Source organism: Hemitrygon akajei, chromosome 14 (genome assembly GCF_048418815.1).
Source record: "Hemitrygon akajei chromosome 14, sHemAka1.3, whole genome shotgun sequence".
Lineage (NCBI taxonomy): Eukaryota > Metazoa > Chordata > Chondrichthyes > Myliobatiformes > Dasyatidae > Hemitrygon > Hemitrygon akajei.
Genome location: NC_133137.1, coordinates 66,407,616 through 66,551,794, shown reverse-complemented (window position 1 = coordinate 66,551,794; position 144,179 = coordinate 66,407,616). Strand labels below are relative to the sequence as shown.

Genomic DNA, 144,179 nt, shown 5'->3' with positions numbered 1-144,179 from the left:
ATAGTCAGAGGCTTTCTCTCAAGTCTGAAGTGGCTAACATGATAGGACACAGTTTTAAGGTGCTTGGAAGTAGGTACAGAGGAGATGTCAGGGTTAATTTTTTATGCAGAGAGTGGTGACTGCGTGGAATAGGCTGCCGGTGATGGTGATGGAGGCAGATACGATAGGGTTTTTTAAAGAGACTCTTGGATAGGTACATGAAGCTTGGAAAAATAGAGGGCTATAGGTAACCCTAGGTAATTTCTAAAGTAAGCACATGTTTGGCACAGCATTTTGGGCCAAAGGGCTTGTATTGTGCTGTAGGTTTTCCATGTTTCTATGTTTCTATACTATTTCCTGACAAAATTTCATGAAACCCCGTCAGAAAAATTGTCTTTGCTAGTGGGTAACTTGTGAAGTCCAGGTTCCTGAACATTAGAAATCATTTACATAGTTTTCCCTCTACCTAACTATATTACAAAGACCCAGTAATTGACATATAGGCCCAATCAATGAATATAGGCACTTATCCTACATTTGGCAAGCCAGCAAGGAAAAAGACAGGACGATGTTGAAAGACAGGCATAAGATGGTGGCAATATATACCACTTATAAATTACCTCTCTAAGGGGAGTGGAGTAGGGTTATCAATGAGGGAGATAAAATAATCAATTTTCTGAGAGAAAGCAATGCTGTAATCTATATTTCAGAAACAGTGACATTGGAATGAAAAGGAAAAGGGTGAACTATGGGAACAAATAGCTCGGGTGGAAAAGCTCAGTGACCAATAAGAGTGCTTGATCACAGGGGATGTCACGTGATGACATAGGATCGAGACGTGGAAATCCAGCTCTCCTGTAAAAAACCAGTAAAATAATGTTTAAGTGAAGAAAAGTTAGTAAATAGTTTTTAAAAATTACTTATAAACTACTCAGGATTGTCTTAAGATATGTCTCCTAAACAGAAGCAGAAGAAAACTACTACTTTGAAGACAACACAAGTTGGAAAAGAATCAAGGCCGGCTGTCATGAAAGAGCCTCGGGCTCAAGTGCATTTTACCTCCGGCGGTACAGAACAGGAAACTGCGGGAGTGGGGAAGGGTTGATAATATTTTTTTTTCCTTCTGTAATCATTTGAAAATTCAATTTAAAAAAAATTATAACAAAAAGAGTGCTTGATCACTTCGGGAAGGTGTTGCATGTGCAATGCAATTCTAGATAAAGGTGAGATGAAGCAGTCAAAAATGACAGGTACAAGCAAAAGGAAGTTCCTTTGGAGTTGGGGTGAAACTATTCTGAATGATCACAGTAACAAGGAAGTTGATCAGAGCAAAATGAGCTGAATAGATGATTAAAAACATTCGATCAAGTACAACAGCAGTAGAACAGAGGGAAAAAGAAAAGTCAAACAGAACAGCCTTCAGCCTAACGATCAGCAGGAGAAAGTGAAGTACACTGTAGCTTAATGTGTGCAATGGAGTCTTTGAAGTATACAGATGGGCAAAGACCATGAATTGTGTTGGAATTTCAAGTCAATCTTTAAACACATTTAATCTTCTGTCGAGTAAAAACTGTACGCTTCTACTGAAGATGATAATAAATTTCATTATTGATATTTGCCTCTGTTGAGAAGTGGTTCCCAATAAACATAAAGGGATCTATGTTTTCCAGGGAAGGGTGGAATAGCTTCAGCTCTGCTCTCTCAGCATTATATTTTCAATTATTCCCATTTTATCTTCAAGACAACTTCACGAATCACTGCCAGAAGAAGGCAGCAACCATCACTAAGGACCCTCATCAACTGAAACATGCCAGTTCTTGCTGTCACCATCAGGAAGGAAGTACAGGAGTCTGAAGACCCACACTCAATGATTTAGGAACAGCTTGTACCCCTCAGAAGACACTAACATTACATCATTTTTTGCTATTTATTTATTTCGTAATTTGTAGTAATTTTACATCGTTGCACATACTACAGCAGTAAAACAATAAACTATGACATAAAGTCAGTGATGATAGACCTGATTCTGGTTCTGTTCAATGTTTATCAGGTTAACTAAATGTTCATTCAATATGTAACTCCATCAATAACAATGCAGTTGTCTAGGTTTAAGCCACCAAAGAGGTTAGCTGGAATAACTATATCAACTATATGAGTAACAAGAGAAAATCGGCAGACACTGGAAATCTGAGCAACACACACAAAATGCTGGAGGATCTCAGAAGTTCAGGCAGCTTCTAGGAAAAAAATACAGTCGACATTTCGGGCTGAAATCCTTTGGCAGAACTCACTTCCCAATCCGATTTCATATCAGTAATGATGTAGCCCATAACAATTGCCAATATCCTGGACATTGCTGCTGAATCAATTGGGATAGCAATAATGTAATTACATGAAAAGAGCAGTGACTTGAAATTCATCCTCTGGTGTACTTGCTAAATCCACAATAAAACTTGTGCAATGAACCCTTCTGGAGTTTGATTCCAGTGAATACAATGGAATCAAATTTTAGAAGCTGAATTTAATGTAAATATATAGATAGCACAAAGAAGGATAAATCCTTAGTTATTCTACTCATGATTGACTACTGCAGGTAGGATCAAGCTAAACATGTAATGTGATGGTTGTTCTTGTTTTTGGGAATTTAAGCTTATAAATGAGAAGGTAGTATTCTTGATCAGCTTCCCAGCCAGAGAAATTTTTCATTTAGTTTGTGGTAAAGGGATCATTAATAATGCAGACCATAATATGAATCAGGAAATTAGTAGCATCTGTAATGAGGGAAAATCCATATGAGAATTCAGTCTACCTATTGCATGAGCAAACAGATTAGCAATAATGATGTGTTGGATGAAGCTCTGTATTGTAATTATGGAGGAACTCATCAGGAAACATGCTATTTTAAATCTAGAACGAAACAGTAAGTTAATTAATAATCTGATATTTAGTGAAAAGTGATCTTATATGATACAATTTTACACCAAGATTGAAAGTGAGTTTAGCGGAATCTGAAATCTTATATCTGAATAAAGCAAACAATATGGAGGCATGAGCTATTGTCCAAAGCAGACAGGGAAACTACATTCAAAGTATGACCGGAAACAAGAATTATCACACATAATGCAAAAAAAAATACAGGATTAACTCTCCTGCCACAAAAAGCCCAACTGGAAAGATGGTTAAAATGTGGCTAAAAAGAAATATTCATAGTATAATATCGAAGGAAAAAGCTTAAGATGCTTACAGTACGTAATTGCAAAATATAATATTTCATGATAGGACTCAAAATGGGTAAAGATGGAGAGATGGAAGATTTCAAATATATGTAAAATAGAAAATATTAGTTAAAGTTAATGCAAATTCTTTCAAAATGGTACAAGAGAAATTATAATAGAAAAGAAACAGATCTGCAAACCTGAACCCCTCCAGAAATAGTGAAGTGTCTTGGGTAAATGAATAAAGAGATGAAAGGAATTAGCATTGTTAAAAATGTAATGAGGAACTTAATAAGACTTAAATCCAACAAATAGTCAGGACCTGATTACTGGCACCTCAAAGTTTTGAAAGATTTAGCAATGGATATAATGAATCCCCTAAAGTACCATAAATTATAGGATGGTTGCATGGTGGCAAATGTAACCTTACTTTTAAGAAGGGTGGAAAACAGAACAACAAAATATTATTAACCAGTAGGCTTGGTATTAGAAACTGGAAAAAAAGTTAAAATTTTTTAGAAATGAAGCAATGGCATGGCACTTTAAAAGAACAATAAATTTAAACTGCCCACTCACATTAACTGGCACCAGGACCATAGCTCTCCATACCTCTACTATGCATGTACCTATACAAACTTCTCTTAAACATTGACATGCACTCGCATGCACCACTTGTGTTGGTGCACTCCTTATCTATAACCCTCATCATAATTTGTATACCTCTATCAAATCTCATCTCAATCTTCAAACGTTCTAAAGAATACAGTCCTAACCTATTCATTGTTTCCCTTATTACTGAGATCCTCCACACCCGGAAACACTCTCGTAAATTTTCTCTTAACTCAATCTTGTTTACATATTTCCTGTGAATACTATACACATACACCAAATTAGGCCTCACCAATGGTTTATACAATTTCAACATAACAACCCATCTCCTGTACTCAATACATTGATTTATGAAGGCCAATGTGCCAAAAGCTTTCTTTTCAACCCTACCTAACTGTGATGCCACTTTCAATGAATTATGGACTTGAATTCCCAGATCCCTTTGTTCTACCACACTCCTCATGCCCTACCTGATTGGTCCTACCAAACTGCAAAACCTCATACTTGTCAGCATTAAATTTTGCATTTGCCATTTTTCAGCCCATTTTTCCAGCTGATGCAGATCCCTCTGCAAGCCATGATAGCCTTCCTTGAGACCAGTCCCTCTCAATCTTGGTGTCATCTGCAAGTTTGCTGATCCGTTAAATGCATTATCAACCAGATTGTTGACATAGATGACAAACAACAATGGACCCAGCACCATTCCCTGTAGCACACCCTAATCGCTATTAACAACTGCTGCCCCCACTCTTTGATGGATAGCACATTTGAAACACACCACAGGGCCCAGACCTTCAAACTGGATTTTCAGCATGCTAAGAACCTGATCCATATTCACCAGTAGGATGAATGGAGAATGGTATTCCTAACACCCACTGGCCACTATGAATACTTGGTGATGTCCTTGGGACTTTCCAACAGTCCACCCACTTTCCAAGCCTTCATTACTGCGATCCTCAGACATGCTACTTAAGTATGTGTTCATCTACCTTGATGATATCCTCATCTTCTCTAAGGACCCCCAAATCCATGTGTCACATGTAATCAGTCCACCTCTGTCTCATTAAAAACCAAGTGTATTGCAAGTTAGAAAAATGCCAGTTCTACACCCCAGTCATCTCCTGCCCGGGTTACATCCTTTCACCCAAGGTATAACCGTGGACCCAAACGAAGTGTGTGCCATCATTGAATCTCTTAAGCAGCTAGAGCACTTCTTGGATATCTCCAACTTCTATATCTGGTTCATCAGGAACTACTGCCAAATCGCCACTCGTCTCATCTCCCTTACCACATCACCTATCTCACGGACAACCTGGTCTGCTGCTGTGGGCAATGTCTTTGAGCAGCTCAATGATGCTTCAATACTGCTCCCATTCTCCACCATTCAAACCCCTCCAAGTGTTTTGTGGTAAAGGTGGAAGCCTCTGACATGGATGCCAAGGCCATCCTCTCCCAGAGAGAACAAGACAGAAGTATACATCCTTGTGCCTTCTTCTTGTACAAGTTCAACTCTGCACAGTGCCATTATGGAGGAGGAGACATGGAGCTACTTGCCATCAAATGGACCTTGGAGGAACTGAGACATTGCCTGATGAGAAACATGGACGTTTTTATGATCTGGACTGACCACCAGATTCTCATATCCATTCAACAGACCTGTCAACTCAATCCATATCAGCTTCAGTGAATCCTCTTCTTCGAGTAGTTTAACTTCACCATCTCCATGTCTGGGGCCTTCATAGAACCAGATCTGCTAAGTCCCTATGGCCCAAGCCTGCTCAGGCTGACACATCTGACAACCATATGTACGAACCAGCAACGGCATGCACTGAGGATCTCCAGTGGGCCCACTCCTCACTCCTCTTCAGCCATCCAAGTGTATGATGGTTTTCTGCTATGCCAGGTGTGGTGGCCCGCCATGATTGCAGATGTATTTTAGTTCTTCAGTGACTGCCCTCAGTATGTCCAATCCAATTTCTCCAGCTATTGGCCCACTGGGCTTCTGGTCCCTTGACACCCATGGTCGCACATCGCCATGATCTCATCATGAGTTTGCCACCTTCCCGTTGGCCATGGTGATCATGACAGTAGTAGATCAGTTCTCCGAGATGGTTCATCTCATTTTTCTTCCCCAACTTCCATCATCCACTGAGGTGGTGGTTCTCCAACATGTAAGTGGCCTCCATGCCTCTCCCCGTACTTGGAGGAGGCACAGAGGGCCATCCTAGCTCAACTGTACTACTACTGCTAAGCTAAACTCCACTGATGCCCAGCAAGCTCTCATCCAGTTCATTGATCCCATCAAGATTACTCATTGCATCAAGCCAGTCACTTACCATCTCCAGCTGCCACCAGTCCTCAGATTCATACTGACCCTCAATGTGTTCTGGCTCAAGCCCATTGTCTGAGGACAATGGAACCCACCTGAGCCTGAACCTCCAGAACCTAGGATGGTGGAAGGTGATCCAGTGTATATGGTTGACCAGCTAATCGATTCAAGTCATTGAGGACAGGTTGTGCAGTACCTGGTCAACGGGAAATGATACAACCTAGAGGAGTGATCTCCAGTATCATCCATTTACATGTTGCTTATTGAGGAGTTTCACTGACCCATCCGGATTGTCCTGGCTCATCAGGGACAAGCCATATGTGTGTGGGGATTCTGTCAGGCTTGTGCATGCAGACTCCTCGCAGTCTCCAGCCATTAAACAGGAATCACCTGCCATTCATCATCAGTGGCCTACTTAAACGCAGCTCTGATCCACAATCCTTGTTCAGTCATACAAACTAGATAAATTCAACTAGTTGCTCCTAATCTTCAGTTCCCTCATTGCCTTGATGTATTAAGTATCTATTGCCCCTTGTTCTGCGGCTCCTTGGAGTTTTTTTTATTTTCCAGTTTATTACTTACCTTTACGCTGTCACCACTGCTTTCATTTAAGTGAAGCTGCCTGTACATTTCCTAACACATTTGACCCAATCTAAACAAAATTAACCTTGAATCCTTTCCTATCCCTATACCTCTACATGGATTGTGTTTCCTAATTTCTGATGTCATACTATAATGAGAGGTAATGTCTTTATCTCTGAAAGAATATTTTGACACAGTGGTAGAACAAAAACCACATTGATTAGCAGGTTGATGAGAGAGGAGGAGGGATGGAGTCTGTCCTATTGTGAGATAATAACAATATTAGGGTTATATCTTTTTACTTTTAGAAGAGATGAGAAGTGATTTCATTAAAATACAGCACAGGGAATTCTTACATGGTGTGAAAAATGGATGAAGGGATAATACTTCCCAGCTGAATAACAGTCTCAAAGTAGGTGGTTGGCCTATCAAGCCTGGAATGAAAAGTGTTCCTTTATCAAGATGGGAGTGTATCTTAAGAATATTTTACCCAGAACGGCCATTTGAGATTCAACTGATGAGCAGATTTAGGGCAGAGATCATCTTTAAAGGCACCCAGGAATGTGCAGAAAGGTGGCTCTGAGATAAAAAGTTAGCTGCAGTTTTAATGAATGTCACAGCAGATAGAATATTCAGAATAACCAACTCTAGAATTAAAATTGGAATGGGTGGCTTATTAAGTATTCAGATGATAAAAAGATTGGTGGTGTTGTAGATGGATCAGAAGAGTGACAAAGAATATAGCAGGATTCAGTTGCAGATATAGATGAAGAAATAGCAAATAGAGTTTAACTCAGTCAAATGGTGCACTTTGGTAGGTCAAATGTAAAGAGACCATTAACTTATAAGGCCCTTAACATGCAAGACACTTAACAGTGTTGATGAGTGGAGCAATCTTGGGATCCAAGTTCATAACTCCCTGAAAGTGGCTACACAGGTTGATAGGTTGGTTTAGAAGGTATATGACACACTTGACAATATTAGTTGAGGCACTGAGTTCAAAAGTCACCAAACTGACTGCTTAAATCACTGTCCTGATGATAGTTGCATCAGAATAAATTAATTATGAATTCACAATTCATTTATTCATGAATTCAATGTAGATACAAATTGCTGCCTTGTTTGTTACAGGCTACTAGACAGCAATTTGGGTAATACACTTTATTTATATAATGGTGGAAATTAGATTGTAAAACCACAAATTTCCTTTTTCCTTAGCATGCATTTTAACAATTGGTGGGCCTTACCAAGGAATACTAAAAGTAATGAAACTTCTAAAGTTCAAAGTACATTAGCAAAGTATATCTACTGTTACGTACCCCATAACTGGGTCACTTACCAGCAAAGATAGAGAGGTCCGTTGAAGTCTGATAGTACTATTTTTAACAGTATTTATTGGTAAAAATACACAAAAATAATATCAATGCAAACATACAGATAATATACGTTGTCAATACTAACTCTAAAAGTGCGGGTATAATAATAATCAATAAGAAATAAGCTCTATCGTTGTCTAGGGGATAATGTATTGTCCGATGGAAATATAAAAGTCATTCAGGTCATGCAGGCTGCAGCCTTTTTATGATGTCGATCCTTCGAAATTTCGTTGGTGGTGGTCTCTTCTTTAGCTAAACCGTCTTCCGTGGTAAGGCCCACCAATTCCGAGGCAAATGGAAAAGGACGCATGCGGGCCCCCCACCGGCTGTCGCTATTAAACGCTGTCACGGGATTTCTAGCATTTTTCCTGGTGTGTCTAAAGGGGTTGTTCCCCAGACCCTCTTTTATCCTTACTCACGGGGTCTCAGATGTCAATCAGGTTGGGATGATACAATCCCTCAACCAGCCCATTCTGGTCATCCCCTGAGGGCTTCAATGAATAGTACAGTACTCAATACATCTCGCTGAGGGCAGGAAACACATTCCAAACCCTTGAGGATTGTCTCTCTCATTTCCTGGGTCCCCAGACTTGAATTAATAGCGATCTTGCGATTCTCAAAAAGGAGGGGGCTACTTTGTACCCTTCGGCCCCTCAGAGTTGTGGCACCTTCGTAACACTACCATGTACAAACCTTCTTCTTGCACTAAAAAAACCCACATAACGAAGACCAGCAAATGGTCTTTCATCAAAAGTAAACAAATAACACAGGTAATATTAATCTCGGAGCTCCTGTCAGTGAACCAGCAGCTATAGAGCCAGGTTCAGCACTGCAACTGTTCCAGGAGACCGAACAAAACTGAGTTATCAAAATAAAGGAGTCACTTTTTCTATAAGCTTATTTTAATAATCATGTCAACCACCCAAGTCAAGTCACTTTTATTGTCATTTTGACCATAACTGCTGGTACAGTGCATAGTAAAAATGAGACAACGTTTTTCAGGACCAAAGTGCTACATGAACAATACAAAAACTACACTGAACTACGTAAACCAACACAAAAACTACACTAAGACTTACCCAGACCTACTCAGGACTGCATAAAGTACACAGAACAGTGCAGGCATTACAATAAATAATAAACAAGACAATAGGTACAGCAGAGGGCAGTGGGTTGGTAGTCCGATGGCTTGGGGGGAAATCTGTTACATAAATAATCAGCTGAATGGCGGCACCCGGGATTCCGTCCGTTTCTGTACTCACTCCGAGTATTTCATTGCCACAGATGTAGTCCAATTTAATGTCCATTCGAGAGCAGAATGGATGGGAGAGCCGGCCGGCTAGGACTTGCTTTTTCCCTGGTATGGACTCCTGCCTGCTCGCCTCGGGATAACCAGGGATAGAATCAGAGAGCCCAGCTCAACCCCTACTCAATCATAGACGAGTGCAGCTCCTCAACCCATTCCCTGATCTTCTGAATACAATTGTTGCTTTCAGCCTGTCATGCCCAATCCTGGCAATGGTAACCCTCTGCCTAGTCGTGCCTCCTTAATATTTCACATAGCATATCCATTACATTTTTCTCCCCCCAACCACTAGATTTCCACTGGAGGATTCATTGCTGGACTTAACTTCCTGCAAATTTCTTTGAACAACAATATTCACAGCTGTTATGATAAAAATCTGACTTTATACAGCACAAAACTGAGCTTGCATGACAGAATTTGAATTTCCTTGCCAGCCATGGATATTATAAGGTTTCTGGTTGAGCTGAAATGGAAGTAGCAATATTCGCTCAGATTAAACAACTAACATGCAGCTCTGAAGCTTCAGTAATCTTGAATATGTGAGCACAAGAATTTTATATCTCTATAGAAGATATACCTAGAAGGTGGTTGCTATGGTGCAGGTAACTAAGCAGGATTTGGGGCTGGAGTATGAGCTGATAGGCAGCACTGTTTGAAGATGCAATCTCTGACAGCTGATTCTAGTAGCAACAAATTCAGGTACTTTAGCCTCAAAGATTGTGTGCTTGCAGTGTTTTCTGTGTGTTTGAAGATTCACTGATCCACTGCTGATACTAAAAGGATCTTCTTGTTCCCACTTCTCTTTTTGTTTAGAAATGTAGTATGGTAACAAACTCTTCCAGCCCATGCTGCCCAATTTATACACATATATGTGTTTTGGATACACATATCCAAAAACTTTGGATCTCCCTCTCATGCTGTTTTCCAGCCACATAATATTACAAATGGTCATAATGTATTTATTTTATATTAAATCTCTTAATATTTGCTGATAGCAATAGTGGTAAATGAAGTATTATCTTGCATCAAAAGATGGAGAAAATATTTTTAAAATGGACAAAACTTTCCTTGTGTCATTCTATTCACTATTTAAGTGTATACAATCTTTTTAAAAACTATTTGCAATCATTCTTGTCAAAATCTTCCAGGATTCTGTTTGTCTCTACAATCTCCTCCCCTTAGCTTTAACAATCCCAATTCTCTTATCCTGCCTAGAAGTTTCTGAAGACACTTTGCAAATTTTGTGTCGTGTTGTGCTTACAAGTTGCAAACTTGCTGACTGCTCTGGATTGGAATTTTGCAGAATATACTCAGAGACATTAGCCTCCTCATGTTTTGGTCTGAAACAAGAACAGTCTATTCATTTCAATGGAGTGGAATGACTTCTAGAGAATTATAGAATGTTTTGGGCATTTAGACATTTTCTTTTTTTGAAATGAGCTTATTAAAATATATATGAAATAGCCGGTGAAAAACATTTGGCTCCCTCAGCCACTTCCCTGAATTAGTCACTGCACTGAGTAGCTCAATTTCAATTATTTTCATCTTGATATAATCGTTGATTGGACTACCACAGCCTTCCTCAGTGGAAGCATTTCAGAGATTCACTGCTCTTTGAATGAGGAATCTTCTTCTCAGCTCAGTATCTAATGGGAGATTATGACATCGGAAGATTCCATTTGCAAAATTTGAATCCCAGTTCTAGACTTCAGATGTGAAGAAAAATATCATTCCAGCATCCATCTTGCTTAGCTTCTCAATCTTCTAATCTTGCATGAGCCTGATCTATCTTTTCATTGCTTCACACCTAATTGGCTTATAGCAGATTTTGAGACAGTGATTGCTGATTTTAGACTCCTTAAACAATAGCAAACTGCCATTGCATTCTCCACTATCAGAAGAATATCCTTCAGAATGTAAGCAGATTTCTAGGAGTGGTCTGACCAAGATCCTACATAATTGCAATAAAAGATCTTTACTGTCAAAGTGCTTTGCACAGTGTCAAAATTTAATTCTGTATAATGTAAAGTACTTAGGTATTCATCAGATAGCACGGAACTTCCTATTGCATGCAATGCCAGTGTATTTCCTCATGATGAGATACAGTATCTGTCAAAAAGACAACTCCTACACACTTGTCAACAACTTATTATAAATTATCTTTATCTAACATCAAGTATGTTTCCTTAAATATTAGTAACACTGACAGTGAAATAAAATTGCAGTTGCCGAAAATCTGAAACAGAAACATTAAAAAGATGTGGCAATATGCTTACTTGCATGGGTCCATGCTTGCTTTGTTGTGGGATATATGAAACAGTTTCTCCTATTCCCTTAATCTTTTTTTATCAGTATGTCAATGTCTGCACTGTGCTTGCCACCTGGAATCAGTCTTCAATGCTAGAATTCCAAGCAAACCCATCTCCAAACTCCTAGGCCTGGGAAGTGCAACTGGATCCTTGTCTTCTTGACCAACATACTGCAATCAGTAAGGATAGAGAGCAACACCTCTGCCACAATTATTCTAAACACTGGTACCCCAACAAGGCTGTGTCAAGCCTTCTGTTTTACTCCTGATAGATTTATGATTGTATGGCCAGAAGCAGCTCGAACTCCATCTGCAAGTTTGCAGGCAACACTACGGTAGTGTGCAGAATCTCAAGTAATGAGTTGGAGTACAAAAAGGGGATAGAGAGCCTAGTAATGTGGTATCATGACAACCTTTCCTCAATATCAGCAAAACAACAGAACTTGTCATTGACTTCAGGAAGGGGAGGTGGTACATACATTTCCATTTATTATATATCAATGATACGAAGGTTGAGTAGGTTGACAGCTTCAAATTCTTAGTGGTGGACATTACTAACAATTCTGGTCTAACTATAATGACTGGTGGTGTAGTGCCATCAGCACTGGACTTCGGGATGAACGGTCCTGAGTTCGAACCTGGCCGGCTCCTTTCACGCTTTCTATTCTGGAGGGTTAAGGGCTGAGTGCAGGTCAGTGGGACTAGGTGAGAGTAAGTGTTCAGCATGGACAAGAAGGGCCGAGATGGCCTGTTTCCATGCTGTGATTGTTATATGGTTATATGGCTATTTGTGCTAGATTGAGCATTGAGCCAACAACTTGGCCTCATAAAAAAAAGTCAAATGCCATAGAAGCACCCAATGCTATGGAAGATGCCCAATGCATCACAAGGCACAAAGAGGAACAATACTAACTATGCTGATGCCATGCCCAAGAAAGGGGCGTAAGTAATTTGGTATGTACCCTTTGATCTACACTTATTTTTATAGATGTATAATTGAAAACAACCAATCCAAATGGATTACAACTTGGTATACCAACTGTTCTGTCTAAGACAGCAAGAGGGTGCAGGGCTTCATGTTCTTGGATCATTGGGCTCTGTTCTGGGGAAGGGATAGATAGATAGATAGATAGATAGATAGATAGATAGATAGATAGATAGATAGATAGATAGATAGATAGATAGATAGATAGATAGATAGATAGATAGATAGATAGATAGATAGATAGATAGATAGATAGATAGATAGATAGATAGATAGATAGATAGATAGATAGATAGATAGATAGATAGATAGATAGATAGATAGATAGATAGATAGATAGATAGATAGATAGATAGATAGATAGATAGATAGATAGATAGATAGATAGATAGATACTTTATTCATCCCCATGGGGAAATTCAACTTTTTTCTAATGTCCCATACACTTGTTGTAGCAAAACTAATTACATACAATACTTAACTCAGTAAAAAAATATGATATGCATCTAAATCACTATCTCAAAAAGCATTAATAATAGCTTTTAAAAAGTTCTTAAGTCCTGGCGGTAGAATTGTAAAGCCTAATGGCATTGGGGAGTATTGACCTCTTCATCCTGTCTGAGGAGCATTGCATCGATAGTAACCTGTCGCTGAAACTGCTTCTCTGTCTCTGGATGGTGCTATGTAGAGGATGTTCAGAGTTATCCATAATTGACCGTAGCCTACTCAGCGCCCTTCGCTCAGCTACCGATGTTAAACTCTCCAGTACTTTGCCCACGACAGAGCCCGCCTTCCTTACCAGCTTATTAAGACGTGAGGCGTCCCTCTTCTTAATGCTTCCTCCCCAACACGCCACCACAAAGAAGAGGGCGCTCTCCACAACTGACCTATAGAACATATGACCTGTACAAAAGGGTTGGGGGTTGCATCTGAACCCGAAAGGGATGAATATCCTTTTGGGAAAGTTTGTTAGAGCTATTGGGGAAGGTTTAAACTAATTTAACAGCGGAATGGGAACTGGAGTAAAGGGACTTAGGATAGGATGGATAGTGAAAAAAGCAAAGATAGTGTGCAGCCAGACTGTCAGGAGGGGCAGGCAGATGATAGGATAAAATTGCAGTCAGCGGGATGAGTATCAGTTTATTACAAATGCAGAATGCACGGAGTACAAGAAATAAGGTGGATGATCTTGTTGTACCTTTACAGATTGTTGGCAATGATGCTGTGGCCACCACTGTATCATGGCTGCAAGATGGTTGTAGTTGGGAGCCGAATGTCCAAGGTTACATGTTGTATCACAGGGATACAAATGTAGGCAGAGGAGCTGGCATGACTCTACATGTAAAGAATGGCATTAAGTCATTTGAAATATGTGGCATAGGTTCAGTAGATATTGAATCCTTGTGGGTTAAGTTAAGAAACCGCAAAGGTAAAAGCCTCCAAACAAAAACTGGGATGTAGACTACAGATTGCAATAGGAAATAGAAAAGAGGTTCAAAGGGCAATGTAATGGCAGTTGTGGGAGATTTTAACATGCAGATAGGTTGGGCAAATCAGGATGATAATGTATTTTGAGAGAGAGAGTTTGTTGAATGCCTACGAGATGCCATTTTAGAGCAGATTGTTGTTGAGCCTACTAGGGGATCAGCTATACTGGATTAGGTGTGATATAATGAACCGGAGACAATTAGGGAGCTTAAGGTAAAGGAACACTTAGGAGTCAGTGATCACAATATGATTGAATTCAACTTAAAATTTGATAGGAGGAAGTAGAGTCTGAAATACCAGTGTTTCAGTAGATTTAAGGAAATTACAGTGATATGAGAGAGGGGTTGGCCAATGTAAACTGGAAGGAGATGCTGGCAGGGATGACAGCAGAGCAGCAATGGCATAAGTTTCTAAGAAAAATTAAGAATGTTCAAGATATGTGTATTCTAAAAACAAAGAAATATTCAAATGACAAAATAGTACAACCGTAGCTGACAAGGGAAATCAAAGCTAACTTAAAAGCAAAAAAAAGGGCAGAGAACAAAACAAATATTAGTGAGAAAATAGAGGATTAGGATGCTTTTAAAAACAGATGAAGAGAATGGGCAAGAAAGTGGCAAATGAAATACAATGTTGGAAAAAACTTGGCTATGCATTTCGGTTGTAGCAATGTATGTACAAACTATTTATGTGAAAATCCAAAAATCTGAGATGTAAAGAGACTTGGGAGTCCTTGTGCAGAACACCCTAAAGGTTAACTTGCAGGTTGAGCTGGTATTGAAGAAGGCAAATGAAATTTTAGCATTCTTTTCAAGAGATCCAGAATTTAAGAGCAAGAATGTGAGGCTTTATGAAGCACTGGTGAGCCTCACCTTGAGTATTGTGAACAGCTTTGGGCACCCTACCAAAGAAAGGATGTGCTGGCTTTGGAGAGAGTTCAGAGGAAGGTCACAGGGATAATTCCAGGAATGAAAGGATTATCATGTGAACATTTGATAGCTCCGGGCTAGTATTCGTTGGAATTTAGAAGGATGGGGTGGGTGGGTCTGATTGAAAACTTTCAAATGTTGAAAAGCCTAGAGAGAGTAGTTGTGGAAAGGAATTTTCCATAGTGGGGGAGTCTAAGACAAGAGGGCACAGCCTCAGCATGGGGGGGTCCACTTAAAACAGAGATGCGGAAAATTTCTTTAACCAGCAGGTGGTGAATTTGTCGAATTAGTTACTACAGGAAGCTGTGAAGGCCAGGTTGTTGGATGTATTTAAGGCAGTTTCTTGATTGGACATGGCATCAAAGGTTACAGGGAGAAGGCCAGAGAACGTGGCTGAGGGGGGAGAAGAAAAGGAGCAGACATGATTGAATGGTGGAACAGACTCGATGAGCCAAATCCCAATCTGCTCCAATGTTTTATGGTCTTATGAAACTACAGAAACTTGTGAACATAGCTCAGCCCATCAAATAAACTATCCTTCCCTCCATGGACTCCATCTGTGCCTCTCTCTGCCTTGTTAAAGCAGTCAGCATAATAAAAATCCTCACCCATCCCAGACCTTCTCTCTGCAGCCCACCACATTAACCCTTGCCTCATCAGGCAGAATATCAGAATCAGGTTTATTTGTTAACTTAGCAGCAGCAGTTTATGTAAAACACAATACAGAAGAATAAAAATAACAATAAATAAGTAGATCAATTACAGAATACGTACCAACAGACCAAAAATCATGCAAAAGGAGAAACAATATACATTAAAAAGTGGGGTAATGTTCAAGGATCCAACGTCCATCCAGGAATCGGATGGCAGAGGGGAAGAAGCTGCTCCAGGATGGCTTAATATGTGCCTTCAGGCTTCTGTACCCCCCACCCGATGGCAGCAGTGAGAAAAGGGCATGAATGCATATACCAGAAAACACAAAGGCAACTTCCATCCTGCTGTTACAGGACTATTAAATAGTCCCCTTATACAAAGCGATAGATTCTTGATCTCACAATCTATCTTGTTTGGGCCTTGCCTGTGCTGCCCTGCATATTATCTGTAACTAGCACTTTTTGCTGCGCTATCTACACATCACAGATATTCCCTTTGTTTTCTCAAGCCCTCCCCATCACTGCAAGCTTAACCAGGTCTAATTTCTCAATTTTCATAGTTCTGGGTGTTTTCAGCCTTGTCTGTTGAATATTTTCAGTATTTTCGATTTTTTTAAATATCAGTTTCCAACACCTGCAAAGTATTACATTTGTTGTTTGCTTTGTAACCAAGTAATCTGTAGCAAATCTTTTTTCATACCAATTTAGTTACTGCAATCCTAACCCACACCTTTTATTTTCCATTACATTACTTCCTTGTTCTAAATTATGATCACTATCTGTTTCTGAAGATTGTCAACTTGAACTTTTATCGTAAAGACACACAATCAGATAAAACGGGCACCTTTATGGAATCTTTCTGAAAAAGATTCTAAGAAAATAAGTACCATGAATATTGTGTGGATCTTATCAACATTCATTCAAAATGTTATACTATATTTATAATTATGCATCATGAACACATATCTATAGTTTTTGCTGTTGCTGGTGGAGATAGAGGAAACAGAATATGCTTCATGATTAGCTCAACGAGGAGCAAAGGCAGGGCGGTTCTGTCTCAGTCCTGCTTATCCGACATGTAACATCTGGCAATCAACTGTCGAGGGAGCTTTCCACTGACATCCTGGTCATGGAGTACAGTTCACACAGGCCAACATCAGGAGGTACTGGAGGAGCAGAGCATCATAATCTGTAGTCATGATACAGAGCACTCCGATGCCTTTCCTATCTTTGTAGGGAGTTTCAACCAGGCAAGCTTGAGGAAGTCTCTGACCAATGACAACCAACATATCACCTGTGGAACCAGAGGAGACAACACACTTGACCACTGTTACACCACCATCAAGAACACTTACCGTGCTATCCCATATCTGCACTTCAGAAAGCCCAATCACCTGGCTGTACATCTATTCCCGATATACAAGCAGAGACTAAAATCCACAGCATCAATGGTGAAGACCAAGAAGGTATGCTTAAGGGAGGCAGAGATCTTACAGGATTGCTTTAAGTCAGTTGACTGGACCAAATTCAGGGAGTCATCTTTGAATCTGAATGAATATGTTGATATGACCTACGGAAGGCTATCTTAAGAGTGAAAAAACAATTCCAATTGAGGCAGAATCAAATGCACGCCAGTTCTGGAAGGGTTTGTAAGCCATTACTTCCTTTCAAGGCAAACCCTAACATCATGAATGGCTGCGATGTTTCACTATCAGATGAACTCAATGTCTCTTATGCATGCTTTGTAAGGTAACATAGAACTAAACCTGTGTTAATCCCTGCTGACTCTGTGATCTCTGTCTCGGCAGCTGACATCAGAACATCTTTCAAGAGATGAACCCTTGCAAGGCTTGGGCCCTTATGGTGTACCTGGTAGGGCACCAAAAACCTGTCTGAACCAACTGGAGGAAGTGTTGAAGGACATCATCAGCCTCTCAGTGCTGCAGTCAAAGGATTCCCCTTGCTTTGAAGGGGCGACAACATTCCAATGCCCAAGAAGAGCAGGGTGAGCTGCCTCAGCAGTTATTGCCCAGCTGCACACACATCTACTGTAATGAAGTGTTTGACAGGTAGGTCATGGCCAGAATCAATACCTGTCTAAGCAAAGACCTGGACCCATTGCAATTTGCCTCTCACCACAATAGGTCTACAGTGGGTGCAATCTCATAGGTTCTCCACTCTGTCATGGATCACATGGACAACAGTAGTATCTACGTCATTGTTCACAGCGCAGCATTTAACACAATCAAAGCCTCAGTTCTAATCAACAGGCTTGAAAACCTGAGCCTCAGCAACTGGATCCTCACCGAGACACCACAGCCAGTGCAAATCGGAAATAATATCTCCTTGCTGACAGTCAACACCAGTGCTCCTCAACGATGTGTGCTAAGCCCACTGCTCCACTTACTACACCCATGACTGTGTGGCTAGGCACAGTTCAAGCACCAACTATAACTTTGCAAATGACACAACTGTTGTTAGCAGAATTTCAGACAGTGACAAGGAGGCATACTGTTGTGAGGGAGATCAGCTGGTTGAGTCGTATTGCAACAACAACCTCACCTAATGGGTGCATGACCAAGGAATTAATTGTGGACTTCAGGAAGGGGAAATTGAGGGAACACACTCCAGTCCTCATCGAGGGATGAGAAGTGGAAAGGGGTGAGCAGTTTCAAGTTTCTTAGTGTCAACATTTCTGAAGATCAATCTTGGGCCCAACATATTGATACAATTACAAAAATGTACAACAGCTGCTGTATTTCATTAGGAGTTTCAGGAGACTTGGATTGTCACCTAAATCTCTTGCAAATTTTTACAGATGTACCAAGGAGAGTATTCTAACTGGTTGCATTATCATCTGATATGGAGGGGCCACTGCACAGGATCACAGAAAAAGCTGCATGAAGTTATAAACTCAATCAGCTCCTTCATGGGGGCTAGCCTCCCCAGCATCACGGCACTTCCAAAAGGTGATGCCTCAAAAAACTGACATCCCTCATTAAGGATCTCCATCATCCAGGACATGCCCCCTTTTCACTGTTACCATCAAGGAGATACAGAAACCTGAACACACAGACTCAGCATTTCACAAATAGATTCTTCCCCTCTGTCATCAGACTTCTGAATGGACAATGAACCCACGCATGCTACCTCATTTTTTGTTTTGTTCTTTTTTTGTACTGCTTATCTAATTTAATTTATAAGATTTTTCAGATTTACTGGCATCAAGATTTTATATCAAGGGGATAGAAAGTCAGTTTGGTAGGCATCATGCCACACCAATACAGGGTGCTGCAAGCACACTATCTGGTGCACTACTTTCAGTTGTAGCTACTGCGATCAGGAAGGATCAAATAACTCAGTAAATGTTGATTGATAATTCTCGTGAAAAATAATGGGATAAAAAGGTTGCATTAGCAGTATTGGATGCAAAATCAATACTTCTATTTTTGTGAGTACAGGTGAAGTCGAAGTAAGTTTATTATTGAAGTACATATATGTCACTGTATAATGCCTTGAAATTCATTTATTTGCAGACATTTACAGAAAAATAAAGAAATACAACAAAAATTATGATGAACTATAAATAGCAAAGAATGACAAACAACCAATGTGTAACAGACAAATCATGCAAATAATAAAAAAGTAAATGCAAAATACTGAGAATATGAGTTATAGTCTTTGAAAGTGAGTCTATAGATTGTGGAGTTAGTTCACCTTTGAGGAGAGATTAATGGATATCCTAACTGAGAAGCTATGGAGGGAAAGTGAAACTACTCATTCTGTTTAAATAGCCTAGAATAAAGTAGATATAAAATAAATATTTTAGGGTGTTTCAGAGATGATTTCAGCAAATTATTGTAGAAAGTACGATGTGGAATTGTAGATTGTAGAAAGTTTGACAGAGAACTGAAACTCCCTGCTTCAAAACAAATAATAGAAAAATAAACTTATTAAAATTGGGACAACTAGAATTCTACAAAGCAAGTGCATGAAGCCTTACATAACCAAGAGGTAAATGGAGTTTTGTTTTACATTAGCCTAAATCTATTAATCATAGAACATGCTCAAGAATAGATTTTGGTGTTATAATAATTTTAAGCATTTAAACCTGCATTCATTCTAGAAAGAGTAACAAGTGCACAGCTAATACCAAACTCTAATTTCTGACATCTACAATTCTAGGCTGAAATTCACTAGTCCAGCACCATTGGGACCTTACTAGAGACAGACCACAGAAATTTCCCCCAATCATCATCTTCTAAGGTAGAGGCAGATTTCTTTAAAAAAGTAAGGACTTTCCTGGGTCATGAAAGGGAACTGAAACTATTCATAATACAAAATTATCCTTTGACCATTCAACCCTCCCCACTGATCTCCCTCTTGGCACTTATTCTTTCAAGTGGAGCAAGTGCTACACCTGCTCCTAGACCTCCTCCCTCACTATCATTCAGGGCCCTAGACAATCCTTCCAGATGAGGTGGCACTTCACTTCTGAGTCGGTTCTGATCATATACTATGTTCGGTGCTCCCTGTGCAGCCTCCTGTATATTGGTGAGATCCAGCATAGATTGGGAGACTGCTTTATCAATCATTGAAGCTCCGTCTGCCAGAAAAAGTAGGATCTTCCAGAGGCCACACATTTAAATTCCACTTCCCATTCCAATATGTCTATCCATGGCCTCCTCTACTGTTGTGATGAGGCCACACTCAGCTTCGAGGAACAACACCTTGTATTCAGTCTGGGTAGCTTCTAACCTGGTGGCATGAATATCGATTTCTCAAACTGCTGGTAATGCTCACCAACCTTCCCCCCCCCCCCCACTCCATGAGTCCCTGTCCCCTTTTCCCTCTCTCACCTCATCTCCTTGCCTGCCCATCACCTACTTCTGGTGCTCCTCCTTTTATCAGGGCTAAAATGGTTGCCACAAGAGGACACAGGTTTAAGGTGCTGGGGAGTAGGTACAGAGGAGATGTCGGGGTAAGTTTTTTACTCAGAGATTGGTGAGTGCGTGGAATGGGCTGCCAGCAATGGTGGTGGAGGCAGATGCGTTAGGGTCTTTTAAGAGACTTTTGGATAGGTACATGGAGCTTAGCAAAATAGAGGGCTGTAGGTAAGCCTAGTAATTTCTAAGGTAAGGACATGTTCGGCACAACTTTGTGGGCCGAAAGGCCTGCATTGTGCTGTAGGTTTTCGATGTTTCTATGTTTTTCTTTCTTCCATGGCCTTCTCTCCTTTCCTATTAGATTCCCCCTTCTCCAGCCCTGTATCTCTTTCACCAATCATCCTCCCAGCTCCTTCCCCTCCCAGTTTCACCTGTCATCTTGTGTTTCTCCCTCCATCCCCCCCCCGCCCCACCTTTTAACTCCATCTTTTTTTCTCCAGTTCTGCTGAAGGGTCTTGGCCCAAAACATCGACTGTACTGTCTTCCATAGACGCTTCATGAACTGTTGAGTTCCTCCAGCATTTTGTGCGTGTTGCTTAGATTTCTAGAATCTGCAGATTCTCTCTTGTTGATAACCCTTAAATCAGAAATATTGTTAGCTAAGATTGCAAATGTTGCACTGGTAGCTTAATTAGCTAGTTGTACAAATCCTACTTAATTTTAGATCTTACTAAATGCAATACTCCAGATGTGACCTAAATAGAAGTTTTATAAATCTGCAACATATGTTCCTGATTCTTGAACTCAATTCCTTGACAAATAAAAGCAAGCATGCCATGCTATTTAGACCCCACAACTACTTTCACATTTTACTGCATCATTTTCTAAATTTAAAATATATTAAAGTAGGATTTTTGAATTAATCTACAAAACAGTAAGTCAATTGAAAAGAAAAATTCCAAAACCTGTCAATAATTTACTAAAAATTAAAAACTAAAATTGTGAGGCTGAAAAAGTATTAATCCCCTTTGTAATTACCACCCTAACTTTCCTCAGATGCAATTTTGTATATTACCTTTACAACTCGCCCAATTTGTTGATGTTTTCAACTAATTCATAAGAATAAATACCCCTCCTCTCTGGGAGGTCCAACAGTATGGTCGATTTTCAACAGACCAAACCAGAATGAAGTTAAAGATAAAGCATTCAAGGCAAGTCAAGGAAATGATAATAGAGAAGCACAAATCTGAGAAAGGGTATAAGACCATCACAAAGGCACTGAACATATCTCGAAGTTCAGTGATGAAGTGGAAAAAATGTGAAACCCTAGCCACACTGCCTAGGTCAGGCCACACCTCTAAGTTAGTCAGAGAAGAATGGAACTCATAAGTAGGACACCACTGTGATGCCAACAGTCACTCTGAGTGATCTGCAACTAGAGATGAAGTTGATGGTTCCACAATCTCTAAGATATTGCACAAAAGGGGTATTTATGGAAGAATGGCAAGGAAGAACCCCTGGCTTAAAAAAAAGCGTATTCTTCCCCATAAAGATATTGCGAAGTGTCACTTAGAAAATAGTGTAAGGATGTACAAGTTCGTGTGGTCAGATGAGACTAAAGTGTAACTTTCTGGCTTCAACACTAAGCAGTATGTGTGGCATAAATCGAATACTGCACATCAGCCAGCTGACACTACCCTTACTGTAAAGTATGGTGGAGGTAGCATCATGCTATTGGAATGCTTTTCAGCAGCTGGTACTGAAAAATAGGTCAGGATTTTTGGGATGATGAATGCTGCAAAGTATAGAGAGATCCTGGACAAAAACTTGCTAGCCCTTGCCAGAAAGCATAAAATGAGGAGCAAGTTTGTCTTTCATCAGGACAACTGCCCTAAACATACTACCAGAGCAACCATGGAGTGGCTTCAAATGAAGAAAATTGATGTTCTTGAGGGCCCAGTCAGAGTCCTGACCTTAACCTGATCAAATATCTCTGACAAGACTTTTAAGATTGATGTCCACCACCACTCCCCAACTAACCTGGCACCAGTTTAAGCAGTTTTGCAAGGAGTAATCGGAGAATCCTCTCAATCACATTGTGCAAAGTTAATAAAGACTTATCCAAAAAGACTACAGGCTGTGATAGCTGCAAGAGTGGTTCAACTAAGAGGGATGACTACTTTTGAACTGCAGACAATTCAATTTTTCATACTTTACAATTTTCCCTCTGAATCTAAATCCCATACATCTTCTTCTTCGGAATGAGACTCCCATGAAGCACTTTGTCCAAAGCCTTCCTAAAACTGGGCACCACTGCACTGTAGCGGTTAATGCGACACTATTACACCTCAGGGCAGTCCGGAGTTCGGAGTTCAATTCCATTACGGTCTGTAAAGAGTCTGTATGTTCTTTTCGTGGAATATGTGGGTTTTCTCCGGATGCTCCAGTTTCCTCCCACAGTCCAAAGATGCACCAAGTATGTTAATTGGTCAATATAAATTGTCCTGTGATTAGTTTAGGGTCAACTGGGTTTGTCAGCGTTTGCTGGGGTGGCATGGCTTGAAAGGCCAGGAGGGCCCACTCCATATAGAATTGCTAAATAAATAGATAAATAAAATTCATGTAAGCATCACCCACAGCTATACCTTCATCAATCACTATTGTCACCTCCTCAGAAAACTCAATCAGGTTAGTAAGATATGACTTGCCCGATACAAAGCCTTCCGACTGTCTCTAATTAAGAGATGGTTTTTCTAAATGCTCACAAATCTGATCCTAAAGAATCTTCTCCAGTAACTACCCTGCCACAGGTGTGAGACTCTCCTGTCTATAGTTTCTAGGATTATCCCTATTTCCTTCTTGAATAATGCAACAACATTAGCAACACCCCAGTAGTCTCAGAACTTGCCTGTGGTTGGAGAGGAAACAAAGAGATTAGTCAAGGCCCCAGCAATCCTGTCTCAATATGTACAAACCACATTTGCCACTCTATACGTGAGAATATTTTATAAACACAGGAGATTGTTATTGCCTATCAAGTTAGCACATGAAGGAAGTTGACATATGTGGACATACAAAAGGCAATTTTGAATTCCTGAAGAGGGCAGTGGTGAGCCTCATTGGCTTGCCCTAACAGAAAATAACTTCCTACTTTTGCAAAAGCATACTTAAAACTTCAAGAGACTAATAAATATTCTGTCATTAATCAATAATTTAGTAATAAACCTACTGGGATATATTATATAAATGAAAGAGCTTTATTGCAAACCAGAAGGAATTTTTAAAAATGCCCCATGTGAACTACTGAACATTGTTAAATAATGTTGATCAAAATTACAGGGCTTCTCAAATTCCAACCAATGACAAAGTATTATCATTGGCCTGATTAGCAAGACAATGTATAACTAGATAGACTGGTTCATTACAGCAACTGTAAGCTATTATCTGACACCAGCCAGTACAGTCAATGATAATAATTTATTGTGACAGCTCTTTTGTCTCTTAGTCAGAGATTTGCGCATTCAGCACTATTTCAAAAGTTTCCCAAACTATAAAGACTTTTTTTAAAAAAAAATTTATTTCCTATGATCTAATTTTTGATTACGAGATTGTGCTTAATTGAACTCTATTTGCCTCTTTTTAGCAAATAAAGCAGCTAATGCCTCCCTTCAGCAAGACTTTGAGAGAAACAGGCTTGTGCCTGTTCTGCTGCCGGATGAGCCCAAACTCTTCTGAAGGTCTCCTTCTAAACAAGCGTGGCTGACCTGCGAGAAGCCTCGTCGCTGTGGCCTACTCCTGCCACTGAATGGGCCACATAGTGAACATAGAACAGTAGAGGACAGTGCAGTCCTTCAGCACGTGATAATGTTGCAACTAATATAAATCTACTCCACAATCAATCTCACCCTTCTGTCCCACACAGCCCATAACCCTTCATTTTTCTTGCAGTGATGTGCCAAAAAAATCACTTTAAAAGTTTGCATTGCATCAGCCTCTACCACCATCCCCAACAGAGAATTCCAGCCCCTACCACTGTGTAAAGAAAATCTTTCTCTCACAAGTCCCTTAAACTTTTCTGCACAGAATCTATATGTCAGAAACGAGCCACGCTCCTGAATAATGGCTTTAAGACAAATTCAAGGAAACAAAGTTTATTAACAGTTCTGCAGAGCTGGGCCCCCTCAGAGAAGGGAACCCCGAACCTTACAAGGCAGCAGGTTTTATCCTTCTTCCTTACCACCCCTCCTCCCTGACTCGGGAGGTACACAGTGTTTTCCCATTCCATATTTGGAGTTGTGTTTTTTTTTTAAAAACACGTTTCTGTAAAACAATAGTCCATATATCAGGACTTCAATGATTCCACAAACAGTTAATCTTGTCAGGGCTTCTGCATTCATAATTAAATCACATTTGTTTACAGACTTTAACCCAGACCTAATTAAATCACATTTGTCCCCGGACATAATTAAGTCACATTTGTCCTTTGACTTTAACCCGGACCTCTTTCAGAAACGCATATCTTAATTTTGAATCTTACAATACCACCCTTTTTCTTTTTAAGATGTGCGTTTCAGCTAGCATTTCTCTCACTCCCAGGGGGCCCACCACCCTTCCTCCGCCCCCCGTGGAGGGTCAACTTTCTTCTTTAATAGCATAAGTTTTAGCTCGTTTGTCCCATGTTGGGATATCGCTACTGCCTGGAGCTGGAATATACTGCGCCTGATCAGCGTTCGTATACAAGGAATCAAACACGGCAAAAGTAAGAGAATCATTAGACCCCCGCCTGCTACTAGGAGAGCGGTGCGCCACCAACTACCTCCCAGTAGCCCGTCTAGCCAACTCATGTTCCCCAGGGATCTCCAGTTTTGTACTGGCACGTGGGCCAGTTTCCGAATTTTGTCGGATATTTTTTAAACACAGCCTTTCCACTGTTGTCTATCTTAAGGCAACAGTTTGTAAGATTGAACTTCCCACATACTCCGCCTTCAGAGGCCAATAGGTAATCCACAGCCAGCCTGTTCTGGTATATTGCTGTTCGCATCTGGCTCTGCTGTTTTGCCAACAGCTCCAATGCCAGTGCCGTGCTGAGGTATTGCTATTGCCTGAAGTTGTGACACACTTCGGCTTATTAGTGCTTGTACACAGGGAATGAGGCAGGGTAAAAGCATCAAACTCATTAATCCACCTCCCACCATCCAGAGTACTGTTCGCCACCAACCGCCTTTATTATAGACCTGATAGTACGGCTTACCATTTTCCCAACACCCTTCTGCTTTTATCATAACAACGGTCATTTACATGCGAGTGGGACACAAATGATCCTGTGAACACCCTCTGCCCCATTCCTACCACGGTTCTGCACTTGTCACATTTCCCTTCAATTTCCCCGACATATAGAATCAAATATATTACAGTCAATAATGTTACAGTCCACAGAGTTCATTTTTGCTGCCTTTTTAGCTTCACCACCAACGGTTCTTCACCGGGAACACAGGTCCACTCAGTGCGGCTTTCGGGCTTCACCGGTCCTTTTACCCTGGATGCGTGTGTCCACCCTTTTTCTTTTGTCCGTACAGCCGCCTCTGTTGTTAGCAGGACCTGGAAAGGGCCTTCCCACTGTGGCTGTAACTTCTCCGGCTTCCAGGTCCTTACCAGAACCCAATCTCCAGGCACGATCTGATGTAAAGCAAAGTCGAGCAGCGGAGTCTGGGTCAAGAGACCCTTTTTCCGCAGTTCTGCAAAGGAACGGGACAAGGCCAGTAAATTGTTCTTTACAAATAAATCACCCCCCTGTAGTGTGGGATACCCCTCTATTTTATTCCAATATGGCAAAGAGCATCTCATAAGGAGATATTCCTATATCCTTGCGGGGTGCAGTTCGTATTCTCAGGAGAACGATCGGCAAACACTTGGTCCATGGTAGCTTGGTTTCCAACATCAACTTGGTTAGCTGTGCCTTCAGGGTGCTGTTCATTCGTTCTACTCTTCCCGAACTCTGGGGATGCCACGGGGTATGGTACTTCCATTCGATATCAAGTGCATCACAAATTAACTGGTGCGTATCTCCTTCTTGGTACGTGGTAGTGACATTCCCGTTATTCCAGCTATCCTTTCTGGGGTAATGCATCGCTGTCCTTTACTGACCCGGTGTCCCAGATACCTTACTTCCTTTTCTACAAATTGTAACTTTTTCTTTGAGACCCGTAGCCCCTGCTTCCCCAGGAAGTTCAGTAGTCTGATAGTGTATTCCTGCACCCCTTCCTGTGTTGGCCCAGATAGTAATAGATCGTCCACATACTGTAGCAGTTGGCTCTCTGGAGCACATTGGAATTCTGCTAGTACTTGCTCCAAGACCTGCCCAAATAGGTTAGGTGATTCGGTGAACCCCTGTGGCAGGACCGTCCACCGGAGTTGTCTTTTCCGCCCCATTGTAGGATTTTCCCATTCGAACGCAAACATGTCACGACTGCTCTCTTCTAGCGGGCAACTCCAGAAGGCGTCTTTTAGATCTATTACACTGAACCATTCATGGTCAGGGGAGATCTTACTCATCAGCGTGTAAGGGTTGGGCACTACCGGGTATCGGGTTTGGACTACTGCATTTAGGCCTTGTACCATTCGATAAGTCCCATCTGGCTTTCGCACCGGGAGTATTGGGGTATTATATGGTGACATACATTCCTCCAGTAGTCCGTCAGCGATCAATCCCTCAATCACCGGCTGCAGCCCTTTTCTTCCTTCCATTGAAATAGGGTACTGTTTTTTCCGTACTGGCGAACTGTTAGGTTATAGTGAGATTTGCAAGGGGGGACGTTCAAACCCCACCCCCCCCCCGGTTCCCTTCCTGGTACCATACCTCCGGGCTTATTTTCCTATCGTCTTCTTCCCTGAGGGCAAACAGCTGTACCATTATCTTCCCGTTCCTGGGTACAGTCCCGATGCCTAGCCTGACTTGCAGATCCCGCCCGAGCAGGTTGAATCTCGCAGAGGGTAACAAAAGTAGGTCCTGTCCCGTTACCCTATCCTCATGTTCAATTTTCACGTTTTCTATAACAGGTACTTGTATTATTTTGCCTCCAATACCGGATACTCCCATTACCTTTGTTCCAGTTCGGGCGCCGGGAGGTATCTGGATTACGCTAGATCTTTCGGCACCCGAATCTACCATAAAGGTTGTATCTGACCCTTGGGGACCTACTTTTAAATTTACCAGGGGTTCCTGCCGATAATTCATCCCCAAGGGGTGGAACCCCCGACCTCCCTAGTCTTCATCTTCCATCATAGCATATGAGCGCACTTCCCGTCGGTATCTGGGGCACTCGCGCCTGAAGTGTCCTTCTTTGTTGCAGTGAAAACATCTTAAAGCCTTCCTTAGCCCTCCTCCTTGCTCCTGGCTACTACCTCGATCCAACCATGGTCCCCGTCTCTCTCTCTACTATCTGCGGTTACTTGTCGCACTGTCTGGACCATTATCCTTGCCGTCTTCTGCTTCTCTTCATCCCTTCTTACAAACACTTTCTGTGCCTCCCTAAGTAGTTCACTTAAGGGTTTAGTATTCCAATCTTCTAGTTTTTCCAGTTTTTTTTTTCTGGCCATGCTTTCGATACAAATTCAACACGAATCAGCTGTTGGCCAACCTCCGTCTCAGGGTCTTCGATTTGCGGAGCGGTAGGGGGCACATATGGGGCGGCAGGTGGTCGAGCACCTCCCATGTATTCTTTTTCTGTCCCCCTTCATTTATCGTTTTCAATTTATAACTATTTGTCGTTGGTAACCAGCATAGGGCATAATCACTTTCTTCGGGTTTAACGTTAGGTTTTGAATTCACGTACAGATTAAGGGCTTGTTGTACCCAATCCTCGCTAGACCCGAACTTAGGCCATCACACAGCCGACCCTTGGATCGGCTGGCGGGACCATAATTCACAGTACTGTATCATTTTTCTCTTTGACTTCCCTTTTCGCCTCCCGTAATCACAATTTTCTAACATCCGTCCCAATGGACTATCAGGGGGTACCCCGGGGTATTTTTCATCATTGGCGCCTGGATTTCCTTTACCCTTTTCTCTCTTAGACCCCTTATTCCCCATCTCGAGGACTTGCTCGGTTCCAATCCACCCGCAGGCACCCCGTAATTCCACAATTCTCGTGCACTACGTCTCTGCAGGAATTTAATTTGAATGTGACCCACCTAGCTTGGTCACTCCTGTCCAATTCCAGAACCTGTATTCCCGCGATCGCCCAGGAATTCACCTGCAGGCACCCCGCAGTTCCACAATTCTCGTGTACTACGTCTCTACAGGAGGAATCACCTGCAGGAACCCCGCAGTTCCACAATTCTCGTGTACTACGTCTCTACAGGAGGATCCACCTGCAGGGCAACCCCGTAGTTCCACGATTCTCGGGTACTATGTCTCTACAGGAGGATCCACCTGCAGGAACCCCGCAGCTCCACGATTCTTGTGTACTACGTCTCTACAGGAATTCAATTTCTTACCTGGGTCCTGTGCACAGAAATTACTCGATCGCTCACTGTCTCAACTGCCTCGACAACCCCTCTTTGTTTCCTTGAGTCCGCCGGATATCACTTGCTCAAGCCGCGCGGGGCGACGAGCAAGGAATCAGGGACTGCCGAACTCGGCAGGGTGCACCTTCTCCGATGTCCTTCCTTGCCCCCCTCACGGCTGGAGTGTGGATCCCGGACGAGCACCCCAAGTTGTCAGAAACGAGCCACGCTCCTGAATAATGGCTTTAAGACAAATTCAAGGAAACAAAGTTTATTAACAGTTCTGCAGAGCTGGGCCCCCTCAGAGAAGGGAACCCCGAACCTTACAGGGCAGCAGGTTTTATCCTTCTTCCTTACCACCCCCCTCCCTGACTCGGGAGGTACACAGTGTTTTCCCATTCCATATTTGGAGTGTTTTTTTTTTCTTTTTTTTTTTTTACACACGTTTCTGTAAAACAATAGTCCATATCTCAGGACTTCAATGATTCCACAAACAGTTAATCTTGTCAGGGCTTCTGCATTCATAATTAAATCACATTTGTTTACAGACTTTAACCCAGACCTAATTAAATCACATTTGTCCCTGGACATAATTAAATCACATTTGTCCTTTGACTTTAACCCGGACCTCTTTCAGAAACGCACATCTTAATTTTGAATCTTACACTATATATTGCATAATCTTATACACCACTGTCAAGTCACCTTTCATCCTGCTTTGCTCCAAAGAGAAAAACCCCAGCTCACTCGATCTTCCTAATATAGCATGTTCTCTAATACAGGCAACATCTTGGTAGATCTCCTCTGAAATTTTTCTATGGTATTCGAAGAAAAATACTAGCATGGATAGAACATTGGCTGATTGGCAAAAGGCAAAGAGGGGGAATAAAGCATGCCTTTTCCGATTGGCTGCCACTGACAAGTGGTGTTCCAAAGGGGCCTGTGTTGGGACTGCTTCTTCTTGTTTAAAAGGAGAACCTTCACAGGCATTTGGGCTCATTCCAGTGGCCCAATTGGCAGCAGATGCAGGCCACAGCATGATTTATCACAGGTGGGCAATGGTTGTTTAAAAGGAGACCTTCAGGGGCGTTCAGACTCACTCCAGTGGCCCAATTAGCAGCAGAAACAGGCTGTAGCTACAAGGTTTCTGACAAGTCAGTGACGATTGCTTAAAGTACAGAAGGGACAAAAAGGGTGGCCATTGTTAGGAGTAGGCCACTGGTGAGAGTAGGAGAGTCAGGCTTTGGCTCAAAGGAGGCTTTGGCTTGAAAGAGACATTGGTTCTGGGTAAGACACACAAAATGCTGGTGGAACACAGCAGGCCAGGCAGCATCTATAAGGAGAAGCACTGTTGACGTTTTGGGCTGAGACCCTTCGAGGTCTGTGTTCCACCAGCATTTTGTGTGTGTTGCTTGAATTTCCAGCATCTGTAGATTTCCTCGTGTTGGTTTTGGGTAAGGTTCTGTTAAGGTTTCCTTTCTCCCCCCCAACTGTACCTAGTGTAGTAAATGATGTTGTGTGTTCTTCATGCCAGATGTTGGAGCTACACCTGCATGAAGTGCATCAAGCTGCAGCTCCTTGTTAGGATCTGGAGCAGCAGCTGGATGACCTTTGGCTTTAATGGGAGAGTGAGGAGATAATCGATCAGAGTTACAGGGAAGTAGTCACCCATAAGTTGCAGGAGGTCGGTAGCTGTGTGACTGTCAGGAGAGGTGGAAATGTGAATAGGCAGCGCAGAGCACACCTGTTGCCATTCCTCACAATTATAATTATACCGCTTTGGATACTGTTGTGGGCGATGACCTCCCAGGGGAACGCCACGGAGACTGGGTTACTGGCACTGAGCGTAGATTTGTGGTGCAGAAGGGAAAGAGGGAGAAGAGCAGAGTAGTAGTGTTAGGGGACTCAATAGTCAGGGGAACAGGCAGGAGATTCTGTGGACATAAACAAGACACCTGAATAGTATGTTGTCTCCCAGGTGCCTGCACCCACAGCAGTTTGGAGAGGGTGGATGAGTAGCCAGATGTCTTGGTATATATTGGTACCATAGACATAAGAAGGAAAAGCAAAGAACATAAGAAATAGGAGCAGGTGTAGGCCATCTGGCCCTTCGAGCCTGCTCCACCATTCAATAAGATCATGGCTGATCTGGCCATGGACTCACCTCCACCTACCTGCCTTTTCCCCCATAACCCTTAATTCCCCTATTAAGCAAAAATATATCTAAATTGTCTTAAATATATTCACTGAGGTAGCGAATTCCAGAGACTCACCACTCTGAGAAAAGTAGTTCCTCCTCATCTCCATCTTAAATCTACACCCCCGAACCTTGAGGCGACGCCCCCTAGTTTTAGTTCTCACCTAATCTGCACATGGCTCTGGTAGTAATCTAGAGATTACTACCTTTATGGCTTTGCTCTTTAGTTGCGTCCTTAGCTGCTCAAATTCCCTCAACAGAACCTCTTTCCTCGTTCTACCTATGTCATTGATACCCGTGTAGAACACATTAGCTGGATCTTTCCCCTACCACTGCAAATTCCTCTGCAGGTCAGATAAGATGTCCCAAACCCAGGCACCAGGCAGGCAACACAGCCTTTGGGACACTCTATCCTCGTGACAGAAAACTGTCTATTCCCCTGACTATACTATCCCCAATTACCACTCCATTTCTCTTCTTTCCCCCTCTTGAATTGCTCTTTGAACTACGGTGCCACAGTTAGGTTGCTCATCCATCCTACAGCCCTCACTGTTATCCACACAGGGAACAAAAATCTCAAACCCATTGAACAAGCTCAAAGGCTGAGGCTCCTCCAGCATTGTCTCTTGGATGCCACTACTCGCCTTACTTGCAGTCACTCCCTCTTGGCCCTGACTACAGACTGAATTTGAAGCAGCTAATCTAATGGGTGTGACTACCTCCTGAAACTAAGAATCCAGGCATCTCTGCCCCTCCCTGATAAGCCGCAGTGTTTGAAGATCAGGTTCCGGGTCATCAACTTTGAGCCCGAGTTCCTGGAGCAGCCAACACTTGCTGCAGATTGTCAGGTATGATGTTGTGGCCATCACTGAACCGTGACTGAAGGATGGTTGTAGTTGGGAGCTGAATGTCCAAGGTTGTATCAGAGGGATGCAAAGTTAGGCAGAGGAGGTGACATAGCTCTGCGCGTAAAGAATGGCATTAGAAAGATGTGATGTGGGATCAGAAGATGTTAACTCCTTTTGGGTTGAGTTAAGAAACTGCAAGGATAAAGGGACCCTGATGGCAGTTATCTACTGATCACCCAAGATTAGCTGGGCTGTGGACCACAGATTACAAAGGGAGATAGAAAAGGCGTGTCAAAAGGGCAATGTTATGATAGTCATGAGAGATTTCAACATTCAGGTTAATTGGGGAAAATCAGGTTGTTAATGGATCTCAAGAAAGTGAGTTTGTTGAATGCCTACGAGATGTCATTTTAAAGCAGTTTTCAGTGAGCTTACTTGGGGATCAACTATACTAGATTGGGTGTTATGTAATAAACCAGAGGTGATTAGGGAGCTGAAGGTAGAGGAACCCTTATAATCACAGTATGATGGAGTTCAACTTGAAATTTTATACGGAGAAAGTAAATTCTGACATAGCAGTATTTCAGTGAAGTAAAGGAAATTACAGTTGTACGAGAGAAGAGTTGGCCAAAGTAAATTAGGAGATGCTTGCGGGTATGACAGCAGAGCAGCAATGACGTGAGTTTCTGGGAAAAATGAGGAAGGTGCAGGACAGATGTATTCAAAAAAACAAAGACTCAAATGGCAGAATAGTACGACTGTGGGTGGCAAGGGAAGTCAAAGCTAATGTAAAAGCAAAAGAGAGGACATCAAACAAAGCAAAAATTAGTGGGACAAAGAGGATTAGAAAGTTTTAAAAACCTACAGGGAGCAACTAAAAGAATTATTAGGAGGGAAAAGATGAAATGTGAATACAAGTTAGCAGGCAATATCAAAGTGGATGGAAAAAGATTTTTTAGTATGTAAAAAAATAAGAGAGTTGAGAGTGGATATAGGACCACTAGAAAATGAGGCCAGATAAATAATAATGAGGGACAAGAAGACAGCAGATGAACCAACGGAGTATTTTGCATCAGACTTCACTGTGGAAGACACTAGCAGTGTGCCAAATGTTGAAAGGTGTGAGGAAAGAGAAGCGAGTACTATTAGAAGGGAGAAGGTGCTCAAAAAGCTGTAAGAACTAAGTGTACATAAGTCACCCAGGCAAGATGAACTGCACACAAGGGTTCTGAAAGATGTAGCAGTAAAGATTGAGAAGGCGTTATTAATGATCTTTCAAAACTCATGGTGCTAGAGGACTGGAAAATTGTAAATGTCACTCCACTCTTTAAGAAAGGAGCAAAGCCATACGAAGGAAATTATAAACCAGTTAACCTGACCTCAGTGGTTGAGGAGATGTTAGAGTTACTTGTTAAGGGTGAGGTTATGGAGTACTTGATGACACAGAACAATATAGGACAAAGTCAGCATGGTTTCCTTAAGGAAAACTTTTGCCCGACAAAGCTGTTGGAATTCTCTGAGGAGGTTATAAGTAGGGCAGATAAAGGGAATGCAGTAGATGTTGCATATGTGGACTTTCAAAAGGCCTTTGACAAGGTACCTTGCATGGGGCTGCTTACCAAGATGGTAGCCCATGGTATTACAGGAAAGTCACTGGCATGTTTAGAGAATTAGCTGATAGGTAGGAGGCAGTGAGTGGGAATAAAAGGATCCTTTTCTGGTTGGCTGCCAGTGACTTGTGGTTGTCCACAGGGATCAGTGTAGGGACCACTTCTTTTTATGCTGTATATTAATGATTTAGATGATGGAATAGATGGCTTTGTTGCCAAGTTTGCAGATGATACAAAGATTAGTGGAGGGGCAGGTGATATTGCAGAAACTAGTAGACTGCAGAAAGAGATTACGAGAATGGGAAGGAAAGTGGCAAATGAAATATAGTGTTGGGAAATGCATGGTCATGAACTTTGGTAGTAAAAATAAATGTGCAAGCTATTTTCTAAATTGAGAGAAAATCCAAAAATATGAATTGCAAAGGGACTTGGGAGTCCTTGTGCCAAACACCCTAAAGGTTAACTTGCAGGTTAAGTTGGTGGTGAGGAAGGCAAATGCCATGTTAGCAATCATTTCAAGAGGTCTAGAATACAAGAGCAGGGATGTGATGCTGAGGCTTTATAAGACACTGGTGAGGCTTCAGCTCGAGTATTCTGAACAGTTTTGGGATCCTCATCTAAGAAATTATGTGCTGGCATTGGAGAGGGTTCAGAGGAGGTTCAGTAGGATTAATCCAGGAATTAAACAGTTTCATATGTCGAATGTTTGATAGTGCTGTGTCTGTATCTGTTGGAATTTAGAAGGATGAGGACGGACCCCATTGAAACCTTTCCAATGTTGAAAGGCCTATATAGAGTAGATGTGGAAAGGATGTTTCCCATGGTGGGGGAGTCTACGACTAGAGGACACAGCCTCAGGGTAGAGTGGCGTCCATTTAAAACAGAGAAGCGGAGAAATTTCTTTAGCCAGAGGGTGGTGAATTTATGGAATTTATTACCACAGGCATCTGTGGAGGCCAGGTCGTTGACTGTAATTAAAGCCAAGCTTGATAGGTTCCTGATTGGACACAGCATCAAAGATTACGGGGAGAAGACTGGGAGTGGAGCTGAGAAGGGAAAGAAAGGATCAGCCAAGATTGAATGGTGGAGCAAACTTGATGGGCCAAATGGCCTAATTCTGCTCCTATGTCTTACGGTCTTTTTATGTTATATGTCAATAATTAGGTTGATGTTGGTATGTGTATAGTCAAGGATTTTGGTAGAAGAAATAAAACCATAGACTATTTTCTAAATGGAATGAAAATTAAAAAATCTGAGGTGCAAAGGATCTTGAGAGATCTTGTGCAGGATTCTCTAAAAGAATATTTGCAGGTTGGTGAGGAAGGCAAATGTGAAACTGGAATGCCTGGAGGAAACCCACGTGGTCACAGTGAGAACATAAAAACTACTTACAGACAGTGGAAGAATAGACAATAGGTGCAGAAGTAGACCATTCGGTCCATTGAGCCTGCACCGCCATTCTGAGATCATGGCTGATCATCTACTATCAATACCTGGTTCCTGCCTTGTCCCCATATCCCTTGATTCCCCTATCCATAAGATACCTATCTAGCTCCTTCTTGAAAGCATCCAGAGAATTGGCCTCCACTGCCTTCTGAGGCAGTGCATTCCACACCCCCACAACTCTCTGGGAGAAGTTTTTCCTCAACTCTGTCCTAAATGACCTACCCCTTATTCTTAAACCATGCCCTCTGGTACTGGACTTTCCCAGCATCTGGAACATATTTCCTGCCTCTATCTTGACCAATCCCTTAATAATCTTGCATGTTGCAATCAGATCCCCTCTCAATCTCCTTAATTCCAGCGTGTACAAGCCCAGTCTCTCTAACCTCTCTGCGTAAGACAGTCCGGACATCCCAGGAATTAACTTTGTGAATCTACACTGCACTTCCTCTACAGCCAGGATGTCCTTCCTTAACCCTGGAGACCAAAACTGTACACAATACTCCAGGTGTGGTCTCACCAGGGCCCTGTACAAATGCAAAAGGATTTCCTTGCTCTTGTACTCAATTCCCTTTGTAATAAAGGCCAACATTCCATTAGCTTTCTTCACTGCCTGCTGCACTTGCTCATTCACCTTCAGTGACTGATGAACAAGGACTCCTAGATCTCTTTGTATTTCTCCCTTACCTAACTCTACACAGTTCAGATAATAATCTGCCTTCCTGTTCTTACTCCCAAAGTGGATAACCTCACACTTATTCACATTAAACATCATCTGCCAAATATCTGCCCACTCACCCAGCCTATCCAAGTCACCCTGAATTCTCCTAACATCCTCATCACGTCACACTGCCACCCAGCTTAGTATCATCAGCAAACTTGATGTTATTCTCAATGCCTTCATCTAAATAGTTGATGTAAATCGTAAACAGCTGTGGGCCCAATACCGAGCCCTGTGGCACCCCACTAGTCACCACCTGCCATTCCGAGAAACACCCATTCACTGCTACCCTTTGCTTTCTATCTGCCAACAGGTTTTCTATCCATGTCAATATCTTCCCCCCCAGTGCCATTAGCTCTGATTTTACCCACCAGTCTCCTATGTGGGACCTTATCAAATGCCTTCTGAAAATCGAGGTACACTACATCCACTGGATCTCCCTTGTCTAACTTCCTGGTTACATCCTCAAAAAACTCCAATAAATTAGTCAAGCATGATTTGCCCTTGGTAAATCCATGCTGGCTCGGCCCAATCCTATCACTGCTATCTAGATATGCCACTATTTCATCCTTAATAATGGACTCTAGCATCTTCCCCACTACTGATGTTAGGCTGACAGGACGATAGTTCTCTGTTTTCTCCCTCCCTCCTTTCATAAAAAGTGGGATAACATTAGCCATTCTCCAATCCTCAGGAACTGATCCTGAATCTAAGGAACACTGGAAAATGATTACCAATGCATCCACAATTTCCAGAGCCACCTCCTTTAGTACCCTAGGATGCAGACCATCTGGACCTGGGGATTTGTTAGCCTTCAGTCCCATCAGTCTACTCATCACCGTTTCCTTCCTAATGTCAATCTGTTTCATTGCCTCTGTTACCCTATGTCCTTGGCCCATCCATACATCTGGGAGATTGCTTGTGTCTTCCCTAGTGAAGACAGATCTAAAGTACTTATTAAATTCTTCTGCCATTTCTCTGTTTCCCATAACAATTTCACCAAATTCATTCTTCAAGGGCCCAACATTGTTCTTAACTATCTTCTTTCTCTTCATATACCTAAAAAAGCTTTTGCTATCCTCCTTTATATTCCTGGCTAGCTTGCGTTCGTACCTCATTTTTTCTCCCCGTATTGCCTTTTTAGTTAAGTTCTGTTGTTCCTTAAAAATTTCCCAATCATCTGTCATCCCACTCACCTCAGCTCTGTCATACTTTTTTTTTTTTAATTTTAAAATGCTATGCAATCTCTGACTTCCTTTGTCAACCACTGTGGCCCCTTTCCCCCCTTTGAATCCTTCCCTCTCTGGGGGAAGAACTGATTTTGCACCTTGTGCATTATTCCCAAGAATACCTGCCATTGCTGTTCCACTGTCTTTTCTGCTAGGATAGCCATCCATTTAACTTTGGCCAGCTCCTACCTCATGGCTCCATAGTCTCCTTTGTTCAACTGCAACACTGACACCTCCGATCTGTCCTTATCCTTCTCAAATTGCATATAAAACCTTATATTATTCTCACTACCTCCTAATGGCTCCTTTACTTCAAGATCGCTTATCAAATCCTGTTCATTACACAACACTAACTCCAGAATAGCCTTGTCCCTGGTCGGCTCTCGTACAAGCTGTTCCAAGAATGCACCCCGTAGGCACTCTACAAACTCCCTATCCTGAGGTCCAGCACCAACCTGATTCTCCCAGTTCACCTGCATGTTGAAATCCCCCATAACTACTGCAACATTACCTTTGCCACATGCCAATGTTAACTCCCTATTCAACTTGCACCCAATATCCATGCCACTGTTTGGGGGCCTGTAGACAACACCCATTAGGGTCTTTTTGCCCTTACTGTTCCTCAGTTCTATCCACACAGACTCTACTTCTCCTGATCCTATGTCCCCCCCTTGCAAAGGACTGAATCTCATTCCTCACCAACAGGGCCACCCCACACCCTCTGCAAACATTTCTGTCCCTACGATAGCACGTATACCCTTGTACATTCATTTCCCAGGTCTGATCTCCCTGCAGCCATGTCTCCATTATCCCAACATCATAGTTACCCATTCGCACCTGAGCTTCAAGCTCATCCGCCTTATTTCTGACACTTCGTGCATTCAGATATAGAATTTTTAGCTCATTTCTCCTCTCTCTGTTTAAATCGCTGCCTATTGTGCTTAACCCAGCTCCCCGAACTCTCATCGGGCTATATGCCTCTTGAATTTTGTTGTCCTTCCTAAATGTACTTATTCTTTCTGCACATTTAACTCCATGTTCCGTCAGACCATCCCTCTGTACATGTGTCCTCCTTATCACTTGTTCCGCCTCACCTTTCTCTACTACACACTTAATATTCCGGAACCGTGTCATCCCCACCTGTCCTTTATTCTTCATCTCGCTATCCTCTCTCACATTCTGGATCCCTGCCCCCTGCAAATTTAGTTTAAACCCCACCCCCCACCCCCCAGCAGCACTAGCAAACTTTCCTGCAAGAATGTTAGTACTGCTCCAGTTCAGGTGTAAACCATCCCACCGGAACAGATCCCACCTTCCCTGGAACAAAGCCCAATTATCTAAAAACCTGAAGCCCTCCCTCCTGCACCATCCTCTCAGGCACGTATTAATCTGTATAATCCTTCTGTTCCTTGCCTCACTCGCACGTAGCACAGGTAGCAATCCTGAGATTGTTACCCTGGAGGTCCTGCCCTTCAGCTTCGCACCTAACTCCCTTACTCATCCTACCCACGTCGTTGGTCCCTACATGGACCACAACATCTGGGTTCTTGCCCTCCCTCTCGAGAATAACCTGCACCCGATCTGAGATGTCCCGAACCTCGGCACACTCCTGATCTTCCCCACAAAATCTCCTATCTGCCCCCCTGACTATAGCATCCCCTATCACTACCGCTCTCTTCTCTTCCCTCCTCCCCTTCCTAGTCGAGGGTCCAACCTCAGTGCCACAGACAGGACCACTGCAACTTGTTCCTGGTAGGTCATCCCCACCAACAGTATCCAAAACGGTATACTTATTGTTGATGGGAATGGCCACAGGGGTGCTCTGCTCTCTCTGTCTGCTCCCCCGCCTCTCTTGACTGTCACCCATTTGCCCACCTCCTATCTTTTCGGTGTGACTACGTCCCGATAACTCTTATCTATCTCTGTCTCTGCCTCCCGAACGATCTGTAGTTCATCCAGCTCCTGCTCCAATTCCCTAACTCGGTCTGATAGGAGCTGCAGCTGGATGCACCTATTGCAGGTGTGGTCATCAGGAACAACTGTGTTGACCCTGACCTCCCACATACTGCATACGGAGCACACCACTGCTCTAACTATCTCCCCCATTACCTGATCCCAGATTAGTCAGAATAAATGAAAAAAGTACCTACCGACCTTACCTTTTTTACCTCAGCAAGCACGTACTCAGGCTCACTGATTTCCTCTCGCCAAAGCCCAGCACTCCGCTGCGCGCTCCTGACAGTGGGCCTCTTTTTAAACTCCGCGCTGGCCGCGCACGTCACCCGCGCCTGCGCAGTTTTACCTTCCTCCTCAGGTACTGTCCAGGTAGGTCCGACGGTCTCGGCCTACCTACAACGGCTGATCCTCCGATCTCCAGTCGTCTGTCGACCTCGAACACTCCTTGCTCCCGCTCCGCTGCCCACTCTTAAAAGTGGGCTTCTTTTTAAAATCCGCGCTCGCCGCTGACGTCACCCGCGCCTGCGCAGTTTTACCTTCCTCCTCAGGTACTGTCCAGGTAGGAAAGTGAACCCTGGTCGCTGATACTGTAAAGTGTTGTGCTAACCATATCGTGCCTGCTACATCTGAATGCAATGGTATTCCTGAGTGTTCGTCCGGGAATTGCATGACTGACAGTAGTATAAACTGAAGGGAAGCCACTGATATAATGATTTTTCTTTTTAATATCTCTCAGCACTCTTTAGCAAGAGACAAGGTGTTAGTGTCTGCTTTATGAACAATACTTGGCGTTGCACTGATGTGTCGAACTACAAGGATTCTCTCAAACCTCTACAGTTGTGCTATAGATACTTTCCTGACAGGCTGCATTTTAGCCTTTTTGGCAAAAAGTACTGTATAAGATTACCAGAACCTACAGAGGCTCATAAACACAGTCCAATCTATCACAGGCTCTTAATATCCTTCCATCCAGTCCATCCTAACAGTGCATTGCATCAGTAAGACTAACAATGCCGTCAGGAATGCCTACCACTCTGGCCATTCCTTTTTCTCCTTTCTACCATCTTGGAGAAGGTACTGGAGCTTGAAAGTCCAAACAACCAGATGCAGGAACAGTTTCATTCCCACTGCTATTAGACACCGGAGTCAATCACCTTTTAACATTCCCTTTCCAGTGATACTAACATGCTTTAGAACGTTTAATTCTATCTGTTCTTATTTTTACTTTAGCATTTTTTTGCATTACCTCAGTTTACACAACTATGCTTTGTACCATTCCATTTTTGTCCCTTTGTGGTATTTATTGTTGTATTTATTATTATCATGTATACTGTTTATTGTGAGTTTTACACAATTAAAGAATTTCATAAACTGACTTGAATTTTCTTCTAACAGTCAAATGCTATTTTTACTCAAAAATCACTGTTAGAACAATGCTTGAAATTGGGGAATTAGTAGATCTTGAGAAAATTTGATTCTGTGCTACATCTCCAGTCATTATGGGCTTCAAGTATCTCCATGAAGGACATTTCTAAATTATTTGCATTCCTTTATTAGTTCACTATCACCCTTACCCTAAAGAAATAACCTCTATCCATCGAAAGAGTAATAAGGCAAGTCCCCACACTTAGAATATTAACAGATTTTCATTTCCCAGTCATAATCAGAGAAAACCTCAGTTTGTGTATAAATGATTTGCTCTTTCCAATCTAGTCTCCTCTTTATTGCATAGAATATAAAGATTTCCTTCTGAAAAATTTACATTGAAATCTTCACTAGTTCTAAAACAGATTTAGATGAAAGGAACCTCCAAGTATCAAAACTACTTACGACACAGGCAAAATAGCAGCAACTTCTTATCTCTTTGATACTATGTGATGTTCTGACACAGTGGCAGTGATGTTTTAGAATGAAGGTTAGGGAATTATTTGAAAAGTTTAGTTACATTCATACTCCACCATTAAAAACAAAATGGCATTGTCCTATTAACTTAAAAATATCATGCTTTGGAGAATATTTCTGGTACATTGTAATAATAATAGGCATCCGTTGGTCTCTAGAGACCATGGATTTGCGCCTTGGAAAGTTTCCAGGGCACAGGCCTAGGCAGGGTTGTACAGGAGACTGGCAGTTGCCCATGCTGCAAGTTTCCCCTCTCCATGTCACCGATGTTGTCCGAGGGAAGGGCAAGGGCCAATACAGCTTGGCACCGGTGTCATCGCAGAGCAATGTGTGGTTAAGTGTCTTGCTCAAGGATACACTACGCTGCCTTAGCTGAGGCTCAAACTAGCAACCTTTAGATCACTAGACCAGCACCTTAACCACTTGGCCATGCGCCAACACACTGGTACATTGTATAATGGCAGATTTCAATAAATCTTTATGCTCCTTTTCTGTCCAGGGCAGCTCAGAACTGACAACAGTTGTGAATTTTAAAAAAATGTGATGAATGAAGTGTTCATCTCTGAATATTTTACAAACTAAACCATCTCTAAGCAGATAGTAATTGACTATGGAGATTTGCTTGCAGTTATTTATTGATAAGCTTTAGCAATTTCGTACAAATTAAAAAGTTCATGCAGCAATGTAGCTAATGTTACATTTATTTTTCTCTCAATTTAGAAATCAAGTAGAAGCAATTCTTTCTAAACATAATGTGATTGGCTAAATGTAATGAATTATATTTTTTTATCAGAAGGAAAAAGAGAATTGGGCTTAGTATTGGGCTTCATCATCTAGAAAAGTTGTTTAAAAAGTAGCCAGCTTAGGGCAGATGGTCTTCTTACAGTCACAAGACTTAATATGGATATAACTGTACGAAATTTTTAATGCACCATCTTGAGCACTCAGGTCCACGCTCTTTCTTTCAGTCTGTGTTTCTTGACAGCACTCACATTGATGGTCAATTTTGTCTGTCTTAGGGTTATATCTGGAAAAATAAGATGACAGAATTATACATACATGAACAATAGTATAGAATTATATAGTCACAATAACCAATGTAACAAAATATACTTCTTTCATTATGGTGCTCACTTCATCCAAAATATTTAAGTGAATTTTATATATAATGAATCATATGTTGAGCCCAAGAAATCTTATTACACTTAAGATAAATAAATCAAAACAGAGATAGAGAATAAAATATTATAATGGAATCAGCTACCAAGTGGTTTCTATGTCAATAAGGCCTTCTTGTTTGAAAGTCTGGATTACAGTATGTATAAATACTATGGCTTAAATGTGCTTGGATAGCTTGTAAGCAAGCATTCACTTCCACTGATGGTGAGTACTAGATGATGCAAAAATAATATTTGAAAAAATGTAAGGGATCAAAGGAGAGGATTCACAGATTCTCAGATGTAATACTGGAAGTTCTTGGAGTGCATTTCAGAGAAGGAAGTTTCAGAAGCAACAAATACAGAGGAATAGGATCAATGTGGCTTGTAGCTTTTCAGCTAATCACCAGTAACAAATATGACTTCAAAAACCTCAGCTGTAATCGGTTTAAATTAATATAGCTAATCACAACTATGCTATGCAGCCTCTTTGAGCCAAATCACAATGAAGTTCTGGGCAGCTATTCCTAAGAGGCAATTCACCACACTTATGAGGCTCTTGGGTTAAAAGAAGAGCAAATCCAGCATTATAGCTTAAGACTCCATTTTGGTCACCTAACAGTGGAAAAATCGTCCTTCATGAGGAGTGAACAGGAAAAACGCTAAATAAGCAAACTGCATCAATTTAATTGTGCTCATGATCTGTAAGCTTCCTGGATACACCATCCAGAGACAGAGAAGCAGTTTCAGCGACAGGTTACTGTCGATGCAATGCTCCTCAGACAGGATGAAGAGGTCAATACTCCCCAATGACATTAGGCTTTACAATTCAACTGCCAGGACTTAAGAACTTTTTTTAAAGCTATTATTAATGCTTTTTGAGTTAGTGATTTAGATGCATATCATATTATTACTGAGTTAAGTATTGTATGTAATGAGTTTTTGCTACAACAAGTGTATGGGACATTGGAAAAAATGTTGAATTTCCCCATGGGGATGAATAAAGTATCTATCTATCTATCTATCTATCTAACATCGGTACTTAAAACATCCATGTAGACAGGGAATACGTGGAAAATGAACAGAAACAAACTTGCCATATGGAAGGTTAAATTTAAATTTACCAGCATCTTTCAAACAGAATTGATTAGTTAATATGAGAAAATAGTCCTCTAGTTATTGTCCAGTCCCATTACTATTTAATCTCTCTTATAAAACAGTATTTAATGATTCATTTTTAAAATCACAATGTAAAATTAATAGGTAAATACTTACTCAGTTATGCCAGGGCAATTCCCTTGACAGATATTCATTTCAACTTCTGCTGTATAGGTTGTACCGTTGATTACTTTCGTGATGGTGGTTGCTTTAGCTATCTGCTTACATGTACGTACTGGAATGAATAATATTTTTACACCTTAGCTCTAATTGAATAGAGTTTATTTTTGTACATTTCAGACAGTAAGCAACTTTGACTTTTGGCAGGTTCATTTACACTAAGATATTCTTAACTAATCTTTACAGATTTTCTCCCAGAACACCCGTGGCTGCATAAAAGCTAATAACATTAAACAAGATAATCATGCAAAAGACACTTACTTATTCTAATATTGTGAAAGAGAACTTTCCCAAGATTTATTGGAACTCATGGTATTATTTTGCTTCAAGGTAAGAAGCGTGAGGATTAATGTTAGGGCATGTTTAACCTCAATAAAATTAGAGCTAATGAGAATGGAGAGACAGTCTAATGCTCCTAACACTCTGATGCCCTAATAATGATCCTCTACTCTGTTCACAACACTGTATAGTGAACAAGTGTGTTAGTTTTCAAATTATCTTTCTGCTAATGCAGCATCCCAGGAATTAAAAATTAAATGGAAATTTCATGCTGTATTTGTATTTTACATGAGCACATGGCCTCATGTGCTGATTTGATGTCATACAAACTAGTTTCAGAGTAGACTCTTATGGTTGTTAACGATCTCATGACATCATTCAAAGAAGTTTGAGAGAGCTATTCTAACTTGCCTCTCAACGTCCAACCCCAAGTTTCCGTTGTGAGAGGTGAAGATGGGTAAGACCATCCAACAAGACTCTGGTGACGGTGTAAAGGTCAATCCCCTGTACAGTGGATACACTGGATTACAGAAACATTGATGAACTCCAACCATACCAATGACTTTGGATTTTGGAGACGTGAGTGCATCAATGGCATATGCACCGCTTGGAGCTAAGAGCCCAAGCAGAAGAAGAAGGGAGTTAACTCAGTGCCCAATCAGCATTTATCCATAGCAATAAATGATCAACATCATTGTTGTTGAAAGGGCTTTGCTTTACAAAATTTGGCCTGTGCTGTCTTCAACTGTGAAAATATATCAAAATTATGCTGGTTTTTTTGTAGATTTTGTAGTTCTTGGCATCTCTCAGAGTTATATATGAATGGGAATCTTTACATCCAGGTGACCCTTTTATCTTGACCTTATATGTCACTGGTCAAACTTCAATATTTAAGTAACGCAACATTGTGCAATTTATCACTCATAGCGCCACCTGGTAAAATGTTTTGGGTAGGAAAGACTATATCAGTAAATCTAGCAAAGATGAATCTTTAAGATTGATTTATTTACAAAAAAGGAATTGGTAATAACTTGAGGCCTATCACTATTATCCCATAATTAATAATCTTTTAGGTCAAATGTTTCAACATTATCAGAATGTTGTAATAATTCCTAGTAATAACATAATGTTAATTCTGAAGAAAAAAACAAAATTCTGATTTGAAGATGGATATGGTCCAAAATGACTAACAAACACTTCTTAAAATCTATAGTGTGTTATATTAATAGGTTTAAAAGGTACATTTGTCAGAGAAATGTATACAATCTACATCCTGAAATTCCTTTTCTTCACAAACATCCATATAAACAAAGGAGTGCCCCAAGGAATGAATGACAGTTAAGTGTTAGAACCCCAAAGCCTCCCCCCCAACTCCACCCTCCCATGCTCAAGCAGCAGCAAAGCAATGATCCACCCCCCACCAACCAGAAGAAAAGCAACGGCACCCCCTACTGAATACTCAAGCATGCAGCAAAGCATCAATAAAGACACAGACTTGCAATACCCCAAAGACTACTAGTTCACCCAGTATTCAACATACCACAGGATCTCTCTCTCTCTCTAATAAGGGAGAGAGCGATGTCTCCATTTCACAACAGCGAGAGGGGGGACATAGCAAAGCAACTCTCTGATTTACCATGTAAGCCAAAGATTGTAACAGAGCTTCTATGGTGCATCAGAGCTGGGAATATGAATACCAACTGGGTGTTTTGCTCCTGATGATAATTAATAATGTTACAGAAGATCCCGGTGTTAGGATAGAGAAAAAGCAAGCATAATTAATTAATTGTCACTGAAGTGAAAGTTCTATTCCTTGAGCTGATTCAAAATTGGATCTAGTTAGGAAAGTTAGATTTGATTGATCATTCATACAATGTTGTATAAATGTAAGCGTTTTGTTAATAATTGAATGCTTACTTGGAGCACACGTGTAGCAGCAGTGGTCGTCATCCCATATCTTGTCAGACTGAACAATGAGAATTAACAGTCAGCGTTAATATAGTAATGATCTATGTATTTACTTATTGTTAGATTTTGATTATATAGGAATCTCAATTTGGTCATGTGTTAAATTGTGAATTAAAAAAGTAAGGTATCTGCTTATGTGTTAACAAGTCTTTCAGAAATACCTCAATTTACAACACAGCATTCTCAAATTATATTCATAGGTGGCAGAACCATTATGATTTCCTTGGATCTGTTAGTTAGCAACTTGTTTCTGAATATCTAAACCCTCAATTATGTATTTTTCTTGCCGTAAATTTTATAACATTAGCCTATTTCAGTTGTTGAGGTTAATGACAGTCAACTTCCACCATGGATGGCCTTCTGCCATGGAAGATTATTCTATTCTATTCCAATATTCAGTTAGCATGTCAATCTGCTGCTACCAGTCTTTATTTGTTTTATCCTGGAGTTATGCTGATGGCTTAAACTATAATATGTATGTAAATTGGAACACATCAGGCTGAGTACATTTCTGCTGTGGGAGGGAATGGGAGATAAACTGAAAATGTGACAAAGTGTGACACAGAAAATTAAAAAAGGTGTAGTTGCAGAGGGAGAGGGAAGCCACTTAAAATGGTGTTGAGGGAAGTGAGTTAGAAGTCAAGTAAAGGCAAATATAAACAGAAAATGTGGCATTATTTCTGTTTGAGTGTTGACTATAACCTAGCCAGTGTTTCTGCCAACATATTAAGCTTAACAACATATTTATACCTAATACATAAAATGTTTTTGATGTTAAAAGAATAAAATAAAGCACATTGGCGTCTATTCGATTTTTTTGTAGTTAAGGTTCCTTGGCTATTTTATAATCCTAGGTTTATTCATCAAATGATTTGCTTTGCAATGATTATTACTTTCAGTTAAACAATTGACTTTTCATTTCACCATATCTACCTAGTTAACAATCCTTAGGGTAAAGAAGCTAACAAATGTAACAACTAATGTACAAACCTCTTTGCAAGGAGCCTTGAAGGGACATGTCCTTACAGTTGTTAAAATGCCCCTTCTAGTGCAATTGTGGAAAGTGCAATTATCATTCTCATCCTTCCATATGTTATTTAACTTGGAAAGAAAGAAACAAAATAAGTACATTCAACTGGCTTCACAGACTTCAGAAAAATATTTATATGAACATTTCTTGAATCAAATGGGCAGTGACAGAAATTCCATGATTGGCATTGCTAACAAGTATCTTGTTTAAATATAATGTGCAATTCATTTCCATGGAGCTGCCCTGGCCGACACATACAAGATTGTAATGTGAAGGGCAAGTCCCTTTCATTCAATTCCTTTGCTACAAGTGAAACTTGGATGTTAAAATACTGAAAAGATTGCAAGCTCTTTGAGAAGAAACTGTGTTTAAAGATTGTCCAAGGCTGTGATCCTAGTACCACAACCATTTCTTAGTGTGCCTCATCTCAGCTAGCATGTTGACACTGTAATATTGCATGTACTTGTGGGGCTGTAGTTTTGAGTCCAGCTTGCTTTCATTTGCATCTTTTCAGAGAAATAGAAGGTGGGATGAAACTTTTCACCTTCCTGCATGACCAAGGTTTCCCTTTCCAGAATCCTTTCCTAATATCCAATCCTTCTGGTAATTTTCTGTTAAAAGAATTGGGAATACATGAATCACTGAATATTTGGGGGCAATATCCTGGTTACATGGACATGTAAGAATTGGATTTATTAACCATAAAGTTGTCGATTCAGAAATGTAATTGATTGTAAGTATCAGCCTGGAACTTTGCAGGGGTATTACAACAAGAGATCAATAGTTCCCTCAAGAAACTTTGTGAATAACCATTTATACCATTTAGTTGGGATTGCTACTGAAATTACAACCAAAATTTAGGGAGAAATGCTCTGAAATTCTCAACATAGATTCTTGTTTGCTAATAGGTAGTTATTGATGTTCCAGAAAACTAATGTTTACTTCTTAATTTGTTAATAACAAACCTGGAAGCTGCCATTAATGTTTTACAACAACTACTTCTGTTAGTTATTTCTTGCAAGCCAGTACACAAATTAATACAGTCAATAATTTGGTTCAAATTTATGATCACAATTTTACTAATCCAAAAATATAATAAAGTTTTATGACTTGGAAGGCAAGGGCCTGATTTGAGCTGAATTTCCATTGCACATCATTTATCTGTCTCATCAAACTGTTTCAACAAGGTTGTATCAGTAGGAAAGATGGAGTGAAAAACAAACTGTGTTTCCCATTTGAAAAATTCAAAGATCAAAGTAAATTTATAATCAAAGTCACCATATACAGCCTGAGAATTTGTTGTCTTGCAGTCATACTCAATAAATCCAATAACTCTAATAGAATTAATGAAAGACCACATTCAACAAGGCAGACAATCAGTGTGCAAAAGTCAAAATCTTGCAGATACAAAAGAAAAATAAGAAATAATAATAATAATAATAACAAAAAATAAATAAACAATAAATATTGAGAACATGAGATGGAGAGTCCTTGAAAGTTGTGAAAGCCACAAATGCCACTGGTAATTAATGTACTCTATGTTCTTATGAAGCACTTTTTACAAAAAGGGAATATCAAATTCTGAATTCCTACCGGTCTTCGGTTTCCATCCTTGTCCTGACAACCTGTTTTTCAGGGAAAAGGATTCATGAGTACTGTGATTTTAATTGATACAATAATCAAAATTATCTGTTATTAACTCTGAGCTTACATGATGAAACACATTTCGTCTTGTCTTCAGATCTCATCATTCCAGTTGGGCAGTAACAGCCTTCTTCATAAGAAAGTAGATCTTCTCCGCTTATTATTGCACTAAAAAACAGATTGCAAAGTTTTTATATTCAGAAGAAGTTGTTAATTTTCACAAAATATTTCTAGAACTTTATCCCAGCAGTTTGCCAGAAGATTGGCTACATTCTCACACCAATCCTACTGCAGGTTCAGAGGAATAGTACAAAATATTCTTGCAGTGTCCCTCTGGATGAAGTGTCCCACATATCACCTTCCACCGGTGTTAGCCAGAAGTTTTACCTAATCCCTTTTCACCATAGATTCCAATGTGTATTCCTTTCAAGGAGAATTACATAAATAATAAAGACTAATTTTCTCTAAGTCTGCAGATTATTCTGGAGTTTTTCAGTGGTATACACTTGGACCTGAATGACTGCCTGCACACTTCCATTAATATGTTGTCTGCTAGACTACTTCTTGCTGTTATTGATCCTTTAACAAGGTAATGGAAGTCAGGCATCCTCTACTCATGTGACCTGCAGCAACTACCTTTGAGAAGATGGTGGGGACAACCTTCTTCAACTACTGTAATGCTGCGGGTATAGTACTGCCAAAGTGTGGTTATGTGGAGTTCCAGAATTATAATCATTAATGGTGATCCATTTCCAAGAGAAGATAGTATGTGACTTGGAGGAAAACACGGTGATCCCATATACCTGTTGCTCGTCTTTGGCGCAGAAGTTGTCAGTTTTAGAAATGTTGATTTGCTTAGATCAGTTACTGCAGTGCATTTTATAAATTGCTCAAACAACAGTCATGCGGATGTAGTAACACATACATTAAGAAGCTTTTATAGTTGCAGTTATTCAGGAAAGTTGAGAGCATTCTAACAAACTTCCTAATTATGCCTTCTCAAAGGTGGAATATTTTCGGGATGTTGGGGCATGGGTCAACTACAAAAATTTACCAAGTCAGTGCCTTGCTCCACGATGCCATAATGAGTGCTATCGCAATGTTAAGGGCAATCACTTGCAACTTTCAGAATTTTGAAATGATGTTTAGAATTCAGAGATCCTGTCAAAACCCAAACTCGGCATCTGTCAGCAGATTGCTTAAGCTGGATCAGATTTATCATTACAATGACACATGGAAGGATTACTTTTGTCCCATTATTGCAAAGCAGTAATGAACTTATGGTGTAAGTAAGGTAACTGATGAAGCAGCTGAACATGACTAGGCTAGAATTTATCCAGATGAATTCCTACATCATGTCCTTCAGTTGAGATGACTGATTTGTAACAACAACAACAACCATCTTCCTCTGTGCAAAGTACGATTTCAATCATTGATGCAAATTAATTTAATTATACTGTGAATTTCTGCTCCAATCACTGACATAGGACCAAGTGGTTCAGTATCAGGAGCGTTAATCATATTGTCCAGTCAAGTGACAAACACTACTGTGTTGTTTTAGGAGTTTGCATGATTAAAGAATTTAGCACCAGGAGTAAGTGGATTTAAAATAGCTTTACATTTTATTTTTGGCAAATTAACTATTTGTCGGACTTGAATTTCCTCAGGATTTCCTTAATTTGTGGCCTCCAGTTTTTGCTTGTTAAGGGTGAAAGATGATATTGCTGTACCAAGTCATATGACAGATGACCTATTTGCTCATTTGGCAGCTAAATTGCATGCTGTAACAAACTCCTGCAGAAAAGAGTATGTTCGAAAATTATTTATTTATTCCAGAGGGCAATGTAAAACAGTAACTGCAATCCAATTAAACTATAAAACAAAAATATCCCATACTTACTTATCCTCACAATAATCATCAGATTTCTGGACACAACCCTTGTAAACAAAATTTTCCTTGCATTCCATTTCTGAAAAAAAAATTATAAAAAATATTTTAAAATGTACAATATTAAGCATTCTGAGCAACCATCATAAATAAATAGATAATGGCTCAATTTTAAAAGAATTGAGCATAAAAATGCCAATATTTTGTTACAAGTACGAATACACACTCCTACACTGGAATTCAAAATCTTGAAATGAAACTTATTCATATTGCTTGGTCATTCCATTCAGAAATCTGATGGAGGAAGGGAATGGATTAACTACTGATAACAGTGAAGATTGCAGAAGATAAGTCTTCTTAAGTCTCCATCTCCTTTTTCTTAGTTACTGGCCATGATGTTATCCATGAGTATATTTATGGTCCGGCATTATTAAAAGAGACCATAATCTCTTTTCCTATTCCAATAAAACAAAACCCAAGACATTGCGATGTGGACAGAATGAAAATATTTTCTAATTGGCTGGAAAGATCGTGGTCAGAAAGCCACATAAAAATAGAAAATGTCTGCACTTTGAGGAGGACAGCTCCTCTATAAAATTTGATTGCAACACCTTAGGTAAACACATGGATGATAGAAAAATGGAAGTCTGTCCAGGAGGAAAGGATTAGGTTGATCTTAAGAGTAGGTCAAAAGGTTGGCACATCATAGGCCAAAGGGCCTGTACCATGCTGTAATGTTCTATGTTGTATCTTTTAATATAGAGAAGTCATTCTAAATGAAACAAGTAAGTTTGATTTAGATGGTCACTAGATGCTACTCTTGCTTGTATAGCTCGCATAATGACATCAGTTATCAATATAGTATTTTGAAAAATTATCATTTAATTAATTATGTAAATATACTTCAACAGTTTCTCACTATCACTGACAATCAGCAGTCCATGGAAGAACGATGGGGCCTCAAATGCCAATGGTTTCAAGTCCAGTCACAAGTTGTGGACTTTTCCACTTCATGGTACGTATGTAATAAAGATGTCTTTAGAGAAACTGCAGGGCTGGAATAGGCAAACACAACCTTGTTATTCATAATGAGTGTAAACTTCGCTATGGGTAACCCTGGGTACAATGCAGCCCATTAGTTTCTGTTCCCTTGACTTCCTCTGACAAACTGATTAAGTTGAATGATATCTGGAATTTATAATAGCTCTTTAAGAGGCTTTAAAATGAGCAAAATGCAGAAATTGCTGGAAGCACTCAGGAAGTTAGGCAGCATCTATGGGACAGAATAAACAGTTGACGTTTCAGGTCAAGATCCTGCATTAGGATTAGAAAGGAAGGGGGCAGAAGCCAGAATAAGGTGCTGGGAGGGAAGAAGTACAAGCTCACTGTTGACAGATGAGGGGGAAGGAGGGTAGGGTTCGGGATGAAGTAAGAAGCTAGAAGTGGATAGGTGGAAGAGGTAAAGGGCTGAAGATGAAGCAGAATATGCAAGAAAGGAAAGGAGGAGAGGAACCAAAGGAGGGTGATGGGTAGGTAAGGGAAGAAATTACCAGAACTTAGAGAAATCCAAGTTCATGCCATCAGGTTGGAGGCTGCTCAGACAGAATATGATGTATTGCTTCTCCACTCTGAATTTGGCCTCATCATGGCAGTAAAGGAGACAAACATTGGTGTATCAGTATGAGAACATGAAGTTGAACTGAAATGGATAGACACTCGGAGATCCTGCCTTTTGTGGTGGGCACAGCAAAATGCTCAACAAAGCAGTTCCCAAATCTGCAATAGACTTACCGATGTACAGGAGGCTGCACCTTTGTTCTGGGCTTTGTGTGCTCAAAATTTCCAGTATCTGCAGAATCTCTTGTGTTTAAAGTGAACATTTCTTCACTTATAAATCTGTTGAGGTTGCCTATTTATCCAATCCCCCCCGATTTGGCCTCCTCTACAGTGGTGAGACCGGATGTAAATTGGGAGACTGCTCTGTCATGCACCTCCACTCCATCCACTTAAAGCAGAATTTCAAGGCAGCCAACCATTTTATTTCCTGTTCAGACTTGTTGGTCCATGACCTTCTCTTCTACCACGATGAGGCCACTCTCAGGGTGGAGGAGCAACACCTCATATTTCATCTGGGTAGTTTCCAACCAGATGGAATGAACATTGATTTCGTCTTCTGATAATTTTTTTTTCTTTTCCTCTCCTGCTTTCCCCTTCTTCTATTTCCCACTCTGGCCTCTTACCTCTTCCCTGCGTATCACCTCCCCTCCTTTCCTTTCTTCCATGGTCCAGCCTTCTCCAGCCTTTTACATTTCCCACCCACGTGACTTCACCTATCACCTTCTAGCTTGTTCTCCTTCTCCTCGGCCTCCTTTTTATTCTGGCATCTTGCACCTTCCATTCCAGTACTGATGATGGGTCTTGGCCTGAAATGTTGACTGTTTATTCATTTCCATAGGTGCTGCCTGACATGCTGAATTCCTGCAGTACTTTGTGTGTTGCTTTGGATTTCCAGCATTTGCAGAATCTCTTGTGTTTAACATCAAACTGTTTTGTTTCCCTCTGAATTATTCATCTCAGCAAAATACCCTATCAGAGTACAAAATAATTCTGGAATTATAGACACGTGAACCCTACTTCAGAGGAGGGCAAATTATGTGAGAAGATACTTAGAAACAGGATTTATGAGTATTTGGTGAAGCATAGTTTGATTATGGAAAGCCAGCTTGCTTGTTAAGGAGCAGGTCAAGCCTCACGGGCCTGATTGAATTCCTTGAGACTGTGATAAAGCACACTGATGGAGGTAGAACTGTGAATGTGGTGTATATGTATTTTAGTAAGACATTTGGTAAGGTTTCCCATGATAAGCTCATTCAGAAAGACAGTGGGCAGAGGATCCAGGGAAACTTGGTTATCAGGATATAGAATTGGCTTGGTCATAGAAGACAAAGTGTGGTGCAGGTAGAGTGTACACTGTCTGGACACTGGTAACCAGTGCAGTTCTACAGGGATCTGTTCTTTATTATTTTTATAAATGATTTGAATGAGGAAGTAAGGGTGGGTTAGAAAGTTTGCAAACGACCAAAAGTTTGGTGGAGCTGTGGATAGTGTAGAAGCTTATGTTAGATTATAATGGGGCATTAATAGGATGCAGAGCTCGTCTGAGAAGCAGCAGAAAGAGTTCAGCCCAGAAAAATGTGAAGTGACACACACAACATGTTGGAGGAACTCAGCAAGCCAGTGCAACATCTATGGAAAAGAATAAACAGTCGATGTTTCAGGCTGAAACCCTTCAGCAAGACTAATGATGAAAGGTCTTGGCCCACAACATTGACTGTTTACTCTTTTCCGTAGACGTTGCCTAACCTGCTGAGTTCCTCCAGCATTTTGTCTGTGTTGCTTTGGATTTCAGGCGTCTGCAGATTTTCTCACATTTGCGAAAGTGTGAAGTGATCACTTTGAAATTTGAAGGCAAAATATAGGGTTAACAACAGGATTCTCAGAAGTGTGGAGGAACAAAGGGATCTTGGGGTCAATGTCCCTAGATCCCTTAAGGTTACCACACAAGTTGATAGGGTTGTTAAGAAGGAATATGGTATGTTGGCATTTGTTACTCGGGAGATTGAGATCAAGAGCCATGAGTTAACGTTGAAGCTCTATAAAACCCTGGTTAGATCACACTTGGAATTTTGTGTTCAGTTCTAGTTGGAAGCTTTAAAGAGAGTGCAGAGAAGATTTACCAGGATGCTGCCTGGATTAGGGACCGTGTCTTATAAGGATAGGTTGAGCGAGGTAGGATGTTCCTCTCTGGAGTGAAGGAAGATGAGTGGTGACTCGATAGAGGTATACAAGATGATAAGAGGCATAGGTCAAGTGGATAGCCAGGGATTTTTTCCCCAGGGCAGAAATGACTAATACAAGAGGGCATTATTTTAGAATGAATGGGAGGAAGTATTGGGGGATGTCAAAGGTATGTTTTTACACAAGAATGTGGTGAGTGCGAGCAACACCTTTCCAGGGGTGCTTGTAGAGGCAGATACAGTACATAAGGGGCATATAAGAAACTCTTAGTTAGGCACATGGATGATTGAAAAATGGAAGGCTATGTTAGAGAGAACTGTTAGATTGATCTTAATAAACATGGCTGAGGATTCTGAACTAATATCTTCCTTTACAATTTCCATTAAATTATGAACTTATTCACAAAGTGAACATCATAACTTTTTTTCCCAATTTATGTTCTCTGGCCACCTCAAGTTTACTCAGCTATTGGCCAGTTGCCACTTTTATCTTTATTGGGCAGATAATTAATTAACACAGATGGAACCATGGAATTAAAATACCCTAGGATGGATACCTAAGCCAACTGTCTGCTCCTTGCCCTATTCTGCCTGCCAACCAACTGTACTACCGATGCACTTAAATTGATTGAAAGAGGATGCAGAAGGCTGGAGACTCAGCCAGCAACATCAGGGGCACGTCTGTCCATTATCGAGGATACCTTCAAAAAGTGGCGCCTCAAGAAGGCGGCATCCATCGTTAAAGAACCTCACCATCCTAAACATACCATCTTCTCATTCCCACCGTCAGGGAGGAGGTACAAGAGCCTGATGGCTCATGCTGAACATTTTAGGGCCAGCTTCTTTCCCTCCACCATTATAATTCTGAATGGTCCAGGAACCCATGGACACTACGTCACTACTCCTCTTTTGCACTATTTATTATTTTATTTTTAATTGCAATTTATAGCAAATTTATGCCTTGCACTGTACTGCTGCCACAAAGCAACAAATTTTACAACATATGTCAGAGATAATAAACCTGATTCTAAATCAAAATTAACAAATAAAATTAAAATAATCATACAAACTGCATCATAGAGATTTTAGATTCATAGTACTTACTGCAAATATCTAAACTGGATCTCCAGTCAACACATTTGACTCTGGTACAACTTTCCGCAGCAGATTCTATAGCGGCGCAGACAATACTTGCATTTTTTGTTAGACAATAGTCCGTTACACAACTGTGATAATAAGGCTTAAGCTGGTCCTCTGTGCAATCTGTAAATATACTGTAGAGGAAAACACAAACTGCTCAAAGAAAAGCATTATATTTTCCATAATATACTTCTGGCATAATGTAATTTTATATTTTAAACTATATATTTCATCAATCGTATAGATCATCAATGTAAAGCAAAAATAGGACTTTGTAACTTAACTCCACTGAGAAATAAAACTACTGTATATTTTTTCAACTTATTTAGTTAATTAATTTATTGAGATACAGTGCAGAATAGGCCCTTCCTGCTCTCCAATCCCCGCCACCCAGCAATCCCCTGATTTAATCCAAGCCTAGTCATGGGACAATTTACAATGACCAACTACTAACTGGCATGTCTTTAGCCTGTGGGGAGCTGGAGCACCCAGAGGAAACCCACATGGTCCCAGGAAGAATATACAAATCCCTTACAGGCAGCGGCAGGAATTGAGCTCATGTTGCCTGTACCATAGGTGGTGCGCTAACAACTACACTACTATGCTGCCTTATTCGTGATCAAAACAATCCCAAAGTGAAAAATTATTTCTATATTTTACCTCTTGGTGATCATGAGTTCCATAAACGTGTCAACTTCTCTCATTGAGCCCTAACAAAGAACATATGTTTCCTTGACAACATGAGATTTGGTGAGGAAGCTAAGAAAAATGATGTGTTTTTAGGGTTCTTATTCTCATAATGGAACAGAATATTTCTTATGGCCAGGCAAGTGTGTCACCAGTGCAGCCAGTTATCAAGGTTATCTATTCTAAATGTTTCATTCAAAAGCATCATGAAAATTCAAATGCAACAAACAACTATTGAAACCACAAAATATTTGAAAATAAAAAGCCCCAAAATACTTGAAACATATAATCATGTTGAAACATAATACAGGTGATACTTCTCTTCAAAATATGAACCTATGTACCAATTTAAGTCTATATCCCAACAAATATCTTAACCATTTTATTTAGTTTAAGATAATAAATTCTCTTTTAACTACCCAGGTTTGTTTTTTCCTCGAAGAGTGGAGATTAAAAAGAATGGTCAGAACTAAGTTACAAACACTAGTAAATAATTGTCTAGAAATTCAGCTCTCAGGGTTGAATATGGTGATGTGTATGTACTTTGATATGTACTTTGAACTTTAATTTTAATTCCTTATGTCCTAAAGTCATAGAGAAGTACAGCACAGAAACAGGCCCAAAGACCCAGCTAGACCATGCCGAATCATTAACCGCCTACTTCCATTAACCTTCACTGGGACCATAGCCCTCCATACCCCAACACCTACGTACCTATCCAAACTTCTCTTAAAAGTTGAAATCAAGCTTGCATGCACCGCCAGTTCTGGCAGCTCGTTCCACACTCTCACAGCCCTGTGAGTGAAGACATTTCCCCTGATGTTCTACTTAAACTATTTCCCTTTCACCCTTAACCCAAAACCTCTCATTGCAGTCCCACCAAACCTCAGTATTTACCTCAGCTTGCATTTACCCTATCTATAACCCTCATAATTTTGAATACCTCTATCAAATCTCTTCTCAGTCTTCTATGTTCTATGGAGTAAAGTCCTAACTTATTCAATCTTTCTTCATAACTCAGGTCCTCCAGAAAACTTCAACATAACATCCCAGCATTTTGCTCTGTACTGCTGCTACAAAACAACAAATTTCATAGCATATGTCAGTAATAATAAATCTAATTCTGATTCTAAATTGCTGCATGGAGATGTATGGGTTATCATCCCAAGGGTTCATCATGGCCTTCCTAACATGCATTGCCCGATACACACACACACACACACTCACACACGCACGCACACACACACACACACACGCACACGCACACACACACACACACTCACACTCACACACACACATGCACACAAACACACGTGAATTTTATTTTACATACGTTTTTGAAATGGTCTCACAAAAGTTCTCAGGGGGACTGCAGGGTGTTGGTGTGGCTGTGGGTTTAATGCAACTTTCATCTGTACGAGCTGTTTTACACTGTGGCTTGTTGGGGTCATCATATTTCCAATCTAATGCTGTGATGGGACAGCAGTCAGTAGCCTCCTTTGTCCCATTTGGTCTCGTGCAGTCATCATCAGGAACATCTGTACAGGTGCCTAAGAAATAAAAAGAAACGATGTAGTGAACAGTAGAACATGAGTAATTTAAGACCACAAACAAAATGGTAAGGGTAAGGGAGGAAACAACAAATATATGAAATTTAAAACAACATACCACACTGTCCTTGGGTATTTTCAAAGAAGTGTTGTCCTGGAACACTTATCTTAAAATGAAACCGCCGAGCAATAATTGTTGTTTGAATAGCAGTGAAGTAAATCTTTACACCGCCATTAGACATTTCATTTATCATTATTCCATCACTTGCGTGGGGAATTCCTGTTTTAATTCCACCAATCGTTAACTGCAAGATTATAAAACAGAGTTTCACCTAAGCCATCAGAACTATAGAGCAGCAGAGTAATAATGGTTGGTAGCTTATTTTTTTTATTTAGGGAGACAGTGCAGAATAAGCCCTTTCCGGCCCTTTGAGCCCCATTACCCAGCAACCCCCGACAACCCCAATTTAACCATAACATAATCAAGGACAATTTAGAATGACCAATTAACCTACCTGATAGGTCTTTAGATTGTGTGAGAAAACCCACGCATGCTACAGGGAGGACGTACCAAGAAGTCTGATGGCCCGAGTCATCGCGCTAACCGTTATGCTACCATGGTGCCCACTGTGAATTACTTTAGATTTGGTTAATCATGAGGCGTTTATTCATTACAGGTAAATCAATAAAAGAAATATCCATTGCTCCTAAAGGAATTTATTTAAATAAGTTCATTGCCCTCTCATATCCATTTATAACAAATATTAGAATATTTGCAATAGCCAGTTGAATTGAAGTAATGTGGTCTTGGGCAGTAATACCATAAAAATGATAGTACTTACCACATTGCCATCATGGGTTGAAATGGTGAGATGAACTTTATTGTAAAAAATGATTAATCCTTTTGGACAGGAAAAAGGTACATAAGGAAAGCAGAAGTAATTGTCTACTAGAACACGCAAGTTGTGTTTTGGTTTCTGTTCTTCCATAAGAATATAGGTGCAATTCTTGTAAAAATCATAAGATAGCTGATTGAAGGTTATATAATGAGGGTCACCATACACCTTGCATTCACCTAAAATAAGTAAGCACAATATGGTTTGCATGTTCTTGTGAGAAGGTAAACAAAACAAAGAATGTTAATGTTTCAATTATCCACTGTACAGTATATAAGTAATTAGAAAAAGAAAGCGATACTAACATCCACATTCCCAGCCTGGGCAGCCACATTCATTTATTACTTCAATGGGTGTTAAATTGTTTCCACATTTAGGCTTTTCATTTCCACATCTTTTAACAGTTACAGTTGTTCCATTGTCACATCTTTTAATAGTACAGTCTTCAGTCCAGGTCCCAGTGCACTGGAATTATAGTTAATAAGGTTTGTAAATAAGTGGATTGCCCTATGGATTCAGCAGATGTCATTTCAGTATAATAATGTCTCAAAGCTTACCCAATATGAGTGAAATATTTTGCAAAAGTCTTGCTCTTACATTGACTTTTTCCTTTGGGGTTTTCACCCATTTCACATAAACCCAAGATGTGAAAATATAGCTACAACCTAAAATTCACTCACAATCAAATGGCCTAGGTAAATGGTCAGAAGAAGACATTTACATACTCTTATGTATTCTCTATTATTGTAACAGGTTCAGCTACAGAATAACAGAAGCCACCAAAACATTGTATGTTTGCAGAAATGCAAAATAATTTTTTAACACACAATATGCTGCTTACATTGTGCAAAGTTACATTGATAAAATTGATGCAGCCCCATAAAGGATGTTGAGTCTACATTGATTATGGTTGTAATGCATGAAATAATATTTTTGAAAACCAACCTCATATACAACATTTACTTCAAAGAGGACAAATCTTTCAAAACACTGTAAGAGGGGAAGAGACTGCTGGTAGATTCTTGTTGGAGCCAGCAGAGCTTGTGATGGATGTGGAGGTAGGTGGGATGCAATGTGAGGACTAGGAAAACTCTGTATGTGCTCTAGCCAGAAGAATGAGGTGAAAGTTGCAAGTCAAGGGTTCTGTTCAGTTTGGTAGAGGGGAAGAGCCACAGTTCAGGAAAAAGGAAGACATTTCACATGCAGAAGGTCTCATCTTCAGAGCAAATGCAATGGAGACAAGAAAAACAGTGAAAAAGGAAGGCAGGGTAGAAATACGTACAGTCAAGATAGCCATAGGAGTCTGTGGGTTTGGTAATTGACGTTTATGGGTTGTTTGTCCCTTGGGATAGAGATGAAGATTCAGAAAGAGAAGAATTAGAGATGTACCATGTGAAAGTGAAAGCAAGAAGGAAATTAGAGCAAAATCAATGAAATAGTCAAATTCTGGTTAAATTCAGAAAACAATGCTAAAGCAGTCATTGATATTCTGGAGAAAGAGTTGAGGGACTGCACCTGAGTAAGAAGCAATCAAAGAGTGTTCTGTGTGTTGCAGAGGACTGGTGTAACTGAGTCCATCCAAGTGCACATAGCTGCATCTCTAATTTGGAGAAAGGGAGTGGACTTGAAGGAGAAATTGTTCAATGTGAGTACACATTCAGCCAACCAAATGAATGCAGATTGAGTGACTGTCTTTTGAAACATCTGCACGAGCAACCCTGAGCATCCAGTTTCGAATTACTTGATTCTGCCATCCCACTTAGACGTTTCACTGACATTCTGCAACCTGCCAAATACTCAATATCAAATTCTCCAACTTTAGATAACTTGTTCTTTCTCTGTATCTGTGTCAGAACTGACTATTTCTGCCAGTAATCTATCTGTGATTTTGACTCTGTTTCCCTCTCTCCATTAGTCCACTGTTCTAAAGGTCATCTGCCATAGCTTTGCCATTAGCCACACATAGACAGACAAAAAGCAATGTATAAAAATGCATTTTGGAGATGATTCAAAAGTCAATAGAATTCTAATTAAACACAAGGCTTGTCAAGAACATGGTAAGGATATATATATATATACATAGATATATATATCTAGAGAGAGAGAGAGAGAGAGGACAGAGAGAGAGAGAGAGATAAATGGAAAATAATAAAATATTCACATTTATTAGTCAAAGAAATTATAATTTTCAGGAAGACAAAACAAATCTTTAAATTAAGACAATTGGGTGAACCAAATGTGAGGGGCTACATAGAGTCCTGAAATATAGTGAACTTTTATCATTTAATCAGAAGCAGAAAGAGAGATTGATAAGAATTTCATGAATAGCTTTAAAAAAAAGCTGAAGAAAATAAAAGTATGATCATCCCGAAGTCAAAGTTTTTAAAAAATATTGCCATTGTCTGAAAATTCAAATGGCTTTTAGGTATTCTTTATATTGTTCTTTTGGATTTAATATTTCACAGATGTGATTGATGACAATTCAAGATTAAAAAAATGGTGTCCTACACATTCCTATGAATAAACATTTTTATGAGCAGGAAGAATATTGTTTCCCTTATGGAATAAATATGTTAGAGAAAAAATAGTCAATGAATCAAATCTGTAAACACTTTTCCTCCAAAATACTTGCAGTCTGGTCTACTACACCATATACTTCATAGAAAACAGAAAACTCACCTGCTGATCTTCCTTAACGGTGCAGTTACAAGGGATTGTTGGGGTGGTTGTTGAGATGCTTGTTGGGGTGGTTGTTAGTGTTGTGGTTGAAACAGTTGCTGAAGTGGTTGTTGGAGTTGTGGTTGTTGGTGTTGTTGAAACAGTTGTGGTGATTGTTGTAGTTGTTGGGGAAGTTGTTGGAGTTGTGGTTGAAATAGTTGTTGAGCTGATGGTTGGAGTTGTGGATGTTGGTGTTGTACTGATAAGGACACAACATACTCTAATTATGTAGTCAGGGCACATGAATTCATCGGATGATGGAATGCATGTAAGTCCTTCAGGCAAGCCACATTTCACATCGTTACTTGTTTCAGAGATTGGTTTGTTTGGGGATCTAACAGATAGACATTGTATATTACTAGGTCTGTCACTGGGATTACAGAGACCCTCTGGTGATTCATGATCTTCTCTGTTTGTTACATTGGGTTCATTGCTATTTTTCCAAGATGACCAATAACCCGCACAAGGAATTGCTGCAAAACAAAATGGAAAAAGTATTAGGTCTAGTGAAGGATCATCTGAAATGCAGCCACTGTTCTAATGTGTGAGAGTTACTTGTTCATTTGCATTTGTCAAGAATGGAAAAATAGCCATAAAGTTAAACAAACTGAAATCTCCTGTCCTACTTTGCAAATCTTTATTTTCTAACTGTGAAGTCAGGCTTGCAATTAATTTGCGATCACAATTTCTTAATATTGAATATATCCTGCAAGGAGCAGGTTCTGTTTTTATAGACATCAAAAGACACCACTTGATATGGTAACCATACTTCAACAGTACTGCAATGAATGGCATCAAAAATAAATGTGAATGATAAGAAAGATCATTTACTTAAAGCTGGAGATAGGGGAATCTGGCTATGCTGTTCATATAAATGAATGTATAAACATGCATATCATATTTATAGAGATGACAGAGAGGATAGAGAAATGCTCCTCTTATGATATGAGGAAAGGCAAGGAGACCTCCAGTGACTCTGACAACTACAACTGTGAGAAGTGCATCCAGATGCAGCTCCTAACAAACTGCGTTAAGGAGTTGGAGCTGGAATTATCTGAATTCAGATAAGTCGGGAGGCTGAAGGGGTGATAGATACAACATATATAGAGGTAGTTACACCCAAGGTGCAGGATACAGGAAACTGGGTGACAGTCAGGATGGGGAAGGGGCTTAAGGAGGCAGTGCAGAGAACCCCTGTGGCCATTCCCCTCAACAACAGGTATACCTTCAAGGGGGGGGGGGGGGGGATGAACTAACAGAGGAAAGTCGCTGTGGTCAGGTGGTCGGAACATTGGATCAACCATGATGAAATGGCAGAGCAGACTCAGTGGGTCAAATGGCCTAATTCTGCTCCATTATCTTATATTTAATAATATTATAAAAGTTCACTCATATGTTGGAGTGTCCAGAAAACAAGCATTCTTAACCCAGAGATGGTCTCAGCAGCACAGAAATGTCAGCCTAGACAATGCGCTGATTCTCAAGAATGGATCAGCAAAGAGAATGTATAATGTTATTTGAAGAAGGAATTTCAGTATGACAAGTATGGTGGATAAAGAGGATCCAGAGGATGTGGCATATTTTGATTTCTGAAAGACATTCAGTGAGATAGCACATAAAATGTTATTGTGAGAAAAATCTCATGGCACGGGTATGGTTAGAGACAGGCAACCGGCAGAAACAGAAAGTCAGGAAATCAGTTACCATAATATAAATCATCTACTGTCGCAGGACTTGGCATTAGAGCTTCAGACTTGTTGCTCACTGTTTTAGTCTAAGTGGAAGTGATGAATGCACTGAAGAACCTTTTCATTATTGATCCTAAGGAAGTTTGACCTTTGTGTGACAGCAGGAAGCTCAAATGGGGAGCATCTTAATGTTCTCATTACACAGAAATTTACCTAAATAACCAATGGGGTACTATACTTGGGCACTGGCAATACTCTAGAAGGGAAGGGAAATAACATGTGATCTACCAGCTGTTATCCAGGAACATACAGATGCTGAATATCAACAGGTTGTTTTATTTTCTGAACAGTGAGATATTCCACTAAAGCAAGTTGCTAACTCACAAGAGGAGGATTTAAACACGACATTCTGTATGTTTTCTTAGCACAGCTCCATAAAGTTGCAACAAGATTTCCCTTACTTGTGTGTCATACACCACCCCCCATAGGAAAGCTATGAGATCATATGCCTTTCAAATTGCTTACAGGATCTCATCTTCTTTTTGCAGAAACACACTCATAGCACCACACATCGAACCCTCAACTTTATTGTTCAGACAGGTGGTAGAGGAAAGCAGTGAAGGTAGCAGGGAACAAACACATGTGATTAGGTGTATGTCTGCCATTTCAACCCTTGGCTTGGAGGCAGAAACAATGCATAACCGTTGGAGTACTGACTGGTGCACCATCTTCTATACAGTTCTCTAGACTTGTCATTCAATGTGCAAGTTAGGTAATAATATTCATCAATTTATCTTCCAGAATGGTTTTTCTCAGACAATACACCAACTCATACTCCACAGTCAGACATTTGAACCTCTTGACCAATTCTGCATGCTTTTGTGCATTGAGTACTGTCACATGATTGGCTAATTAGATATTTGCATTAACAAGCAGGGTACAGGTGGCACCGCATGTACATTGTTAAAGTATAGAAAAATTAAAGGTAATCACTTTGAAGCAAATTTAATTCAGGGGTGGGGGTAATATGGCAGATGTTTCCCTCTTTGTGGATCCAAACAAGAGGACACAACTTTAAATAAAGAGTCACAAATTCAGGATGGAGATTTTTTGGAGAGGTTAGTGAACTTCTGAAACTTTCGATTGCTATTGTGTCTAAATTATTGAATATTTTAAAGGTTGAAATGACTTGAGCATTGGATAAACCAGCAATCTAATATCTTGGGGATCAAGCAGAAAATAGACTTGGAAAGACCATACCATATGCACACCTGAGATTCATGCAAGGGTACACTTGGATCACTGTATCACGTTCAACAGATATACAAACTGTTCTGCTGTTGCCAATATCCTTGTCCATCATTGTGTTTCCTCCCACATATACATGCACTTTTCACCCAGACTTACGTGTTGTGGTTGGTGTGGTGATTGTTGTAGTTGTTGGGGAAGTTGTTGGAGTTGTGGTTGAAATAGTTGTTGAGCTGATGGTTGGAGTTGTGGTTGTTGATGTTGTACTGAAAAGGACACAACATACTCTAATTTCATAGTCAGAGCAAATGGGTTCATCGGATGATGGAATGCATGTAAGTCCTTCTGGCAAGCCACATTTCACATTGCTATTTGTTTCAGAGGTTGGTTTGTTTGGGGATCTAACAGATTGACATTGTATATTACTAGGTCTATCACTGGGATTACAGAGACCCTCTGGTGATTCATGATCTTCTCTGTTTGTTGCATTGGGTTCATTGCTATTTTTCCAAGATGACCAATAACCCGCACAAGGAATTGCTGCAAAGCAAAATGGAAAAAGTATTAGGTCTAGTGAAGGATCATCTGAAATGCAGCCACTGTTCTAATGTTTGAAAGTTACTTGTTCATTTGCATTTGTCAAGAATCGAAAAATAGCCATAAAATTAAACAAACTGAAATCTCCTGTCCTACTTTGCAAATCTTTATTTTCTAACTGTGAAGTCAGGCTTGCAATTAATTTGCGATCACAATTTCTTAATATTGAATATATCCTGCAAGGAGCAGGTTCTGTTTTTATAGACATCAAAAGACACCACTTGATATGGTAACCATACTTCAACAGTACTGCAATGAATGGCATCAAAAATAAATGTGAATGATAAGAAAGATCATTTACTTAAAGCTGGAGATAGGGGAATCTGGCTATGCTGTTCATATAAATGAATGTATAAACATGCATATCATATTTATACAGATGACAGAGAGGATAGAGAAATGCTCCTCTTATGGGATGAGGAAAGGCAAGGAGACCTCCAGTGACTCTGACAACTACAACTGTGAGAAGTGCATCCAGTTTCAGCTCCTAACAAACTGCGTTAAGGAGTTGGAGCTGGAATTATCTGAATTCAGATAAGTCAGGAGGCTGAAGGGGTGATAGATACAACATATATAGAGGTAGTTACACCCAAGGTGCAGGATACAGGAAACTGGGTGACAGTCAGGATGGGGAAGGGGCTTAAGGAGGCAGTGCAGAGAACCCCTGTGGCCATTCCCCTCAACAACAGGTATACCTTCAAGGGGGGGGGGGGATGAACTAACAGAGGAAAGTCGCTGTGGTCAGGTGGTCGGAACATTGGATCAACCATGATGAAATGGCAGAGCAGACTCAGTGGGTCAAATGGCCTAATTCTGCTCCATTATCTTATATTTAATAATATTATAAAAGTTCACTCATATGTTGGAGTGTCCAGAAAACAGGCATTCTTAACCCAGAGATGGTCTCAGCAGCACAGAAATGTCAGCCTAGACAATGCGCTGATTCTAAAGAATGGATCAGCAAAGAGAATGTATAATGTTATTTGAAGAAGGAATTTCAGTATGACAAGTATGGTGGATAAAGAGGATCCAGAGGATGTGGCATATTTTGATTTCTGAAAGTCATTCAGTAAGATAGCACATAAAATGTTATTGTGAGAAAAATCTCATGGCACGGGTATGGTTAGAGACAGGCAACCGGCAGAAACAGAAAGTCAGGAAATCAGTTACCATAATATAAATCATCTACTGTCGCAGGACTTGGCATTAGAGCTTCAGACTTGTTGCTCACTGTTTTAGTCTAAGTGGAAGTGATGAATGCACTGAAGAACCTTTTCATTATTGATCCTAAGGAAGTTTGACCTTTGTGTGACAGCAGGAAGCTCAAATGGGGAGCATCTTAATGTTCTCATTACACAGAAATTTACCTAAATAACCAATGGGGTACTATACTTGGGCACTGGCAATACTCTAGAAGGGAAGGGAAATAACATGTGATCTACCAGCTGTTATCCAGGAACATACAGATGCTGAATATCAACAGGTTGTTTTATTTTCTGAACAGTGAGATATTCCACTAAAGCAAGTTGCTAACTCACAAGAGGAGGATTTAAACACGACATTCTGTATGTTTTCTTAGCACAGCTCCATAAAGTTGCAACAAGATTTCCCTTACTTGTGTGTCATACACCACCCCCCATAGGAAAGCTATGAGATCATATGCCTTTCAAATTGCTTACAGGATCTCATCTTCTTTTTGCAGAAACACACTCATAGCACCACACATCGAACCCTCAACTTTATTGTTCAGACAGGTGGTAGAGGAAAGCAGTGAAGGTAGCAGGGAACAAACACATGTGATTAGGTGTATGTCTGCCATTTCAACCCTTGGCTTGGAGGCAGAAACAATGCATAACCGTTGGAGTACTGACTGGTGCACCATCTTCTATACAGTTCTCTAGACTTGTCATTCAATGTGCAAGTTAGGTAATAATATTCATCAATTTATCTTCCAGAATGGTTTTTCTCAGACAATACACCAACTCATACTCCACAGTCAGACATTTGAACCTCTTGACCAATTCTGCATGCTTTTGTGCATTGAGTACTGTCACATGATTGGCTAATTAGATATTTGCATTAACAAGCAGGGTACAGGTGGCACCGCATGTACATTGTTAAAGTATAGAAAAATTAAAGGTAATCACTTTGAAGCAAATTTAATTCAGGGGTGGGGGTAATATGGCAGATGTTTCCCTCTTTGTGGATCCAAACAAGAGGACACAACTTTAAATAAAGAGTCACAAATTCAGGATGGAGATTTTTTGGAGAGGTTAGTGAACTTCTGAAACTTTCGATTGCTATTGTGTCTAAATTATTGAATATTTTAAAGGTTGAAATGACTTGAGCATTGGATAAACCAGCAATCTAATATCTTGGGGATCAAGCAGAAAATAGACTTGGAAAGACCATACCATATGCACACCTGAGATTCATGCAAGGGTACACTTGGATCACTGTATCACGTTCAACAGATATACAAACTGTTCTGCTGTTGCCAATATCCTTGTCCATCATTGTGTTTCCTCCCACATATACATGCACTTTTCACCCAGACTTACGTGTTGTGGTTGGTGTGGTGATTATTGTAGTTGTTGGGGAAGTTGTTGGAGTTGTGGTTGAAATAGTTGTTGAGCTGATGGTTGGAGTTGTGGTTGTTGATGTTGTACTGAAAAGGACACAACATACTCTAATTTCATAGTCAGAGCAAATGGGTTCATCGGATGATGGAATGCATGTAAGTCCTTCTGGCAAGCCACATTTCACATTGCTATTTGTTTCAGAGGTTGGTTTGTTTGGGGATCTAACAGATTGACATTGTATATTACTAGGTCTATCACTGGGATTACAGAGACCCTCTGGTGATTCATGATCTTCTCTGTTTGTTGCATTGGGTTCATTGCTATTTTTCCAAGATGACCAATAACCCGCACAAGGAATTGCTGCAAAGCAAAATGGAAAAAGTATTAGGTCTAGTGAAGGATCATCTGAAATGCAGCCACTGTTCTAATGTTTGAAAGTTACTTGTTCATTTGCATTTGTCAAGAATCGAAAAATAGCCATAAAATTAAACAAACTGAAATCTCCTGTCCTACTTTGCAAATCTTTATTTTCTAACTGTGAAGTCAGGCTTGCAATTAATTTGCGATCACAATTTCTTAATATTGAATATATCCTGCAAGGAGCAGGTTCTGTTTTTATAGACATCAAAAGACACCACTTGATATGGTAACCATACTTCAACAGTACTGCAATGAATGGCATCAAAAATAAATGTGAATGATAAGAAAGATCATTTACTTAAAGCTGGAGATAGGGGAATCTGGCTATGCTGTTCATATAAATGAATGTATAAACATGCATATCATATTTATACAGATGACAGAGAGGATAGAGAAATGCTCCTCTTATGGGATGAGGAAAGGCAAGGAGACCTCCAGTGACTCTGACAACTACAACTGTGAGAAGTGCATCCAGTTTCAGCTCCTAACAAACTGCGTTAAGGAGTTGGAGCTGGAATTATCTGAATTCAGATAAGTCAGGAGGCTGAAGGGGTGATAGATACAACATATATAGAGGTAGTTACACCCAAGGTGCAGGATACAGGAAACTGGGTGACAGTCAGGATGGGGAAGGGGCTTAAGGAGGCAGTGCAGAGAACCCCTGTGGCCATTCCCCTCAACAACAGGTATACCTTCAAGGGGGGGGGGGGGATGAACTAACAGAGGAAAGTCGCTGTGGTCAGGTGGTCGGAACATTGGATCAACCATGATGAAATGGCAGAGCAGACTCAGTGGGTCAAATGGCCTAATTCTGCTCCATTATCTTATATTTAATAATATTATAAAAGTTCACTCATATGTTGGAGTGTCCAGAAAACAGGCATTCTTAACCCAGAGATGGTCTCAGCAGCACAGAAATGTCAGCCTAGACAATGCGCTGATTCTAAAGAATGGATCAGCAAAGAGAATGTATAATGTTATTTGAAGAAGGAATTTCAGTATGACAAGTATGGTGGATAAAGAGGATCCAGAGGATGTGGCATATTTTGATTTCTGAAAGTCATTCAGTAAGATAGCACATAAAATGTTATTGTGAGAAAAATCTCATGGCACGGGTATGGTTAGAGACAGGCAACCGGCAGAAACAGAAAGTCAGGAAATCAGTTACCATAATATAAATCATCTACTGTCGCAGGACTTGGCATTAGAGCTTCAGACTTGTTGCTCACTGTTTTAGTCTAAGTGGAAGTGATGAATGCACTGAAGAACCTTTTCATTATTGATCCTAAGGAAGTTTGACCTTTGTGTGACAGCAGGAAGCTCAAATGGGGAGCATCTTAATGTTCTCATTACACAGAAATTTACCTAAATAACCAATGGGGTACTATACTTGGGCACTGGCAATACTCTAGAAGGGAAGGGAAATAACATGTGATCTACCAGCTGTTATCCAGGAACATACAGATGCTGAATATCAACAGGTTGTTTTATTTTCTGAACAGTGAGATATTCCACTAAAGCAAGTTGCTAACTCACAAGAGGAGGATTTAAACACGACATTCTGTATGTTTTCTTAGCACAGCTCCATAAAGTTGCAACAAGATTTCCCTTACTTGTGTGTCATACACCACCCCCCATAGGAAAGCTATGAGATCATATGCCTTTCAAATTGCTTACAGGATCTCATCTTCTTTTTGCAGAAACACACTCATAGCACCACACATCGAACCCTCAACTTTATTGTTCAGACAGGTGGTAGAGGAAAGCAGTGAAGGTAGCAGGGAACAAACACATGTGATTAGGTGTATGTCTGCCATTTCAACCCTTGGCTTGGAGGCAGAAACAATGCATAACCGTTGGAGTACTGACTGGTGCACCATCTTCTATACAGTTCTCTAGACTTGTCATTCAATGTGCAAGTTAGGTAATAATATTCATCAATTTATCTTCCAGAATGGTTTTTCTCAGACAATACACCAACTCATACTCCACAGTCAGACATTTGAACCTCTTGACCAATTCTGCATGCTTTTGTGCATTGAGTACTGTCACATGATTGGCTAATTAGATATTTGCATTAACAAGCAGGGTACAGGTGGCACCGCATGTACATTGTTAAAGTATAGAAAAATTAAAGGTAATCACTTTGAAGCAAATTTAATTCAGGGGTGGGGGTAATATGGCAGATGTTTCCCTCTTTGTCGATCCAAACAAGAGGACACAACTTTAAATAAAGAGTCACAAATTCAGGATGGAGATTTTTTGGAGAGGTTAGTGAACTTCTGAAACTTTCGATTGCTATTGTGTCTAAATTATTGAATATTTTTAAGGTTGAAATGACTTGAGCATTGGATAAACCAGCAATCTAATATCTTGGGGATCAAGCAGAAAATAGACTTGGAAAGACCATACCATATGCACAACTGAGATTCATGCAAGGGTACACTTGGATCACTGTATCACGTTCAACAGATATACAAACTGTTCTGCTGTTGCCAATATCCCTGTCCATCATTGTGTTTCCTCCCACATATACATGCACTTTTCACCCAGACTTACGTGTTGTGGTTGGTGTGGTGATTGTTGTAGTTGTTGGGGAAGTTGTTGGAGTTGTGGTTGAAATAGTTGTTGAGCTGATGGTTGGAGTTGTGGTTGTTGATGTTGTACTGAAAAGGACACAACATACTCTAATTTCATAGTCAGAGCAAATGGGTTCATCGGATGATGGAATGCATGTAAGTCCTTCTGGCAAGCCACATTTCACATTGCTATTTGTTTCAGAGGTTGGTTTGTTTGGGGATCTAACAGATTGACATTGTATATTACTAGGTCTATCACTGGGATTACAGAGACCCTCTGGTGATTCATGATCTTCTCTGTTTGTTGCATTGGGTTCATTGCTATTTTTCCAAGATGACCAATAACCCGCACAAGGAATTGCTGCAAAGCAAAATGGAAAAAGTATTAGGTCTAGTGAAGGATCATCTGAAATGCAGCCACTGTTCTAATGTTTGAAAGTTACTTGTTCATTTGCATTTGTCAAGAATCGAAAAATAGCCATAAAATTAAACAAACTGAAATCTCCTGTCCTACTTTGCAAATCTTTATTTTCTAACTGTGAAGTCAGGCTTGCAATTAATTTGCGATCACAATTTCTTAATATTGAATATATCCTGCAAGGAGCAGGTTCTGTTTTTATAGACATCAAAAGACACCACTTGATATGGTAACCATACTTCAACAGTACTGCAATGAATGGCATCAAAAATAAATGTGAATGATAAGAAAGATCATTTACTTAAAGCTGGAGATAGGGGAATCTGGCTATGCTGTTCATATAAATGAATGTATAAACATGCATATCATATTTATAGAGATGACAGAGAGGATAGAGAAATGCTCCTCTTATGATATGAGGAAAGGCAAGGAGACCTCCAGTGACTCTGACAACTACAACTGTGAGAAGTGCATCCAGATGCAGCTCCTAACAAACTGCGTTAAGGAGTTGGAGCTGGAATTATCTGAATTCAGATAAGTCGGGAGGCTGAAGGGGTGATAGATACAAGATATATAGAGGTAGTTACACCCAAGGTGCAGGATACAGGAAACTGGGTGACAGTCAGGATGGGGAAGGGGCTTAAGGAGGCAGTGCAGAGAACCCCAGTGGCCATTCCCCTCAACAACAGGTATACCTTCAAGGGGGGGGGGGGGATGAACTAACAGAGGAAAGTCGCTGTGGTCAGGTGGTCGGAACATTGGATCAACCACGATGAAATGGCAGAGCAGACTCAGTGGGTCAAATGGCCTAATTCTGCTCCATTATCTTATATTTAATAATATTATAAAAGTTCACTCATATGTTGGAGTGTCCAGAAAACAAGCATTCTTAACCCAGAGATGGTCTCAGCAGCACAGAAATGTCAGCCTAGACAATGCGCTCATTCTCAAGAATGGATCAGCAAAGAAAATGTATAATGTTATTTGAAGAAGGAATTTCAGTATGACAAGTATGGTGGATAAAGAGGATCCAGAGGATGTGGCATATTTTGATTTCTGAAAGACATTCAGTAAGATAGCACATAAAATGTTATTGTGAGAAAAATCGCATGGCATGGGTATGGTTAGAGACAGGCAACCGGCAGAAACAGAAAGTCAGGAAATCAGTTACCATAATATAAATCATCTACTGTCGCAGGACTTGGCATTAGAGCTTCAGACTTGTTGCTCACTGTTTTAGTCTAAGTGGAAGTGATGAATGCACTGAAGAACCTTTTCATTATTGATCCTAAGGAAGTTTGACCTTTGTGTGACAGCAGGAAGCTCAAATGGGGAGCATCTTAATGTTCTCATTACACAGAAATTTACCTAAATAACCAATGGGGTACTATACTTGGGCACTGGCAATACTCTAGGAGGAAAGGGAAATAACATGTGATCTACCAGCTGTTATCCAGGAACATATAGATGCTGAATATCAACAGGTTGTTTTATTTTCTGAACAGTGAGATATTCCACTAAAGCAAGTTGCTAACTCACAAGAGGAGGATTTAAACACAACATTCTGTATGTTTTCTTAGCACAGCTCCATAAAGTTGCAACAAGATTTCCCTTACTTGTGTGTCATACACCACCCCCCATAGGAAAGCTATCAGATCATATGCCTTTCAAATTGCTTACAGGATCTCATTTTCTTTTTGCAGAAACACACTCATAGCACCACACATCGAACCCTCAACTTTATTGTTCAGACAGGTGGCAGAGGAATGCAGTAAAGGTAGCAGGGAACAAACACATGTGATTAGGTGTATGTCTACCATTTAAACCCTTGGCTTGGAGGCAGAAACAATGCATAACCGTTGGAGTACTGACTGGTGCACCATCTTCTATACAGTTCTCTAGACTTGTCATTCAATGTGCAAGTTAGGTAATAATATTCATCAATTTATCTTCCAGAATGGTTTTTCTCAGACAATACACCAACTCATACTCCACAGTCAGACATTTGAACCTCTTGACCAATTCTGCATGCTTTTGTGCATTGAGTACTGTCACATGATTGGCTAATTAGATATTTGCATTAACAAGCAGGGTACAGGTGGCACCGCATGTACATTGTTAAAGTATAGAAAAATTAAAGGTAATCACTTTGAAGCAAATTTAATTCAGGGGTGGGGGTAATATGGCAGATGTTTCCCTCTTTGTCGATCCAAACAAGAGGACACAACTTTAAATAAAGAGTCACAAATTCAGGATGGAGATTTTTTGGAGAGGTTAGTGAACTTCTGAAACTTTCGATTGCTATTGTGTCTAAATTATTGAATATTTTTAAGGTTGAAATGACTTGAGCATTGGATAAACCAGCAATCTAATATCTTGGGGATCAAGCAGAAAATAGACTTGGAAAGACCATACCATATGCACAACTGAGATTCATGCAAGGGTACACTTGGATCACTGTATCACGTTCAACAGATATACAAACTGTTCTGCTGTTGCCAATATCCCTGTCCATCATTGTGTTTCCTCCCACATATACATGCACTTTTCACCCAGACTTACGTGTTGTGGTTGGTGTGGTGATTGTTGTAGTTGTTGGGGAAGTTGTTGGAGTTGTGGTTGAAATAGTTGTTGAGCTGATGGTTGGAGTTGTGGTTGTTGATGTTGTACTGAAAAGGACACAACATACTCTAATTTCATAGTCAGAGCAAATGGGTTCATCGGATGATGGAATGCATGTAAGTCCTTCTGGCAAGCCACATTTCACATTGCTATTTGTTTCAGAGGTTGGTTTGTTTGGGGATCTAACAGATTGACATTGTATATTACTAGGTCTATCACTGGGATTACAGAGACCCTCTGGTGATTCATGATCTTCTCTGTTTGTTGCATTGGGTTCATTGCTATTTTTCCAAGATGACCAATAACCCGCACAAGGAATTGCTGCAAAGCAAAATGGAAAAAGTATTAGGTCTAGTGAAGGATCATCTGAAATGCAGCCACTGTTCTAATGTTTGAAAGTTACTTGTTCATTTGCATTTGTCAAGAATCGAAAAATAGCCATAAAATTAAACAAACTGAAATCTCCTGTCCTACTTTGCAAATCTTTATTTTCTAACTGTGAAGTCAGGCTTGCAATTAATTTGCGATCACAATTTCTTAATATTGAATATATCCTGCAAGGAGCAGGTTCTGTTTTTATAGACATCAAAAGACACCACTTGATATGGTAACCATACTTCAACAGTACTGCAATGAATGGCATCAAAAATAAATGTGAATGATAAGAAAGATCATTTACTTAAAGCTGGAGATAGGGGAATCTGGCTATGCTGTTCATATAAATGAATGTATAAACATGCATATCATATTTATAGAGATGACAGAGAGGATAGAGAAATGCTCCTCTTATGATATGAGGAAAGGCAAGGAGACCTCCAGTGACTCTGACAACTACAACTGTGAGAAGTGCATCCAGATGCAGCTCCTAACAAACTGCGTTAAGGAGTTGGAGCTGGAATTATCTGAATTCAGATAAGTCAGGAGGCTGAAGGGGTGATAGATACAACATATATAGAGGTAGTTACACCCAAGGTGCAGGATACAGGAAACTGGGTGACAGTCAGGATGGGGAAGGGGCTTAATGAGGCAGTGCAGAGAACCCCTGTGGCCATTCCCCTCAGCAACAGGTATACCTTCAAGGGGGGGGGGGGGGGATGAACTAACAGAGGAAAGTCGCTGTGGTCAGGTGGTCGGAACATTGGATCAACCACGATGAAATGGCAGAGCAGACTCAGTGGGTCAAATGGCCTAATTCTGCTCCATTATCTTATATTTAATAATATTATAAAAGTTCACTCATATGTTGGAGTGTCCAGAAAACAAGCATTCTTAACCCAGAGATGGTCTCAGCAGCACAGAAATGTCAGCCTAGACAATGCGCTCATTCTCAAGAATGGATCAGCAAAGAGAATGTATAATGTTATTTGAAGAAGGAATTTCAGTATGACAAGTATGGTGGATAAAGAGGATCCAGAGGATGTGGCATATTTTGATTTCTGAAAGACATTCAGTAAGATAGCATATAAAATGTTATTGTGAGAAAAATCTCATGGCATGGGTATGGTTAGAGACAGGCAACCAGCAGAAACAGAAAGTCAGGAAATCAGTTACCATAATATAAATCATCTACTGTCGCAGGACTTGGCATTAGAGCTTCAGACTTGTTGCTCACTGTTTTAGTCTAAGTGGAAGTGATGAATGCACTGAAGAACCTTTTCATTATTGATCCTAAGGAAGTTTGACCTTTATGTGACAGCAGGAAGCTCAAATGGGGAGCATCTTAATGTTCTCATTACACAGAAATTTACCTAAATAACCAATGGGGTACTATACTTGGGCACTGGCAATACTCTAGGAGGAAAGGGAAATAACATGTGATCTACCAGCTGTTATCCAGGAACATATAGATGCTGAATATCAACAGGTTGTTTTATTTTCTGAACAGTGAGATATTCCACTAAAGCAAGTTGCTAACTCACAAGAGGAGGATTTAAACACGACATTCTGTATGTTTTCTTAGCACAGCTCCATAAAGTTGCAACAAGATTTCCCTTACTTGTGTGTCATACACCACCCCCCATAGGAAAGCTATCAGATCATATGCCTTTCAAATTGCTTACAGGATCTCATCTTCTATTTGCAGAAACACACTCATAGCACCACACATCAAACCCTCAACTTTATTGTTCAGACAGGTGGCAGAGGAAAGCAGTGAAGGTAGCAGGGAACAAACACATGTGATTAGGTGTATGTCTGCCATTTCAACCCTTGGCTTGGAGGCAGAAACAATGCATAACCGTTGGAGTACTGACTGGTGCACCATCTTCTATACAGTTCTCTAGACTTGTCATTCAATGTGCAAGTTAGGTAATAATATTCATCAATTTATCTTCCAGAATGGTTTTTCTCAGACAATACACCGACTCATACTCCACAGTCAGACATTTGAACCTCTTGACCAATTCTGCATGCTTTTGTGCATTGAGTACTGTCACATGATTGGCTAATTAGATATTTGCATTAACAAGCAGGGTACAGGTGGCACAGCATGTACATTGTTAAAGTATAGAAAAATTAAAGGTAATCACTTTGAAGCAAATTTAATTCAGGGGTGGGGGTGATATGGCAGATGTTTCCCTCTTTGTGGATCTAAACAAGAGGACACAACTTTAAATAAAGAGTCACAAATTCAGGTTGGAGATTTTTTGGAGAGGTTAGTGAACTTCTGAAACTTTCGATTGCTATTGAGTCTAAATTATTGAATATTTTTAAGGTTGAAATGACTTGAGCATTGGATAAACCAGCAATCTAATATCTTGGGGATCAAGCAGAAAATAGACTTGGAAAGACTACACCATCCAGCCCAAGATCTTAAGGCACAAACTAACGGAGATGGGAGTAGACTCTCACATGGTGGATTGGATAGTGGACTACTTGACAGATAGACCTCAGTATGTGCGGTTGGGAGACTGTAGGTCTGACACGGTGGTCAGCAGCACAGGAGCGCCACAGGGAACCGTACTCTCTCCGGTCCTGTTCACCCTGTACACATCAGACTTCCAATATAACTTGGAGTCCTGCCGTGTGCAGAAGTTCGCTGATGACACGGCCATAGTGGGGTGTGTCAGGAATGGACAGGAGGAGGAGTATAGGAAACTGATACAGGACTTTGTGATCTGGTGCAACTCAAACTACCTGCGTCTCAATATCACCAAGACCAAGGAGATGGTGGTGGACTTTAGGAGATCTAGGCCTCATATGGAGCCAGTGATCATTAATGGAGAATGTGTGGAGCAGGTTAAGACCTACAAGTATCTGGGAGTACAGTTAGACGAGAAGCTAGACTAGACTGCCAACACAGATGCCTTGTGCAGGAAGGCACAGAGTCGACTGTACTTCCTTAGAAGGTTGGCGTCATTCAATGTCTGTAGTGAGATGCTGAAGATGTTCTATAGGTCAGTTGTGGAGAGCGCCCTCTTCTTTGTGGTGGCGTGTTGGGGAGGAAGCATTAAGAAGAGGGACGCCTCACATCTTAATAAGCTGGTAAGGAAGGCGGGCTCTGTCGTGGGCAAAGTACTGGAGAGTTTAACATCGGTAGCTGAGCGAAGGGCACTGAGTAGGCTACGGTCAATTATGGAAAACTCTGAACATCCTCTACATAGCACCATCCAGAGACAGAGAAGCAGTTTCAGCGACAGGTTACTATCGATGCAATGCTCCTCAGACAGGATGAAGAGGTCAATACTCCCCAATGCCATTAGGCTTTACAATTCAACCGCCAGGACTTAAGAACTTTTTAAAAGCTATTATTAATGCTTTTTGAGATAGTGATTTAGATGCATATCATATTTTTTTTACTGAGTTAAGTATTGTATGTAATTAGTTTTGCTACAACAAGTGTATGGGACATTGGAAAAAAAAAGTTGAATTTCCCCATGGGGATGAATAAAGTATCTATCTATCTATCTATCTATCTATGCACACCTGAGGTTCATGCAAGGGTACACTTGGAACTGTATCACGTTCAACAGATATACAAACTGTTCTGCTGTTGCCAATACCCCTGTCCATCACTGTGTTTCCTCCCACATATACATGCACTTTTCACCCAGACTTACATGTTGTTGTTGGTGTTGTTGTTAGTGTTGATGTTGTTGTAGTTGTGGTTGTTGTTGATGTTGTGGTTGGTGTTGTTGATGTTGTTTGCGTTCCTGTTGGTGTTATAGTTGGAGTTGTTGTTGGAGTCGATGTTGTAGTTGTGGTAGTTGTTGATGTTGTGGTTGTTGTTGTTGATGTTGTTGTTGGAGTTGTTGTTGGTGTTGTGGTTGGTGTTATTGTTGGTGTTGATGTTGTGGTTGTTGTTGATGTTGTGGTTGGTGTTGTGGTTGGAGTTGATGTTGTGGTTCGTGTTGTGGTTGGAGATGTTGTTGGTGTGGTGCTTGGTGTTGATGTTGTTGTGGTTGTTGTTGATGTTGTGGTTGGTGTTGTGGATGGAGTTGTGGTTGGACTTGTTGTTGGTGTTGTGGTTGGTGTTGTGCTTGGTGTTGATGTTGTGGTTGGTGTTGTGGTTGGAGTTGTTGATGTTGTTTGAGTTCCTGTTGGTGTTATAGTTGGAGTTGTTGTTGGAGTCGATGTTGTAGTTGTGGTAGTTGTTGATGTTGTGGTTGTTGTTGTTGATGTTGTGGTTGGTGTTGTGGTTGGAGTTGTGGTTGGTGTTGTGCTTGGTGTTGATGTTGTTGTGGTTGTTGTTGATGTTGTTGTTGGTGTTGTGCTTAGTGTTGTGTTTGGTGTTGTGCTTGGTGTTGATGTTGTTGTGGTTGTTGTTGATGTTGTTGTTGGTGTTGTGCTTAGTGTTGTGGTTGGTGTTGTGCTTGGTGTTGATGTTGTGGTTGTTGTTGATGTTGTGGTTGGAGATGTTGTTGGTGTGGTGCTTGCTGTTGATGTTGTTGTGGTTGTTGTTGATGTTGTGGATGGAGTTGTGGTTGGACTTGTTGTTGGTGTTGTGGTTGGTGTTGTGCTTGGTGTTGATGTTGTGGTTGGTGTTGTGGTTGGTGTTGATGTTGTTGTGGTTGTTGTTGGTGTTGTGCTTGGTGTTGATGTTGTTGTGGTTGTTGTTGGTGTTGTGGTTGGAGTTGTGGTTGGTGTTGTGCTTGGTGTGGTGGTTGGAGTTGTTGTTGGTGTTGTTGTTGGAGTTGTGGTTGGTGTTGTGCTTGGTGTTGATGTTGTGGTTGTTGTTGATGTTGTGGTTGGTGTTGTGGATGGAGTTGTTGTTGGTGTTGTGGTTGGAGTTGTGGTTGGTGTTGTGCTTGGTGTTGATGTTGTTGTGGTTGTTGTTGATGTTGTGGTTGGTGTTGTGGATGGAGTTGTGGTTGGTGTTGTGCTTGGTGTGGTGGTTGGAGTTGTTGTTGGTGTTGTGCTTGGTGTTGATGTTGTGGTTGTTGTTGATGTTGTGGTTGGTGTTGTGGATGGAGTTGTTGTTGGTGTTGTGGTTGGTGTTGTGCTTGGTGTTGATGTTGTTGTGGTTGTTGTTGATGTTGTGGTTGGTGTTGTGGATGGAGTTGTGGTTGGTGTTGTGCTTGGTGTGGTGGTTGGAGTTGTTGTTGGTGTTGTGGTTGGTGTTGTGCTTGGTGTTGATGTTGTGGTTGTTGTTGATGTTGTGGTTGGTGTTGTGGATGGAGTTGTTGGTGTTGTGGTTGGTGTTAATGTTGTGGTTGGTGTTGTGGATGGAGTTGTTGTTGGTGTTGTGGTTGGTGTTGTGGTTGGAGTTGTGGTTGGAGTTGTGGTTGGTGTTGATGTTGTTGTTGGAGTCGTTGATGTTGTAGTTGGAGTTGATGTTGGTGTTGTGGTTGGAGTTGTGGTTGGTGTTGTGCTTGGTGTTGATGTTGTTGTGGTTGTTGTTGATGTTGTGGTTGGTGTTGTAGATGGAGTTGTTGTTGGTGTTGTGGTTGGTGTTGTGGTTGGAGTTGTGCTTGGTGTTGATGTTGTTGTGGTTGTTGTTGATGTTGTGGTTGGTGTTGTGGATGGAGTTGTTGTTGGTGTTGTGGTTGGAGTTGTTGATGTTGTGGTTGGTGTTGTGGATGGAGTTGTTGTTGGTGTTGTGGTTGGAGTTGTTGTTGGTGTTGTGGTTGGTGTTGTGGTTGGAGTTGTGCTTGGTGTTGATGTTGTTGTTGGAGTCGTTGATGTTGTTGTAGTTGTTGTTGATGTTGTAGTTGGAGTTGATGTTGGTGTTGTGGTTGGTGTTGTTGATGCCGTTGTTGGTGTAGTCGTCGTCGTCGTCGTAATTTCTAAAAAAGAATATAATCACAATTAGAAAAGTACAATAATGGTTTCTAAAAAGTAATCAAATCAGTAAACACTTTATTTTGTGCCACAGAGATATTTAGGAAATAATTATAAAATAACTATGACACTGTGCCCTTAAATATAGTCATCTGGAGATTAACTGGAATTTAAAAGTTAGAACATTTTTAACTTTATAGTATCTTAACTAATGACGTTATGAAGCTATTGATGAACATGTGGTAAAGTGAAATCGTATTGATCCCATCAAGATCGCAACAATATTCCATTGTCATTTTGTCATGTTACCATAACAGTTAGTAAGTAATCTTATTAAATATATCTCCAGATTTGCTCTGTGTTTAAATATTCAGAAGGTTGGGTGACATCTGTGGAGGAAACAGCAATAAATTTCTTTGATGACCTTTTATCTAGTCCTGATCAAGGATATCCGGGTGAAAGGTTAGCACTCTTTACACATCCCGCCTAACCTGTTCTTCTCAGCATTTGTTTTTTCCAGGTTTAGATTTCAGCATCTGAAGTTTTTTGCTTTGCATTGAAATCAACTTCTGATGCTAAAAAGCACTCTGTAAATTACTTGAGTTATCAATAATTCATTTAACAAAGAGTCAGATGAAATATCAGCCTAAATACCCGTTAATTCTTTATTTCTATGGATTTATTCTACTAAGTTCGTTGTTGAAAGGGAAAATTTACTCACCACATTCGACCTTTCCTTTGGTGCATTTGCTGTAAAATATGAAATGATTTGTTGAGTTTTAGATAATAGATTTTTTTGGAGAAATCAATGCAAAAAATTCTCTCTAGAGCTTCCATATCATCTACAGTCATCATTAAGCCAAAGAGATATTGCAGCCTTGTATATTTATAAAACAGATAAATGGAGCAGAATTATATATTCAACCCTGTTTCATTAATCAGTGAGGAAGATATAAGCATTTTTGCACACCTACCTAGCTATACCTAAAAATAAATTACATTTTTAATTAATAAAATTATTTTAAGCTAATACGCAAAGAACCAACATCCTTTAACGAGTACATTATTCCAACAGACAGGATAGTTTGATTTTGTTTTGCAACATTTTCACTTATATTGTGGCCAGTGCAAAACCCACAGCACTTCAGGATACAATTTGGCCACTATACATGCATAAAGTGATGAGACTAGTGAGAATTATTTTGTGACTTTTTTAAATTGTCCTGAATAGTTTTTGTATCTTAACACCCAGAACTTATATTATTTTCATCAATCACGATGAATTATTTCCAATATTCCCAGGAGGCCAAATTACTTTATTTTAAACTATTTTATCTATTAATGGCATAATCAAACCACTTTAAAATAGTAAGATATGTTGAGCGCATATCAAATTGTTTAAGATGCAATTGCCATTCTAACATCTCCTGAGGAAATAGTGAAAAAAATCTGACATGGGAGGTGAAAGAAGCTCTTGATGTGTTGGATTTCAGGATAGTTTCACAAACCTTTTCTATGTTTTAACTACAATTTTTAATTCAAGATAGTTAAAAACAATTTCAAATAAGATATTAATTTTAAAATGAGAGGATATATTATTCTGATCATGTCCTTAGTTATAATGTTGTGGAACTTTTTAATTATTACACATTCAAAACAAAGAGAGTGAATCAGTTAATGACAGTAGTCATACATTTACTCATTTCCACTGTTGTGAGAGGTGGAAGCAGGCCAGGCTGGCTAACAGGGCTCTTGTGAAGCAGTAAATGTCAATCACCTGCACAGTGGATTACAGACACACTGACCTCCAGAAACCTGGAAAACCTCCAGCACAATACAGGCCCTTCAACCCACAAAGCTGTGCCGAACATGTCCTTACCTTAGAAATTACCTAGGGTTGCCCATAGCCCTCTATTTTTCTAAGCTCCAATTATCTATCCAGGAGTCTCTTAAAAGACCCTATTGTATCCGCTTCCACCACCGTTGCCGGCAGCCCATTCCACGCACTCACCACTCTCTGAGCTAAAAACTTACCCCTGACATCTCCTCTGTACCTACTTCCAAACACCTTAAAACTGTGCCCTCTCCTGCTAGCCATTTCAGTTTTGGTAAAAAGCCTCTGACTATCCATGTGATCAATGCCTCTCGTTATCTGATACACCTCTATCAAGTCACCTCTCATCCTTCATCACTCCAAGGAGAAAAGGCCAAGTTCACTCAACCTGTTCTCATAAAGCATGATCCCCAATCCAGGCAACATCCTTGTAAATCTCCTCTGCACCCTTCCAATGGCTTCCACATCCTTCCTGTAGTGAGTTCCTGAACACAGTACTCCAAGTGGGGTCTGTCCAGCGCTCTACATACCTGCAGCATTACTCTCGAGTTCCACGATTGATTAAGGCCAATGCACCGTATGCCTTCTTAACCACAGAGTCAACCTGCGTAGCAGCTTTGAGTATCCTATGGACTCTGACCCCAAGATCCCTCTGATCCTCCACACTGCCAAGAGTCTTACCATTAATACTATGTCCTACCATCATATTTGACCTACCAAAATGAACCACCTCACACTTATATGCGTTGAACTCCATCTGACACTTCTCAGCCGAGTTTTGCATCCTATAACTTCTGACAGCCCTCCACACTATCCACAACACCCCCAACATTTGTGTCATCAGAAAATTAACTAACTCATCCCTCCACTTCCTCATCCAGTTCATTTATAAAAATCACAAAGAGTAAGGGTTCCAGAACAGATCCCTGAGGCACACCACTGGTCCTGACCCCCATGCAGAATATGACCCATCTACAACTACTCTTTGCCTTCTGTGGGCAAGCCAGTTCTGGATTCACAAAGCATTGTCCCATTGGATCCCATGCCTCCTTACTTTCTCAATAAGCCTTGCATGGGATACCTTATCAAATGACTTGCTGAAATCCATATACACTTCACCTACTGCTCTACCTTCATCAATGTGTTTAGTCACTTCCTCAAAAAATTCATCAAGCTCATAAGGCACGACCTGCCTTTGGCAAAGCCATGCTGACTATTCCTGATCATATTATGCCTCTCCAAAGAAATGTTCATTAATCCTGCCTCTCAAGATCTTTTCCATTGTTCCAGCATTTCCATTGCTTTATATTAGTTTGACCTACTCTACCTAGCTTAATGTTTATTGATAACTTAAGTTATTTCAGTTTTAGTTCATGAAGACATTGCTTTTGCTATTTTACAAGTAGTAATGATTACATAAGAAATATGCTGTCTATTGCTGAACCAGTCTGATTTTTATGGGCCAGTTTTATGGACCCTTAGTAAAAGATTAAACCATGCAGTAGATGTTTTCTTCAGAAATAACAAATACCCAAAAGGTAGAAAAGAACTAAGGCAGAAAGATAAAGGTACAAATGAACAATTTTCAAGGCAATGCAAAGAAGGTGATACTTCATGTATTGATTGAAGACATGACTTCTAATTAACGTGACAATTTGTAAAAAGAAATCTCTCTGGTTCCCATGTCAGTGACAGAAGATTCAACTTGGTAAGGCATTTAGGTTAAAAAAATAATACATGACTTTTTATCAGTTTGGAGCAAATCATGAGCAAAGCCCTTCAACCCACTACCAGCTAACAATTTCCATGAAACCTTAATTTTCATGAAAGATCTTAAAATTCAACTTACTCTTTCATTATAGATGCCCAATTTAACTCTAATAGTAAGAATGTAAGATCACCAAGTTACTTCCAGTATTCTTAATGAAGGTCTGTTTGAAGTACATGGATTTTTAATTTTAAGAAATTTCTCATAATAACAGACAACTTGCAACTTTAATACTCTGTTAAACAGTATTTGCTGCACAGAAGCAGGGTATTTAAGCAAATTTTTGGGCCATAGTAATTTCTTTTCAATGCATTTCCTTAATCTAACCTATTAATATATCATCACATTCTTCTTATCCAGACATTTTCATCCAGCAATACTTGATATACATCTAGGCTCTGCCTTAGGATAGCCTGTTTCACATTTTAATATACCTGGGGGAAAAAATTGCTTTGTTTTGGACATCCCAACATTTCATTTCAGATTAATAACTACGGAAGTACCTTACCAGTGTCCACAATTAGTTATGGTATCATTTGCATTATATATTTGACCGTTGAAGTAACAGGTACACTCTTCTTGCTTGACACATTTCATGTTATTTTCATCCAGATAAGGAGCCGTCTCTGGGCACTTTGGATAGCAGCCTAATTAATACAAAAAATTAAATTTATTCAGTGTTAAACATTTATTAGTAGATTATCAATGGATTAATTCATGATTTTATATAATTATACCACAGTACTTAACTTACTGGCTGGACTCTTGGAATAAAAAATCAAACTTAACTCGACCAGTCACATAATTACTGAGGTTACAAGAGCAGGAAAGAAGTTTGGTATACTGAGGCAAAAGATTCACATCCTAAGCTTTTACTCCAGGTCCAATATCGCTGAAGAAATATGACAATTTCCAGGACAAAGAAACCTGCTTAGCTGGCAGCCTGCCACATGCATTCCCATCACCACTGACTGAATGGCTGCAGTTTGTAACATCTTCCAATATGTATTGTAGGCCTCTGTCTCAGTTATTCTGACAACACCTCCCAAAATATACAGTCAAGAAGGATAAGGAAAGCAGGTTCATGGGAAAACCACCATTCTAAGGTTTCTTTCAAGTTGTATACCATCCTAACTTATATTGCTGGAACTTGAATCTCAACGGCACTGTGGCAGTAATTTCACCTGCAGGACTGCAGTGTTTCAAGCAGCCTTCTCAAAACCAATTAGGGATGGTCAATAATACTGACCATATTGCCAGTACAGATAGTATAAACCTATTTGAAAATACTACTTACTTTAAGAAGTATTTTACAAAGAAATTAAATATATTAAAACAGGAATACACACGGAAACAAGATGTCCCACACATTTAAACCAGAAAATTAAGCAATTCTCATTTATATTTTTGATTTGCATGCTATCCTTCTATCCCCTGTGGCTTTTTTATATCTGACTTTAATTGGTTTGCTGGAAATGCCACATTATCTGGGTAGAAGCTTGAAGAGCAGATATCCCATTCTGAGAATTGAGGAAGATTGTCCTTCCTTGCTAGTGTCATGACAGAGCCCAGTTGTTCATGGATAAGTGATGCACTGAGCAGATCTTCTGATTTACTTCTAATGTTAATTCTGTCCCTATCTTTCTTTCATGGATTTTATTTTAATAAAGGTGAACTGCTTATGGCAAAAAAAGGCTCTGGCTTTCCTTATACCAATCTGGCCTACACTTCAGGCTGCTTCCTTGTCTGATTAATTCTAAACATACATTAGTAGCAGAAGGAATTGGCAATAAATTTCAACTTCCCAACACTCCCAGAAAAAGAACTAACATAATTCATGAATGGAAAACATGAATGATCAATCCATGTAAAAATCAACAGAGAATTAAATCAATGCCTATCCCCTCAGTGCTGATCTGAACTAATGCCACAGCGTAACAAGGCACTGAACCTTAAACCTTGTGTGTGACTTAGCAGAGAAATATTAGCAGTATCGGAAAACTAGGTTAAAAGTTTGGTTAAAAGTAGCACAAACATAAAGGAAACAAGTAGAATTCCCCCAAAACATCTAAACTATGGTAAAATTATAAAATAAGCCTACCTTCAAGAACTGCAGAAAGTTTTTTTCGAACTGAATGATCAGAACATGTTTTAACTGTTAATGTTCCACATGGCTGGTAGTGCCAGGTGCATTCATTGCCGCCATTATAATAGTCACAGTATACAGCTGCAATGTAAAATGAAAGGAGTTAGTACATTATTGTCAGTAATTTATTCACCACCAAGTGATTAAAAAGGTTTGATTTATGCCATAATCCAAACAACACTGAAATAGAATAGAAATAGTTACCACTTTTTCAAGACCTTTCCATGAAATATGTCTCATGGTGCAGGTCTGTGTACCAGTTAACGTAAATTAAAACTGGACGCCACAGTCCAAGAGTCTGATACAAAACATTCAGCATTCCAAGAATCACACACACATAGAGATGGTAAGAAAACATACTTTAAAGAAGTATTTTAAAATATATCAGTTCCAGAAATTTGCCACCAGCAGTAGGGTATCCACACTAGCTAATGACTTATATGGTAATTTAACATAAATCTTTTAGCTTTACTGACTAAAGGCATCTTGCTCCAACTTAGTGACTCCCTGAGCTTTATAATGTCATTGCATGGCTGGGGCAACAGAAAATAAATCTAACAAATTAAAATTTAAAAAATGAAAACACTAAAGAACACTTTTAAACAATTAGAAACATTAGCATAATTAATTCAATATAACCTTATCTTTCATTATACACTTTGCAACCAGTCCTCTCCAGGCAAATAATTTTCACGATTCACTAGATTCTGAAATGGTTCCAGAGGACTCAAAAATTGCAAGTGTCACTCCACTCCTTAAGAAGGGAGGAAGGCAAAAGACAGGAAATTATAAGTCAGTTATCTTCAATGGTTGGTGAGATATTAGAGACCATTATTAAGAATGAGGTTTCTGTGTACTTGGAGGCATATGATAAAATAAGCCAAGTCAGCATTGTTTCCTTTAGAGGAAATCTTGCCTGACAAATCTGTTGGATTTCTTTTCATAAATAACAGGCAGGATAGATAAATGAGTTAGTAGATGTTGCTTACTTGGATTTTCAGAAGGCCTTTGACAAGGTGCCACACATAAGAGCCATGGGATTATAGGAAAGATATAATTGCATGGACAGAGATTGGCTGACTGGCAGGAGGCAAAGAGTGGGGAAAATGTGGACCTTTTCTGGTAGGCTGCTGGTGACCGGTAGTGTTCCTCAGGGATTAGTTTTGGGACCTGCAGACGGTATTGAGAAAGCAAAGAGTCTACAAAACGACTTGAACAGATTAGGAGAAAGGGTAAGGAAGTAGCAGATGGAATAGAATGTAGGAGAGTGTAAGATCATGCACTATGTTAGAAGAAACTACTAGTTTCTAAACAGGGAGCAAATTCAGAAATTGGAGGTGCAAAGAGCCAACCAACCAGTTGGAGTGTTCAAGCATATTTTAGTCTTTCAGATTCCTACCTGCTTCAAAAGGGCACTAATCATACCAATGACCAAGAAAAGCAGATTGAGCTGCCTCAACAACTTTTGTCCAGTTGGACTCACATCCAGTATGATGAAGTGCTTTGTGAGGCACAGCATGGCCAGAATTAACTCCTGCCTAAGCAAGGACCTGGATTCACTGTAATTTGCCTACACCACAATAAATTTACAGCAGGTGCAATCTCATTGGCTCTCCACTTGGCCTGAGAACACTTGGACAACAGCAATACCTACGCCAAGCTGCTGTTTATTGATTACATCTCAATGTTCAACACCATCTTCCCTCAGTACTAATCAATAAGCTTCAAAATCTGTGACTCTGTATCTCCCTCTGCAACTGAATTCTTGACTCCCTTATCTGGAGACAACAGTCAGTGTGGATCAGAAATAACATCTCCTCCTCACTGACCATCAAAACTGGCACACTAATGCAACTCAAGGACATGTGCTTAGCCCGCTGCTCTACTCTCTCTACACTCTCAGTGTGACTATGCACAGCGCAAACACCATCTATAAATTTGCCGATGACACAACTGTTGTTGACATAATCTCTGATGCTGATGAGGAGGCGTACAGGAATGAGTTAGATTGGCTGGTTGAATTGTCTTGCAACAACAACCGTTCACTCAACATCAGTAAAATCAAATAATTCATTGTGAACTTCAGGAAAGGGAAGACAAGAGAACATACCCCAGTCAATGGGTAAGCAATGGAAAGGGTGAGTAATTTCAAGTTCCTAGATGTTAACATCTCTGAAAATCTATCCTGGACTCATCATATTGATGTAATTACAAAAATGGCACCCTAGTGACTATATTTTGTTAGAAGTATGAGGACATTTGGTATGTCACCAAAGATTAGCAAATTTCTACAGATGTACCATGGAGAGCATTCTTACTGGTTGCATCACCGTTTGATATGGAAGGGTCACAGCACTGGTTGAGAAAAGCTGCAGAGGGTTGCATAATCAACCAACTCCATCATGGGTTCTAGCCTCCCCATCCCGTCAAGTACACCTTCAAAAGATGATGCCTTAAAACGGTAACATACATCATTAATGACTCACTCCACCCAGGATGTGCCCTCTTCTAATTACTATTAAAAGAGGGAAGGTACAGAAGCCTGAAGACATGCACTCAATATTTTAGGAGCAGCTACTTCCCCTCCGACATAGATTTTTAAACGACCAATGAACCCAAGTACACTACTTCACTATTTTTGCACAACTTAGTTAATTTTAACATATCTTTTTATCATAATTTATCTACTACATTGTATTGCTGATGCAAAAATTAATAACATATGTCAGTGCTAATAAACTTGATTCCGATTCTGTGTCTGACTAGGAAGTCTTAGTTCAGGATTCCCTGAAGGCTATCTTGCAGGAACAATGTAATGTTAGCATTCATTTTGGGAGGACTTGAATACAGCATAAAAGCAAGCAGGGATGTAATGCTGAGGCATGGGTCCGTTGGTCAGACTGCATTTGGAGTATTGTGAGCAGTTTTGGGCTCTTAATCTAAGAAGTAATATGATGATATTGGAGAGTCCAGAGGATCAAGGATCTAGGAACAACTTCATTCACCATATATATTTAAATGTATTAGGAATTTTCTGTGGTGTGTTGGCCCAACATGCAACAAAAACAACAATTAACAAATTATCTAGAGCAAATATGTATATAAAAATAAAGTTGGAAGTACAGATATGGAATAAAATGTGCAAAATACATGTATACTATTATGTATTTAAATGTAAACAGCATTATAAAAAGTGGTTCAAAATGCTCACAGTGCAGCGAATGAGGTCATATATAGAGGTGGAAGAGGTTACTAGAATGGTTGATCTGATTAACTGCCCGTGGGAAAGAACTTTTAAAATGGTATGAACTTTTTGTTTTAAAACCCTTATGGCACTTTCTGGAAAGTGCACTAGAATGATCTTGAGAATGCAATGGTTAATAATATGAGGAGTGTTTGATAGTTCTGGGCCAGTACTTGCTGGAATTTGAAGAATGAGGAGGGATCTCTTATCGGGTACGGAAAGGTGTAGAGAGAATGGGCATTGACAGGATGTTTCCAATAGAGGGGAAGTCTAGGACCAGAGACCGCTGTCTCTAAATACAAGGACTTCCCCTTAGAATAGAGATGAGGAAGAATTTACTTATTCAAGGCTTGGTGCATCTGTGGAATTTATTGCCACACATGGCTTTGGAAGTCAAGTCATTGGGTATATATAAAGCATAGGTTGATAGGTTATTGATACGTAAGGGTTTCAGAGATTGAGGAGAAGGTAAGAAAATGGGGATAATAAAACAGCCATGACTATGCAGAGCATATTCGATAGGCCAAGTGGCCTAATTCTGTTCCTGTGTCTCATGGGCTTAGGGTCTTATGAATGGACTCACTGTCTCTTCACCAGATCTAAAGTGGAAGAAGATCAGGAGAAGATCAGTAACTATTGGGGAACTGCTACTGAATACAACAAGGAATCCATCTTTGCAGCAAATTCAGTGTGTCAACAAGTTTCAGACCTCCAGATTTGCTTTCTTAGCATGTACTAGCAAACTAAATCAGTCTTATAAAAGTAAGTGTCAGAAATTACTATTATGTGATCATTTTAACCATTAGCATTCATCTTCAGTGAACTATGTAACTTCAACTTAATCCGAAAAGCTTTCCTGCAAGTATAGGATATAATAAACTTCCATTAATCCAGCACCTCAAAGATGTTGGTCATGACAAATAGCAGATTTTCTGTGCCATTGGAAGTATTTTATTTATACAGTATACTTCTATTTATTTTTTAAGATGTTATAAATTAATATTACAGTGAACCCAATAAATTTAAAAAGAACATGGGAAGTTGACCCAAGCAAGTGTGGCCCTCAGACCCAGAGGAGTTCAAAGAAAATATGTGAACTAGGAACCTGGTAAATGAACATGAGAAAGGGAACCAAAACCCAATGTGTGGATGGGAAGAGTGGAAACAGAGATTGGTGCATGAGAAGGCCACAGTGTGTGGATGTGGATCGTAGGAAATAGGACAGGGAGAATGGAAAGAAGCACAAAAGGTGGAATATGGCAAATGAACAAATATTAGCTGATGAGTCAGATGCTGAACCCTTGGGAATTTAGAATGGATGGCGGAATAGTGGAGTTTTGTTGTAGTTTAAATGAAAATTTCCATGAAACTAATAGACTTACGACATCGTTCAGGTGTTCTCCAGCGAACACAAACATCAACTTGATTGCAAGCCTCTGCATACACTGCTACAGCAGTACAGAATCCCAGATACTTCCCCTCCTTATCACAGGCACAAGCTTCTTCAAGACAAGCTTCATAGTATGGGTCAGGGTCAACCTGTTAAAGAGTCAGAAAATCAGAAACCAAATTGATACTTTAAAAAATATTTATTTTAAATGTGAGGAACAACCTTAATAATACTTTTGTTTACAGATGCACAGGAGATGATTTGGGTAGAATATGCACTGAGGAAATCTTCCAGAGAGCTCTTGGGCTGGCAGCGATTGGCCTCTATTCAATATGACCTCCTTATTTCCCATTCAGCAGAGATCTAGATTTCTGAAGGTATCCCATTTGACCATTCCTGACCCACCACATGCAGTAGTAAACTCAGTATAAAACTATCTTAATGTTAAGAGCTGTTACCTTATCCTCTCCTCTATTCCAGTTAGAGATGGCTAGGTTGTAAAGACAATGAAAATAATAGAGCCAAATCACATATTTGTATCTGTATGTCAATGAGCAGATTATGGAAGGGGAACCTGAAATGGTGGGATGACTATTTCCATTCATCTTAGTATTAAAAAGTCATACTGCACAAGGAACAGGCAGCTTGGCCCACCAGATCCATGTTAACCTTTTTGCCTATCTTCATTAATCCTTTTTGCTCAAGGTCCATATCTTTATATGCCTGTCTAAAAGCCTCTTAAATTTATTATGTCTTATTTCACCATGTCTTATGATAGTGCATTCCACTTTCTCTCTGCGATGCTTAGAGAATGGTTAATGCACAGAAATTTACTTTCACTGAAGTTATGCAAAAGCTATAAGCTGCAGGAACAAATTGTTGAAATGTGAAGAGTAAATTTAGAACAGTGTTTTACCTTATTGTGACATTGTTGAAAGATTCCATCTGCATTTTTAATAATGGAACATTTTTTTTCTGCCCACGCAGCACAAAATGGATTGTCCTCACAAGGAAAACTTTGATTCAGTGAACTGGGACACGATTCTGTAGTTTTCCAACTGTTTCCAAACTCAATGGGATTACTTGCTTCAAAGTTAGATTTTGTTCTTTGGTCATCGTCAGTCTTACCATTGAAGTTTCCACAGAGACCACACACTTTGCCCTGTTGTACAAGTTATAAAGTAATCAAAATGTTATTAAAATATTAATCTGGCATTTCAAAATCAATTCAAATAAACTAAATAGGCTAACATATTCCTCCATTCAGATGCATATGTTGAAAACATTAATCAGGTTATGGTTATATCTGCATTGGTTCATATGAAATAAGTCAGTTCAGCATGGCTGGCATGCCAGAACTTACACCACAGCATTGCTGGATTAGGTAAAAGGACAAGGACAATGATTATAAACACCAAAGATTCTACAGATGCTGGTAATCCAAAGCAAAACACTCCAAATGCTGGAGGAATTCTGTAATGTGAAGGGCTAATTTACTTGCTGGTCAAAAGCAGCCTCTACTGTACTGATTGTTGATTGGCCTATTTGAAGGATGCTGCAGCTCTTTCCCATTGGTTGCCTTGCTTCCCAGGACACCGGTGTCTGATTCTAGGCTCCTCAGGGGTGTAAGAATAGCACATGTGAGAGACTTGCTCGCTTTTCCTTTATCTCCAGAGGTTCCTCTTCACACTGAAGTTACAGCCATTGGGAAAGCATGCTGCAGATATAGGAAAACCCACACGCACACCTAGTTAAGTATCTGTTGAATGTTTAGTTTAGTAGTTGTGCAACTTGGGGAGATGAAATGAAGTACCTGTTGAGTTTGGAGTGTAGCTGCGTGTTTGGTGTCAAAGTATTTGTGGCTTGCATTGGCACGGATGAGTGTACATTTGCCTTGGATGTTTGGTTGAGTATTTTATTGTTAGTCTGTGGATTAATGGTTGATGTGCCTGGTGTCTTATATCTCAGTTACTGAACCCATGAACCTGCTTCCCTGTGACAAACTCTCAGTCTGAAACATCAACTGTCTGTTCATTTCCACTGGAAACTGCCCAAACTGATGAGTTCCTCTAGCATTTTGTATGTGTTGCTGGAGAAAAGGATCAATTGAGTAGATCTCAACAGTAGAGAACACTGAAGGATAAGACTTCAGAAGTCATGTGGCAATTGGTTAGACCACACTTAAAGTACTGTGTACAATTCTGGTCAACTGTGGTGGTGATAGAAAGAGTGCAGACAAGATTCGCCAAGATGTTGCCTGGAATGAAAGGCTGTAATTATAAGGAGAGGTTAAATAGACTCTCATTAAAACAGAGGAGGTTGAAGGGTGATTTTATACAGGTTTATAAAATTATTAGGGGCACAGATGAGACGGATAAAATCTTTATTTTTCCCCAAGTTTAGAACTAGAGAGTACAGGTTTAAGAAAAGAAGGGAAATTTTTAAATGAGATCTGAGGAGTAAGTTTTTCACAAAGAGAGTATTGAATATCTGGATCAAAGTTTCAGGAGAGATGGTGGAGGCAGATACAATGACGATGTTTGGACAGGTCATTGGATAGAAAGGTATTGAAGGGTGCAGGAAAATGGGATTAGCATAGTTAGAAATCATGGTTAGAATTGAGGGTTGAAAAGACCTGTTTCTGTGTTATGTATTTCTATTATTCTAAGTTCTCATTAAATAGAACCATTAATAGAAATAGCATGTGGTTAACAGGGCAGAAGTGGACTGGAATACAGAACAACTGACCACATTGTTTTGCATCATATTTGAACAATGGGTCCTTGATAAGTACTGGATAGTCAGTAATGCCTCAGGAACTGCACTCCCAACACCTGGCAAGGCCTTTGAGAAAGTAAACTGGGGGAAAACAACACTGCTTTGATCTAGTTTGTTGCTGGATTAAAATGAATGGCAAAACAGGTAATAAAATGTCTTACTACCCATTAACATCATATAAATATTTACTCTCTTCTGCAACAATCTGAAAACAGGTAGGCTTTTTTAATTGTGAGGACCAAAATAATTTCGATAATTTCCTGTGGTTTCTCAGTACTTTAGCTCTACAGTTAACTGTCACCTTGAATTTATGTACTCTGGTTTAACAGGCCACAAGAGCCATTTGGAGTAAAACAACAAACAATTCTTCCAGTCATCATCCAGACTATTAGTGAAAACATATAGGAACAGAGGTTATAGTTTCCCTAAGGAAAGATATTCTTGCCATAAAGGAAGTGTAATGAGTGCTCTCTGGATTTATCCCTTGAAAGATAAATGGAGGAAAATATGTTCATTGTTTTTGAAGCTCAGAAGAATGAAAGGCAAACTTGTTGAAACACCTATAATTCTTAGAAAGTTCAACAGGTAAAATTCTCTGGCTAGAGAGTTAGGCGAATAGACCAGAGTCTGAGGAAAAGGGCTCATCAACTTTGTGACAGCAGTGAGTCGAAATTTCTGCTCTTGAACAAGCTGTGGGAATTTAACAAACACAAAGAATGATTTATGGCTAATTCAGCAGTGTTTTTTCAGGATGTGTTACTTTCCTATTGATGACCCGAGAAATTTTAATGATTGAGGGAAATTCAAAGGGCAATGAAGGATGATGAAGAAAACAAATTTTTTATTTGTTGGTTGGAGTTCAACTCCTGAAGTTACGTTACTTGATTGACCATTGTTCCTCTATTCACTATCCATCTAATCCAAAATTGGTGTATACTTGATGATATTCTAAGAAGATAACAGTTTTGTTTTCTGTCAATATTATTCTGATGTGCTATGGTTCAAAGAAGAATGCTTTTGTTTAGCTCTTTCACGTGGTCTTTTTGAATCAAGTGCATATGCATCGCATTGCTGACAATCTGTCTGACACATCTTCATATGTATACCATCACAATGCCATTTATCTTAATTCAGAAAAAAAATCATAAATCTTATACAAAAGAGTACATTTATATTCAAAGCCCATTTTACCTTCCAGCGTTGATCCAGTGTGACTGAAAGCCTTGTGTGTTTGTCCCATATCACATTGATTCCATTGGGAAATGTAATGCTTAAATAAAGGCCAATGGTGTGAACTGAATAGGAATCAAGGCAACGTGAACTGGAATTTTCAAAGGACTCTTTTACTTTTCCTTCTTCCAAAATTAATACTTCACCCTAAAAAATCACAAGTTTGGCAAAGTTATGCTCAATGGTAACTTTTATCATTGATAGTCATAAATAAAATTTGCATTCTGAAAACTTCTTTGATGACAGCAGCAAAGCTAAGTAATAACTGTAAAATTGAAGATATACCTGATTAATAATTTTAACCTTTCGTTCACATGTCACTCCATTTTCACAACAAGGAACACTTTCTATAAGTATTTGGAATGTTCCATCTTTTCCATTGCAGTGGTCCTGAGTAAAAGATAGTTTTAAATAAAAACATGGAGTATAATTTGTATTCCTGTGAACAGTTCAATAATTAATACCAACAGGCACACTAATATAATGAGAAAAATACACAAAACAATTTCACTTTTAAACCAGAAATATGATTAGTTATACAGTCATATTGAAAAGTAATTGCAATGAACCATGTTGTTAGTTAGGTACTGATAAAAAGTATTGTAATATCTGTTTCAAGTCCAAGTTCAGTTTATTCTCATTCAGCCGTACACATGTATACTGCCAAACGAAACAACACTCCACTAGACAAGGTGCACAACACAATACATATAACTCAAACACATAACATATAAAGCAATATTATTACTAGTAAATTAATAAATACTAAGGTGCTTTTACAACACAAGTTCAAAAGTAAAAAGAATAGCGCTACTGGTGCTTCATACATGATGAGACCTGGATGATAGCAGGGCGTTCAGTAGTCATGTGACCTAGGGGGAGAGGCTGTTTCTCATCCTAACAGTTATTGTCCTAATGTTACTGTACCTCCTTGCCTGATGGTAAGGGGTCAAAGAGATTGTTGGACAGATGGCAAGGATCATTAACAAATACTAGGGGCCCTGTGTATGTAACGCTCCTGATAAGTCCTCTCAGAGACCCTGAAGATCCTCTCCGCAGTCATCACAATCAGTAAAAATTTAAATATATTAATCATTTCCTCTGAAAAGTAAATTAAACTTTTGGTATTACAACTTACCCCTACTAATATATATTCACAATTGCCATCAAACTTGAATCGCAAATCATCAAAAGTTATGTAGTGACCTTCACCATAAACTTGACAGGTCTTTGAACATGGCTTCTCAGTACAATGCCACATTCCACCTTGGCAAGTGCTACAATATAAAGAATGGTGAAATTTATTTCATAATATCAGGCACTTTTTATAATATGAAATACATAAATTTTACCATTTCTTGGACCTCACCATTTTTTGCAATTATCTTCAATAACTTTTCCTTTGGGATAACTGATTCCTTCTAATAAACAAGGGCAATTTTCAGGGGAAACACAGTTTCCGTCATCATCTTCAGCTTTCCCTTCAGGACAAATACATTCGGATACACATTTGTCTGGCTGTTATGAAAAGAAAGCATGAAAGTTATTTCTTGAGAGTAATTCTGTAATATCAAAAAATAATTAGTAATAAATGAATTGATAGACAGACAGATAAAACTCAAGACAGTTAAAAGACAGATGAAGTTGTGTGTATGTGCCCTACATTTGGTAATGAAAGAATGCACTGTGGGATAGAACAGCAGGAAACAGCAGAGCAGTTAAGTTAATATTTGCTTTTGCCTTCACAAAAGGGAACACAGATAACCTGGAAGTGTTAGGGAAACACAAACCAAATGAATTAAAGATCAAAAGAAAATTACTATTAGTAAGAAAATACAATTGACACAAAAATAAATAAATACTAAATAATGTTCAGTGTTCAAAACTGAAGGAGATATCCATGGAGGTAGTGGACTCATTTGTCACATTTTCCAGAATTCTATACATTATAGAATAGTTCTTGCAGATTGTGAATAGTAAATGTAATCCCACTTTTTCAAAGAGGCAAAATTGCTGTGAAATTTGTTGTTGTGGAGCAGAAGAACATTGCAGTACATAATATTAAACCCTCTGATGGCAGAGGGAAGAAGTTATTCCTGGATCATTGAGCATGTGCCTTCTAACTCCTGTATCTACTCCCTGATGGTAGTAATAAGAAGAGGGCATGTCCTGTGGACAGGGGTCCTTAATGATGGATGCTGCCGTTTAGAGGCATTGCTCCTTGAAGATGTACTGGGTGCTGGGGAGGCTAGCACCCATGATGAAGTTGACTGAGCTTATAACTTTCTGCAGTTTATTTCGATCCTGGGCAGTTCTCACACTCCACCCACCCCAATACCGGATATTGATGCAGCCAGTTAGACACTCTTCATGGTACATATGTAGAAATTTGCGAGTGTATTTGATGCCATAACAAACCTCCTCAAACTCTGAATGTTATACAGCCACTTCCATGCCTTCTTTGTAATCGCATCAATCTGTTAGGCCCAGTATAGATCCTCGTAGATGCTGGCACCCAACAACTTCAAATTGCTCTCTCTTTGCACTTCTGATCCATCTATGAGGACTGGTGTCTTACTCTTTGAGAAGTCCACAATCAATTCTTTGGTCTTACTTATGTTGAGTGCAAGGTTGTTGCTGCAACACCATTCAAATAGCAGATATATTTTGATCCTGTACACCCTCTTGTCACCATCTGAAATACCGCCATTGATAGTTGTGTCATCAGCAAATTTACAGATGGCATTTGAGCCATGCCAAGCCACACAGTCATGGGTGTAGGTAGAGTAGAGCACACATCTCTGAGGTGTGCCAGTGAGACAGAGATTTTATTTCTGATCTGCACAGACTGTTATTTTCCAGTTAGAAAGTCAAGGATCCAGTTGCAGAGGGAGATACAGAGGCTCAGGATTTGGAGTTTCTTGATCAAACCTACAAGAATGATTGTCTGAACTGGTGAGCTGTAGTCAATAAACAGCAGTCTGACCACCATAAGTATTAATATTGTCCAGATGATCTAAGGCTACATGAAGTGCCAATGAGATCGCATCCGCTGTAGACCTACTGTGGCAAAAGGTAAAATGCAGTGTATCCAGGTCCTTGCTAGAACAGGAGTTGATTCTAGCCATAACCAACCTCTCAAAGCACTTCATCACTGTAGATGTGCGTGCTTCTGAATGATAGTCATTCAAGTAGCTCACCCTGTTCTTGCTGGGAAATGACAGAGCTAATATTATTTGAGGTCATCCAGTTCAGTAAGAAAAGCAAAAACCCAGTGTATTAACAACTGTTAACAAGACTTGGGTATTCCTAAACATCAGTCAGTGAACATAAACATTCATATATAATGCCTTGTAAAAGTATTCAGCCCCTGCAACTATTTTGACATTTTACTGTATAATTTTTTAAATTTGAAGTATATTGAAGTATGAATTTTTGAGCTAATCTACAAAATATTATGCATCATGTCAAATCAGAAGAAAAATTCCAAAACCTGTCAGATATTTACTATTAATTAAAAACCAAAATTGTGAGGCTGAAAATGTATTTATTTCCTTTGTAATTATTACACTAACTTTCCTCAGGTGCAATATTTTATATTACCTTACCGACTCGCTCAATTGGTTGATGTCAAAAATTGGAGGATAACCTGTTTTCAATGAATTCTTAAGAACAAATACCGATCTCTCTGTAAGATCCAACAGTATGATTGGTTTTCAACAGAACAAAACAAAATCAGACCAAGAAGCATTCAACACAAGTCAGGGAAACGATAATAGAGACACACAAATATGGGGAAGAGTACAAGACCATCTGAAAGCCACTGAACATACTTCAGAGCTCAGTGCAATCCATCGTGAAAATTTGGAAAAAATATGAAACCACAGCCACACTGCCTAACTGCCTAGGTCAGGCTAACAATCTAAACTTGTTTTCCAGGGAAGAATGACACTTGTAAGAGAGGCTATTGTGATGACAACAGTCACTGTGAGTGAGCGATGGAAGTCAGTGGATGCAGCTGGAGATGAAGTTCATGGCAATCCAATCTCTAGGGTGTTGCCCATAAAGGGTATTATGGAAGAGTGGCAAGGAAGAAGCCCTTGCTAAAAAAAAATGCCCTTGTATGTAAAGACTTTGTAAAGTGTCACTTAGAAGATACTATAACGATGTGGAAAAATGTCTTTTGGTCAGAGAAGCATATGCAAGACCCTTGAGTGGCCCAGTCAGAGTCCTGACCTTAACATGATCCAACATCTCTGGTAAGACCTCAAGTTTGCTATCCACTGCCGCTCCCCAACTAAGCTGGCACAGCTTGAGCAATTTTGTGAAGAAGAATGGGCAACTCCTGCTCTATCACGTTGTGCAAAGCAAATAGAGACTTACCCTGAAAGAATACAGACTGTAACAGCTGCGAGATGTGGTTCAACTAAGTACTGAGCAAAGGGGGATGAATACTTTTGAACTTCTGACATTTCAGTTTTTGAATTTTTAGTTTTTCATGCTTTACAATTTTATCTGTTTTGGGGGCTGTACTGTGAAAAAGGAGCATGTGATTACAAATAAAAATTCTCGGTTAAGTTGATCAAAATCCCTGGTTGTAATACTCATGTGAGAAAAGAATTGTGGGCTGAATCCTTTTTGCAAGGCACTGTAGCACAATAGGTTAAGAAAGCAAATGTTATGTTGGCTTTGATCATTATTCCTAGACTCTGAATTTCTCTCGTAATGTATCCAATATATTACCCCTGATTTGAATGGCATGTTCAATATATTGTGTTTACATTAGAATAGATTGTTATGTTATTGCTCAATATTTTGTTTTGTATGCCAGTTTTTCTTCTCAATTTTAACAAGCTTGTAATGTTGGACATCACTTACACATGCTGATTCCAAGTTTCTGCATTTCTTTCCACAACGAGCTGGACCTCCAGCAGCAGGACAACGAAGAAGTTCCTTTCCCCCTTTACACACTAACAAACACAAGAAAGGAGTATTATTTCATGGAGATTTCATTGCATGCCTTAGAACATAAAAGCTTGAAAAGATACTAATTATACCTTTGGGAGCAACCGTGGTTGTAATTTCATTGCAGGTAATTGAACCACTTTCACAGTAACTGGTGGAACAGAAGAAGAAAGGTAACGGATCTAGTTTCACTTAGTCAATGACTAAACTTTGATAGTTTTGACAGGTTTTCTTACCAATTATCAACTCTCTCTCCAGGTTGAATATATACGCCCTTGTAAAAACATGAACAGTCTTCACTATTTACACAGAATCCATTTTCATTCATGTACTTGCCCTCAGGACAGCCACAGCCATAAACTGGAGTATCCTTCACATTACAGGTGAAATCATTTTTTGATAGAAATCTGCAGTTACGGTTACAGGCTGTCACGTTATTGCCAAAAACTTGATTGTTCTCACAGGTTTTATCTGGAAACAAAAAACAAGAGTAAAGATGAGAGCCAATGAAATCCATTCCCAAAGTACTCACAATCATCCTGGAAAAGTATGAAATGATTTACTTTGGAAGGTAGAACTTGATAAGGTCGAACAGAGTTAATAACAGGATCCTTAAGATTGTAGCGGAACAGAAGGATCTGAATGTCCATGTCCATAGATCCCTCAAAGTTAGCATGCGACTTAGTAGACTTGTTAAGAGGCCCTGAGGTGTGCTGGCTTTTATTAGTTGGGGGATTGAGTACGAGAGCCATGATGTAATGTTGCAGTGCTATAAATCCCCAATTAGACCTGTTCAGTTCTAGTCGCCTCATTACAAGAAGGATGTAGAAGCTTCAGAGAGAACGCTGAGGAGATTTGCCAGGATACGCTGAGTGCTTGGTGTGTGGTAGAAACAGATACATTAGGGGCATTTAAGGAACTCTCAATTAGAAACATTGATAATAGAAAAACAGATAACTACGTAAGAGGGAAGGTTCCGATTGACCTTCGAGTAGGTTAAGAGATCAGCACACGTCAAGGGCTGAAGGACCTGTTCTGCCCTTTAATGTTTCATGCTCTAGGTTCTATTGTATGCTCTAATTATCTTCAGAAAGGAATGTTAGTGTGGCAGACATACTTTGAATATGCAACACACAAAATTCTGGAGGAACTCAGCAGGCCAAGCAGCATCTATGGAAAAGAGTTAACAGTCGATGTTTCAGGCCGAAACCCTTCATCAAGACTAGAAAAAATATGAGAAGTCAGAGTAATAAGGTGGTGGGAGGGAATATATGTCAGTGAATCATACACTTTGATTGCAGATGCCAGATATCAGGTGATGGTACTCAATATTCCAAGGGTAGCTGAGTTATCCACTGAGTCATGGCAATACTGGATTCGAGTCATTCATTTCATCGAGATGTTTGGTTAAGGGTCTTTGACTTTAAAGTTTTACTCTGTATCTTTCTCCAAATATGCTGTGTCACTTTCTGAGAGAGAATTTTTAATAGTGATTAGATAGGATTCAGTTCCAATCATAAATCTTCAAATAATGAAGCAATTCAGAGCTCCATTATATTTTTAGCTGGACTGATAAATAACAAATAGATTTATTCCTCATAAAGGAGGAGTAATGGTCATTTCCTAAATGACAAGGTGTCTCTTCATGACATTCAATGGCATTATAATGAAAACTACTATCATCAGCATTATGCATGGTCCACTATTACAGCCACATAAATACTTCGATGTTAGGAGCATAAGAATGATTGGATATTCTATAGTGTCCAACTGCCCTCCTAACCCAGTCAAATCTTGCACCATCCATTAGGTACCAGTCAGTAGAATGATGGAATACTTTCCATTCATTTGCAACAGTCCATCTTTAGTGTTACTCGAGAAAGTTGGCATTATCTGGGACAAAGCAGATCTCTTTTTTTTGCAAAGCACTCAACATATTCATCATCTCTACAGTGACATATTTGACTTCACTGAGCTCTCTAAAGTAGAAGCATAGAAAACCTACAGCACAATACAGGCTCTTTGGCCCACAATGCTGTGCTGAACATGTACATACTTTAGAAATTACCTAGGGTTACCCATAGCCCTCTGTTTTTCTAAGCTCATGTACCTATCCAGGATCTGCCTCCACCACCACAGCTGGCAGCCCTTTCCACGCACTCACCACTCTCTGCATAAAATCTTACACCTGACATCTCCTCTATACCTACTTCCGAGCACCTTAAAACTGTGTGCTCTTGTGCTAGCCATTTCATCCCTGGGAAAAAGCCTCTGACTATTCACAAGATCAATACCTCCCATCATCTTATACACCTCTATCTGGTCACCTCTGATCCTAAACACTGCCAAGAGTCTTACCATTAATACTATATTCTGCCATCATATATGACCTACCAAAATCACCTTAGACATATCTGGGTTGAACTCTATCTGACACTTCTCAACTTGCATCCTATCAATGTTCCACTGTAATCTCTGACAGCCCTCCACACTATCCACAACACCCCCAACCGTTGTGTCATCAGCAAATTTACTAACCCATCCCTCCACTTCTTCATCCAGGTCATTTATAAAAAATCATGAAGAGAAAGGGTCCCAGAACAGATCCCTGAGGCACACCACTGGTCAGCAACCTCTATGGATGTCTACAACCATTATTTGACTTCTGTAGGCAAGCCAGTTCTGGATCCACAAAGCAATATCCCCTATGATCCCATGTCTCCTTACTTTCTCAATAAGCATTGCATGGGGTACCTTATCAAAGGCCTTGCTGAAATCCATATACACTACATCTATGGCTTTACCTTCATCAATGTGTTTAGTCACATCCTCAAAAAATTCAATCAGGCACGTAAGGCACGACCTGCCCTTAACAAAGCCATGTTGACTATTCCTAATCATATTATACCTCTCCAAATGTTAATAAATATTGCCTCTCAGGATCTTTTCCATCAACTTACCAACCACTTAAATAAGACTCACTGGTCGATAATTTCCTGAGCTGTCTCTACCCACTTTCTTGAATAAGGGAACCACATCTGCAACCCTCCAATCCTCCAGCACCTCTCCAGTCCCTATTGATGATGCAAAGATCATTGCCAGAGGCTCAGCAATCTCCTCCCTCACCTCCCACAGTAGACTGGGGTACATCTCATCCAGTCCTGGAGACTTATCCAGCTTGATGCTTTCCAAAAGCTCCAGCACATCCTCTTTCTTAATCTCTATATGCTCAACTTTTTCAATCTCCTGTAAGTCATCTCTACAATTGCCAAGATTCTTTTCTGTAGTGAATATGGTAGCAAAATATTCATTAAATATCTCTGCTACCTCCTTCAGTTCCATACACACTTTTCCACTGTCACACATGATTGGTCCTATTCCCTCATGTCTTGTCCTCTTGTTCTTCACATACTTGTAGAATGCCTAGGGGTTTTCCTTAATCCTGCTCGCCAAGGCCTTCTTATGGCCCTCCTGGCTCTCCTGATTTCCTTCTTCAGCTCTTTCCTGTTAGCCTTATAATCTTCTAGATCTCTATTATTACCTAGTTTTTTGAACTTTTCGTAAGCTTTTTTTCTTCTCGACTAGATTATCAAGATCCTTGATACACCATGGGTCCTGTACCCTACCATCCTTTCCCTGTCTCATTGGAACATACCTATGCAGAACGCCATGCAAATATCCCCTGAATAGTTGCAAAATTTCTGCCGTACATTTCCCTGAGAACATCTCTTCCCAATTTCTGCTTCTAAGTTCCTGCCTGATAATGTCATTGGTAAAGGGGATAGAATTGTGATCACTATCTTCAAAATGTTCTCCCACAGAGAGACCTGACACCTGACCAGGTTCATTTCCCAATACCAGAGCAAGTACATCCTCTCCTCTTGTAGGCTTATCTACATATTGTGTCAGGAAATCTTCCTGAACACACCTAACAAACTCCACCCCATCTAAACCCCTTGCTCTAGGGAGATGCCAATCAACATTTGGTAAATAAAAATCTCCCACCACGACAACTCTTATGATTACACCCTTCCAGAATCTGTCTCCCTATCTGCTCCTTGATGTCCCTGTTAGTATTGGGTGATCAATAGAAAACACCCAGTAGAGTTATTGACCCCTTCCTGTTTCTAACTTCCACCCATAGAGATTCAGTAGACAATCCCTCATGACTTCCTCCTTTTCTGCAGCTGTGTCACTATCTCTGATCAGCAGTGCCATGCCCCCATCTCTTTTACCTCCCTCCCTGTCCTGTAACACATTCCACTGGTTTGAAGCTTTACTTCCCAAACTCTTAATTTATACTGTTAAGAAAGCATCATTGCCTCCAGATTCCCCTCTGTATTCATAGAATTCAGAAGATTGAGGGGTGACCTTATTGAAAAATAGAGGGCTATGGGTAAGCCTAGGTAATTTCTAAGGTAAGTACATCTTCGGCACAGCTTTGAGGGCTGAAGGGCCTGTATTGTGCTGTAGATGTTCTATGTTTCTATGAAACATATCGAATGGTAACAGGCTTTGATAGTGTGGATGTGAAATGGATGCTTTCTTTGGCGGGAGAGTCCAAGACCAGAGGACACAGCCTCAGAATAGAGGTGCGTCCTTTAGGATGAAGGTGAGGAGGAGTTTCTTTAGCCAGAGAGTGGTGAATATGTGGAATTTTTTGCTGTAGGCAGCTTTGGAAGCCAAGTCTTTATATGTACTTAAAACAGAAGTTGATAGACTCTTGACTGGTCAGGGCGTGAAAGGATATGGGGAGAAGGCAGGCAATTTGGGCTGGGAGAAAAATTGAATGATCCATGATGAAATGGTAGAACAGACTCGATGGACCAAATGGACTAATTCTGCTCCTATATCTTGTGGCCTTATGGAGTCATATACATCTTCATCAGGAGGAGCTCAGCAGGCCAGGTAGAATCTATGAAAAAGAGTAAGCAGTTGAAGTTTCAGGCTGAAACCATTCATCAGAATGTCCTGATGCGGAGTCTCAGCCTGAAATGTCAACTGTGTACTCTTTTCCACAGATGCTACCTGGCCTGCTGAGTTCCTCCAGCATTTTGTGTGTGTTGCTTGGATTTCCAACGTCTGCAGATTTTCTCATTTTTGTGCTCCATCTTAATCAGGATTTTCATTACTGGCCTCAATGTCAGTGACTCAAATTCCTGCAATCTTTAGCAGAATGGGGAAACAGAACAAGGCAATGTATTAATATTAATGTAGGAACTAGGTAGTGAGGTCAGAGTGCTGAGCTGCAAGGAAAACTTTGATAATGTAGCCTACTTCAGCTCTATTGCTTCCTTAAGGAATTATCTTGGAAGATGCTGAATAGAATAATCTAACAGGAAAAAAGATACAAGGTTTCAAGGATACAAAGAGCAAATTTCCAATAATGTCTGTAAACATCTTTTTAATTGGGGGTTATTCCTACTGGGATCAGTTATCAGGCAGTGATTTTTAAGGTCACAATGCTGTACTCTTGTAAGAGCCAGCTCCTAATTTTAACAGAAAGATAGAAGGAATAATATGTTTTCACAATATAAGCAAGTGCACATATTGTTGAGCCTAGGTTCCTGACATCAATAATCTCAAGACTTTATTCAATAGTGTAAATTGATTGTCTTTCTGAAGGGAAGGGTATGAAATTCTGTGAAATCTAAAGACTTACTACAAATTCCTCCAGTCCAATCGTTCAGTATGAGACCTCTTGCAGCACACGCATGGACATATGACCCCAGTGCAGCACAGATACAGTGATTAATATTCCGGCAGTTGCATGTGGAAATCTTGCACATCTTTAAAAGAAATACAAGCATAACTATCATTTTCTTCATTGAACGTTTACTAAATTAATGTAAACTGGAACCTAAGGATGCAACGTGAGCCAAATAATCACACCACTTGTAAGCAAAATGGGGTCTTCTTCAACAGTTTAGCAGTCAACGTGTTATTTTTGAGACTCTGTCTCATGTTAGTTTGCTAGAAAAGCTGCTGTCTATCCAACCCAATTTGCAAATTGACCTCACATAAAGGAAGATGGTTACGGTTGTTACAATCAGTCATCCCAACCCCAAGATTTCACTATAGAGGTTTCTCAAGGAATGCACTAGGCCCAACTATCTTCAGTTGCTTCTTCAATGGCCTTCCATCATAAGGTTAAAAATGGAGATATTTTCAGGTTATTGGGCAATGGTCATGTCTCCAAGCAACAAGACTGAGGCGACATTCCAGGATAGGCTGTTAAGTTGCAACTAACATTCAGTCAACGAGAATTTTTGGCAAGAGTGAATTTAATCATCTACCCTTGATGTTCAATGCTATTTCCATTTAAGAAGTTCCTCCTTGACCCTCCCTGATCTCACCTACCCATCAAAGATCCAGAAGGTCAGAAATGAGCAGAAACTCAACTGAACGAGCCATATAAATACTGTTGGCTACAAGAATATTTTAGAAGCTGGATATCTTGTGCTGACAGTCTATCCGTTGACACCTCAGGACCTTCCTACAATTAACAAGGTAACGATACATGGTTTACTTGCCTGGATGAATGCAGTACCAGTAATTCTCAAGAAGCTCAAAGCCATTCAGGACAATGCACTCCACTTGTCCACCTGAGATACCTATTTGTTTCAGCTTTGGTTTACACTGGTTGCAGAGCGTACAGTCTAAAAATACACTATGTTTACCTGTACATGCTACCTTAACAGCCTGAGTGGCTGCTTGCAAAGTAATTGAAGAGACTAGGAAAGTCATTTTCAGACGATTTTAAGTATGTTTAACTTTTGTCTCTTTCATCATTATTGCAGATGTTAAGTATGGCTGTGTAAGTTTTCATTTTACTTGTTATGAAGATTTTTATTTGCACATATTTACATAACTTTCTTCCTTACCTGATAGTATTCACTGTAATCTACTGTGTGATGACATTGAGCAAGTATATTGTCATTGCGTTTCAATAGGGAACAATGTTCTTTGGCATAGTATTCTGCAATAAAATTTGGGTAAGATTTGAATGATTGTATTTATCATTCAGATGTCAGAATCAAACTAAATTTAACACAAATATACTGGAAATAAATTAACCCTGCCAAAAATGTTGTCAGCATGAGCAGGTCATAATAGATGCTTCATCAGTGAAATTACACAAGCATGCCAAAATCCAAGTTCAAAATTAAACTGAGGTTTTGGAGCTGTGCAGTAACAATACTTTCTGCCACTCTGCTGTGCATCAATTCGCTGTGCTCACTGTGGCAAGCGTGTGGACCTCTCTGTGTTCATTTGTGTGGGGTCCCTCTGTTTCTGTGATGAAGGAGGATGTTACCGTGGTTTTGCACTAAGGATTGGACTACTGGGTTTATGGATTGTGGACTTCCTCAGACTAATGGTTTTTATATTCCGAGTCTAGTGCCCATTTCATTCCATTTTGTTGTGCAAGGGAGGGGGTTATGGGGTCGATGTCCTTGTCCCATTTTGAGCAGGGGAGGAGGTTTGGAGGTTGATGTTCTGTTCCATTTTGTGCAGGGGAGGGGTTTGGTGTTGAATACCTTATTCCATTTTCTGCAGGGGAGGGGGTTTGTTCTGTTTTATGCAGGGGGTTTTGGGGGTCATGATCTTGTTCCATTTTGTGTGGGGGAGGGGGTGTTGAGGTCACTTATCGTATTCTATTTTGTGTGAGGGAATGGGGTTGGGGGGTCAATGATCTTGTTCCATTTTGTGTGGGGGAGGGGGTTGGGGGGGTTAATGATCGTATTACCGTTCTTTTTTGTGCGAGGGGTGGGTTTGATGTTTGTCTCTGAACAACTTTCACATTCTTCCTTTGTTTGGTGGCTATCTGGAGAAGGCAAATCTCAGAGTTGTACAGGGATACATACTTTGATAATAAATCAACCTTTGTACATTTGTTTCTTCCCAGCATGAAGTTATGTCTGATTGACTGGTATGTCCTCCTGGTGATTGGGAGCACACTGGAGTGGGCCGTAGTTTAGTGTGGACTTTGTTCATTCTCAGGGTTTATGGGTCTAACCTTGGACATGGACTGTGGAGATCTGTTGAAAGTGGGAGCTTGGCAGAGTTGGCTTATCACTGAAAATTATGCCAGACCCTTACACTCATCTTAGTTTTTAATCACCATAACAACAATATCTTGGGCCTTCTGTTGTGCCTCCAGAGACAGAATGCAAGCCGTCATTTTTAGCATGCAAAAATTAACACAAGGTTCAGCAAAATGATCAATGGCAAAAGTATTCTGTGTTACACTGCACACTTATTGCAGAAAGAGATCAGAACAGAAACAGTACATTACCACTTTCTGAACTGATGCATGTTGGTGGTTCCTTATCAGGCTTGCATTTAGAGCCAATAGCCCATGAAGCAGCAAATATGAGATGTGAGCTTTCCACCATATTCTGAGGAGTTGTGAAGTCATCGTCAGCATTGCCATTGGAGTTGCCACACAAACCTACAAAGTAAACAGCAGCAAAACTTCTGGTAAATACAATTTAGTCTGATTGAGTAGTTGCTTTAATTGAGTCACATCATAAAATCACAGCCTGTTTCTTTGAACGGATTTACTGAACTTGTTGCTCAAACAACACAGTACAAAATAAAACAACGCGCTATCACTCTAGTTGTTTAATGTATATCTTTGCCTCATCTTAGATTTTTTTTCATTTGCGAGTTAACCAGTGTTTCATTATGGCTTCTCTTATTTAATGCAGTTACTAACACCTCTGTAAAATCGCCATATTAATTCAAACTTTCTTCATTCTTCACAGTCCTTGATTTGTGTTCATATTTTCTTTTAGTCTTCCCTCCTTGTCCACTTGCTGAACTGATACTCAGATAAGATTTAAAATCTTCCCCTTTGTCCCTGATGTATTTTTCTCTTGTTTTCCTCTCCAATGTAGAAAATTCTTGAGGAGGAGGGTGAACAGCCAGGAGTCATTTTACAGTACAAGTTGGTACAAATGACATAGGTAGAATGAGGGTAAGATCCCGCATAATGGGTATTGGAGGTTAGGTAAGAGGAAGCAGTGCCTTGAGGGTAATGATCCCAGTGTCATGTACTAGTGAGGTCAGAAATAGAAGGATATCCCAGATGAATTTGTGGCTGAGGAGCTGGTGTCGGGGTGGGAGAGCAGGGATTCAGGTTCTAGAGCAATTGTGACCTCTGCTGCAAAGAGGTAGAGGACAGGAGGGATGGGTGGTACTTAGACCAGAGAGGGACCATTATCCTTGTAAGAAAATTTGCTAGTCCTACACGGAAGGTCAGGTGGTTGGACATTCAGGTGGGAGCAAGACATGGGACAAAGTAGTAGCCAAGGAGAGCGAGTCTTAAAAAGCCAGGGAAAGGAATACTCAGTCAAACAGCATTTATTGCAAATACTCAAGGGGTAACAGGTAAGGCAATCAGACCATGGATTGGCTGTGAGGAGTGTGATGTTCTGGCCAAAAGAGAAAAATGGCTGAGGGAAGGGAAAGACTGGCAACTCACTATTCCAGGACACAGATGCCATGAGGGAGGTGCAGGTAAGTAAGGAGGAGGTGTAGCCATTTTAGGGAAGACAGAATATCAGTACTTAACATTTTTAGATCATACAGTGAGGCCGTATGAGTGGAACTTAGAAACAAGAAGGGGAAGTGGGGCAGTTAGTGGGCTGTATTATAAACACCCTACCACACCCCCACACCCCCAAATAAGGTCAGCTGGAACAAGGAGCAGGTGTCATAGTTGTAAGAATAATTAGATTGTATTAATGGAAGATTTCATTTGCCTTGGTATTAAGATTCAAGATTGCTTAATGTCATTTCCAGTACACTAATATAGAGGAGAACAAATAATTGCTACTCTGAATCCAGTGCAGGACAGAAAGAACATAATGAGATAAAGACCACAATAATAAAAAAACACAATAAGTATAAAAACATAAGATAGCTTATATAAATAGATTGTTTGTAGGTCCATAAAGTGATGCTGCACACAGGAATATCTGTACATAAGGTGACTCTAATTGGAAATTATGTACTGGTGATGGGGAGTAAGTTGGTGGGTGGAAGTATTGGTCAGCCTTAATATTTGGCTCTCTTCAGCCTCCTCAGAAAGTAAAGGGATTGGTGAGCTGCCTATGTAGGATGTATTCTGAGACGATGAGAGATTGTGTGAGAAGCACACTCCCATCACAATTTCCACTGTTGTGCCGTCAATGTAAAGAGGGATGAGTGGTGTAAATTCACCTGAAGTCGATAATCATCTCCTTTGCCTTGTTGACATTGAAGAGAAGATTATTTGCCTGACAACAGGTCTCGAGCTGTATGACCTCCTTTCTGTCGGCAGCCTCATTGTTGTTGGTGATGGGCCCCGCCACTGTCATGTCATCGGCGAACTTAACTATGTGCTTACTCAGGTGTTTGGCCACACGGTCATGTGTGTGTAGGGTGTACAGCAACTGGCTAACACACAGCCCTATAGGGGATACCTTTGTTGAGGAAGATGGGGCAGATGAGTGGTTGTCCATACTGTCTAGCCAAAGTCTGTTTGTTAGGAAGTCCAACACCCAGTTAATAGTGGTGTATTTAGATCAATGAGTAGGAGCTTGTTCACCAAGATCTCTGGGACAATAGTGCTGGATGTTAAACTGAAATCCAGAAACAACATTCTCATATGTGCCACTGTGTTCTTGGTATGTCAGGGCTAGGTGCATGACAGATGTTATGGCATCTGTTGTAGAGTGGTTCTGTCAGTAAGCATTTTGGTAAGTGTCCAGTGTGGCAGGGATAGAGTTTTTGGTATGTGCTATTACCAGCCAATTTACATACACTCCTGGGTAGGTCTGTAGTCTAGTGTAGTTATTTTTTCTGTGTTGTTTTTACGTAGTTCAATGTAGTTTTTGTACTGTTTCATGTAGCACCATGATCCTGAAAAACGTCTCATTTTTACTGTGTACTGTACCAGTAGTTATGGTAGAAATGACAATAAAAAGTGACTTGACTCGAAAGCAAATCATGAGGATTGCTGTCAGTGCCACTGGGCGGTAGTCACTTAGTGCTGAAGGTGCAGAACCCTTTAGTACAGAGATAATGGTGACTGATTTGAAGCATGTGGGCACAGCAGCTTGGATGAATGGAGTTTTGAATATATCTGTGAAGACATTAGTGAGCTGGTGTGCACACTGTCTGAGTACTCAGCCTGGGATGTTGTCTGGTCCAGCCACCTTACGGGGATTGACTCTCTGCAGTGTATTTTTCACATCTGCTGCTGTTACAGGTGGTAGCTGCTCACCTGGGAGGGGGTAACTTTTGTGGCTAGCATTGTGTTGCATGCCTCAAAGCATAACTGGGCCAACCAAAGTGTTAAGGGACTGGGTGGTGTGGACAGTGAAATACATCCAACACAATTTTCCGAGTCAGTATATATATACATAGGGGGCCTTATTTGGGAGTGTGAAATTAGACCTCCTAGACCTCCTCTTCCAGAACAATCAGAGCAAGTAACTGAAGTGGCAGTCGGAGAGCACCTTGGCTCTAGTGACCATATTTCTATTAGCATTAAGATAGTGATGGAAAAGGGTAGAAGAGGTGCATAGGATAAGGTCATATACCAAAGCAGGGCTAATTTTAAGGGAGTTAGATGGAATCTAGCTGAGGTCAATTGGGTAAGCTTATTGGAAAGGGAAGAAATTAATGGCAAATAGGATGCTCTTAAGAGTGTGACAGCAAGTGTCCAAGAGCAGCATGTTCCTGTTCGGATGAAGAGTAAACCTAAAAAGTTCAGGGAACCTTGTCTGATGAGAAATATTGAAGTTCTGTTCAAGAGAAAGAAGGAAGCACACATTAAACGTAAGAACTCCAGAAGGGCCCTTGCAGAGATATTTTCATTCTTTGTTAGCCATTGGTGAAGTTCACAAAGACTGGAAAATGGCTAATATTGTTCTTTTGTCTAAAAATGTTATCAAGGAGAAGTCAGGAACCAGGAGCCTAGTAAGCCTGACATCAGTAAGTTACTGGAGGATGTTCTGGGGGAGTTACCAGCGTTTGAAGTTTCGATGAACCTTTTAGAGTTTGTTGAAGAGATTAATTAAAAAGGTAGATAAGACAATTGATGTTTTCTATTTGGATTTTAGCAAGGACTTTGACAAAGTAACACGTGGTAGGCTGGACTGGAAGGTTAAGTCCCATGGAATCCAACAAGATTGCCCTATTTAGGGCAATTGAAAATTGCCACAAAAGCAAGAAGCAGAGTGTGAAGGTTGAAAGTTGCTACTTCTAATAGAGGCCAGGGGCTAGTGGTGTGCCACAGGGGTCAGCCACATGGAACAGTGTGGTGATTCATTATTTATAGGAATTATTTGGATGAAAAATGCACAAGGCTTCATGAGTAAGTTTTCAAATGATATGAAAATAGAAGGTTTTATCAGTAATGAAGAAGGTTATTGTAATTTCGAGTGATCTTGATCAGTTAGTGAAATGGGCTGAGGGCTGGTAAAGGGATTTCAATGCAGTTAGATGTGAAGTGATGTATTTTGGAAAGAGCTATACAATGAATGGCAGGGTGTTAGGGTGTGTAACTGAACACAAGGATTTATGAGTACAACAGCTCACTGAAAATAGCTTCACTGGTAGACAGGGTGGGAAAAAGGACATTTAGTATCCATCAGTCAAGGCACTGAGAGCAGCAGTTGTGACATTATGTTGCAGTTGTGAAAGTTATTGATAAACCCACACTCGCAGTAGTGTATACAAGTTTGGTCATCCTGTTATAGGAAAGATGTGGTTAAAATGGAAAGAGTGCAGAAAAGATTTATGAGGGACTAGGAGGCATGAGTAAAGAGACAAGCCATGACAGGTCTTTGGAACATAGAAGAACGAGTGGTGACTTAATAGAAATGTTTAAAATAATGAGAAGCATAGATGAAGTGGATGGTAAAAGTCTTTTCCCCAGTGTAGGGAAGTCCAAAACTAGGCAGCATATATTTAGAGTGAGAGGGAAAGATTTAAAAGGGACCTGAGGGACAACATTTCCACACAGAAAGTGGAAACTATATGGAATGAGCTGCCAGCAGAAGTGGTTGAGCTTTGTACAATAAAATAAGTTAAGAAGCACTTGGGTAGGTACATGGAAAGGTGGTCTTAGAGGTACCATCTGACTGCAGGAAATTAGGACTAGCTGGATGGGCAACCTGGTCAGCATGGATTTGTTGGACTGAAGTGTCAATAGTAGCGCTGTATTGCTGTATGACTCTTTAACTGCCATGCAAGCTTTGACATTCTTTCACCATTCTAAAGGTCCAATTACCTTTCTTCCATTTCTGGCTATAAACCTAATAAGGTATGCAAATACTACTTCTTCATGGAAAGAGTCTACACAATGAATAGCTTGAGCATAGCCATTCTTAACAAATTCTGCATGGGTTTAGATGCACTTAACCACCACCTCTTAGAATGAATAAGTTTAATAAAGTTAGGGGTGATATTGACAAAACAAAACAAATCATGTTATTGCCCAGGAAGATATGTAAAGTCCACTTGGTTGTTACTTCTAAGCAGATGCTTTGACCATGAATATGTGAAAGCTTGTATGGCTTTTTTTTTTGATAAGCTCGAAGTTGGGATTCAGAGGCACAGGTACTGTGGCCAAAAGTTTGTGTTACTTAAGCTTAGAAACTTGAAAATGCAGCATGTGATCTTCAGGAGATCATACTGCAGCCCATTTCTGGATGAAGGTGCATTAATCACAAACCTGTATCAGGTGTTTGAATTCTATTCAATATTAGAAACATTTGAAATGACTTCATATTGTCAACACCTCACCATACTGAACTAAATACTTGATGACAGCATTTGTTCTACTCTCAAGTTACCTCAGTTTTGAATGCTCAACATATTCAATTGTATTCCTTACTCCATGATACTTTGCAGTCTTTTCACTTTATGTACTGCTCTATATTTATTTGCTGTTCTTACCTTACTGACTTTCCTGTGGCTCACAGTAAAGCAGGGCTATCTATGCCATGGAACTCCAACACAACAGTGGATTGTGAAGGAAGTGACCACACACATCGTCAATCACATTGGCCTTCAATGCCTGACCAACATTTTTGATAGAAGGCTTTTGACAGAAATTTGCATGTGATCTTTAAGATCTGGCAACCTTTCCTGCACACAGCTAAACAAAATCTTGACAATCACAATGAATCTTTGCATTTCCCTCTAAGAAATAGGTATTGAAGATTCATTTTATTAAAGGTGAACATCAGTTCAATTTTCATTGGCTCTTATGACTAACTGCTCAATGTTTTGGGGTGACATGATCTCATGCCTGTATCGAAGTTGATGGATTCAAAATATTTTTATACAGTATTACCTGTGTCAAAATGCTTAACTTTGGTTAAATTAACTTGCTTTGAAGCTACTAAATTACACATTATGGTTAATTAATTCAAATCTTGATCAATTCTAAATCATCATTTAGCCTTACCTTTTAAACTTTGATCATTATTACTCGGCAGTGAAATGTAAAGCTGCATAATGGGAGAAATTTGTATTTGCATTTTCAACCCGTGTGTTGTTTCAAATTGAATGAAATATGATGATTGTTTGAATATTGTAGTTCCATCTGTGAAATAAAAAAACATTGGTTTAACTCAATAGTAGTTTCATCTTTAAGGAAATTTAATTTAATTTAACTTTGCTCATACCCATTTTCAATGGAAGTGCAATTTCTTCTCCATCCAGAGTAACATCACCATTGTTATTGAATGCATATGAGATCTATAAAACAAAATATTGTTTTCAAATGCCATTAAAAATTGTAATTGAACACTAAACAACATCGTAAATCAATACCTGATTCCTGGAAAATACAACACGCCGTAGGCATATATGTCGAGTTGCTTCGTGGCATAAATCCAATTGAATCGTCACTCTCCAGGAATCTCCCTACAGGATTTATAAAAGAAGGCTTTAGAATGTATAGATTTAGACCTATCAAGCAAGAATTAATATCATAGTTATCTCTACAACAGATGTGTCACTTACCTGAACTGCAATGTATGTGCAATCTTTTCTCAAATTATAGCTTTTACCATCAAATGTTGAAATATGTGTTCCTTCCTCCACTCTGCATCTCCTGGGGCACTCCCTTTGAGTACATACCCAAATGCCACTGTCGCAAGTACTGAGAAAAAAAGAGGCCAATTCTCTCAGAGAAATATTTGATAAGAGAGTGAATGAATGATTCAGAATGGGATGAATTAGAAGCTATTACCATGTTTCGCAAGCAGTGCTTCTTTTTCCTCCAGCATTATAAATCTCTCCACCATATTCACATGGACAATCCGATTTTTTAATACATTCATTCTTACGTCTTATATTATCAAGAACGGTGCCTGAAGCAGATAGAATACCTAGTTAATGCATCATTTCATGAATGAGGCAATGTTTGAGATTTTCACAACTGAAGAGCTTACTATAATATTTATGTCTATTTTGAAAATTGAAATTGGATAATGTATTTAAACTCAGATTTTGACATTTGTTAGACAAAGGAAATTTCCATTCATTGAAAGAATGTTGTTGAATGGCAATAAAGGAAAGCAAAGATACAAGAACTGAAACTGGAGGAAGTACTTTGATTCCATGTGACTGCTCCACTATTCATTGATGTTATGGCTGATAGTTCATCTTGGAGCCACTTTTCTGCAGCATTCCTATATCCCTTGACTTGATCACTATAAAAAAAAATCAAACTCTGACTTATTTGACTCAGCATGAACCTTCACAATCTTCTTGGGTAGAGAATATTAAAACTTCAATATTCAGGAAGTCAGTGATTCCCAGGGGTGTTGGGAGTTTCTAAGGAGATGATAAAGATAAAGGGGCAGTGGGGGGATGCATGGTAGCAAGAGATTACAGTCTTAATTTAAGAATTTAATTATTTGTTATAAACATTTGATCCTCTGTGCCTCATAATGATCATGTAATCAGCTAATCTCTTGCTAAGTCACCATTGCTTAGACTTTGTTTGAAGCATGTTATAGTTGTTGAAAAGCAATGTGGCACTCCTGTGTTTGGAAGTGCAACATTGGCTGAAGCAAACTTTTCAAATTTCTGTGTCTTTCTGAGTTGGAAAAGAAAGAATGGATACCAGATGATGATCTTCATTTATACTGTGCCCACCTATATGAGCTGCATAAAGATATGTCAGAGAGATTGCAGGATTTTCTCTCGATCCAAATTTCAGACTGGATAATAAATCCATTCCTGAACACTTGTAATGTGGAATTAACAGGAAAGATGGAGGAAGAACTGATCTTGCTACAAAATGACTTTGAGCTGAAACCAGTGTTCAAAAAATCACATCAAAACTTTTGGTTGCAGGAAGGAATCTCTGAATACCATCCTGCACTATGGAAAAAAAAGTTTAAGAAGTTCTTTAATTCCTTTCCAACATCATATTTGCTGGAGTGTGGTTTCATTTACAGTCACCCAATTTCTTTCAAAGCAACGAAACAGACTGCAAATTACTGAACATGGGGTTCTGATACACTTTCTGAATGACATTCAGCCTGATGTTGAGAAGCTGATATCACTGCACCAAGCCCATCCATCTCAATGAAAGGTGAAAAGCAATGAAGTGAATAGTTGGACGACTAATGTAAGCTCTAAAATTGTTTATGGAAATAGTTTTTACAGTAATTAAATAAATAGCTTTAAATTTGCTTGAAAGAAAATTAATCTCAGGGTTGTATATGATGACATATATGTACTTTGATAATACATTTACTTTGAACTTTGGAATATTTTTGCAATTATTTATTACTGCTTTGAATTTGCAGTTCCTATTTTTCTTTCACTGTGCCTCATAACTCAAAATTCCTTATGGTTTTTATGTGATGGCTAGAAAGGGAGAGGGGGCACTTGGATGTAGTCTGGGAGCCGAGTGGCAGCAACCCAGAAAAGTTTGAATCGAAATGAACATATTTGTCCTGCAAATCCAATCCCTTATTATGAAACTGTGACCTCTGGATCCCAACCTTAGAGGCCAAAGTCTTGTTCCAGGAATCAATCCAATTATTTTACATTGGAGCTCCTGCAAAGTATGTTTAGTCTTTCTAAGTTGATCAGACTTATATACAATATAAACCTTGTGGAATTTATAGTGGGTGAATTTTCATAAGAATCTGCACTTTTTGCATGTATGTAAAAAGAAATATTAATATAAATATAAAAATCTACTGTGCATTCTAATGTTAGATATTTATTTATTGCTGCTGGTCTAAATAGTGTGAATGATTTTATAGTTTCAGTATTGTAATAACTTATAAGATTTTCTAGAATTTGTGCTAGTGTTTTTGGCTTTTTTGACAATGAAAGAAATTAAGGGTCAGTCTCATTAGCATAAAACTGTTTGGGCAGAAATTTGTATCTATTGTATTTTCATGATGTGCAAAGAAGTTGGGATATGGAAAGATTTAAAACAGAAATAATGCTCATTGTGGAATGAGAAATGTTGGTTATGAATATCTCACTGAAGTTGGTTATGAATGTCTCACTATAGTTCAGGTACCAAGTCATGGGGATTAAGGAGCAATTTGCAGCAAGGGAAAGAAAATAGTTCTTGTTCTAAGGTGCATCTGTTAATCCCACAACTAGCACTTTCCGTCACTTCATCAATCTCATGCATGACCCCTCAACTGCCAAATTGTTCTGGATCTTTCTTTAATTGGCTGAGTCCCAATCTCCAAACCCCACAAGACAACACTGATCATTAGACAGGTGAATTCAACTATAATCACCAGAACTTAGTGGTTCTTCTGACTGCTGAGCATCTCTCCCAGTGCTACCTATCTCCGCCACCCACCAACCTCACCCCACCTCTGGACCCAACCCATGCAGTTTTCAATATGAAGTGTGCAATGATGATTCAGATGTGACTAACAATGTACTTTCATTGTCATTGAGGTTTGTAGTATAACCTTACCAGTTATGGGCATAACACCACGATCACTGTGTATGCCCACAGCAGTGGACAGAAATCTTTAACTATCATATTTTTATCAGAATCCTTCTTTTTATCCTCCATTGAGTCTCTGAAGGAGGGTTTGCCTAAAATTATTAAAGTCTTCACTCATTATAACTAATTTCACCGCCATAATAATCCTTTACAACAAAATGCCTCCTAATGATCATAAGACTTCCAACGCAACTGCCATTCAGTTAAGTAGAATGTTCAGGGGCCATAGGCAGGCCTGCCCCATCCTGTTGGCTTCTAGCAGTGTATAAGTTTTTTCACAATTTCTAAATTATTCCGGTGATCAGAAACATTGGAAATTTGGAAAATATTTATAAGATATTATTAAAAGAAAACATAAAGACATAATAAGTCATTAGCAATTAAATAAAGGCATAAATAACTACACAGTAAAAAAAAATTTAAATCCCAAAATTTACCTTTCAAATGAAGGTTACCAACACTATACAAATGGATGGCTGGTCAGAGCCTGGGAAGCCAGATATAAAATTTATTCAGTCACTCAGCTAAGCAACATCAGAAATTCCCAGGAGTGAATTTAAACTTGGGAGTTGAATGACAGGTCACATGCATTTCCAAACCTCTGCACTGCAGTGTCCAGTTACTTAAGTCTAGAATGTACTGTGGCTGGCTGGCAGCTCTCTATAGGCTTTCTGGCTAACCATCAACATATTCTGCTTCAATAAATCCATCATAACGAATCAGCCATAAGTCAAACGTCCTCTTACCTTTTGGACATTCACAAGTTCTTTCAGGAGTGTCAATCTGTTGTGGATCTGGATTTGTACAAGTTGGAATAATTGGTTGACCAGCTTCATTGTAGATCTGATTCCCAGGGCATTTAGGAATTTCTGGAAAGGAAAATTAATGCACTTCACACATTCAGTTAGTACAAATGCATATCTGCCACTGTGCTATTTCAGAGTGACAATATTTGGGAAATTTAACCCTAAACTATACATTTAATTTCTCAATATGGAGAAAATCTTACCACATCCTGAGGTTTTCCTCCAACCAGGCACAATATCCTGAGGGTTGCACTGACTTACTAACTGTTGTAAAACAGGGCAGTGATCAGAAGGATTTCTTGGAGAAGCACAGTTGTCCAATATGCATAATGTGGAGTAACTCTCAGAATTTTCACAAGAAGTGAGATGATTTGAGAGGGTGTTAAGACATGTCTAAAGAAAATAAGGAAGGCAATAAAATGTATAATCACAAACCAAGTAAATATTAATCTGGCTGTGAAATCAACTTTGTTAGATTATTTTAAATCAAGCCCCTTCATAGTTTTAAGTAATAATATTTAAGATAGGACTCCATTTTCTAAAGAAAGGTATTTCATTGATCAGGATTTAAAAGCAACTTTTTTAATGTTAGATCCATCCTTCAAAACTTCTAAAGCAAGACAAGATACTGAGCATCATAACATTGTCTAATTTAACATTAGATAACTAGCTGCAAATCATAAGAATATTATGGAGATGGGAAGTTTGCCCCTTGAACATCAAAATGAAATTGCAGATTGGGCACTCACAGAAGAATGTATCTCATTTTCATACCAATTTCTAAAAAAGTCATTTAAAATAATGCTATAACAATGATTGATCAAGCTAGTGAAGAGGCAACAACCTGAAGTGTTATTTCTGCTTCTCTATCAACAGATGACACAGATGAGTATATCTGGTATTCTTACAAATCTGAAATAACATTTACGTGCTGATTGTGTCACCCAGCAGAGCAGGAATTCTGTAACTCTATTTCTGAACTACCAGAATAAATTCACTAAAAGGTATCATGAAAATGTAGAGGCTAACTCCTGAGTTCTGTGAAACCTCCAATCAATAAAATTCATTTTGAAAAGTCTAATACCACTTTTATTGGATCAAAGGTCTTTGCTGTTGTGATAAAACTGCTAGTACCTAGCACACTACAATAAGTACTCTATTCCCCTCAATATTCCTTGTGTTTGTACATTGCACATTGTATTTTCTAGGATTACCTTTATTTTCATATGCATTTTGCTTACATAGAAACACAGAATCATAGAAAACCTACACACAAAATAGGCCCTTCAGCCCACAAAGCTGTGCCGAACATGTCCTTAACTTAGAACTACCTAGGCTTACCTATAGCCCTCTATTTTTCTAAGCTCATGTACCTATCCAGGAGTCTCTTAAAAGACCCTATCCTTTCTGCCTTCACCACCGTTGCTGGCAGCCCATTCCACGCATTCACCACTCTCTGAGTAAAAAACTTACCTCTGACATCTCCTATGTACCTACTTCCAGACACCTTAAAACTGTGCCCTCTCATGCTAGCCATTTCAGCCCTTGGAAAAAGCCTCTGACTATCCACACGATCAATGCCTCTTATTACCTTGTACATCTCTATCAGGTCACCTCTCATCCTGCAGCACTCCAAGGAGAAAAGGCTGAGTTCACTCAACCTATTCTTATAAGGCATGCTTCCCAATCAAGGCAACATCCTTGTAAATCTCCTCTGCACCCTTTCTATTATTTCCACGTCTTTCCTGTAATGAGGTAACCAGAATTCAGCACAATACTCCAAGTGGGGTCTGACCAGGGTCTTATATAGCTGCAACATTACCTCTCAGTTCTTAAACTCAGTACCACAATTGATGAAGGCCAATGCACAGTATTCCTTCTTAACCACAGAGTTAACCTGCATAACAGCTTTGAGTGTACTAGGACTTGGACCCCATATCCCTCTGATCCTAAACACTATCAAGAGTCTTACCTTTAATGCTATATTCTGCCATCCTATTTGACCTACCAAAATGAACCACCTCACACTTACCTGGGTTGAACTCCGTCCGCCACTTCTCAACTCAGTTTTCATCCTATCAATGTCCCGTTGTAACCTCTGACAGCCTTCCACATTATCCACAATACCTCCAACCTCTGTGTCATCAGCAAATTTACTAACCCATCCCTCCACTTCCTCATCCAGGTCATTTATAAAAATCACAAAGAATAGGGTGTCCCAGAACAGAACCCTAAGGCACACCACTGGTCACCGACCTCCATGCAGAATATGACCCATCTATTATCACCCTTTGCCTTCTGTGGGCAAGCCAGTTCTGGATTCACAAAGCAATATCCCCTTAGATCCCATAACTCCTTACTTTCTCAATATGCCTTGCATGGGGTATGTTATCAAATAACTTGTTGAAATCCATATACGCTACATCTACGGCTCTACCTTCATCAATGTGTTTAGTCATACTCAAAAAATTCAATCAGGCTTGTAAGGCACGACCTGCCTTTGACAAAGCCATGCTGACTACTCCTAATCATATTATACCTCTCTAAATGTTCATAAATCCTGCCTCTCAGGATCTTCTCCATCAACTTACCGCTGAGGTAAGATTCACTGGTCTATAATTTCCTGGGCTATTTCTACTCCCTTTCTTGAATAAGGGAACAACATCCGCAACCCTTCAATCCTCCAGAACCTTTCCCGTCCTCATTGATGATGCAAAGATCATCACCAGAGGCTCAGCAATCTACTCCTTTGCTTCCCACAGTAGCCTGGGGTACATCCCATCCGATCCCTGAGATTTATTAACTTGTATATTTCCAAAAGCTCTAGCACATCCTCTCCCACTGAGAGACCTGAGACCTGACCAGGTTCATTTCCCAAAACCAGATCAAGTACATCCTCTCCTTTTGCAGGCTTATCTACATATTGTGTCAAGAAACCTTCGTGAACACACCTTACAAACTCCAGCCCATCTAAACCCCTCACTCTAGGGAGATGCTAATCAATATTTGGGAAATTAAAATCTTCCACCACAACAACCCTGTTATTATTAGACCTTTCCAGAATCTGTCTCCCTATTTGCTCTCTGTTAATATTAGGTGGTCTATAAAAAACACCCAGTGGAGTTATTGACCCCTTCCTGTTCCTAACTTCCACCCACAGAGACTCCGTAGACAACCCTCCAAGACTTGGTCCTTTTCTGCAGCTGTGACACTATTCCTGATCAGCAGTGCCACGCCCCCATCTCTTTTGCCTCCCTCCCTGTCCCCTCTGAAACATCTAAAGCCTCGCACTTGAAGTAGACATTCCTGCCCCTGCACCATCCAAGTCTCTGTAATGGCCACAACATCATAGCTCCAAGTGCTGATCCACGCTCTAAGCTCAGCTGCTTTAGTCATAATATCCCCCGCCAGGATACGGGACCCCTCAGATTCAAGTGCAACCCATCCTTTTAGTACAGGTCACACCTGCCCCAAAAGAGGCCCAATGATCCAGAAATCTGAATCCCTGCCCCCTGCTCCAATCCCTCAGCCACGCATTTATCCTCCACCTCATTCTATTCATCAGATATGTTCTCCTTCTTTAATGAACTGGGTTTCCCTCCCTCCACTATTGATGTTGTCATCACCCACATCCCCTCCATTTAATGTACATCCGCATTCAGCCTATCTTCCCGCCACCATAATAGCGATAAAGATCCTTACCTACCACCCCATCAGTGTCCGCACCCAACCCACTATCCTCCACAACTTCTGCCATCTTCAAAGGGATCCTAGCACTAAATATATCATTACCTCCCCCAGCTCTCTCCTTTTCACAAGGATTTCTCCCTCTGTGATTCCCTTGTCCATTCCTCCCTCCCCACTAATCTCCCTCCCTGCACTGTTCCCTATTCGCTGCAATCATCCTAAGTGCTACACCTGCCCATACACCTCCTCCCTCACCTCCATTCAGGACCCCAAGAAGTCCTTCCAGGTGAGACAACGCCACACCTGAGACTCTTCTGGGGTAATCTATTGTGTCCAGTGCTCCTGATGCAGCTTCCTCTACATTGGTGAGATACGTCGTAAATTGGGGAGCCACTTCATCGAGCACCTTCACACCATCTGCCACAAGTGGGACTTCACGGTGGCCAAACATTTTAATTCCTATTCCCTTTTCAACATGTCGGTCTATGTGACGAGAAGAGGCCACTCTTATCAATTTCTCCTTCTGGTAAACAAATTCCACCCTTCCCTCCTCTACTTCCCCATTCTGACCTTTTTACCTATTCTCACCTACCTGTTAATTCCCCCTGTGTCCCCTCCGCCTTCCTTTCTCATATGGCCCACTCTTCCCTACCGCTTACCCCTTCTGCCCACCTGGCTTCATTTACCATCTTCCAGCTAGCCTCCGTCCTTTCCCCCCACTTTTTATTCTAGCATCTTCCCCCTTCCTTCACAGCCTTGAAGAAGGGTCTCAACCTGAAACATCAATGGTGCTGCCTGACCTGCTGAGTTCCTCCAGCATTTTGTGTGCATTGCTCTGGATTTCCAACATCTGCAGACTTACTTGTGTTTATTATTTATTGTATTTTTATTGTATTCTTTAGCAGCATCAGATCTGCAGTAACAATCATTTTGTTCTCCTTTATAGAAACAATCTTCAATCTTGTTACCTCAAAAAAGTTCCCTTAACAGATCCACATTAATTTCCCTTGTTTCAATGTTGATTTATGCCATCCCTCAGAGCTTTTCAGGACAATTTGCCTTTGGCTAATCTCAGCTCTGTAGCCAGTTTCATTTTCTCTATTTTAATCAGGCTTATATAAGTAAGCTTACCAGCCCTCTGGCACCTTGTCCATAACCAAACAACTTTGAAAAATGGAAGTAATGGGAAAATGTAAGTATTTCCTCTCTTCTTTCTTTTAAGAGGCTGAGCTTATGATAACCAGGTATTATGATTTATGCATCCTCCATCTTTACACAAGTGTTAGTTATTTGTTCTTCACAGACTAACCTTTCCTTGGCACATATATTTAACATATCTTGGTTTTGATTGCTTCCATTTCCCATATTTTTCCATAACATTCAGTTTGCTATTCTAATTTCACTTTAATATTGGAGGAGGAATGGGTAGTGTTAAGGAGACAGAGAGATTTAGGTAGTTTAGGGGAATGGGCAAAGAAGTGGCAAATGAAATACAACATTGGAAATGTATGGTCATGCACTTTGGTGGAAGAAATGAATGGGCAGACTATTACTTAGATGGGGAGAGAATTGAAAATGCAGAAATGAAAAGGGACTTGGGAGTACTTGTTCAGGACGCCCTGAAGGTTAACCTCCAGGCTGAGTCGGTGGTGAAGAAGGCAAATGCAATGTTGGCATTCATTTCTGAAGGTATAGAATATAACAGCAGGGATGTGATGCTGAGGCTCTCTAAGGCACTCGTGAAACCACACTTGGAGAATTGTGTGCAGTTTTGGGCTCCTTATTTTAGAAAGGATATACTTACATTGGAGAGGGTTCAGAGAAGATTCACGAGAAAGATTCCAGGAATGAAAGGGTTACCGCATGAGGAACATTTGGCAGCTCTTGGGCTGTATTCCCTGGAGTTCAGGACAATGAGGGAAGATCTCATAGAAACATTCCAAATATTAAAAGGCCTGAACAGATTAGATATGGCAAAGTTATTTCCCATAGTAGGGGATTCTAGGACAAGAGAGCATGTCTTCAGGATTGAAGGATGTCTATTTACAACAGAGATGCAGATAAATTACTTTAGTCAGAGTATGGTAAACGTGGAATTTTTTTGCCATGAGTGGCTGTGGAGGCCGAGTCATTGGGTGCACTTAAGGCAGAGATAGATAGGTTCTTGATTAGCTAGGGCATCAAAGGGTATGGGGAGAAGGCAGGGGAGTGGGGTTGATAGAAGAATTGGATCAGCCAATGACTGAATGTGGTGCAGACTCAATAGGCCAAATGAGCTACTTCTGTTCCTATATCTTATGCACCTTTTATACCCAAAAGCCTTTCTGTGGTGTTGATGTCTATCATAACTTTCCATTCTTGCCTTATCCTAGACATGAGTGAATTTCAAGATACACTTGTATCTGGAATTTGGAGCTCTTGCTTTTTTTATGGGTATGTGGTTGCTCTGGACCTTTGGAATCCAGCTCATATTCATAGTATAATAATTTGCCCATTTAGGACTGTCATGACCTTGGACTGTCGGTAGAATATTCTGAGGGTTCTGAGTTTTTTGCTGTTGCTTTTTGTTTTGTATTCTCTGCATCTTATTAGTTATAATTATCTGTATTGTTTTGCTTTGGGATTTTTAATAAGCTATTCTCAGGTCTTCGCTAATTTACATTTAAGTTACAATTGACCTTGAATACTTCCAATTAATTCTCTGTGACTTTGCAGGTATCCAATTAAGCATCCTTGGACTTTTGTCTCGTATTAGAATAGTTATTTGTAAGCCTGTTATTAGCCTGGAGTTTTATCAGTTGAGCACAGACACCATTGTGCCCTCAAGTGTATTTAAAGGGGTAGTGCTAAGCCTTTGTTGGCTTGGTTGTCCTGATCCTTGCCTAGTGAAGTTCTGGCTAAGTGATCCAAGACCTTGTAAGTTCAACTGTTTTGTTTTGTTAATAAAATTCCCAGTTTAGTTTAACCCTTCTGAGTCTCTGTGTGACCCTGTGCATGAGTCTGAAGATACAGTGGAACAGAAAATTCTTCACTTAATATTTTCAGTTTTTGAAAATTTCTACCCCGAGAGCTGGATATGCTCAGGGGGAGTTGGTAAGAATGTCATTCATAATTTTATTGGATGGAAGATCAAATTCACAAATTCAAGGTTTCTCCTACTTCTTTTTTCCTTCTAAAAGAAATAAAAAATTAAACAGAACTCATTAGCTAAATATTCAGAAGAGATTTCATTGTTGTTTGTTTACTGATCAGGGTTTTGTACCATCCCTGTACCAAATTAATAAATATTTATTCTTAGATTGTGTCAGATTAAACGTGTGCTAAAGTGAATTATAATGGGAGTACAAGAAATCATACAGAAATACAAAACTTACCAAGGCTTCTGGGCAAAGTTCAATTTTAGGTACATCGATTTTGCAACTGGTGGTTGAAACAGACTCACTCAAAATGGTGGATTCAGTCACTAGAGAAGAATGAAAAAAATGAAACTCTATTTTGAACTACAGCTAGTACCATGCTTACAGTCAAACCATTAGATGAACTTGGATTGTCTGAGTTACAGCAGAATGATAATTCAAGATATTAGAAACATAGAATCATAGAAAACCTACAACACAATACAGGCCCTTTGGCCCACAAACATGTGCCAAATATGTCCCTACCTTAGAAATCACTAGGCTTACCCATAGTCCTCTATTTTTCTAAGCTCCATGTACCTATCCAAAAGTCTCTTAAAAGACCCTATCATATCCACCTCCACCACTGTTGCCGGCAGTCCATTCCACACACTCACCACTCTCTGAGTAAAAAACTTACCCCTGACATCTCCTTTGTACCTACTCCCAAGCACCTTAAACCTATGTCCTCTTGTGGCAACCATTTCAGCCCTGGGGAAAAAAGTCTCTGACTATCCAGATGATCAATACCTCTCATCATCTTATACACCTCTATCAGGTCACCTCTCATCCTCCGTCGCTCCAAGGAGAAAAGGCCAAGTTTGCTCAACCTATTCTCGTAAGGCATGCTCGCCAATCCAGGTAACAGTCTTGCAAATCTCCTCTGCACCCTTTTTACGGCTTCCACATCTTTCCTGTAGTGAGGTGACCAGAACTGAGCACAGTACTCCAAGTGGGGTCTGACCAGGGTCCTATATAGCTGCAACATTACCTCTCAGCCCCCAAATTCAATTCCACAATTGATGAAGGCCAATACACCATACGCCTTCTTAAACACAGAGTCAACCTGCGCAGCTGCTTTGAGCGTCCTATGGACTTGGACCCCAAGATCTCTCTGATCCTCCACACTGCCAAGAGTCTTACCATTAATAGCATATTCTGCCGTCATATTTGACCTACCAAAATGAACCACTTCACACTTATCTATTTCAACTCTATCTGCCTCTTTTCAGCCCAGTTTTGCATCCTATCAATATCCCTCTTGTTACATACCCCGTAACTGGGTCACTTACCAGCAAAGATAGAGAGGTCCGTTGAAGTCTGATGGTACTATTTTTAACAGTATTTATTGATAAAAATACACAAAAATAATATCAATGCAAACATACAGATAATATACGTCGTCAATACTAAATCTAAAAGCGCGGGTATAATAATAATCAATAAGAAATAGCTCTATCGTTGTCTAGGGGATAATGTATTGTCCGATGGAAATATAAAAGTCACTCAAGTTCATTCAGGCTGCAGCTTTTGGTTGGAGAGAGAGACAATTTTTTTAGAACTTGCCCGTTTTCCTTTTTATGATGTCGATCCTTCGAAATGCCGTTGGTGGTGATCTCTTCTTTAGCTAAGCCGTCTTCCGTGGTAAGGCCTCAATCCCGGGCAACGGGAAAGGACACACGTGGGCCTTCTACCGGCTGTCGCTATTAAACACTGTCACGGGATTTCTAGCGTTTCTCCCGGTGTGTCTAAAGGGGTTGTTCTCCAGACCTTCTTTTATCCTTACTCACGGGGTCTCAGATGTCAATCAGGTTGGAATGATGCCACCCCTCAACCAGCCCACTTTTGGTCATTCCCTGAGGGCTTCAAATAAATAGTACAGTACTCAATACACAATTCCATCTCCAAGAGACAATGGCCGTTTTCCGTGGCTTTGTATCGCTGAGGGGCCAGGATATTCCAAACCCCTTGTGGATTCTGCATCTCTCTCTCATTTCCTGGGTCTCCTGACCTGAATTAATAGCGATCTTGCGATTCTCAAAAAGGAGGGGGTTACTTCGTACCCTTCGGCCCCTCAGAGTTGGGGCACAGGCATAACACTCTGTAACCTCTGACAGCCCTTCACACTATCCACAACACCCTCAACCTTTGTGTCAACAGCAAACTTACTAACCCATCCCTCCACTTCCTCATCCAGATCATTGATAAAAATCACGAAAAGTAAGGGTGACAGAACAGATCCCTGAGGCACCACACTGGTGACCGACCTCCATGGGAATATGACCCATCTACAACCACTCTTTGCCTTCTGTGGGCAAGCCAGTTCTGGATCCACAAAGCAATGTCCCCTTGGATCCCATACCTCCTTACTTTCTCAATAAGCCTTGCATGGGGTACATTATCAAATGCCTTACTGAAATACGTATACGCTACATCTACTGCTCTTCCTACAGTGTATCATTCAATAATTGCAGTATATCAAACATTTGAGATACTCATTTGATAAATTCATTTTTTACATATATCGTTGTCACCAAATCCCTTGGAAGTTTTAGTCTTGGGGATTTTTAAGTTTATTTGCAAGTCTAGAAGTGAAGCTAGATTGAATTATTTTATTCTCCTGCCATTTACTATTTCCCGTTATTCAGCATTCTTTGTGTACAATTCCCACATGTATTCCTTCATTTGTCATTTTATTTTTGCACTGCATTCCATCATTTACACTTATGGCGATGTCACAGCAGAAGGGGAAAGGGAATCCTAAAATAATGTAAAAAGTCAAGTGAACAGCAGCAAAAGAACAATTTACCAGTAGTTAGATGAAATCATGTAGCTTTGTCTGTTGGAATAAATCTGCTTTCTATATTTCAGCAAGAAATCTGTTACTGAGGTCTGTTCAACATACAGCACAAAACACAATATTTAGCCCAATTAGTCTATATACTAGATACTTCTCAACACTCATACAGCCCAATCATTAAAAACTGCTGCTTTCTTCTTCCACCTGAAGGAAGCTCAATGGGCTGAATGGCCTAATTTTGCTCCTATATCTTCTTTTTTTTAATCTTACTTCCCCATAAACAGTTAATAATCTTCACCCATCAGGCTCCTGAACCAGAATGGATAACTTCACCCACCTCAACACTCAACTAATTCCACAACATATAAACACACTTTAAATGACTCTACAACTTGTATTATGATTTGTTTTCCTCTGTATTTGCACAGTTTCTCTTCTCTTGCATGTCGATTATTTGTCCATCTTTGTTTGTATGTAGCTTTTTGTTGATTCTATTGTATTTCTTTGTATCTACTATGAATGCCTACAAGGAAATGAATCTCAGGGTAGTATTTGGTAAATAAATTTACTTTGAACTTTGAAATCCAGCTATACTGCTGTTACTCTTTTCTGCAGTAATCCCAAAGTGCAAACAATGGGAAGGAAAGATTCTTCTGAATTCTTCTTTGAACTTAAAAGTAACCATCTTATTTTTATAATCACTATTTCTGTTCTTCCCCTACAAGTAAAAATATATTCCTTAAATCTACCTTATTAACCTACTTCATGTTGGAAAACTCTGTGACATCACTCCCTTTTCTACATTTGATTTTTCCTGATAAATATACCGCAACTCCAACTTTCAGTGTTATTCTTGTAAGTCTTCTCTGCATCTTTTCTAATGCTTCGATATCACTTTAATGTGAGCATTTACTAGCCCTGGGGGAGTGTAGAAGGATTTCCAATAACATAATGCCTTTCAACACATCAGCACATCCCAAAGAGCTGTACAGGCAGTATTTTTTAAGCACAGTCATTCTTGCAATGCAGAAAACATGACAATCAGCTCATGGTGACCAAGAGCACCTCATTTTCTGGCCACTTTTTTCAGAATAAGACTGCACATAATATCAGTATCCTAAAACATCCTTTCCCAAATGAAACCCAAAAACTTACTTTCATTTTTACTAGTGTCCCTCAAAACTGGCTTAACTTATGTCAGTAGGTGCATTAAATATAAACTAAATAGTGATCTGTATGGATACAGATTTAAATCTTCTCTAACTCTTGCAGGTGCCATAATGTCATCGTGTAGCAAAGGAAAGTATGTCATCCTTAAAGTTACACTCCACATGACAACCATACTGTAGCATTTGACAGTATGGCTTTCACTGAGGCCAGAGAGTCTAAAGAGGAACAGAAAGCTCCTAATGTTCTCAATAAGGTGTTTATGAATGTGAGGCCGAGTTGGAAAAAATAATTGGATTAAGTCTGACATTACCTGGAGAAGGAAGGAGATTATCTGAACGTTGGAGAATAAAGGTGCTTTCTTGTGCCTGGTGCCAACCAGACTAGAGGAAAGCATTGTTCCGATGACTGGAACGCAGTTTAGATGTTGGTTAAATTTTCCAAGATGTACATTTTCCAAATTTGACCTATGTCTGTCACTTTTAGTTTGTGAGCATGTTCTCTTGTGAGCATAATAACTTTTAAAATATCTATACATCAACTTTTACAGTTTGCACTGCTTAGCCTGGAAAATAGATTTCACTGCCTTTTAGTGAGTAGAGGCATTTTTTCCAAATCATGTGCCCCAAAAATTATCTCAAAAATTGGGTGTAAAATGTTTAGAAAGCCATCAGTGCATGGTTGTGTTAATTTGAGATCTGTCTGAGAACCAATAGAAGTTCTTCAATTCTCATGGCTACCGCAAATTTGCTGTGTAACAATCAGAAAATGAAGTTCCCTTCCCCACAGTCATATTGAGACCAGACACATTGTGGGGTGATGTATATTTTTGCTTGCTGAAGAGGCATAGAAAGAGCACCAACATTTTCAAAGAATAATATTGCAATATTAGCCAATGAAATACAAGGAGCTATTCAAAAAATGAAACATTATGAATCACTTGACAATTCAAGGTAATTCTTCACAGCACCCAAATCTAGTTCATTAGGATCTGCGCTCAAACACACACACACACACACACACACACACACTCTCACACACACACACACACACACACACACACACACACACACACACACACACACACACACACACACACACACACACACACACACACACACCATAGATGTGTAATAAATATATATTTGATTTAAATAAAGTTTCAGGAATAGTAGAAAGTCTACTGATAAGTCTTGCAACCCTTTCTGTGGGCAGAGGGATCACTCAGACACTCATTATTAAATAACTTAGTTAGTAGACAAACTATTTGTGAGTTTGACAGCAGTATACACTCTGGGAAGTGAGTTAAGTCTCCAGTGAGTTTTGGTGCTGCTTTCTGAAGGGTTCGATTGTGAGCTGCGGGTTCTTCAAATGACATCAAGATGATGAATTCAGCAGGTTGTTTTATTTGCATTTTGCCAAACAACAGTTATTTTCTGCATCTAAGAACTCTATTTTGAGTGTAGAAAGTTCCAAATGTGTTATGTGATATCACAGAATGTATAAGGCATGGAGAAAACATTAACACAGTAAAGTAGATCCCACCTGGAGCGCAATTCTAATTTTGAGATTGGAATTAGCTTATCCAGAAACGCTCCCTATTGTCATTTACTTTCTTATTACATTGATTTTGGACTGCAGAGCATTGATAAAGCCACTGCAATGAAGCTATTTTCTAGAATACATACTCTTACTATCAGTAAGTCTGTTTAGTCCTATCTGTTAGTTTGTCTCTCAGTTCACCATGTCTCATTATGGGGTTGCAGTGTGAGAATTCTAATATACTGCTGCACATAGTAATTCAGAAAGAAATTAATTTCCATCCAAAGTCAACATAATTTTTGCACTTATTTTGATAATCAAATAGAATTATATTTTTGGCAATTCATTTTGAGAGAAAAATATAAACAATGTCATAGAAAAATCCATGCTAACTTAAAGAACAACAATTTATACTTACTTTGTTTAAATGTCTGTTTATTGTTTTTCTGCTTATCAAAATTTCCACAGAGTCCGCAAACACGTCCACTGTATCTAGGGTGAAGTTTTAGCTGAAAGACAAAAGTGTAGGACCAAAATTATTTGCAAAGATTGTTATTTAGGTTTCTTGCAGAAACAGCATCACCTTAAATTGCATCACCACAAATTAATCTAAAAATAAATTTGTTCTCTGTTGATCTTTAATGCATCCTTTAACTAGTTTGAAAGGTTTACAATAAAGATAAAATTTATCAGATTGAAAATGATCAGTATGGCTTAAGTACCTCTTAGAGACACTTCAATCCAAGTGGCCAAACAATAAAACATCAGATACCTGTGTGAAGGACTGGGTTAACCATGTGCTGAGATAAGGCCAAGCCAGAAAATGAGATAAATAGGCAATAATCTAAATGTATATGCATTTCACTAAGTTGCAGATCAAAAAATATTGGAAAGCCAGCAGTGAGAAAACAACAACTGCCGCTTATATTCCAAGACAATGTGGAACATCATAGTCCAAAATAAATAAATGTCAAAGGACATAGTTAAGTTCACCACAGAAGTAGCCTCTTTGACCAATTGTGCCAAACTATTAATGATCAAGTGTTCCATTAAACTAATCCCCTTTGGCTACATAATGTCCATAACCCCCCATTCCTTGCACATTCATTTGCCAATCTTAGAGCCTTTTGAACACCTCCATTGTATTTGCCTCCAGCCCCACCCTTGGCAACTCAATCCGAGCACCAAAGACTCTGTGTTTAAAAAAAAACAATTGCACATCTCCTTTGAAATTCTCACCTCTATCTTTAACATGTGCCTTCTGGTATTATACATTTCTATACTGGAAAAATATACCAGCTGTCTACTCAATTTTTCCCTCTCTTAATCTTATAAACCTCTATCAGATCTCCACTCAGCCTCTGCTGCTCCAGAGAAAACAAACCTAGTTTGTCCAACCTCTCCTTAGAGCACATGCCCTCTAATGTAGGTAGCAATATGGCTATCGATCTACAAGACTGTCAGCCTGTCATCTGTAGTGGTGAAATTACTACAGGGAATTCCAATGGACAGGATCGACCAGCATTTGGATAAACAGAGTCTTATTTGGAGCATTCAAGATGGCTTTGTGTGTAAAAAGCTGTGTTTGACAAGCCCTCTGGACTTTTTTTAAAGAGGTAACCAAAGAAATAGATGAAAGGTAGAGCAGTCGATGCCGTCTATTTGGACTTTAGCAGGGCCTTCATCAAGGTGCCACATCGTAAGTTGGTCTGGAAGGCTAGGTCTCATGAAATTTAGGGAGAGCTATTTAGCTGAATTCAAAATGGCTCAAGTAGGAAGAAGAGGAATGTGGTTAAAGATTTGTTTTAGAATGGAGACCAATGACTAATGGTGTGCCACAAAAGTTGATATTGGTACCCTTGTTATTAGTTATTAGTATAAATGGTTTGGGTGCAAGTGCCACTAAGTTTGCAGATGACACAAAATTAGAAGTTGTTGTTGACAATGAAGAACATTATCATAGATTACAAGGGGATCTTGATCTATTTGTTGAAATGGGCAAATGGATTTCAATTCAGATGAATGTGAAGCGATGCAATTTATAGTACAAAGGTATGACTTGTACTATAAATGGTAGGGCACTTGTGAGCTTAATGGAACAGAAGGAATTAGAAGTATTGTTCATTACAATCAATATCACAGGTGAAAAGGACATTTAGCATACTGACCTTCATCAGGTATGGCACTGAATATAAGAGTTAGGACATTATGGTGCGATAGGTAAGTCATTGGCGGAGCTGCACTTGGAGCACTGTGTACTGATTTTGTCACCCTGTTGTAAGAGCTATGTGGTTAAACTGGAAAGAGTGCAGAAAAAATTTACGAGGATGTTGCCAGGACTAAAGGACCTGAGTTATGGGGAGAGACTGGACAAACGAGGTCTTTATTCTTTGAAATAGAGGAAATGAAGAGCAACCTTACAGAAATGTTTAAAATATGAGACGCACACATAGAAAGGATGGTAACAGACATTTCCCCCGGGGAGGGGAAACTAGAACTTGGGGGCATAGATTTAGAATGAGAGGGAAAAGATTTAGAAGAGACCTGACAGGCAGCCTTTTCGCACAGAAGGTGCTGAGTATATGGAATGAGCTGCCAGAACCTTGAGCCTTATAAAACTCAGTAATAACATTAGGTATGAATTGATCCAGCATCTGCTGACTTTTGGAAACAGAGTTCTGGATTATCCCATTATTTGAAAGTTTTCCTGATTTTAGTCCAAAATTCCCTAGCTTTTGTTTAAAGATTATGCCCCTTATACTGGATCCTTGAGCTAGACAAAATAATTTAACTGTATCATGTTAACTCAAAGAAATAGGGACAACATTTATTTAGCCCGCATTAGATACTTAAAGCTGGGGCCATTTTTGTGAATATCTACTGATTTTCTTCAAGCCCAATAAGACTATCAGACGAGAAGTTTTAAGAGTAGAATTAGGCCATTTGGACCATTTTTTCATGGTGGATCCATTTTCCTTGCCAGCCCCAATCTCCTGCCTTCTCCCCATATCTCTTCATGTCCTGAATAATCAAGAATCTAACAACCTCTGTCTTAAATATACCCAATGACTTGGCCTCCCTAGCCACCTATGGTGATGAATTTCACAGATTCACCCTCTAAGGCTAAAGAAATTCCTCCTCATTTCAATTATAAAAGAACAAGCCTCTGTTCGGAAGCTTCATATAAGTTGATCTCACCACTGAAGACATTGTTCCAGACAGAGTCTGACCAAGTCTGACCAAATCCCTTGAGAGGATTACCAACATTCCATTAGCCTCATATTCCAATTTCTTCAACTACCATGTAATCCATGACATTAAATAGCATCGTTATCAACAGGTCCCCCATCATCATATTCTGGAGGGACCATCACTGAGCTGAACCTCATCTGCAACCACTCATTATTAGAGTGGTGGAAGAGAAAATTAGAGGATGGGCATTCTGTAACAAGTATCTCAGATCCTCACTTCCAAAGGCCCTTATATCATCCAAAAGTTAGGAGTGTGATAGAATATTCTCTGGCTGTCTACCGCTTCTACAGATCTTCAGAACCACCAGGACAAAACACCTTTTTAAGTAATACTATCACCTTCCTAAATATTTATTCTATCCATCATTGGTGCATAGTGATTGGTATGTATAGCACTTACAAAATGCACTCTAATTACTCATCCCAAAACCATGACCTCTTCTACCAAGAATGAGCAGATGCATGTAAATGCTGCCACCTGCAGGTACCTCTACAAATTACACACCATCATGACTTAGAAATCATTGTTACTGAGACTAAATATGGACCTTCCAGCCTAATAGCATTTTGGGAGAAGAATTACACCATTATCTTTTCAAGAGCAATTAAGAATGAGCAATCAGTGCTGACCTTGTGTCTAATGCCAAACATGAATAAAATCTTTCCAACAATGAACTCCAACTGCTGCTATTGTCCCTCTCAGTTATATGACTGAGGTTCGTTCTGTCATCATGTACTTACAAAAACAAAATCACAATCAACAAACATATTGTATATTTTTAATGTAAGGGAAGAGCTAAACCCAAATTAATTGATGTGATCTATTTGGACCTTGAGAAGGCCTTCATTGAATTGAAACACAAGGGATTATTACACAAATTTCAAGTGCACATTATTGGAGCTGATGAAGTGATGAAGTCTGAGTATTGTTCAATGGATAGAGAAACAAGAGTGGAAATAGACATGTCAGTTTGATTTGGGAGGCTATGATCACTGTGATGCCAAAAGATGACTGCTGGGCCCCAGTCACCCACAAGCTACATCACTGATTTGGATGAGGGGGTCAGCTATAATATATCCAAGTCTCCTGTTGATAAGAGGCTGGGTGACATATGTACTGTGAGGAGGGCATAGAGAAATGCTGGGGGAATAATAACAGACATAGTGGATAAGCAAGTATGTGGCAGATGGAATATGTCATACATACATTCAGTAGAAAAATAGAATAGCAGGGTAAGATGTCAAAAGATATCAATGTTTAGAGTTAGGTTGAGTATCATTCTACATGCTTACATGCAGATCCACCATGCAGTTAGGAAAGCAAATGGTACTTGACCATTGTAAGCACATGACTGCAACAGCAGATACTTCTTACTCTAATTACATAAAGTACTAAAGGGACCACTCCTGGAATATTGTGTTTAGACCAGAAGACCATAAGACCGAGGAGGAGTATTAGGCCATTTGGCCCATCGAGTCTGCTCTGACATTTAGGCATGTTCTCCAAACCGAAAGAAGGATATACTTGTGTAAGAAATAATGCAACTTAATTCACTAAAATCATTCCTGAGACACAGGTATTTGAGCGATGAGGACAAATAAACTGATTGGGTCCATACTCTCTTGACCAAATAAATGAAGGCTGAGCATAGAAATTCCTTATAAGGCCTAAAATTATTGATACAGAACTGATAATTATTGTGGCTGGTGTTAGTAAGAGGGACTAGAATGTCAAAATAAGAGGTTAGGCATTCAGGACAGAGATGAGAAAAATACTGTTACTCAAAGGTGAAGAATTCTGTTAATGAAAGGGCTGTAAAGATTCAGTAATTTAGTATATTCAAGACAGAGATCAACAGATATTAGATATTTGCTGGACTTAAGAATTAAGAACTTAAAAGGAAATGTGGTACTGAGGTAAAAGATCAGCCATGATATTACTGAATGCCTCAGCAAACACAAACTGCCAATTGCTTATTCATGCTTCTATTTCTAATATTCTTATGAAAATTTGCTTGCAACCTTTTTTGAAGGGGTTTGAAGGCTGAATATCAACTAGAGTGAGCTTTAATAAGCAGACATTCTTTTCACAGATAAACTGTATTTTGCTTCCAAACACACTGATGTGAAATTAAGATGTACCTTTTTATTATTGTGCATTATAATATTTTACTTCATGTAAAATTTATTTGTTCAGGTATAAGAAATACCTGTTTTGATGAGACAGGATTTAAACTAATAAAGCTCCATGAGACTGGTTGATAAAATGGTAGTTTTTTTTCTGAGGTTGCACAGAGGTATTTTTGAGAAATGTGACTTCACCTTCCCTTGTCTTCAAGAGAACACATAGAGGCTGTTGGTATTATGGAAATTAACCCTTGCAGAATTCACATACCACAACTCAAAAAATTCAGTTACAAAATAAAATTGGCTCCCATAGAATTTATGCACTCATTAACTAAATTAATCAACAAAACATTATATTTTTCACTGCTTGTCATGATGCAGCTCTGTATTATGGAAAATCATTATACGCCTGTTTTCTGGGGACACAACCCATAACCCTGCAACCACCCAAATTATGGAGAGATTATCTGTATCTCAATAATAAAGATCAAGTATAACATAATATGTTTCCTAAAATGGAAGGATATACTTAGGATATCTCACCGACAGTGCATCGTTACCATTCCAGAGCAGCGATACGGAATTCTTCTTGTTTGTAATTCTGGTGTTAATTCCATTATTATGAATTTTGATCACCTTGTCATTATATGGCAAAGTTACTCTATAAATAATAATGATATGAAAATAACATTAAAAATTCTGCAACATATCATGAAGTCTTTTTATCTCTATTGATATATTGGGCAAAACTGTGTTTGATTCAGTATCCTTTCTTTGTCAGCTTCTAGGTCAGGCAATAGGGAATGACCACATGGACAATTAAGTCTCAGCTAGCTTACTGACAGTTCAAACTTCTATGGCATTTGCTGGCTGTGTGTCTTTTGAACAGTGTTCGTATGTCTTTAATAGTCAGCGACATTTAAACCACAACAATAACTTGAATAATAACTATTTATAAATAATAAAAATAGAGAAAAAATTAAATATATATATAACAGGTTTGTATTTGAGATAGTTTGTAAAGTATCTTGCACAAGCCTGCACTTACAACTTTACCCTCAAGGATGGAGACCCGCATTTAATTAGGTTCGCTATACTGCATGCACACCAGCTCTCCCTGTTGTAAAGTGTCTGTGAAGTGACTTATGGAAGTCCAAAGCTTTATGAATATTGGAAAGCCAATCATCTACAGAACCACCAGCTGCTAGTAAGCACCAATCAGATCAATACTTTCCTTTTGATGCTTGATTTACTATTGACATAATGAGTTTAACAAGCTGGAGAATTAGACTTTTGCTCTTCTCCACCCCACCACAGCCTTTCAAGATTCATATTCACAATGTGCATAAGAACGGGGACTTCTTTCACCTGAATGGCTGGTTGCTGGTGGTTCCATTGATATATCTGAAATGTCCCATCATGGACACTTATGTTTGGGATATTGACTGAGTATTGACAATATGCAGTGAGTGCATGTTGCCCTCAAAGTAAACAGCCAGAGTGCTATTAAGATCAGCGTGTAGAGCTACTATTAACAGCTACAAAATTGGGGAGAAGCTGCAAAGTAGGGAAATAATGTCACAGAAGCTGAAGTGATTCATCTTGGTCAAAAGGTACAGTAAAAATTAAACTGAACAAATTCAGTAACTTTATGTGAAAGAATGGCGAGGTCCGGGGCCAAAAATGTGTGACTGTGTGCGAATACATGTTGAAGTGAATGAAGTATTATCATAGAAAACTCCACAAGTGAAAACAAAATGAAATGAAAAATTAGAATTACTAAGCACCATTAGTACATTTATTATTCAGGTCAAAGGCCCATAAATAGGCAATCTCAGTGGGGAGGAAGCACCTGCTTAATGATTGTTGGATTCTCCTGATTCACCTATTGATCAGGAATGAATTCTTGTTCTCCCTGCTCATAGATTATTTTCAGAAAACCTTTTTTTGATGAAACAGAATGTTGCACTATGTAGATAACTGCTTTTAAGGTTAGAAATGCAAGACACAATTAAGATCAGACAAGAACCTTGGCATTCTATCAAACTCCAAAGATCAGGTTTTTCAGTTCTTAATTTTCAACTAACCAACTAATCTATAACCAGCACATTTTTGGTATGTGGGAGAAACTGGAGCATGCAAAGTAAACCAATGCAATCTTGGAAATTTGCAATGTTCTATACAGAAAGCACCATGGTCAGTGTTGAACCTGGGCTACTGCAGTTGTGAGGTAACAGCAATAGATATCACTCTGTTTCTGTGCCATCCAATTTATGGTCAACAAACTGACTTAAACTGCATTGAGCTAAACAGCAGCATCAGCCCAAACGTCGACTGTACTCTTTTTCATAGATGCTGCCTGACCTGCTGAGTTCCTCCAGCATTGTGTGTGTGTGTGTGTGTGTGTGTTGCTTCGATTTCCAGCATCTTCAAATTTTCTCTTGTTTGTTTAACTGCACACTAATTTTTCACTGCCAAGTTTGCCTTCCCCCAAGATTGCACTAATAGACAGTATTACATAGTAAAAACACAAAGTGCTGGCAGAACTCAGCAGGCCCAGACAGCATCTATGGGAGGAGGTAGTGACGACGTTTCGGGCCGAAATCCTTCATCAGGAGTGATTACATAGTAGCCAATTCTACCTTTAGCAGTACTGCACTGCCATCTTGTGATATTTTAAGCTATGAGTTAATGTGCCATCTGGCATGAAAAGAACAATCAAATCATAAATCAATTTTATCTTATTAATAGTCAGTTTTACTATTCCACAGTTGGGAACAAATTCAGAAATTAATATTTTATAAGAACATCAAGTAGTTACACTAATTGCAAACTCTCCTATAGAATTCCTAAGCCAACCAATGATCCATTATTAGGTGAAAGAATGTCAAGCCATGATAGCACTATGGCTGTTTTTAAATTATTGCTATTAAAATATATTAAATGTTGAAAACTTGGAGATAGAGATCTGAAGGTGTGCATTATGTGGGTAAGTTACATGGAAGTCTTACAACTGAAATCATAAACAATTCTGCAGAAGTAACTTACGTTTTGTTTTTAACCGTAATTACGCCATTGTTCACAACAATGATGGTGGTTTCAATTTTAATGAATATATGCTCTAGCTTCCCATCTGATCCTCGGCGGAACTTCACCTCATAAAAATCAAGCTCAGGGCTGCACAGTCTACTCATGATCAAGTCACAGTTTGAATTGAAAAAGGAAAGTTCATCATTAAATTTCTTGAATAATCCTTTTCCCCATGTTTTGCAGGTATCTAGAGGAAAAGAAAAAATACCCTTGCTATAAGAGTTGAAAATTACAAGCAATCTAAATGTAACTGGTGGATCAAGCACACTGAACATAATGTACTTACGATGGTTTTCTCTTCCCTTTCGGACACTATCTGCTGAACGCCTGAACACTTGGGTAAGGACATCCCCACGCAGATCTTATACAAAATAATATTTTTTAATTAATATGTTATTTAAGATACAGTGCTGGTATAGAGTTTATTTTGAATGCTGTTCTTGCGCTTTTATCATGCTTTATTAAAATAATTAATTGAACAGAAGAAATGTGTCAACTCTATTTTTAAAATTTGAAGTTTCAGCCATCAACATATCTAAAATGTAGATAAATATGATAATATTTCAAGCAGTTCTAGAAATTTCTATAGTTTTGAATGATCATTGATAAAATAAAACCAGAGAATATGGAAACAGCTATTCATTCTGATCATTGGAATCTATTAAATATTGATATTATATGGGGTTTAGAATCACTGGTTACTTACACCTGCAGACTTTGCATTCATTATAATAAAGAGCATATCTTTTCTCATTCAAGGTGAATGCAAGTTGTTAAATGTTAATCTACATTTTACCTGAGTTATGTATAACATAGAATATAGAATTTTGAACAGTACAGCACAGAACTAGACCTTTCCGTCCATGTTGCTTCTGCCTGCAAAAGATCCATATCCCTCAATTTGCTGCATATCTAAAAGCCTCTTGAATGCTGCTATCGTATCTCCCTCCACTACTACCATCACTCTCCATGTAAGAAATAATGCTCTGCGCATTCCCTTTATAATGCCCCCCTCCTCCCACCGCCTTTTTTGCTTCAAGCCATGCCCTCTAGTATTCAACATTTCTACCCTGGGAAAAAAGATTCTCGTTGTCACCCTATCTGTGCCTCTCTTAATTTACCCTATCTATGGCTTGACTTACAACCTGAGGGTTTCTCAGTTCACTGGATGACTATATGGTGTCTCAAGCAAAGTTAGGTGCACAAGGGTCTGCTTCGTAATCAACTCATGGTGCTTGGATGTGACAGTTCTGGTGAGCTCTTACTTAACCAGTTTGGAATATCTAATGGCGAAGTGTTGTACATATTAACTGCCATAGGAATTCACTTCAGCTATCCTAACAGCAGTCTACATCCCACTTCAATGGATGTGAAGCCTGCACTCCAAAAAATATCAAGTCATGGTTCATCTTAATCTTCCTGATCAGCCTACTATGAGAGACCTTTTCAAAGGCTTCCTAAAGTCTATACCAACATATCCACTGCCCTATGTTCATCAATCATTGATCACCTTGGTCACATCCTCAAGAATCTCAAACACATTTGTAAGATTGTTAAAACTTGCCCCACGCAACATTAGGCTGCCTGCCCCAATTTAGCCCACTATCTTCCAAATGTGGACCTTAAGAATCCCTTCAAATAGCTTCCCTATCTTACTCTATACTTGTTACAGAAAAACCTGTTTGTGAGTTGTTGTAGATACATTTGTTATTTGAGTTATTCTATAGATATTAATGACATTCTAGATTTTGTTTTCATCATCAACATGTGACTTCTGTATTTTACATGAGAAACTCGAACTCAATAAAAGCTACCGTAATTCCTTCCTGAGAAAAGACAAAGGAGTGAAATTACACATGGGTGCTCTTGATGAACTGTGCATTATGTAAGAAAACCTGGGAAAATAGTGTAAAAGAATACTGAAAAGCTAAACCAAAATGTTTTTGATTATAAGGAAGGATTGATAAATATAGCGTGTAAGAAGCAAACTCCAAATTGTTGCACCTAAGTGGAAGAACAATGCCTACCAATTGAGTGGCAAGGGAAGGTCTCATTGGGTAAGGGAATGGCCCGAAGGAATTTAATCATGACAATACACTATACAAAGTGTGAATCAAACAAATAAATGAAAAAAATATGAATTACAGCAATATGGATCATGATGACAAAAAGAAAATTAAGGCTCAATTATCACTTTCAGAGATGCCCATTGACAAATCTGTCAAAGTGAGAAAGATTTATGACAGTAGCTCAGTAAGAACTTAGGGCTCCATTAATACATTTTATCTATGTTATAGAGTTTGGATGTTCACGGCATTACAAAAAGATTTTGTTTCTTTCTGATATCGACTTACCAAAAGAGGAATGTGAGTAGTCTTGGTTAGACCACCCAGCAAGTGAGTCATAACCTGTGATAGAAAAATAACAAATAAGGAAAATAATCACTTATTCCATCTGCAAACTATCTGGAGTATTCAATAGTCTGGATATTCAAAGTATATTATACATCAAAATTTACTTTGAATATAACAGTAAACAGTAAAACAGTGCTGTCCAATATTATTGTATATTTTTTATCTTCATTTCCCCTAGCTAATCTTTGCTAGAATGACGAGGAGATGAATAAAAAAGATAAATAGTTTTCCAACTGTTCCAACCAGCTACACCCTTGACCAAAACTATCATGTCCTCTTTCTTATTCACCAGACTGACTGAACCAATTTGGTGAATGTAGATTATTGCAGTACCTTTTTTCACTGAATGAAACTAAATATACAAGAGCACACAGGAATCAAGGATAAATTGGGAGGGCAATGATCCATCAGAAGCTCAAAATATGGTTCTTTGGAATTATTCCCTAAAATAATGATATTCGGTAAATACCACATTCAAACCTTAACCAAAAACACCATAGACCATTTTGGGACAATGAGATATATGGGAACAATCAATCATCCAAAAGAAAATCTTGCAGAAGGCAGGATGAATTTAGAAGTTACCAATTAAATTTTCTGATTAAATTAAATTTTCTGCTCTCCAAAACCATTCAGAGGTGAAAGTAATGGAAGGGGATGGGAGAAAACACAATGATGGCAATTGTATATAGGACACATTATTTTCTCTTTTTTAAATAAGAACATATAAGAAACCGAAGAGGTGATTTTCTTGGCAACTATTAATTAGCCAAGGATTTCATCACTTCTGTTTCTCTACTTCAACATTTTTATACTTGTATTTGAAATACTGAAAAGAGCAACTGAATTAGCTTGGAAAGAATTGCAGTTATCTTCACAGAACCAGTGAATTAACAAAATTATTTTCTACTCTTTAAGGAAAATATATTAGAAAGTGGTACCAAAAAAAAAACAGTATAAGGAAACAGCATGATTCAAATTAGGCTAGTGGTTACTCTATTTTGGAAATTACACATTTACCCCACCAAGACTGAATGGGTGCTCTGTGCACAAGGTGGAAGTAAGGAAGAAATAAACTGTTTAATATTGAAAAACTAATATACAATGTAAGGACATAGTGACATTCACATCTATACAGTAAAAAGATAAGCATTCTAACAAAGTTATAAACACATCTCTTTAAATTGTTCTCTGTACTATAATAGTTATAAGTTTTGTTTCTAATTGGTGATCATGCATAATAAGGGTTCTAAGTAGTACAACCTATGCTAGAGAAATTTTACTAAGATTATAATTTTGTTTTTTAATATGATTTTAAAATTATAATTTTCATTAACTAACTGCAATGTTGTTTCTTATCATTCATCAGTTATCTACAAAATAGTAACATACATCACCAAGTAAGATCCTTAAGTAACTTGCAAAATAAAAAAAAAATTATTAATAAATAGTTGTTGTTTAGAATACCATTACACTGTGATTTAATCAGTTTAAACATTTTTATATAACTAAAATAAGTAATCCTACAAAAATACTTACAGTTGCTGAGGGTAAGAACCCAGATTACAAGTAATGCAGCGTGCTTCATAGTTGCAGCTGCTGGCAAATTTACAGTCCTTTGAATGGTTTTTATACTTATCAGTTCATAGCCATGCAAATGGAATGAGGAAATGAAAACTTGAAATACTGGTTTCAAATGATTAAGTCCCAGGCAACTGTAAAGGATTAATACAGATCCTCACAGTGTGAGTTATGACACTTCAGCTCTGATTTTCTAAAGAAAAAGATTGCAAATTAAACAAATGCATTGACCCTAAGGTCATAAGGGACTTTTGTACATTAACATTACTGGGATTTGCCTAGTGCCTCAAAGGCATACTGTGGTAAATCATTGTGGAAACATTAAATTTACTATCCATTATTTAGGACGCAATATATAGGAGATTATTTTTCTGTACATTTTAGGGTATATTTATAATTAATTTTCCAAAATATTCAAACACCTATAAGTTAGCTACAAAGAAAAGTTTCATTCTTTAATGGCTAAAATTATTGCAATCAATTACTCAATTACTTGGCCGTTCATGGACTGAAAACGGACTACTAAAGTTCTGAGCAAAGCTTATTGATACTTAAGATATTTATAATACATTCATAAAATCTGAAATGATAATTAAAAAGTATGAGGGTATTATGTGAATTCTTCTGGTAATGCATTGTCTATGATTTTTTTTCAATCGTCAGATAATCTGTTTTATAATATGGATCCATTAACCATCAAGAGCAACAACTAATCATGGTTTCAGAGAAATTTCAATTTACCTCTGAATATGTACACTCTCCCATAGGGTTTGTTCTGTTTGTCTCTGCATTTAATATAGTCACCTAAACTGAAGTGGTCAATAAAAGAAATATATGTTGAAGTTTGTTTAGCATAGCTGAGCAATATATGGAAACAATTTCAAAAATAGTGAGTTCCCAATTAAACAATTCTATAACAGGCTTTTCAGTGTTTTTTTGCAGACATATAATTTCATGAATAGAACTGAGGAAAAAGAACTTCAACATAGATACAGGCATTGCCAAGAAACAACAGCAATTTTGTTTAACATGGGGAAAGGTGAGGCTTACTAGCTCTATACTTTGCAGAAATACCTGCAGGAAAAATCTGAACTTATTTTCTATATTTTGGCCATGGGTTGTTTCATCTCTTAGATCATGGATATTTTGTTCTATTATTATTTTTGAGCTCATCTGCTGTCAATGGCATTTTCATTCAATGAAATCAAGAATATTAACAGTCATATCATTACAGAGAAAAAAGCACATGTCCATTCTATAATCAACTCTGCAATCAAAGCACCGGGGACAGTAAACTATTATGACAATAAAATCATATGCCCTGGTATACTAATAAAATGTCTTCAAAGGGTGCCATCAAACCAAAATTTGAAACACCAATAGCCTCACAAAAGACAATAATTGAATGATGAAACTATTGGAAGAATAAATCTACAACGAAGAACATTATGCAAGGCCCCGACACAACCATATTTTGGGAAAGTGCACTCTTACATTTTTCACACAACGCAAGCAAGGACTATTGTAAACCTTAAGGGGATTGAAAGAAAGGAATTGAATTTAAAATCTTAGACATCAAAATGCCCTGAAGGAATTGAGGTTTTCTTTCACTAGAGAAACAAAATAAATTGCATTTACGATCTTAAATTGATGACAAT

At 39.4% G+C, this 144,179-nt stretch overlaps 1 protein-coding gene across 1 annotated transcript; it reads right to left on the bottom strand.

Annotated features, from left to right (window-relative positions):
- Positions 1-41,673: 41,673 nt before the first annotated feature.
- Positions 41,674-142,559, bottom strand: LOC140738653 (uncharacterized). Its single transcript, XM_073066272.1, has 47 exons — positions 142,480-142,559; positions 140,881-140,934; positions 138,813-138,887; positions 138,485-138,713; positions 135,980-136,097; positions 130,477-130,567; positions 124,748-124,836; positions 117,890-118,079; positions 117,627-117,749; positions 114,133-114,253; positions 113,904-114,042; positions 113,712-113,804; positions 113,564-113,636; positions 113,344-113,481; positions 107,173-107,328; positions 105,761-105,855; positions 104,539-104,665; positions 99,113-99,347; positions 98,969-99,027; positions 98,790-98,881; positions 95,281-95,429; positions 95,050-95,188; positions 94,197-94,301; positions 93,873-94,058; positions 90,820-91,065; positions 89,896-90,052; positions 85,225-85,350; positions 83,632-83,770; positions 80,243-80,271; positions 77,361-79,526; positions 73,243-73,623; positions 70,243-70,623; positions 67,243-67,623; positions 64,244-64,624; positions 61,110-61,621; positions 58,736-58,895; positions 58,377-58,609; positions 57,653-57,839; positions 57,318-57,534; positions 55,262-55,431; positions 50,373-50,442; positions 48,540-48,640; positions 48,422-48,453; positions 46,789-46,899; positions 45,748-45,796; positions 43,489-43,606; positions 41,674-42,083 (listed from the first exon to the last, which is right to left on the bottom strand). The coding sequence occupies exons 1-47, from the start codon at positions 142,526-142,528 to the stop codon at positions 41,903-41,905; spliced, it is 9,453 nt and encodes a 3,150-aa protein (XP_072922373.1). The 5' UTR covers positions 142,529-142,559; the 3' UTR covers positions 41,674-41,902.
- Positions 142,560-144,179: the final 1,620 nt, after the last annotated feature.

Excerpts from the sequence above, each read along its gene's own strand:
- LOC140738653 (XM_073066272.1), bottom strand. The coding sequence starts at position 142,528 with ATGAAGCACGCTGCATTACTTGTAATCTGGGTTCTTACCCTCAGCAAC. Across the intron at positions 58,610-58,735 it reads CCCAGGCTGGGAATGTGGAT|GTGAATGCAAGGTGTATGGT; the intron begins GTTAGTATCGCT and ends TACTTATTTTAG. Across the intron at positions 45,797-46,788 it reads TCAAGGCTCCTTGCAAAGAG|TCTGACAAGATATGGGATGA; the intron begins GTTTGTACATTA and ends CTCATTGTTCAG.